Source organism: Antechinus flavipes, chromosome 4, assembly GCF_016432865.1.
Source record: "Antechinus flavipes isolate AdamAnt ecotype Samford, QLD, Australia chromosome 4, AdamAnt_v2, whole genome shotgun sequence".
Lineage (NCBI taxonomy): Eukaryota > Metazoa > Chordata > Mammalia > Dasyuromorphia > Dasyuridae > Antechinus > Antechinus flavipes.
The window spans coordinates 141,772,403-141,916,581 of record NC_067401.1 but is presented as its reverse complement, the minus strand read 5'-3'; the positions used below and the strand labels follow the sequence as shown (position 1 = coordinate 141,916,581).

Below are 144,179 nucleotides of genomic sequence, written 5' to 3'. Positions count from 1 at the left end.
TATACCTGTGTCACCCAAGCTACAGTCATTGCCAGGACTTATCCCACTATTGAATTACCTGTTCTATTTCCTACGTTCATCACTTTATCCCTCTTTAGGAATTATAGGTATATGTCCCCATACTTAACATCAAAGATCCATTTTTCCAATATCAGATTCACTCTCAGCCAACAGAAAAGATCAGCATTCAACCCAATTGTATTCCCAAAGTTCACAAAACTCTCTTTGCCTTGGTTTACTCAACTACAAAATGAGAATATTAATAACACTTATAAGATTGTGACATAGGTGAGATAATATTTGGAAAGCACTTAGTAAATGCTGGAACACAATAGTGTTATAGTAAGCACTAGTGATTAATGATGATTTTGATGATGATGATGCTCCTTTACTTACATTGTCATTGGTTTGGATGCCTATTGTTGGAACACATCAGGTTAGAGCTAGACAAAGAGTGTGGGGAGAACTAAAAGATACCAGTCCTTGTATCTATAAGACTGATTATTATTTTTTAAGCTCCTCTATTGAGTCAGAACAATTTCTCTGATAAGGAAATCCACAGAGGATTTGTGGAAAAACATGATAGTTGTACTCTATAATCATATCTCTCTTCCTCAGTTTCCTCATATGTAATATGGGTAATGATGCCCAAACTCTATATACCTCAGTTCATTCTTATGAAGAAGAGGTGATATAATTAATGTATAGGTGTTGCTACAGTTGAAATGGACAAGTATCCTGAATTACAAGCTAGGGAAAAAGGGAAAGAATGCAAATAGGTGAGCAAAACCATTGAAGGAAAGCTGGAGGAAGCAGGAATATGTATGATGTAAACTTTGCAGGAAGGTTCTTAAACAATGCAGAACATGGCTTACAGCTATTATGACCAGAGAAAACAAAAAAGTAGCTCCCTAGTTCCAGTGCCTGTAAAAGTTCAACTTTCTTGCCTCAGCTAATCCAGGGATAGCCTATTCCCTATGGTAGATTTCCAAGGAAAGACCTAAACTGGGCACAAATCAAGATTTCCTCTTCTGTGAGGTATACCTTAGCAGATGGATGGATAAATAAATGAATGGGTGATCTTTTGCAATTTTGAGCCCTCAGGGAGACCATCTTCTTCCTGGAGGGAATTGTAGAATATACTTTACATCACAGAAGAGGTAAGAGTAGGGACAAAAAGAAAAAAAAGAACAAGAAAGAAAATTTTAAAAAGCATCTGGTCCCAAAAACAACATGATAGATATGATTTTGGAAGTTAATAATATGCATAACATGATGCTCCTACCTGGATGATATAACATTGCTTGAACAAATTTAGTTGCCATAGTAACCTAATTCCAGGTTCTATCACCATGGCAATTTTCTGGTATTCTCCACTCTTCTGTACACATATAGCATGCACATGTGCATGTTTGTGCATCCCTGAGATAGGACAGTGCATAGAAAAACCAGACAGAAATCACACTAAAAAGCCAGCCACCTCTGTGTCTCACTTTTCAACACTATGAACTGGGGCAGAGCTAAGCAATAGTAGAGACACTGACACATCAGGAGAATCACCAAAAAGATATCCAAGGTTTATCATTTCATCCCCCTTTTTCAGCGTCATTGTGGTCAGTTCCACAAAAGCAATGGTTATATCTTCAGCTTTTTTTTAATTGCTCTATAGCAGTCTATCTGTGATAAGTCTGTAACACCCATTCCTGGACATTATTATACAATTATTCTGCAGTTAGATAAGTCCTTATTGATGTGTAACTGTTTGGGAGCAGGAATAGAGAAGTTAATGAAGAAAATGGCCAAAGGGAAAAAGTATGTGTGGGAAGGTGGAAGGAATAGGCCCATGTTCCTGGCTATTTTCTTTTCCCAAGTCAACTCTCTATTTTATTTCTCACTCCCTAATCAAAAGCAAGAAGTTATTCCATTACACAAGTGAAAAAAATGTATCATAACTGACACTTTCTAATCCTGAGACCTTATAAACCAGATGTTTTTCTTGAACCTCAGAATTATTTTCCATGTCTTTCCTCTATTCCTTGCCAATTAGAAGACTCCTGGGAGGGATGGCTAACCCAGTGAATGACAGAATCATGATCTAAAAACTAGAAAATTGTAAAGAAGAGAGACTTAGGGTATGATTCTTGCCTTGTTGCTGACTACCTGTGTAAGCTTGGGTTAGTCAGCCAATGAACAAGTATTTATTAAGTACTTAGTGTATGCCAAGAAATGTATTAAGTGTTAGGGATACAAAGAATGAGAAAACAGTTCCTGCTTCCAAGGAGCTCCTAGTTTAAAGGAGGGAATACAAACAAGATAAATTGGGGAAATAATCTCAAAAGGCAGACATTAATATTAAGGAAGAATGGGAAAGACTTCGATGTACAAGTCATTTCATCAGTTTTCCTGGGCCTGAACTTTCCCATCTGCAAAATAAAAGGATTGTAATAGACAAATAAGGTTCCTGCCAGCTCAAAAATTCTGACATTTTGATTCACAACAAGATGCCATGTTTTACCTATCAAATTGGCTAATATGACAGAAAAGGAAAATGATAAATGATGGAAAAGATAGAATACGAATGCATTGTTAATGGAATTGTAAATCCAACAAATCCAATCATTCTGGAGTGCAATTATGGAACTATGCCCCAAAACAATCAAACAATACTGCTATGAGTTATGTGTCTCAAAGATATCATTAAAAAGGAAAAAGGACCCACATGTACAAAAATATTCATAGCAGCTTTTAGTTGGAGAATGGCTGAACAAATTGTAGTATATGAATGTAATAGAATTCTATTGTGCTATAAGAAATAATGAGAAGACAGATTTCAAGAAAAATCTAGAAAGATTTACGTGAACTGATGTTGAGTGAACTGAGAAGAACCAGTATATTGTACACAGTAACAACATTGTACAATGATTAACCATGATAAACTTAGCTTTTCTCAGCACTAAAATGATCCAAGATAATTCCAAAAGACTCATTATGGAAAATAGTGTTCCCAGCTGAGAAAAAGCCTTAGAGTCTAAATGCAGATTGAAGAATACTATTTTTTACCTTTTGTGTGTATTGTTGTTTTTTTATCTCTTGTGTTTTTTCCCCTTTTCTTCTGATTTCATAACATGACTAATGTGGAAATATGATTACTATGACTGTATGTGTATAACCTATTTCAGATTGCTTGCTATCTTGGAGAGGGAAGGAGGGAGAAAAATTTGGAACTCAAAATCTTACAAAAGTGAATGCTGAATGCTATTTTTACATTTAATTGGAGAAAAATAAAATGCTATTAAGTGATGGAGAAAAGAGAAAAAGAAAGGGGCTTACATATACAAAATTATTTATATGAGTTCTTTTTGTTTTGGCAAAAAATTGGAAATTCCCCCATGAATTGATGCAAAGTGAAGTGAACAGAATCAGGAACATATTTTGCACAGTATTTGTAGTATTATAGTGATGATCAACTACAAAACATTTAGTTTCTCTTATCAATATAATGATCCAAGACAATTATGAAGGATCTCCAGAGAGAAAACTGATAAACTCTGAGTGAAGATTGAAATATAATTTCTCACTTTATTATTTTTGCTTCTTTTTTGCAACATGGCTAATATGGACATAGGACATATACAATGTATGTACTGTTTGCCTCCTAAATGGGTGAGGAAAGGAAAAAAAGAATTCAAAACTCAATTTTTTAAATGAATGTTAAGCATGAATATAAATATATAGGGAAAAGTAAGAAAATTCTTTTAAAAAGATGCAAGTATCTGTTAGGTTTGTCTCAGAGAAATATTTGTACTTTAAAAGAGAAATCTTCTTTACCCAATAAATAAATCTCTGCAATATATGAGATTTTTTTTTCAATTCTGAAGGGATTCCTTTTATCTCCTTATTAATTAATGGCTCTCCACAAAAACCAAAATTCCTCGCTTTGCATTTTATGTATAAGGCTTTCACTTCACACTTTAAAAGAGAAACTTGTTCATTTAGGTTAATGAATCTCTAACCAGTGAAATTGCAGTTGACATAGTAATCTAATTCTAGGTTCTATCATCATCATTTCCTGTTTCTGAGTGTATGAACAGAAACTACTTAACAATACTTGTAGATACTTAACAATATCTTCAAAACTATATGTTATTCCCTTTCACTCACTCTCAATTCAAGTCTAACCTGATCAGATATCTGTTCACCATGCTTCTGTTCTAGTTCTAGTTATCTAAAACATTTAGCTCTAAGGCCTCAATTTTTGTAACTAATATGGAAATGTTTACATGATTGCACATGTATAACCTCTATCTGATTGCTTACCATCATCAAAAGTAAGGGAGAGAGAATAGAATGTGAAGCTCAAAACTTTAAAAAAATGCTAAAATTGTTTTAATATGTAATTGTGGGAAAAGAAAATCTATGAAAAGTTCAAAAAATGAAATCATATTTTGACAATATTATAGTATGAAGACCTTAGTCTCACTTAAATCAAAGATCTTAAGTTACTTCAAGTAAAAAAATTGAAACAAGCTGAGGAAATAATCTTGATTTCCATGGAATGAAAAGATTTAAATTTGTTTATGAGGACCAAACTATGAATAAGAACTTTTTTTTACAAGAGCTTTGTTGTTTTTGTTGTTGCTGTTGAGTTTTGGCCAGACTGAAAAGGAGACCTTTTGGTAAAGTATATCCTACTCTTTTTATAGAGAAGATTACAAAGATGGAGAAATTTGAGTTAAATTATGAAATTCATATGGATTGAGAACAGTTTAGATGGCTACACTCAAACAGTAGCCATTAATGATTCATTGTCAATATAGTCGGAGGTCTTTGGTGGAGTAAGCAGAGATCTATGGTTAGTGTTATGATTTTTGTCAATGATTTTTATCAATCATTTGATTTAAGTCACAAGTAGTAAGGCTCATTAAATTTTCTTGGAAGGATGGCTAACACAAGGAATTACTGAATCTTCATTGAAAGGTATCTTCTCAGCAATACAGTACAATTCAATTCCAAGATGATTCCAAGACTCATGATGGAAAATGCTATCCATATCCAAAGGAAAAAAACTGATAAAACCTGAATGCTAATCAAAGCACACAATTTTCCTTTCTTTTGGATTTTTTTCATGATTTTCTTCTTTTGGTCTATTTCTTCCTTCACAACATGACTAATGTAGGAACATGTTTAACATAATTGCACAAAGAGGGGAAACAGGGAAGGAGAAAAATTTGGAACACAAAAACTTATTTTTAAAAATGAGTGTTGAACTTCCTAGCTGTGTGACCCTGGGCAAGTCATCTAACCCCAATTGCCTCAGCAAAAAAAAATGAATGTTGAAAATTATCTTTATATGTAACATAGAAAAAAAATTCTATTCATGTTAAAAAAAAACTAACATAAACTTGGGCTGAATTAAAAGAACCAGAGCTTTCAGGAATAAAAGGTAATAATCCCACTGTATTCTACCATATATGGTGTGTTGTGTTCAATTATGAATGCAGTGGTTTAAGAAGACCATTAATCAACTGGAGATTGTCCAGAAAAAGGCATCCAGGATGGTGAAGAGTCTTGAATGTGTCATATGAGAATCTTCTAAAGGAATTCTATATTTTTAACCTAGAAACTTAGGTAGGACATGACAATTGTCTTCAATAATGGGAAGACTGTCATAGGAAGGAAGACTTAGACTTGTTCTTTTTATCTTCTGAGAGCAAATGTGTAGATGTTTTTGTCATTCATTTATTTCAGTAATATTGGGAATTTTCTTGACAATAATATCAGAATGTTTTGCCATTTCCTTCTCCAGCTCATTTCACAGATAAGGAAACTGAGGCAAACAAGATTAAGTGACTTCCCAGGGTCATCAGATTTGAACTCATGAAGATGGATCTTCCTGATTCCAAATCTACTGCTCTCTCCATTATACTACCTAGCTGCCCTTGAGTAGGTGTAAGTTACAAAAAGACAAATTTAAATTTGATCAGGGAAGACTGATTCAAATGTGGAAAGGGCTGCCTCAAAAAGTTTCCCTCCTGGAAAATCTTCAAAGAGGAGCTAGATGACCACTTAGTGGATATTTTAGATTGGGGGTTCTTTCATATATGGAAGGGACTAGATGGCCACTGTAGTTCCTTGCAACTCTCAGTTTTGAGGAATCTGTGAATCCTTAGATGAGAGGTTCTTAATCTTTTCTGTGCCTTGGACCCTTTCAGCAGTATGATGAAATCTCTGAACCCCTTCTCAGAATGCATAAAATAAAATATATAGGAAACCAAGTATACTGTAATATGGTTATTTACATGTATGTAAATGTGTATATATTTTTTAAGTTCCTAGACCCTAGGTTAAGAATCCCTAGTGTAGATGAAATATCTTAATAATAGGAAGAAATTGGTTTTGTATTACTTTAGCTGACTTTTGAAATAAACTAAGGATTCTAAGGGGAAAAAATTTTGGTTCCATCTTTATATTGCAGTCCCCACCACAATGCCTAGTACATCTTAAATAATTAATAAATTATTATTAAATTGAGTTGATTTATGTTTGAACCTTCCAACAGTTCTTTGAGGTGAACAGCACTTCATTTTAAGTCATTTTAAGATGAGGAAGAGAGGTTGACTTATCCAGAGTCATATAATCTTTAAATGGAGTAAAACAGAATTTAGGTCCTCTGATTCTTTTCCTAGCATTGTTCTGCCTTTAGGGCTCAATAACTTGGTGCTTCATTTGAAAGGTTGAAAACCTTTGATTCTGAGAATAAAATCCTATAGGAAATTCCAGAATAACAACACTGCAGCCAAACTGGAGAAAGAAAACCCATCTGCAAAGAAAAAGGAAGTGACTGTGATCATCAATTTTATTCAAGTACATCCACCAGACAACTGGAAATCCATGCTGACTGCTACAGTCAGATGCTATCAGCAAGATCCCTTGAATGAATGACTCAGAGAGATCAGGAAGCAATTAGCAGCAAAGGAGAGATGGCCTTAACACCTATAACCTGCAGATTCTTCTGCCCTGGATCAAAGAATTTACGGAGCCTGTTTGGGATATACAAGCAGAGGAACGTGGAAGTTCAACCCTGATCTTGTATCATTTTCAGAACTCTAATAAACCTAGAATTACCGACTTGAATATCAGATCTGGAAGGATCTTTAGCAATGATCTAATCATCTAAAAGTATAATGAAATCTTCACTTCTTAGAAAACCACAGTTCATGTGCTGCCTGCCTCCTATTTAAAGACTTTTGATCAATCAATAGTACATATCAGCTGCTTAATAAATGCTTATTCTCCCATATACAGATCTAATGTATACCAGGCATTATAAAGAAAGTAAACAATGTAATAACCCCTGCCACCAAGGAGCTTCCATCTAATTGAAGATTGGTAAGGTGTATATGACACATACACAGATAAGTAAATATAATATTATAAGGAGGAAGAGCTCTGACAATGGAAGGAGCAGGGAAGATTTGATAGTTTGTGAGCTGAGCCAAGAAGGAAGCTAAGAATCCTGAGAGGTAGGGATTAGGAAGGTAGTAATTCTTGCCATCAAGAACACTTTGTGAAATGCAGAGAAGCAGGAAATTAAACCTCTAGTTTGGGGACCAGCCATAGTCCAGTTTGTGAAATGTCTTTTGAGTTAGGTGAGAGCTAGAGTGTGAAGGTTTTAAATATCAGGCTCCAGAGCTGGCATTTTATCCTAACAGATGCTCAAAAAATACAGTGATAACAGCCATGGATGGCAAAACTCTCTCAGATATAAAGATCTAGTACCTAAATTAGTTTAGTCAGCATGTTCATGTGTGCACATCATTATATCTCTTATGTGTGAATGTATTAGATTTTTTGTTTTTTAACTCCCAAGGGCATTCCTTGTTCCAGCAAACACCCTGCAATCCTTGCTCTGTACATGGAAGGCAGAAGCCAATGGAATTTGTTGTTATTTTGGGTCATTTTCACTCTTAATACAATTCTTTATGACCCCACTTGGTTGGCAAAGATACTAGAGTGGTTTTCCATTTCCTTCTCCAGCTCATTTTATAGATGAAGAAACTAAGGTAAACTAGATTAAGTTACTTGCCCAGTTACTCAAAGGGCCCTAACTGTTGCCCACATTAGCCCTTATTCCTGGGCACTGTAGGACCTTAGATGCCCTAAGGCCTTCACAGGTTGCAAGTCTAGACCAGAAGGAATTGGGGATACTCATTTTGGTTTGGTCTATAACCAGAAGATTCAACTGCTTACCTTCAAGTGACCCTGACAGTCTAGGAGACCAGAAGAGAGAAACAGTTGAGTCAGTATTCTATAATTCTGGAAAAGGATTCTCTGCAGCTATATAGTGTCCCTAAGACCATTCATAAAAAAGGCTCTTTAGTGTCCTGTTCCCCCATTTAGTAGAGAACTGTGAGGGGAGATTCCCCTTTTTAAGTTCTTCATCATTTCAGAGATTACCAAGTACCTTTCTCTTTTAAAAATTTTGTCTTCCCTGTTTTCTTCTTCACAATCATTCTTTGCCTTTGTTCCTTCTGAGCAGAATTCAGAAAAATTATAAACTGAAAGTTGTTATTCTGTAGCTCCAATATCCTTACTTTGGGTTCATTTTCCCCTATGTTTGCTTCCCCATTCCCAAGAAACATTCTTTTCCCCAGGGAATGTGACAGATGATACTGTGGAAGTATAAGGGTTAATTCCAGCTGCCTCAGTTCTGCTCGAGTCCTGAACCACGACAGAAAAGATGCAGCAAATCTTTAGTCCCTATGACAGCAGCAGAGGGAGGATATTCATTAAAGGCCATTGAGCTAGGTAAAATCACCTGCTCTGTCTGTATACTTCAAAGACAGCATGAGCAACTTAACAGTGACCCTGAGATATTTCCTGGGCAATTGACTCAGGACTTTAGGTAAGTCAGAAGATCCTGGTACTTTCATTTGGTGCTGGCTTCCCTGTGGAAGATATTCCTTGCAGTTACTATGACATTTCTCAAAAGAGAAGGGTACCAACAAAAGGAAGTTAAGCCCAATCGCTGGCTTGGATTTCTGGAAAGCATAGCCCCTGAGGGAGTTGTTGAAACAGTGCAGAAATAAAATGAACTGTTTAACAATCCCATCATCTCATGTTTCAATGTTTTAAGTATCACTTCCCAATAGAGGATAAAAGGAGTTATAGTGTATTGTATTGTGCTTTAAGGTTTTTTTTTTTGACACATGCTTAAGATACATGTTTTAAATGTTTCATTTGTGTAAGAAAATAAATGTTTATCCTATACCTGACTACATTGTACAGAATGATTCTGCTGCCTTTTGGGTAGACAATAGACATGTCACAACTAATCTTTTAATGATTTCCCCCCCTATAGCTCCAGGATAAGGGTGAAAAGAATATAACCACTCTCTTTTGAACCAAAATTCCTTCATTAACAAATCTAGTCTGCATGGTCTGGGGACCCCTCTAGTGGGAGAGATTGAGCATTCCGGCTGTCTTGGGTTCAGGAAGTCTATAGTTATGGTCTCAGTGGATAAAGTGTTGGTCCTGAAGTTAGGAAGACCTGAATTCAAGACTGAAATCAGACACTTGCTATCTATGGGACCCTAGGCAGAAGTAATAATAACATCTTGTTTCCTAGGTTCTTGTTAGGATAAAATGATAGAATATTTGTAAAATGTTTTACATGCTTTAAATAAATGCTAAAAAGAAAACATTTAAAGAAATAAAATATTTAAATGTAAAATGCTTTGTATACTTTTTTATTATAGCTTTTTATTTACAAGTTATATGCATGGGTAATTTTACAGCATTGACAACTGTCAAACCTTTGTTCCAATTTTTCCCTTCCTTCCCCCCATCCCCTCCCCCAGATGGCAGGTTGACCAATACATGTTAAATATGTTAAAGTATAAATTAAATACAATATAAGTTTACATGTCCTAATAGTTATTTTGCTGTACAAAAAGAATCAGACTTTGAAATATTGTACTATTAGCCTGTGAAGGAAATAAAAAATGCAGGCGGACAAAAATATAGGGATTGGGAATTCTATGTAATGGTTCATAGTCATCTTCCAGAGTTCTTTCGCTGGGTGTAGCTGGTTCAATTCATTACTGCTCAATTGGAACTGATTTGGGTCATCTCATTGCTGGAGATGGCCACGTCCATCAGAACTGATCATCATATAGTATTGTTGTTGAAGTATATAGTAATCTCCTGATCCTGCTCATTTCACTCAGCATCAGTTCATGTAAGTCTCTCCAGGCCTTTCTGAAATCATCCTGTTGGTTATTTCTTACCGAACAATAATATTCCATAACATTCATATACCACAATTTATTCAGTCATTCTCCAATTGATGAGCATCCACTCAATATATATATATATATATATATAATGTTAGGTATTATTAGCTATTTTGTAATTTCTCATTCAGTAGATACTAATATATTATATAAGAAGTCTATAGAGTTTGAATTAGGGACCAAGAAATCTAATAAATTTATTATTTTAAAATGAGACCTTCACATTCCAAAGGTTGGGAGTCACCAAACTAGTACATGCTTTTCACTTTACAGATTCAGAAACAGAGGCCCAGACAAGGGAAGCAAGAAGGATAATATTCTCCAGAATAATGATGATGATGATAACAATAATAACAACAATAAGTAACATTTACATAGCACTTTGGGGGTAGCTAGGTGATGCAGTGGATAAAGTATCAGACCTAAAATCAAGAAGACCTGAGTTCAAATACAACCTCAGATATATTTACTGGCTCTGGGCAAGTCACTTAATCCTATTTACTTCAGTTTCTTCATCTGTAAAATGAACTGGAGAGAGAAATGACAGACCACTAGCTATGTGACTCTGGGCAAGTCACTTAAACTTATTTACCTCAGTTTCCTCATCTGTAAAATAAGCTTGAGAAGGAAATGGCAAATCACTCCAGTATCTCTACCAAGAAAACTCCAAATGGGGTCCTGAAGAGTTGGACAGCCCTGAAACAACTAAATAAGGTTTCAGGAACTGTGCAAAGTGTAAAGCTTTTTTCATTGTCTCACAATAACTCTGGAGAGTAGGTATTATCTCCATTTTACAGATGAGTAAACTGAGGGAAAAAAAGTTAAATATCTTTCCCAGAATTGCAACTAGTAAGTGTCTGAAGCCAGATTTGAATTCAATATTTCTTACTCCAGGTCTAGTACTATAGCCACCTACCTATCTACCTACAAAGGAACGAAAACAAAATGGTGTAATTTCAGCTACTATGACAGGCCAGAAAAGAAGATTTCTCTGGAGTGAATAGATTCTGAACTAGAACCTTGCTGAGATAAATGATCTTGTCCAACTCCAGCACTTTACAGGTGAAAAAACAGAGGCCCAGAGAAGTTTAAAAATTCACCCAAATTAACATAAATGGTTAAGTGAGAGATTCAGGATTTGAAGGAAAGCTCTCTAACTGCAGATCCAAATCCTTTTGTCTAAGGTTTCCTCCATCCTACTTGCTTTGAGTGGTCAGTGAGATGGCACAGTAGACAGGGAGTCAGGAAGACCTCTCAGATCAAATCTGGCCTCACACACTTACTTGTGTGATCCTGAGCAAGTTATTTAACTCTATTTGCTTCAGTTTCTCATTTTAAAATAAGGTGGAAAAGGAAATGTCAAAATGCTCCAGTATCTTTGCCAAGAAAACTTCAAATGAGGTCACAAAGAATCTGAAATGACTGAGCAACAACTGGTTTTGAAAGAGGGAATTCCTGCCTATTTAAAATTTCTGCAGGTAGTTTTAGTTGGATTTCTTCTTTCCTTTCCTATAAAACTCAGACTTTATGATCAATTCATTTTTCTGCCTTTTAAAAAAATTACCCAGCATTTATATTCTCTCCCTAATTTATCTCATCCCTAACCCAAGAAAAAAGAACTGAGACCTTGTTTCATATATATATATACAGATTCAATAGGAGCCAATTCTCATATTGGCCATTTCTGAAAATGTATATTTCCTTGAATTCATCATCTCTTTGTCAGGAGGTGAATAGCATGCTTCATCATTCGACTTTTAGAATCTTGGTTATTTGCTTGATCAAAGTTTTACAGCTTTGAAAGACACAGTTCTCAGGTCTTTCAAGGTTGCTCATTTTGACAGTGTTGTTACAGTATAAACTGTTCAGATGCTGCTCATTTCAAACAATCTTTTCAGGTTTCTTTAAAGTCATCCCTTTCATCATGCACAATATGGCAATCCCTTATTTTCACCTTCCACACTTTGTTCATCTATTCTCTCAGTACACTCAAATTGAAGGGGGATGGAGCAAACAGAGGTACTAGACGATTTTCCCACCTTCTCATAGGTTAATGATTTCTCTATCTTTGCCCTTCTAAAAGAAAGTAACAATTCTGGATAGATACCTGCTCTTTTCTTAAGCACCATCTTTTCCCACTATATCATCCCCTTTACTTAAGGGTCTGCTATTCAGCCTAGCGCTGAGTTTGTACCAGTTGTACCTACTTAAGCATCACCTGACAGGTAAAAAGCTGAGATCACAGCTGCTGATTAGACACTACCAGCCTAGTTTCTGTAGTGCAGCTCAGGAAGGGGCAACTTCCAGCAACCAAATATAGTCTTACTTAGGCCAGAAGGACATGGAGCAAAGAGTGTGGATGATATGATGCAACCCCTATCTCCTGTATTCAATTCATGTTGACTTTTTTCTTTAAAAAAAAAAAAAAAAGGAACCCATTAGGCACCAGAAATAACACCATTTAGAGAGATATATTTTCTTTATATGTAAAACAGAACTTCAGATTGGAAAGGATTTCATGGTCACTAGCTCAAACAATGCTTGAAAAGAATTCCATGATTTAATCCCATGGTTTAATCTTTTAGAAAGGGAAGTAGTGATCATAAAAAGGCTCAATGACTTGCTTCATCAAGAACAGATTCTGCTATGGCTTCACATGTATAATCAATATATTATTGTTTGCCTTCTTGAAAGTAAATTTGGAATTCAAAAAAATTTTTAATGAATTTGAATTTTACAAATCTGAGAAATATTTAATGAAATATGTATATTTAAAAGAATCTCAACTGCAACATACTCAGGGATCAATCACCCAAGTTTTACTTTTGGTGCATTCATATTTAGATTTGGGTAAGACCCTGAACCACTTAGAGAGAGGACCCAGATGCTGTCTCATCATTTCTGGCTGCAGATCTTCACATCCCCATACCAGGAGAGGGTATTGTTTTGACCATTAAATTGTTATCTCCTTGAGAACAGGCACTTAGCCCAATGCCTAGAATATAATAGGTGCTTAATACATGTTTATGGATTGATTTACTTTGCTTTTATCAAATCCTCAACCCTTAGAATAGTACCTGGAACATAAGACATTCCTAATAAATGTTTGTTGACTAACAATATCTGTGATAATCAGGCAGAACAGCTCTAAGAGTTGAGGCAACTAGGGGAGGTGTTGCTAAATTTAAGAATTAGGAAGACTTGCCATCAAATCCTGACTCAAGCATTTATTAGCTGTAGGATTCTGGCCAAACCAGTCAACATGTCATTTTCTTCACCTTTAAAATGATAGTGTCGGATTCAATGACCTCTAAGGTCCCTTTCTACCTCTAAATCTATGAAATCATTTTTTCCATTTAAAGAAATCATGACCAGTAAAGAGTTAATCCTCCTCAAATAGTTTTCATTAGCCTAAAATACTCTGTTACTCTTCTGCTCTATGACCTGCAGTAGTCACATGGGATCAAATTCAAACTCCTCTGCCTGTCATTTCAGTTCTACTCCCAGCTGATCATGATCATTATTTCTCTAGTTTTGTTATTCTGACGTCTTGACTTCTAGAACTGGTGAGCCTCCTAACCTTTCTTGTATGTTATCCCCCTTCCCACTTTTTTTCTGCCACTTCATGTCTATAATTTCCTCCCAGACCTCCCAGATTTTTCTGCTACACATTTGGCAATTTATTTATCTTCCTTCTCCTTGACACCTATGTAGACAATTCCAACTGCATCCTCTCATACTCCCTTATATGTTCCTTGTTTAATGTATGCTAGTCTCATCGCCTGAGCTATATTGTCAGATGCCTCAGGGCTAAAATGAGATTCCCTAGACTTCTTTTTATCCCCAACAGCACTAACCACAGAGGAAAAGGCAGTAAGTACATAGTAAACAACCAGAAAGGCTTTTTTTGGTGATCAACCTAAAATATTCTAATAGAAGTAACAATCTCTCAAAATAGAAACGTCTTGATGGTGGAAACTGTTTTTGCCTTTCTTTGTATTCTCAATGCTTAACCCAGTGCCTGTATTAAGTAAAGGTTTAATAGATACTTGTTTGATGACATCTTCATCATCATTATTATAATAGTAAACATTGATATAACCCTGCAAGGTTTTAAAAATTCTTAACATACATTAACTAATTTGAAACCAAAAGGACTGATATTCACGTGTTTCTGTAAGATCCCAAACACAGAATCTCAGAACATCTGTATAGGACCTTAGAGATCATCTAGTCCATAGCCCACACTCAACTTATTTTACAGATAAGAAACCTGAGGTAGATAGATTTTGAATGATTTGTCAAAGATGGCACAGATCTAATACCTAATCCAGGACTTTATCCCAGGTTCCATGACTCCTGAAATCATCTTTTCTTCCCAGGACTGTGACCTTATATTCCTATTGTTTTACAGCAAAGGGACTTCACAGGACTCCAAAAGCAACCCGGGGTCTGGAAAATGAAACTAGTAACTAGTGAAAAATGAAAAAAGACATTAGTGAAGAGAGCTTCCATAAGGATGAGGCTATAAAAGGAAAGGAGCTTTTAAGAACTTGACACCTCTCCCCTCCAAGTATAAAGGGCATATATGTTATAATAATAAGCTGCCTGGAAAGTCAGGGAATAGAAAGCTAGATAATGGCTTAACACCACTTCTCCCAGAGAAGATGAAGACTACCTTCTGCTGAGAAATGCTTTCTTGGCCTTTATGTGATGTAGAACTCCCACACACTCAAGTTTATTTAAGACTAGTGCAAACACACCCACACTCCATCAGGAGCCACTGAATTAGGGAGACAAGACTAATCAGTTACAGCGTTGGCAGTCTATCCTGCCTTCCATGTAGTGACAATTCTTGCCCCTACATCTCCAATCATAGACCCAGAATGACAACTGGAAACCTTAGTGCTAAGAACAGACAGTGCATGGAATGAGAAAAACCTGAGTTCACATCCTGCCTCAGCTATGTGACCTGAGGCAAGTAATTTCATCTATAAAATGAGAGTGTTGGAATTGATAACCTTTAAGGTTTCTTGCAACTCTAAACCTATTGTCCTATGACTCTTATAGAGGGAATTCTAGAGATTATATAATGGCACACAAACACACACACATACACACACACACACACTCAACAGAAGAAACTGAAGAATGAAGAAGAGGAATGATTTTTCCAATGTCACCCAGTTCATTAGGGACAGAATTGAGACCAGAACTTGGATCTCCCGACTCTTTAATTCCTATTTTTCCAACTATACTGGAGTGCTCTCATCCTTCAGGCAGTCCAGTGACCTCATTCAAAAACAATTTTCTTGATTTTGTTAGATTAGTGAGGTTTGTATGTTATGAACATGTATGTACATGTATATGGGTATCATTGTGTTTATATGTATAACAATCCACAAGAGTGAGTGTGTGAGTATACATCTACATGTTTCTACATGTGTCCATGGGCTTACATGTGTCATATTGAACTATGGTAGTTTATACATGGATGCATTTCATGTGTCGGCATGTTCATACGTGTCCTATGAGCTACAGAAGCATATAAATATACATTGTGATAAAACTAAAGTCTATGCTGGATACTTCATTTCTCAACTGAATCAAGCATACTTTTTTGAAGTTTTCTAAAGCAATGTCCCTTCACATCAAAACATCTGTTCAATTTAAACAGATGCTCAGGCATATGGTATTTTATCTACGTGAGACCAAATATCCAGCTTGATTGGAGTTTTGGCTGAACTGATAACTGATATCTCCATAAATTAGAAATCTCTGGTTTTCAGATCAGTTGAGTTGTCAATCCAGACTATTATCTGTTTGATATGTTTGAAATGTTTGTATGATATGTATGAAATGTTTGAAGCATTTTTTATATTACAGATAAACCAATCTTCAATATTTAGAGTCATGTAGACACTTCCATCTAAACTGAAGAAAAAGTGGGTGAAAAATTCAAATTACCCGGATTATGGTATGCAGGTAGATAGATAACCTAAAAATTTTAATTCATCTATATGAATATACCAGATAGGCACTGAATATGGACAATGAACTAGACCCAGAAATATATGAGGAACAAACCAATTTGGATCAAATTTAGGAAATGTAAAGTACTTTCAATGATACCATTATCTGCTACTCAAAAATCCATTTCTTTGATAGTAATATTCTCCTGGTGAGGCTCCATAACTGTCATAGAACAGTACTATTTTGTATGAGTCAAAATTTCAAGTAACCTAAAAGGCAATAGAAAGACAAGTGGTAGGTAAAAGCAGACAGCAGCATAGGATCTATGGTAATTTATATGGGAGAAGTGGCCAAAAATACATCATAAAGAAAAAGAGGAAGAGGTGGAGGAGGAACAAGAAAGAGGGGGAAGAGGAGAAAAACAAGGGGAGGAGGAGAAAAGGAAGAGGAGAAGAAAAAGAAAGAGGAGGAGGAGGAATAGAAGAGGAGAAGAAGGAGGAAGAAGAGGAGGAAGAGAAAGAGGAGGTAAGTTGGTCTGAGGCAGCTACATTTCATAGTGGATAGAGTACTAGGTCTGGAGTCAAAAAGACCTAAATTCAAATTTGACATCATCCACTTACCAAGTGGTTAACTTTGGTAAAAGTCACTTAAAATCTGCTTTCTTCAGTTTACTCAATTATAAAAAATAGTATCTACCTCTCAGGGAGGTGGTGAGGATCAAATCTGATAATATTTGTAAAGCACTTAGCAAACTGTCGGGTTCTTAATAAGTGCTATAGAAATGCTGGTTATTGTTATTATCATTTGGCAAAAATGAGACAAAAGAAGAGCCCAGGTGTTAAATGAGTACTCCCTGAGATAATGAAAGAATCAGAGAAAGGCCTAAATTGCATTAAAAGGATTTTCTATGGAAGAACAATTTATACATTGATTCTCCTCACCTATAAAATGAAGAAATTAGATTAATTAATATTTAAGTTGTCTTTAGTCTCTAAGAATGAATTATCCTATGATTTGTAGAAAGGTATGGACAAGACTAACAATAGAAGAAAAGCATGAAGGAGTTGTAATCACACAAAGTGTAAGGAATGTTTCACCAGCATGACCTACCACTCTACCAAAAGTCCTCTCCTTGGTGGGGTGAAGGTGGTCTACTACTTCCTATAAATTTCAACTAAAACATACACAGAGGCAGGTATGGAAAGAGAGCATGTAATGCCAGAGAAACTGAGGCAAGATAGAGATTAGAGAATTTTTAATATTTTATTAATTGGAGAGTATGATTGACTAGACAGGACTCTCGTCTCAAAGTATCCAGTGGTGAATGTGAGTTCTCAATGACATATACATGCATATGGCTCAGCTACAGGAGTAAACCAAGGCAGGGGCAGAGTCAGAACATTGAGAGTGGAAAAGGACTATCAATCGGGTTCTGACAAGGGGGATGGGGGGAAACTAGGAAGCTAGAGTCAGGATGTCTGAATAAACAGAAGTAAAGATGTCAATGAGGTATCCCAGATAGTCTTATCTTTTGGAATATTTAGAGGGGGTAGTGCCATAAATTCTTGAGGACAGAAGGACTTAGGAATTCCCCCTTATCTTGAGTCTTATATTAACAATTTGTAATTTTAGAGCAAGTGGCCCTCAGTCTTAATGATGGGGGTTGCAACTAAGGGAATTGAGGCAGAACAATTCAGGGAAACTGAGGCAGAACCAATTAGGAAAACTGAGTCAGGACAATTAGGGAAACTAAGTCAGGATAATAAAAGAGAACTGTGGCACAACAATCACTGATCCTGGAGTCTGGAAGATCTGACTTCAAGTATGACCTTTGATACTTATTAGCTATGTGATCTGGAGCAAATCATTTAACCTCTATCTGCCTCATTTGCTTTATCAGAAAAATGAGGATAATAGCACCTACTTCCCAGACTTATTGTCTTTCATTTTCAAAGAAGAGCAATAATATCATGAGGTTATGTCTTGATTTGTCACAAATTGGGTTTAAATAAGACAGAGTTACACAAAGTTCTCAGACTCATTCTCTCTTCCAGAGCATTAAAGTCCAGTGGCAAGAAAAAAGTTACTAGGATGAATTGGATGACCTTGGCTTCTTAGATGCCTGATCAAGCTCTAAGTGCTCCAAAGAATCTGCTTCAGCTGCCTTCATGGCCATTGGAACATTTTTTCCCCCACCCATTCTGCCAGGAGAAATCTTTATATAATTGGGGTAGACATCCCCCTAATTCACTGAGGGATTTGAGGCCTGTTGATTACCCTCAGTCTGGTTTAACCAGTATGCTGAGGTGTTTTTACTGGGGGGAGAGGGTGTATGCTTCTTGCAGCCACATATGAGAATTGGGTAGCATCAAAGATGGATGAGCAGTCCTGAAAAAGACTCAGCAAGCCCTCAGATTAGAGGTACTGGTCCTCCCTAAACCCTGCACTCCATATATTCCCAGGGTTACTGTGAAGATATAATGATATATTTGCAAGGCATTTTGCAGACCTTAAAAGTACTATATAACTCCTATTATTATACCTCTCACAAGTCTAGGATGTGGAAGGATGAAGTGGAGTTGTGATGATTAATGAATATTGACTAAAAGCATGTGGACACAAGTTAATCAATATTTTCATAACTTTCTGAGGCAGTACATCTGTTAAATTGTTAGAATGGTAAGGAGGAGAATGAGGATAGAACCTTCCCTACCCTCTGAACCACCTGTCCATTCATGCAAACTATATGCAGATACACATATACATAAACTTTACATAAACATATACACACACTTGCAGAACTCAAATGAGTGTCATGATTAATGTCTGCATTAGAGAAGAAAAATTGTTAATGTTACTGAAATACAGTTCTATTTCCAAAGCTTATTGTTCAAGTAATATATTCTGTCTTCACAACTTTTAGCTCCACTTCCATCTCTTGTCAAAAACTGACAAGCTGAGAATTTAACTTGGGTAGGGACTTTTGAGGTTATCTGATCCAACTCCCCACCACCCCATTTAATAGATGAGGTACTGAGACCCAGAGAAGTTAGGTGACTTGTTCAAGATAACTGAAATAAATTAAAAGAATGGGTATTTGAACCCAAGTAGTAGATTTTTAAAACCCTAAATCCAAGGAACTGCCACTACTACACAATACTAATATCCCTTAGAAAACATAAGATGTAGAGACTACTTTTCTCTCTGCTTCCAGGGCATGTTAGCCTCCTAAAAAAAAATTTGATCCATTGATTGGGAAATAATGCATTTAGACTCATGAGAAAATGATCATTTCTAATCTCTAAGTTAAGCAATTAAACAGCTATTATTTATTTAGCATTTACTATGTGCCAGTCACTTTTAAAAGCAGAAGATACAAAAAGAGGCAAAAGACAGTCCCTTTACTCACAGAACTTAAAATCTAATGAGGGGGATAAGGGATGGGGGAAAAATAATATGCAAAACAAAAACATTTCCAGCACTTAAGGAATTTATCATTGAAAGAAAAAGGAGTAGGGACACAATACTTACAAATGTAGGTATATGCAAAATAGATACAAGGTGATAGAAGGACAATGGCAACTGGGGGAATCAAGAAAGGCCTTGTGTAGAAGTGGTACTTGAGCTGAGGCTTGCAAGATACTAGGGATTTTGAGACAAGGCAATGAAAGGGGGTTTCAGCATGAGGAACAACCAATGCACAGGCATGGAGATGTAAGATAGAATACTATATTTGAGGAGCAGCTAACAGGGTACTTAAGCTGTACTGCAGTGTAGAGAGGGATAATAGGAAGACAGACCAGAAAAGTAGGTTGAAAAGGACTTAAACTGTTTACTTTTGATCGTAAGAGATAATAGTGAAACAGTAGAAATTATTGAGCAGAGGAGTGATATAGTCACATTTAAGCTTTAGGGAAATCTGGCAACTGTGTGTAGAATGGATTGGAAGTGGATAGACAAGATACAGAAATCAATAAGAAGCTTACTGCAGTAGCCCAAGTGAGAGATGTAAGGACTGAACTAAACTGGTTATTGTGGAAATAGAGAAAGGGGGACTAATGAAAGAAGATAGTGTGGAAATACAAATGACAAGATTTTACAATTGAAATTGTAAGATAAGAGAAAAAGAAATCAAAGGCAATATCAAAATACTGGCAAACCTGTGTGATTAGAAGAATAGCAGTGACCTTCACAGAAACAGGAAGGCAAATTTGGAGAGAAAGATGGGTTCTGTTTTGTATGATCTGAATTTCCAATGTCAATGGACATTGGAATTGAAATGACTAGTAGATAATTGTTGATGAGACAGGAACTCAGTAGAGACCAATGTTAGAAATATTGACATGCAAGCCATTAGTCAAAATCCTGTAGTTGATGAGGTTAGCTAAAGAAGGGGTCCAAAACAGAGTTCTGAAGTACACCAAAGTTGGGGATTAGGATATGAATGATAAACTAGCAAAGAAAACCAAGAATAAACAATTAGACAGATGGAGAAACAAAAGAGGGGAGAAAGTATCCAGGAAAAGAGAAAGTGGTTAACAGTGTTATATGTTATAGAAAGGCCAAGAAAGATATGGATTAAGAAAAAGCCATAGGGAGACAGAGTCAGGATGGTGGAGTGAAGGTAGAGACTCACCCAAGTTCTCCTCCAGACTCCTCCAAATTCTTTTAAATAATGACTCTAAGCAAATTTTAGAGTATCATAACCCACAACAAGATGGGAGTAGAAAGCTTTTTTAAAGAAGCAAACAGATTTGGCAATCAAAAGCTCATTGGTGACTTTGAAAAGGGAAATTTTAAGTTGAGTGATGAAATCCTAGTTTAGGAAAATTGGGGGGGGGTGGAGAAAGATGTGTAGGTAATGTGTACAAACAGCCATTTCAATTGGCCTAGGAAGGAGAAGGAGAGAGAAATATACAATGATAGCTTGTAGGAATGGTAAATTCTAGTGGCAATTTTTTTAGGGATGGAGAGGCACATGTGTTTTTAGAAAGCAGGGGAAGAACCAGGAAAGAAGGAAAAATTGAAAATTGGAAAGAAAAATAATCTGCTCAAGAAGATGGGAAGGGATGTTGTCAAGGGTACATCTAGAGGTGTTGGATTTGTCAAATAGAAGGACTTCTCATCAAATATTGAAGTAAAGGAGAAAAGAATAACTGGTGTCAACGGGTTGTGAGAGGAAGAGAAAACAGAATTTATCATAATGGTTTCCATTTTCTCAGTAAAATGAGCCAAAATGTTTAGCTGTGAGTCCTGAAAGAGACTATAGAGATCATCTTGTCCAAACTTTTCATTTTACAGATGAGGAAATTGAGGCTCAAAGGGTTGTGATTTACCTAAAATCACACACAAGATTCAAAACACAAGAATTCAATTTTTTAGTTTTCCACTCCTAGTCTTCTAAGGTTACGTCTTCACTCCCAACTCAAGACAGTTATTTTGCATATACTTGCCACCTGGGGCCTGGGGAAAATCTAATTCAATTCTATCCCCACCTTGGAGAAACAAACGCCCTGACAGATGGATAACCCCTCCATTCAAAGGATAGCTGGGTACTAATACTGACAGCCTGGAAGCATCTTTGTTTTCATTTTTTTCTTTTAAAGTCCAGTCAACCTTGCGGTGATGCACACCTGTAATCCTTGCTGCTGGAAGAAGCCGATACTGGCAGATTGCTTGAGCTGCAGTAGAGCTAAAGCAGATCGAGTGTCCCCATTAAATGCGGCACCAATGTTAGGGAGGGGCAGTGGAGGGGGACCAGGATGCCTAAGAGGGTTAAACAGGTCAGGTCTTAAATGGAGCTGTCCAATCTTCCCTGTTAATCAGTGGTGAGATCACCATAAGTGGTTCCTGGCTTCCAGCTTGGACGAGATAGGGAAACCCAGTTTCAACCCATCAATTAATCAGCAAATAAATTTTAAAATTTCAGTAAGACCTCTGGGGAGGAAATTCTTCTCCAGTTCTACTTGAAAAATATCCAACCAAGGCCGGAGAGGAGAAACTACAGCTGCTGTAATCCCCCTAGCACATTCTACTAGCATGCCTTTACATCACTGAGACAAAGAAGTTAGGGGAGGAACCAGAAATCGAATTCGGCTCCTCTTCCCTACGGGAAAAAATAAATCATAGTCGCTTTTTCTTCATTTAGAAACAGGCGCAATTCGGGGACCATATAATTCGGAATGCAAAATCACAACTACCATCAGAAAAGTGAAATTGCAACTCCTCAACCAGTCTGGAGAATTCCTCCTCCTCGCCTCTTTTGACTGATTCCCCGCTCTCAAAACCAATTGATTCAACCAGCTGTTCCTGATTTCAGACTAGGGAAAGCGATCATTTTTTCATCTCCCCTTCCTCACCCTCCTGTGCAGAGCCTCTCCAGCACAGCTCATTCAGGTCCCTGCTACTCTAAGTGCCTCCTCCCATCCCCGGATGGCTCCCCTAATCAGCTCTGGTAGCAGAGTTTTCCCCGACGATTACACAAGGACCAATTCCAAAATATGAGAGAGAAACCGAAATACAGAGAGAGAGAGAAGAGAGAGAGAGAGAGAGAGAGAGAGAGAGAGAGAGAGAGAGAGAGAGAGAGAGAGAGAGAGACAGAGAGAGAGAGAGAGAGAGAGAGAGAGAGAGAGACAGAGAGAGAGAGACAGAGAGAGAGAGAGACAGAGAGAGAGAGAGACAGAGAGAGACAGAGACAGAGAGACAGAGACAGACAGAGACAGAGACAGACAGACAGACACAGAGAGACAGGCAAAAACAGAGACAGAAAGACAGAAACAGAGACAGATAGAAAGACAGACAGACAGAGACAGAGAAAGACAGAGAGACAGAGGGACAAAGACAGAGACAGACGGAGAGAGTGAGTTTACTGACACGAATGCACAGAAGGCTAACTTGAGAGCCCCGTTATGGGGAGAGTTTTATTAAACGATTTCTTTGCAAATGGAAAAATTATGAACCCAGATACCTTTGCAACCCCCCATCCAAATTCCCACCCTATCTCCCCTCAGCAAACAAAACACCCTCCCCCCTCCAACGAGGCAAGACAGTTGCTGGGTTCTTCTCTATTCCCACCATCCTCGGCCTTCTTCCCCCTCCTTTTATTTTTAAAATAACAATTGTTACAAACGTTTCCCCAAGCTACTAAAGCATATAGGACTTTACAAGACAACATTCCCAATGGACCGTTTAGCACAGAACAAGTCACATAGTATCCACTGCAGGGATTGAGCGCACCCGGACACTGCCCAAACGACCACCTGAAGGATGTGCTCTTTCAGCCCTACAGGGAGTTCGGGTCCCCTCAGCCAAGATGTTCCCACCGTCCGGTTGCTGCTGCTCTTCCACCTTCAAAAAAGCAATCTTTTCGGACTTCATAGGTGCCCGAGCCAGTCCCCGTGGGACCCTCGGACCAGGAGGGAAGGATTAGCGCCAGGGTCCCCGGGGCACCCTCAGTAAAGCCCCATGATGGCCGCACCCACGTCCTTGGAGGGTCTCCTCTCTTGCACTAGAAAGTTAATCATGCTTTCCGACTTGATGAGTAGGTTGCAGCCCAGGAAGAAGATGCCGAAGATCACCGTGAGGGAAAGCACGCAGAGGACTGCGATCTGCGCCACTCGAGACACCCACAGGCTCCGCTCGTCAGGGGCCAGACCCGCCGGGATCCCGTCGCTCGCCACCAGCGGGGGGGTTCCGGGACAACAGCCCAGCCACGTGTCCAGCCCTTGGCTCTGGTTGCCGTAGGCGCCTCCTCCGCCTCCGCTGCCTCCCGGTTCCAGGGCGCTCTGATTCAAGAAGGTCCAGTTCATCTGGCTCCTTAGTGCTTCCAGTCAACCGACCAACGGATCCGGCCTCAGCCGCACGCGGTCCCTACCTCCAGCAGACAGTTTCTTCGATGTCCCCTCTCCCATCGGCCGCCCCGCGGGGCCCAAGTCCGGATTCTGGAGGGACCCGCTGCGGCGCAGAGAGCTGGGGAAGACTTGAAGGCTGTGGGAGTGGGGGCGGGGAGGCTAGCCGGGACACTGAGGCGGAGAGCGGCTCTGGGGGTGGGTGTAGAGAAAAGAAATGGGAGGAGAACTGGCTCACATTTCTGTCTCCTACCCAGGACGGAGCCGCGGGGGCGGCCCCAGAGAATGCGAGCAACAGGCTGGAACGTTCTGTGCCTCCCGCCGCGGGGACAAACTGGAATTGGAGCGGGAGAAATAGTCACCCAGACTGTAGCTCCCCTCCCCGCCCCTCGCCTCAGAGAGCCGTCCGTCGTCCACCTCCCCACTGTCACCCAACACACATAACGCGCGCCCAACCTAGCAACAGCTATTTTCCTCTCCCCGCGCTGGCGGCCAGCTGGGTCTCTAGGGGACGTCGGCTTGGCATCTGAGAATCAAGAAAACAGTCTTAAAATTGTGAAGGACCTGGAAAGATCATCTGGTTCTGCCCCCCTGCCTTCGGGCAGGAGAAAGTCTAAATCATCCTGTTCCTTCCTAGAAGATCTCCAGGGCCTGAGCTGCTTTCCATCCTATTCTACTCTAGTGCTTGGTCCATCCTTAACAATTAAGAAGGTTTTAATTAAATCTAACCAAAATCTCTCCTTCTCTAATGTCTAATTCATCTTCAGTCTTTTGTTGACAGAGCAACTACTTCATGCCCATCTTCATTCAGGCACTCATAGAACTGAATAAAAATGTATTCCAGGCTAAAACGTCTGAAACTTCCAACCAAAACTAATGAATCTTTTCGTCTGCTTAAAAACATGCCCACATTTTCTCATCCTTAAGACCCTTTCACTTATGATGTCCTCAAACAATCATCCTATATCATTCCTCTCTTTCTTGGCGGATTTTTAATAAAAGCTGCCTACATTCCTTGCCTCCAATTTCTTATTACCCCACTCAACTTATTGCTCCCTTTAATTTACTCACTCAACTAAAACCATTGTCTACCAATTATCTCTTAATTATCAAATCTCATGGCCTTTTCTCAGTCTTCAACCTTCTTGATCTTTCTAAATGGTGACATTTTTGACTACTCTCTTCTCCCTAGTACTCAATATCTGGCTTTCCATGACATCCTGAATCTCCTCCTTATATATCTGGCCACTCCTATAAATCCACACTCTCCTCATACCCCTTTGGGGGCTGTACTGTTCCTTAGCTCTCTTCTCTCTACTCTCTATCTCTGTGTGTATCCTTCTCTTTGTTGAATAATAATAAGTAATACATGTAACCCTAGGACATAGTGGTTTAATATATCAAAAAATTTTGAGTTCCCTCAAAAGACTTGACACATGTAATTCACGTTAGAGCAAAATGGATTGTTCTTCCAAACTTTAGATTGCTCAGTCAGAACTAATGATGCAAACTGATGATGTAAACTAATAATACACATCCACTTTGTACATCAACCTCAACTCCCAAACAAAGTGCTCTGTTATTAATCTGAGTGATTTTTTCTGAGGATTGTTTGGATATACTCTGTTACCTATATAAAGAAAGAACTGACAGATCATTCCTTGTGTCTTGCAGACTACCTACATGTATATACTCTAGAAATCTGTCTACTTGAACAATACACTTTATTCTGTTATTTCAGACTCTAATTCATTAAGAATTTCCTCTGTGGGGATTGGGGATTATTTTCCCCAACTAAGTCTCTCTTTTTTTATTTCTCTCCATCTTTCTGTTTCTGTTTCTCTGTCTGTGATAGAGTGATTTCACCAGTTTCCATGGGTTAAAATATCATCTATAAAGATGGCTATCAGGTCTGTGGGCAATTAGGTGACACAGTAGATAGAGTGCTGGACCTGGAATCAGGAAGCCTCATCTTCCTGAATTCAAATCTTGCCTCAGATACTTTTTAAGTTACTGTGTGATCCTGGGCAAGCCACTTAATCCTGTTTGCCTAGGTTTCCTTGTCCATAAAATGAACCAGAGAAGGAAATGGCAAACCACTCTAGAATCTTTGCCAAGAAAACCCCAAATGGGGTCATGAAGTATCATACATGACTAAAAATAACTAAACATCAAGAATAGAAAGATCCAAGAAGATCATACCCAATGATAAGCAGAGATGGCAGAGAATTACTGTCAAGAAGTCCAGAATTCCTTGCTCATGTTTGGTTGACATACCAGCATGACCAACATGAGAAATAGAAAACTCCAGTCAACTGAATCAATACTATATCCTGTTGAATATCTTTTCTATAATGGTTAAATAAACTTCTCTTTATTAACTACTAGATGGTCTATGATTGCCACATTTTTTTTCATTCTTGAACTTAAACTTCTCTGGATTTAACTGAATCAAGCCAGACCTACAACAAGCCTCCAAAGGAGTGACCAAATACAGAAAATAGTTGATTGAATGGAGCTGGAGTGCTGGACACTGGAGACTATCAGTAGAAAAAGGAATATAGGAATAAAGGACTATATATATATGAATGAAGGAATGAAGGCTATATAGAGAGGAATGAAGATTAAAGTTGATAGCATTGATGAAGATAGCCCAATACCTCAAGGGTCACCCAAGAACTCTAAAAGTGGGATATAGCCAACTAATTATTTTGAGAAAGTGAGCCCAGAACATAGTTGATAAAGACATTGTACTAGGTACTGGAGGGGAGAGGTGAGAGTATGAGGGGGTGGAGAGGGAGGGGGAAGTACAAAGACAAAACAGAAACATCCCCTTAGCTCAAGGAGTTTACCTTCTGCTTCCTTCTCCCACACTCTTACCATGTCCAAAATTCCAGATCAAAATGAATGTTTTACTATTGCTAGTGATTTAAGAGAATAGCCTTAGGCTTTATGCCAAGTACACACACACACACACACACACACACACACACACATACATACATGTGTATATATAATTTAGAAGTCTTCCTGACTTCTAAAATACCTCAAACTCAACTTTTTTCCATAAGGTCTGGTTTCCAGAAGGCATGTCAAGTAGTTTTGTGGGAAAAGTAACACATTCATCCAATTGCACCCACCATCTCACTGATGCCAAATTTAAATTATGAGAATGAGACATAAATGACTCAGCTCAGAAATCCCCTTCCCAGCAAAACATTCATCAACCTATCTATCTTCCTCCCATTCCCACATTGGGTAAAAAATTCAATTCCTCCACACTTAAATTGTTCAGGGTACATTTTGTCTAGATCTAATATACTATAATCTCATGACATCTTAAATCTAGAGCTATAGCTGATCTCAGAGTTGCTCTGTTCCAAATCCCTAATCTTAAAGACAAAGAAACTTGAGGTCCAATGATTTGTCCAAGATTGCTCAGATTATTGCTGTTCAGTTGTGTCTGATTCTTAAAGACCCCATTTGGAGTTTTCTTGGCAAAGATCCTGGAGGGGTTTACCGTTTCCTTCTCTATCTCATTTTACAAAGGAGGAAACCGAGGCAAACGACTTGTCCAGAATCACACAGGCGTAGGTATCTGAAACCAGATTTTTAACTCAGGTTTTCTAATTCTAGACCTGGCACTCTATCCACTTTGCCACTTAGCTGCCCCAGGCATAGATTACCATAATGCAATAAGATCATGTTAGACCATCTCAATATCTCTGTCTACCTTGTCTCATATTTATTTATGTACATTACTATCCTCTCCACCCCTAGCTCAAGTAAACTAGCACTTCCTTTAGCTCAGGAGCTGTGACTTATTTTATCTTTTATTTCCAGTGCTCAGAAAAGTGTCTTAATATAATAGGCACTCAGTCAGTGATGCACGGTTAATGTTTAACAACAGGCACTCACCTCCTCCTAAAAAAACGTACACATCACACACTTGTAAATTTAGTATGTATTATTAACATTTCCTCCATCACTTTCTAAGTCTGGATAATCAACAAAAAAACAAATTAAGACTGATTTGTATGGCATGCTGGTTTCTGAAATGTAAATGCTAATGCTGAAAATTTAACAATCAACCTTGCAACCTGCTCCAGCACATTCCTGAACTTTATGCGTTTTTAAAAATTAAATTGAATCAAAATGAATTAAAGTGGATTAAACTGAATTGAATAAAGTGGCTGCTGTTGTTAGCAGAAAGGAGAGAGAACTAAAATCCTGAATCTCTCCAAGATTTTCCATTTCTTTTATTGTTTATTCATTAGCATTAACATTTCTGGCAGACACTTCTCAAAGCTCTTGGGGTGTAATCTCTTTTTGAACTCTCTTTACTAGTTATGCTACTAGAGCATATGTTGTCCAGTGTAGTCACTTTTTACTATTCCTTACTCACCCAGAAAATGAAGTTTGGGTTTCTTAAAAAGAGACTTTTCCTGGTAATTTTATACATATAGAAAGGTATATAATTTGTAAAGAAAATACTTAGGAAGGAATTTTATTAAATTGTCAAAACTCTGTGGCCTAGCAACTTTTTTATACCAATTGTGCAATTATCCCTCTATATACTTAATCTAATAAATATAGCCATTGATGTATAATAAGATTTTGCATATGAAAATTTGTTTTTTATAAAACATTATGTTATAAATAATCAAATGCAGTTATGCCAAGAAAAAGAAATTTGAATGGTTCACATATTTTTAAACCAAAAAGAATTTTGGCTTGGAATACTTTTCAAATGTTAAAAAATAAACAAACAAACAAAAAGATTTTTACTAGAAATAAAGGAAATAGGGGTTAAGGACCGGATCTGTGATTTCAAAGGTTTAGGGAACTCTCTGGTAAGAAAATTTCCTCTTCTGGAAAGGGACCTGTATGTGCCAAAATGTTTGTAGCAGCCCTGTTTGTAGTGGCTAGAAACTGGAAAATGAATGGATGCCCATCAATTGGAGAATGGCTGGGTAAATTATGGTATATGAATGTTATGGAATATTATTGTTCTGTAAGAAATGACCAGCAGGATGAATACAGAGAGGACTGGTGAGACTTACATGAACTGATGCTAAGTGAAATGAGCAGAACCAGGAGATCATTATACACTTCGACAACGATATTGTATGAGGACATATTTTGATGGAAGGGGATTTCTTTGACAAAGAGATCTGAGTTTCAATTGATAAATGACGGACAAAAGCAGCTACACCCAAAGAAAGAACACTGGGAAACGAATGTGAACTATCTGCATTTTTGTTTTTCTTCCCGGGTTATTTATACCTTCTGAATCCAATTCTCCCTATGCAACAAGAGAACTGTTCGGTTCTGCAAACATATATTGTATCTAGGATATACTGCAACATATCCAACATATAAAGGACTGCTTGCCATCTAGGGGAGGGGGTGGAGGGAGGGAGGGAAAAAAAATTGGAACAGAAACGAGTGTCAATATAAAGTAATTATTAAATAAAAATTAAAAAAAAAAGAAAATTTCCTCTTCTAATGCAAATCACAAGTTCTCTTCAACTAATAGTCTAAGAGAATTGTCAAGAATACTTAGAAGTTAATTGACTTGCCCAAGGTCACTCAGTATGCACCAAAAGTGAGATATAAACCCAGTTCACCCTAACTCCAAGGCCAACTCTTCATCAATAATACCACATTGACTCTCACGTAAACAAAATAAAGTAGAAATAATAAAATGAGTTCACAGAAAATTAAAAAATTGTTGATATATAGTTACAAAGCTCAAAAAAAAAAGTATGCTAAAATCTAGCACAACTATCAGCAAAAATTTAGTGATTAAGCACTTTCCCTGCCTTTTCACTTCAGCCTATCTTGGAAACAAGATCAGCTGCACTTTGCCCAAAAGGCAGACTGCTTCTGGGTTTAACCAACATTCCACCCTCAACTTTTCCCCATTAAGACTTGACTTTCAGAAAAGCACACTAATGTAGTGCTAGTGGAGCTGTGAATTGACTTAACTATTCTGGAAAGCAATTTGGAACTCTGAACTCTTATCAATACAATGACTAATTTCAACTCCACAAGACTGATGCTTTCTAAATCTCAACAGGAAAATTATAGTCTAGAGGTGCAGAATAGAAATAGGTTTTTCAAATTCGAATCAATATGTACATATTGGTTATACTAAATTATACTTATGGGAAGAGAGGGAAAGGGAAGGAGAAGTAAGGAAGTGAAGAGAGAAGGGGAGAGAAGGTGAAAGAAGAGAGAGGAGAAGAGGGGAAGAAAAGAGAGAAATAATGAAATGTATTTAAAATACAGAGAGAAGAACAAAAGGAAATCCAGAATGAGGCACAGATAGACTAGACAGTATTGAATTTTGGTACTCTAATACACATACATACAAGTGCTTATACACACACACACACATATATGCATACAAATATACATATATATCTTAAGATAATAAGCTATATATAAAGAATTCCAAGTTTCATATAAATTTCCTTTTAAGTTCTTTATATATGGAAATATTCTTATTTATTAATTATTATTTTTATTTATTTATTTATTACTTTTTTATTATTATTTGTATCTCTCACTTCTCCAGAGTGAATGATGCTCTGACATAGCCCTCCTCCTCCTCATTAGGAAAATCTCAAAAGTTTACCCCATGTGTCTGAAATACTATGACAACACATACAACTTCTGCCCCAAGTAACATAAGAGCTATGTTTCAAAACAAAGCAGTTAAGGTTTTTGTACTCACTGCTTCTTAAAGATGGCTGTGTCCCTAGGAAAAAAATGTTGTTGACAGCAGGCAGCTATTTAGTCCCAATTAATTTACTAAAGCTGAGATTATTTAAGCTGAAAGTTAAATTGTTCTCATTCAATTGACCATGAGCACCCATCCAATTCTGTAAATTGTGTTTGTTCTATGTGGAACTCAGATCTTCTTTATTCTCCTGGTGACAAATCTTTAAGCCAGTCCCTAAACCAGGGATGAAGAATTCCAGCCCATAGAATCTTTTGGTCAGAACCTGCCAAGATAACCTTAGTCACTGATGAACTGAAAGTTTGTTACAATCTCCTACTATTTGAGGTTTTAAGCTGATAGGTTTGTGTGACCCACGAATGATGTTATAAATTTCCAAATGGCCATCCCTACCCAAACCATATCTCTTCATCTCTGATTCCATTTCTTAGAGTGACCCCTGCTTCTGATCCAAACAATTCCTTTCCTACCCCCTCAGTTCAGTAGCCCAAATTTCAAGGAACCAATTCTAATTCTCTATGTCAAATCTAATGCTTCAGGCTCTTCTTTAATACAGAAACTTCCCTTAAAGAATTCTCCTTATTACTCAGTCCCAAGAAGCTCCAACCTGCACCTTGGAAGTCCCTCATGAGATCCCAAAAGATCAAGAATAAGGGAATATCAAGGCATTAGGTTTTTGACTCCTCCTCACATCCAACTAGGGACCACATTAGTTGGGCAACAGGACAAGCCAGTGGGAGCCAGGGGATAGAGAGGAGAAAGAGCTGACAGATAATTTAAAATATCAGAGTTCAGAGATTGAGTTCTGTCTATTTGTAAATACAATCTCAGCATGATATAGGGACTTTTAATTGACTTGCCCAGTTCACACAGCCACACGTATTAAGTCATACAATTTGCACTCAACTTTTCTAGATTTCAAGGCCCTCTCATAACTCCACATGTTTTCTCTCACATTTATAGGAGAGAAATGCCTTTGAAATGTCTCAAATGTAAGGCTTTTGATGTTGTGTTTCTTTCTTTAGCATTTAGAACTCAGAATCTCCCTAAACACAGTCCAAGATTCTGCCCACAGAGAGAATTCAGTAACTATTGGGTACAAATGGGCTTCAAAATGATACTCAACACTCTCCCACCTCCAGGTTCCCTGTCTAAGATACAAGGAGAGCAAATTCCATGAAATAGAAATCTGGTTTTAAGTAGGACACAGATTTTTCTGTAATTAGAATCACTTACTCCACACCTATGAACCTTTCAATCAACCTTGCAGCCAAAGGGGCTGGCTCCGATTGCTTGTTTTACTCCTGGAACCTCCATTTTAAAATTTTTATTCATTTCTAGTTCCAGACTTTCTCTATCTATACACTATAATACCTTCTCCTTCCCTTCCCCCCATTTCAGTTTCCATTTTTGTCTAACGTTGCCCAGTTAGAATATAAATCCCTTGAAGGCAGGGCTTCTCTTTTTTAATTCCTAGAGGTTTGTACATAATAAACTCTTAAATAATATTTGTAGATTTGACCATCTAGATCCATAGCCCACGACTTCTCTGGGAAAAGTCCAAGAAGACCTAACAAATACACAAATCAAACAGTAATATCAGCTCAGAATTATCCTATATGCTAAGAACAAATGTAGTTGGGGATATAAATTTTGCTGGTCAGAATGGAAATTCATTAATTGGTGACTGAAAACAATAAAGAAGTAAGTGTTAGGTCTTAAAGGTGACAGCAATGAACAGCAGAAACAGGAAAAGCAAAGATGCTACATAGAAGGCCAAGTAGAAAAGTCATTTAGGACCCTGCAGCACAGCATTATCTCAGGGAAAGCTTAATATAAGAGCTGATATTGGACCTTGATTTTGAAGGCTAAACAGGATTTCAATAGGCAGAGGGAGGGGAGATATCTTGGTCCAGGGATTGAGGTAAACAAAGATACAAAGTTGAGAAAGCAAGAGATACATACTTGGAATTGCAAGTGTGGTACATTCTAACTTCTCATGAATTATTATTCTATCATATATTATAGTTAAGTTGTATTTGTACCTAACCCTTGATAAATACATTGATTGACTGATTACATTTTCCCCCTATTTGGCAGCAGTTTCTGTTTTGAAGGGACTGTGTCATTTTTATTTTTGTGTCTCCCTCGACAGCTTTGTTGAACTGAAAATTCTAGATGAGGACAGAATCTAGGGCTAGCAGGTGCCATCCAGGAATTCCAATACCACAGATCACCAAACCCTTCTTAGAGGAATGAGTTACCCTCATATCAGCACCCACTATAAAAGATGCTGGGATGCTGGGATGTTGATGTCACAGCCCTTCTGGGAGGAGTTGGAACACAGCCCATCTGTCACCCATCCTGGATAATTATTTTTATCCACTGCTGAAGATATGTGTCTGCATCTTTATGGCTATGGAAAGAAAGGCTCCATCTGGAATAGGTCTGGCTGTTTTGAGCAAAGACGTTTTAGTACAGATATTCTGATGCATGCTTCAAAGAGGCTGAGACTAGAGGAGGTGTTCTAAATATATAGAGTGATAATATTTACTTCTAAGTAAGAAATCACATGATTTTCACCTTGATATTCCTGAAAGATATTTTGGTTTAAGCTCTTAATCCATCTGAGTGTTTTTACAATGCATAGTCTTGAAAAAGTCTAAAGACTTCCTCTGATGAGTAGAAAGGCAGCATGCAGTAGCACATAAAATGTGGGAAAATGTGGGTCAAATCTTGCCTATGATGTGATGACTGAGAGACCATGGGTAATTCAATTTACTTTTCTATACTTCTGTTTCCTCATCTATAAATAAAGGGTTTGTACTTGAAAGATCCTGAGGAGGCCCCTTCTGGGACTGAATTTCTGATCACTCCCTTAAATCCAATTCACACACAAGTCAAGACATTACTCTATAATATCATTGGTCCTCTTCCAAAACAAAGGATGAATAACAATAATATGGTCCCATTGTAATGGGGACTGTAACTATTGTTCATCCTTCTTTTCAAAGAAGACCAATGACATCACAATGCTGGGATAAAATAGTGAATAATGGATGATGTGTTGGCTTTTTAGTGAATTGGGAATGGGCAGAGTTGCTTAAAGTTATCAATCTCATTCTCTTTTCCAGTCATCAAACCCCTGTGACAGGACAAAAGTAAGACAGATGCAGTGGATAACCGTGCTTCCTTTGATACTTGATCAAACTCTAAGCACTCCCCAATGTTTCAGTTTGCCTTCAGCTGTTTTCATGGTCATTGGAATAAACTGTTCTCATTCTCATGTCACCAAAGAAAATCTTCACATACTTGGGGTAGACATACCCCTAACTCACTGACGTGTTTAAAACCTGTAGATTACATTCAGTTTGGTTTAACCCATCTGCCAAAATAATTTACCAGGCTATAGTGGCTGTACATGCTACAGATTCTTGGAGCCATAGGTGAGAGTTAGGTACCAGGTATACACCAAAGGTGAATGAGTAATCCTGTAGAGGTCTCAGTAAGCCCTCACTCTAGAGGTGCTACCCCTCCTTGAACACCCTATACATCCCTTTCATATTACTCTAGACATGGAAAAGGATATAAAGCCTGCTTCTGGGAGAATCTTAATGATGGGTAACAAGCGTGCTTTGGATAAATTTTAAGCATGTCTAGACATTCTGTGACTGGTTCCAATCTGCTAATCACTTGATGAATGACAACCTCTTTGATCAGCTAAGTAGCAGGAATTGGGAGTGCCTTCAAAAAGCACTAACTGACTAGAATCTCAGCCATTTTCCTGGTCTGGTCCCTCTTCCTACCAGAGATCAAGATGAATCTTTGGTTCATTAACGAGCTGACTACAAAACACAGCATGGACTCTTCTATCAGCACTCTATTCACTACTCCTAGATACCTGAAGTCCAGGACAATTAACTCTCCTCACCTTTTGAAATTCACAAGATCTTAGGATCAATCTCTTCACTTAAATGAAAGAATAAATGCTGATACGAAGGACCAGGATCTGTTTTCATAGGGCCAAACTATGGAAAGTACTGTTCTCTTACTATATTGTCTCTCACTGAACACTCTCAGCAGAATTCTACCAAGAGAAAACAGACAATGAGTGATTTTTGAAAGGCTGTTTAGCCAAAGAAATTACCATTCACCTGGTGATTAGCAAGTTGGAATTACAAAATAACCATATATATGATCTAGAATTTCTCCAAAGGACTTTCATTATCATGGGGGAAATAAAAATTATTATTATTCTTTAATAATAAAAATTATTATTGTAACAATAGTTAACATTTATATAGGGCTTATTCTGGGCCAGGCACTGTGCTAAATGCTTTACAGTTATTATTTCATTTGATCTTCATAACAATTTTGGGAGAGAGATGCTATTATTATCCCCATTGTACGGATTAGGAAACTAAAGTACAAATGGAGTTGCCCAGTGTCACACAACCTGTGTTGTAAATATCTGAGAACTCAGGACTTCCTGCTCCAGGCATATCACCCTACTCGCTGCTCTACTGTTATAATTCCTTTTGACAGCTAGAAAAATGAACCAGATGAAGCATAAGTGATTTGCCTAAGATTATAAAAATTTGAGATCAGATTTTTAACTCAAGTCTTCCTAACTGGATATCCAGTGCTCTGAATATCCAGGTCTTCCTGACTATATGTGTCCAGTCTACAACATTACCTATATACCAAGATAAGGATATTGTAGGTAATCTTGGAAGTAATGGGAATCAACTGAAGATTTCTGAGCAGGATAGTAAGCAGGATTGAGCAGGATTGAGGGACATGGAGCCATAGTGCTAGTCCTGGAATCAGGAAGACTCATATTTCTCATTTCAAACCTGTTTCAAACATTAACTTGTTGTGTGAACCTGGAAAAGTTACTTAACTTTGCTTCAGTTTCCTCATCTGTAAAATGAACTAGAGAAGTAAATGCCAAAACACTCCAGAATCTTTGCCAAAAAAAAATCCAAGATAGAGTCACAAAGAGTTAGACTCAACAATAACAATGTGGTCAGACCTCCCCTTTAGGAGAATGAATATTTTGAAATAAAATTTTATTGATATATTTTGGGTTTTTATATTTTCTAAGTTTCTCTCTGTGTGTCTTTCCTCCCCATCCCTCCAAAGAGCCATCCCTCATAACAAAAAAAAATTATTAAAGAAAAATAGGAAGTGAAAGAAAATCAGCAAACCAATCAATATATTGAAAAAAATCTAATATTACACACAATATTCCACACACACATGGACCATTCATCTCTGCAAAGGAGTGAAGAAAGGCACCTTTTCATATCTCTTTAGGAAAAATGTTTTAGCAGATATATGAGAGATGAATTAGACAATGGACACAATGAAAGGAATCCCAATGAAAAAATAATTTTTTTAAAAAGTCAATGAGAGTCTAAATTAAGTTACAACGGATGGAATATTGAGACGAGAGTATTACAACACTTATTCTAGTTCCCAGTAATTTTTTTTATGGCCCACCCTACAGGGACTGTTATGTAAAACAATCTCAACTGGGCCCTCACTGCTACAAGGCAATCCCTACCACTCAATTAACCTAATTCCTCTTACCTTCTAAACCTATTCATTCCTCTTCAATCTTTCAAGACTTCCACTTTCTCAGCTGAGAACATTGATTCATATTTAACTGACAAAATTGAAGTCATTCACTGAGAGCTCTCTGTTCTCTCTTCCTATTCATTTCATGCCACCCAGATGTCTTCTGCCTCTGTTTTTTCCTTTCACCTGTCTCACATGAAGAGATAACCCTTCTCTTGCCAAGGCAGACCCCTCTGGATATATGAGCCATCCCATTCCATCTTATCTTCTCCAGGAGATGATATCCTTTATTATTCCAACTCTCTCATTTGTCTTCAATCTCTCCCTGTCTGGTGACTGATTCTCTATTGCCTACAAATGTACCCAAGCTTCCCCTATTTAAAAAAAAAAAGTCATTCTCTTCATCTCTCTTCAGTAGCCATCATTACATATTTCTTCTCCCTTTTGTCATCTACAATAGGTGCCTCCAGTTCCTTAACTTTACAGTATGGCTTCTGAGCTCATTATTCAATCAAAACAGATCTTTCCAAAATTACCAATGATCTCTTAGTTGTCAAATGGAATTTTTTTTCCATTCTCAATTCTCATTTTTTTCCTTTCCATTAAACTTATTAAACTCTGGATCTTAATCCTCATGCAGTTAAAGATGACAGTACAGAGACTGAATGTGGATCAACACAACTACTTTCACCTTTTTTTTCTTCTTTTTTTCCCCTCATAGTTTTTCCTTTTGTTCTGATTTTTCCCTCCCAACTTGACTTATATAGAAATATATACAAAATGGATGTACATGTATAATATAAAAGAAAAGAATAAAGCTTTAAAAATGACCCTCAGAATAGATGGCATTGAATAGTGTGCTAACCTGGCTTGTTTATTTACTACTTTACATAATATAAAACAGAGAAATCTCAAGTATGCTCCCCTCACCCCCAGCCCAGGACTCCACATATAGAATAGATATGGCACTGGTCTTCTGGGGCAGGATGGCTATTTACAAGGGCTGAAGATGAGCAATAAGGCTGGCATTTTACCAAGCATGGAAGAATTCGGCCTGCTGGAAAAGCATGTAGTCACCCACATTTGGCTCAGCCACAGGAAAGCACAATAATATTGAATGAATCAACTCTCTAAATCTTCATCTAATTTCAGGAGAATGTTTAGGAAACAAACATGAGCTAATCAAAACCAAATAATAGTGAACAATGAGCAGAATCAATGCAGACACAAACTTGGACTTGTAGGAAGGCCCCATCCAGCACTCGGAGGCACCTTGAGAACAGGTGATCCCCAATTCCTTGGAGTAAGCAGGGGTCAGTGGGTAGCCCTCAGCCAATATTCAGCTGGATGTCTGAGAACATATCCAAACTGATGGCCACACTAAGGGGATGGCAGATGTTTGGGTGCCCTTCCAAGATGGAAAACTCTTGTGTCTAAGTCAGTATGTATTTGGTCCAAGCAAGATGATCTCTGGTGAGTGCTGATATGATCAGGATGGCTGACGAGAACCTTTCTTAAGAGAAGACATTTCTCCTCTTTCTTCTCTCCAGAGTACTTAATCTCCCTCTTGGGCAGAATTGCCCTCTGACCAACTGGGCAATTGTTCCTCCCCCTCATCAAGACAAGATATTGTCTTGTCCTTCTAACAGCTCTGCCACCTGAGGGCAAGTATGATGGAGATGCACTGGTGTGATCAGCAATCCTCATCCTTTTTGACTCTTCTGCAGCTTTTAGATATTGCCAATCCCTATCTTCTCCTTGATTCTCTTCTCTCTGGGTTTCTGTGACACTATTCCAACCTAGTTCTTTCATGCGACTATTTCTTCTCAGCTTCCCTTCCTGAATTTTCATCCAGGGATGAGCTGGACCAGCCAATAGGGTTATCAGAGAAGATTGTTAAATTTTTAGTGTATTTGCACCTTGGAAATCCCCAGACTAATCAGAACTTGATTTATTGTTTATTGTTTTCTCCAGTACTTAAGTGTTGAGAAAATGTTAGTAAAACAAATTAAGTTTAAATATGAGAGTGGTACATTTTTTCCCAAAGAACAATTTGTTCAATATTTATCAATACATCCTGGACTCTTTTTCTTCTCTTTTTCTTTTATACCATTTCACTTGGTGAATTAGCTTCCATGGATTTAATGACCATTTTCATGCTGATACTTTTCAGATCTACTTATCTAGCCCTAATTCTCCTAATATCCAGATGTATATCTCCTACGGCTTATGAGACATCTCAAATTGCATCTCCTGTAGACATCTTAAACTCGTTATAATTCTCCTAAATTCTAAAAAAAAATAGATTTTTACATTTATTTTCTAAATTACAATTTAGAAAAAAATTCTCTGCTACTTCAAAAAAACCTTCACCTTCCTAATCACCAAGGTCTACACTTGGGTATCATTCTTGACTCCTCACTTTCTCTCCCCTCCATACCACCATGTACAATCTATTGCCAAGATCTGTTGGTTTTACTTTTGTAACATATGAAACTCATAGATCCCTTCTCTCCTCTCACATTGCTACCATCCTTGGTTCAAGCCCTCATCACCTCACACCTGGACCATTGCAATATCTTACTCTGCCTCATGCCTCTCCTCATGTGCACTCTACTTAGATATCAACATGATTTTTCTAATATAGACCATGCAGACCTTCCTTCTCTCACCCCATTCAATCACTTTCACTTTCTCCCTATTGACTGAAGAACAAATATAAAACCCTCTGTTTGGCATCCAAAGCTCTTTATAATTGGCTCCTTCCTACACTACAATCTAATGGCCTCCTTGAATAAGATCCTCTGTCTCTCAACTCAGCTTTTTCACCAGCTGTCCTCCATACCTGGAATTCTTTCCCTTCTATATTCTCCTAAGCTTCCCTGATTTCCTTCCCAAATAAAACCTGCTTTTTACAGGAAGACTTTCTTAATCCTCTTTAATCCTAGAACCTTGACTCAGTTGATTATTTCCAATTTACAATGTATATAATTTGCTTGTACATAGTGGCTGGCACATTACCTCTCCCATTAGATAACGAATCCTAAAGGCAGGGACTATATATTGCCTTTCTTTGTATACCCAAGACTTAATACAGTTGTAGGCATTTAATAAATGCTTATTACCTGCCCTAGCTTGTGAAGAAATGCTTTTTAGGGGTAAGTTTGAAGTAAAACAATTTTTTAAATGCTGCATAAAGTCAGCGATGATGACAATAATGATGATGACAACTAATTAGCACAGTTAATAGTGTTGGGCCTGAAGTCAGAAAGACTCATCTTCTTGAGTTCAAATCTGTGTGATCCTGGATAAGTTATTTAACTATTTTCCTCAATATCCTTATCTGTAAAGTGAGTTGGAGAAGAAAATGTACCCCAATATCATTGCCAAGAAAACTTCAAATGGAATCAAGAAGAGTCAGACTGAAAATGACTAAATAACAAAAATATAATATGTACACACACATACTCATCCATACACATAAATAAGCATGAAATATTGTATTACATAATATAATTGTTTATTGCATAATTGTATTGTATTATGACATAATTGCATTATATTATATAATATGTAGATATAATAATATATATTACAAATGACATTTATATATACATATAGCATAAGTATGTCCTTAGTGATGATGATAATGACAATTACAAGTTTGGGTGCAAAGCAGACATTTTCGGTCACCTCCGCAATTCAGAGCAGACCTACTATAAATATACAAAGGAGAAGCGTAAGCATGAAATCAATGGCAAAGACTACTGCACCATAAGGTATTTGTAAGTCTTCCTACTGTGCTATTGAAAAGGCTGAAGAAGGAACTGATGTTTCAGTGTGTTAGGGTTTCCCCCTAGTGGCTTATGGCCAAACTACAACCATGCGTTTTCTTGTGGTTAAGTGTTGCTCAGCTACAGCTTGGTCTGATCATGATGCACAAATACAAAGGCCATTTTCTTCTTCAGATCATTTTACAGATAAGGAAACTGAAGTCAACAGGGTCACACAGCTAGGAAGTGTCTGAGGCAAGATTTGAACTCATGAAAATGAGTTTTCTTGACTCCATGTCCTGCACTATTTTCTCCACCTGCTACTTGCCCATAAAAAAATAAGGGTGGATAAACAAGTCTGAAAATTGTCTCGTAGAGATGATAATGAACTAATGGAAGTGAAATAATGTAGAGGGAGATGAGAAGAGGGTCTAGGACAGTCATATGGGACATTCCCAGTTTAATGGGCAGGATCTGGATAAAGATCCAGCAAAGGAGATTGAGAAGGAAGAATAAGACAGGTAGGAACCTAACCAGAGAGAATAATGTCACAAAAATCTAGAGGAGATATCCAAGAGAAGAAAGTGATTGGCAGTGTCAAAGACTGAAGAAAGATCAAGATAGATGAGAACTAAGAAAAGTCCATTAAATTAGGCAAATAAGAGATCAATGTAACTGGAGAAAGCAATTTTAGTAGAATGATGAGGTCAGAAGGCAGACTACAGATGATTTAGAAGAAAGGGAGTGAACAAAAAGACGCACCAATTGTAGGTAAATCTCAAGCAGTGTAACTCCAAAAAAAAAAAAAACAGATACTTATTAGAAGAGATTAAGTTAGGACAATAATTAAGAGGGATCAAATGAGCATTTCTTTTTATTTATTTATTTACTTACTTATTTAATATTTTTCTCCAGTTACATTCAAAACATTTTTTTACATTTGTTTTGAAGATTTTTTGAGCTGTGAGTTCTTTCCTTCATCTCCATTCACAATTTAAAAACTACATGTGAAGTTATGCAAAACATTTTCATAAAAGTCAAGTTATGAAAGAAAACATAGATCTCCCATCATATCGAAAATAAAAGCCCCCTAGAAAAAGTAAGTTAAAAAAGAAAGGGGAAGAAAGAATGCTTCAATCTGTATTCAGATATAATCAGTTCCTTCTCTGGGTATGGATAGGACTTTTCATCATAAATCCTTCAGAGTAGTTATGGATGATTCTACTACTGAGAATAGCGAAGTATTTCACAGCTAGTCATGCCCGAATATTGCTATTATTTTGTATATAGTTCATTTCACTTTGTTTATGGAGGATCTCCAGGTGTGGGTTTTTTTCCCTCAGAACATTCTATAAGCATTTCTTTTTTGAGGACAGTTGATATGTGGACTTTTTATAAACTGCAAGGAAGCAGTCAGTCGACAGGGAGAACTGAAAGAAAAGTGAAAGAGTGGGGATGGTAGAGGGAAAACTCTGCTGGAGAAAATGAAATGGCATCATTTGGGCATTTGCCTTGGCAAGAAGGGTCACTTCTTCATCTGAAATAGGGTAGAGAATGAGATAGTAGAAGAATATGTTTGAGCAATATGAGATGAGAAGGAAGGAGAATGAGCTCATTTTCTACGAATGACCTCCATTTATTCAGTGAAGCTAGATCTTTGGCTGAGAGGGTGGGGTGAAGACATGCAATGGAAGACTTAAGGAAGGATGAAAAGGTTTGAGAATAGAAACTGGATTGAATAGGATCAATTAAGGAAATGAAAAAGGGCTGCCTTCCTATACTAAGGGCTGAGTTGAGATTATTATTTAAGATATATTTGTAGTAGACTCAGCAGTTTCATAATTTTTTTCAAGTTTAGTTCAGTGACTCTCAGATAGGTGCTAAGGTAACTAGATAGTGAGAGTAATCGAAGACTTAGGTTTGGCAAGGTTGGATCAGCGGCAGAATAAAAGGTCAAAATGCTCAAGAGGATGCCATATTGGTTCACCAGAGGATCAAGATAGGGAAAGAAATGTGCAATAAATGTAGGGATGTTAGCCTAGAAAAGATTATTTTCTCACTTAACTGAGAAGTAGAAGGAACAGAGGGAATGGTGAGAATGAGGAGGATTGGGAATCACAAAGTATAGGGAAGGATGAAATGATAAAAAAATGATCAGATAAAGGAATTCAGAATTTATAAATTTGAACGTGGCATACTTGTGGGTGATGGCATGAGAGAATGGGTGGAGGATTGGGTTATGGGAATTGAGTTTCTTGAGGAATTGAGAAGTTAGGGTGTTTGAGGGAGTATCAAAGTATATTTTTCCCTGCTTTGATTTTATTTTTTTCCAATATATGTTAAATATGTTAAAGTAAATGTTAAATCCAATATATGTATACATATTTATACAGTTATCTTGCTGCACAAGAAAAATTGAGTCTAGAGAGAAAGAAAAAAACCTAAGAAGGAAAACAAAAAAATGCAATCAAACAACAACAAAAAAGAGTGAAAATACTATGCTGAGATCCACACTTGGTCTCCACAGTCCTCTCTCTGGGTGTAGCTGGCTCTCTTCATCAATGAACAATTGGAACTGGTTTGAATCATCTCATTGTTGAAGAGAGCTACGTCTATCAGAATTGATCATTGTATAGTCTTGTTTTTACCATGTATAATGATCTCCTGGTTCTGCTCATTTCATTTAGCATCAGTTCATGTAAGTTTCTCCAGGCCTCTCTGAAATCATCCTGCTGGTCATTTCTTACAAAATAATAATATTCCATAACATGCATATACCATAATTTATTCAGCCATTATCCATGTTGGACATCCATTCAGTTTCCTTTTTTTTTGCCACTACAAAAAGAGCTGCCACAAACATTTGTGCACATGTGAGTCCCTTTCCCTCCCTGAAGATCTCTTTGGGATATAAGCCCAGTAGAAACACTGCTGAATCAAATTCCAAATTGCTCTCCAGACTGGTTGGATTCATTCACAGTTCCACCAACAATGTATCAGTGTCCCAGTTTTCCCACAGCCCCTTCAATATTCATCATTATCTTTTCCTGTCATCTTAGCCAATCTAAGAGGTATTTCAGTGGTTGTCTTAATTTGCATTTCTCTGGTCAGTAGTGATTTTGAGCACCTTTTCATATGACTAGAAATAGTTTCAATTTCTTCATCTGAAAATTGTCTGTTCATATCCTTTGACCATTTATTAATTGGAGAATGGCTTGATTTCTTACAAATTAGAGACAATTCTCTATATATTTTGGAAATGAGGCCTTTATCAAAACCTTTGAATGTAAAAATGTTTTTCCCAGTTCATTGCTTCCCTTTTGTACAAAAACTTTTTAACTTAATATAATCAAAATTATCTATTTTATAATCAATAATGATCTCCAGTTCTTTTTTTAGTCACAGACTCCTTCCTCTTCCACAGGTCTGAGAGGTAAACTATCCTATGTTCTTCTAATTTGTTTATAATGTCATTCTTTATGTTTGGATCATGAACCCATTTTGACCTTATCTTGGTATACAGTGTTAAGTGTGGGTCAAAATGTATATTGAAGTTCTTTATTATAGGAGTTGAGAAAAAGAAAGACATATAGCCAACACCCTATTCAAAGATATCACACTAACTCTTTTTTTCTCTATTTCTTTTGTATGTATTCTCAAGGATATATATGGTGATTAATATCTACTGTAGTTGAAAATACATTAGTAAAAATAATTAAGGATATTTAATTATTTTAGTTGTAACATGGTATCATCCTTAGTCATTGTTGTTTATCAATAAATGTTCACACACACAACACACACAAAACACACACACACACACACACACACACACACAGAGGCTTACTCTTGTTGCTCCAAAATTTACCTGTAGCTCATTTTCCAACTCATGGTTGTGCCTAGTTATATCCCATTCCTAGAATGCACTTTTTAAAAATCTGCACACACCTCTTAGAAACTAAACTTTCTTTAATATTCATCTCCAATATTACCTTCTATAGGAGAATTTTCTTGTTTCTGTTTCTAGTGTTCTCTTCTTCCTGGAATTTACTCTACATCTACTTTGTATATACACATAAGCTTTTTGAGGGTAAGGATTATTTTATTTTTCTCTTTAAATCCTTAGGACTTTGCAATTAGTAGACAAATATTTATTGAATTGAATTTTATGGGGTCAAGGATAGAGTTGGGGTGTCACAGTTTCCATGATCTCTGTTAAATTTATCAGCTTTTTAAAAAACTGAATTCAGCTGTCTCTAAGTCTCTGTTATGAAGTAGTGTTGAAGCTGTGAATGTTCAAACACTCATCTGCGCGTAACTGTAAGGGAACTGGAACAGCAGTGGTTAATTGTGGGGATTGAATGAGCCACCCTGACTCCATCTTCTGACTCAATTTTGGAACTAGCTCAGTTAGTTCTATTCAATTATGGATTTAATCTAAATTCCGTCTCATGAGAAAACTTTATTCAAAATTAAGAGGACTTAGTTGCATTGTTTGAACTTAGCCCTGCTTGTCTAGAAAGCTGGACCACTTCTACCAATTGCTTAGAAACTCTTCACTAAGGGCCTTCACTATACTGACCAGAAATTCAGTTAGATCTGAAGATTTATGCAAGGAGTTTTCTCGCAATTATATATCTCAAGCAATCCATAAGTCTAATCTGAAAAACAGCCTTGTATGGTTAATCAGTTATTAATTCCATGTTCTTTTGATGATATACAGTCACTTGAGGAGAGTGGGACACCTCTTTTTATAATTTCAGGAAATTTTGCTTTCTCCCTCTCAACCTGAAAAGTTCCTAATCTTTCCTCCAATTAGTAATAAGATTACCTAATTTTATATCCTGGTTGATTGTTTTCTTTAAATTAATTGGTCTTATTTGATTGGATTTTTAATGTATAAAAATCTGTCTCCCCCCCCTATATTCAGGACCAAGTGCCCAAACTGAGGAAGGTCTATAACTATTTGTTAGGCAATTGACATGCATTGCTTCACAAATTGATAGCTAGGAAGCTCAAACCTTTGTTTCCTCAATTATTTCATCTTTCACCTGCCACACCTCTTGTATCTTTCTAATATTTCAGAATTAGATTCAAACTTAACAATTACTCAAGTTTAGAAGTAAGTTTTTCCAAAAGGGATGTCACAGAGTCCCTGGGGATTCCAGAAGGCCAGGATAATTTAATGCTTCTGCTTTTGGAATAGGGAGAACTCTGATCCGGACCTGGGTATAAATGCTAATTTAAGATGAGCCCATACAGCAACTGCCATATTATTTTTGGAGGAAATGCCTTCTTTGAAATGTTCTAGTCTTCCATCACAATCTGGAGAGAAGGATAGAGAGATTAGAGGAAGCAGGAAAAAAGGGATCAGTCCACGAGGAAGAATGTATGGTATAGAAAGATGCATTTTGATAGAATTGCTGTTTTAGTTTTATAGGCAAAAAGAGCAGTTGCCCTATCTTTGTCAAGAAAACCCCAAATGGTATCACAATCACATGACTGAATAACAAAAGTGGGAGAATAATAAAAGGGAGAAAGGGGAAGCCAAGAAGGAATGTTCTGCTTCCTAACACATTATCATAGATCTACAGTTAGAAGAGACCTCAGAAATCATCTAGTCCAACCCCCCCATTTAATAAATAGTGGAAACTAAGGTCCAGTTAAGAACGTTTGAGTGACTTGTCTAAGTTCACAAAGATAACACTCAGCAAAACCAATATTTGAACTCAAGTCCTTGACTCCAGCTAGTGTGGTACAGTGTGGAAAGAGGGAAAGGCAAGTGGAGTCCTGAAGGAGGAGACTTCAGACATAGGAAAAAGTCACCTGCCCCTCTCCCCCACCCCCAAACTTGAGCAATGTTGAATCTCAGAAGATTATTCTGCTCTAGGAATAATTACAAAGAGAAGAAGTCAAAGCAGCTTGCTACAGGATATGAAAACTTGAATGTTCTGGAACTTGGTATCTTTCTCCAAGTAGGCTGAAGAGTGGTGATGGGTAAGATAGATCCTGGGTCTCTGTTTTCTTCATTCAGTTACTGTTCAGTGATCAGTATTCAGAACAGTTGTTTTGAAGATGAGGATGGTTCTGAGCAAGAAGAAGACTTTAGGCTATAGTCTACATACTAAATCTGTGACCCTGGGTAATTAACTTAATCCTATTTGCCTCAGTTTCCTCCTCTATAAAATGAGCTAGAGAAAGAAATGTCAAACCACTTCAATATATTTACTGAAAAAACCTCAAACAGGTTGTAAAAAGTTGGACATGCCTGAAATGACTGAACAACTCTATCTGGGATCCATGAATTTAGATTTTTTTATATTTTAATAACCACAATTTCACTATATAGTAACTAATTTCCTTATAATTCTATGTTTTTTATTTTGTGTATTTAAAAACATTATTCTATGTTTTGCATAACTGCACAGGGATAACCTATTTCAAATTACTTGCCTTTTCAATGAGGGGGCAGAGAAAGAGGGAAGAATAAAATTTGAAACTCAATTTTAAAAAACACAAATGTGCAAAATTTTTTATACATAATTGGGGAAAAATAATTGAGGGGAGGAAAACGTTATTTTGAGAAGTCATCCATAGGCTTCACTAAGCCATCAAAGGTGGTCACAGAAAAAGTAAATAATTCCTGCCTTAGAGGTGTTATTTTGAAGATGGTTAAGTGAGTTGTCCATGGTAATATACATAGCAAATATCAGGGGCAAGACTCAAACTCAGTTATCTTTTGACAGCACATACAATATTAATTGTCTAGTAGGAGGGGGGTCTTTAGATATCCCTCAATGATACCCATCCTATAGACTTCTAAACATTCAGGTACCTGTTTAGAGATCAAGGGAAATTTCCATATACTGTAGAAAAGAGGAGCCACTTTCTGCCTGGGCCTTTCTTGAAAGAAGAGAAGGAAAGAATTGGAAATTCTAAGCCAATAATTGAGAAGTTGGAGGATATAAAATGTTGAGGAGATGAAAATTTGACCTTGACTGTCCCCTGTCCCAGAAACCATCTGGATTTCTAAATCCTTGGAGAGTCATCCAGATTCCCCCAGCCAGACTGAAACTAAAACAAATGTACTTGCCAGAACTCCAGACCACACATTCTGCACCATCTGCTCTCTCAGCACCAATTCTGATTTTTAACTGATGATTAAGAATCCTCTATAGTTAGGTATTCTCGTTGAACATGATTGGATAAAGAAAGCATAGAGATCACCAAATGGGAGGGAGGAGTTTCTCCAATCTAGATCATGATATTTTGGTCTCTTCTCTCTAGGCTATTCGTTCTTTGAGCTAATAATAGCAGGAGATTTGTGAATCTTTGGGAGCTTCCAACCAAGTCCCTTAAATCATGTGAAGAGTATTCTATATCTCTTTTTTATCAGCTGTCTCACTGTAGCAAAACCAGACCAAAATCTTCAAACTATGAACTGCTCCAAGAGATGCATAAAGCAGAGTTGGATGGGTATATGGGTTTTGGACTGTAAGTGACTCCCCCTTATTTTTTCTTCTTTGTGACTTTCCAAAGATATGGCTCATCTTTTCTATCTCTTATCGTATGTTTCTTTAATTCCTCTCTTCTTTCCACATTTCTCTCTTTCTTCTCTTCCTTGTTCTCTTGGCTGAGTCCTCTCTGATTCCTGACACTTCTCAATTTAAGGGATGTGTCTGGCATATATAGAAATCCAGTTAAAGACATGAAGAAATATGAAAATTCTCATGGCAGCATAGACTTTGGCCTCTTCCAGATCAATAGTCTTTATTGGTGCAATGATGACCAGAGTTACTTTTAAAACCATTGCCACATGAATTGTTCTAGTACAGACATTTCCCTGGGGTCTCCTGAGAAAATGGAAGAAAAAGTCCAGAATCCATCCTCTGCCTCCAGAAATTCCTAGAGAAATGTCCCAGTCAGGAAAAGATCAAAGGCTGAGATTTTTGAGGAGCTGAGCTGCTTCTCTCTAGTCTCATTCTGTGCTTGTTTTCTCCCATCAGATTTTGCTTTGACTCAAAGCTCTCCCTGAGCTTTGATTTTCAGCCCCCCATCTTCCTCCCCTTCTTTTTCCCTAAGATTTCTGGGTTGGTCAGAGACCTTTCTGGCTGAGGATTCTTCCCTAAACTGAGTTAAAGTTTATTTTCATGTCCTTACCCCTTCTGGGTTTATTCTCTCTGGAAGCCCATTATCCACCCTCTCTTTCCTATCCCCTCAAGTCTCCAGTCAACAATGTCTCTTTTCCAAAGAGAGAATGTGAAAAATCTAAATCCAAACCAAAATCTAGTACAGGTGAACTCAGGAATATCAGTACACAACGATGACTCCAGCTAAGGTGAGGGGGAAGGGCTCTGTAACAATGGGAATACAGACTTCCCATTTTCAGATTCACCATTAGCAGTTGAAAGCAGAGACGGTTTCTGTCTGAGAATTTAGGGCTGGACTTTGTCCCCTCAGACAAGCAATTTATCTTTTGTCTCCTTCAGAACTGCTGAGTAACTACCTCTTTCTCAGAGTTCTTTGTGTCAAGAAGATCTTGAACCAAATGTTGGATTCTGGAGGAATGGCCAGTTGATGAGAAGGGTCCCTGGGGAAGAGAAGGGATCCTAATTTCTCTCACCCTTACTCTCACAAAGGAAAGAGCTAAAAAAAAGAAGAGGCAGCAGAAATGAGCTGAAAGAACCAAAGCATTAGATAATGTAAAGGAATTAAGATTAAAGGGGACCCTGGTGATGACTTAGAGGTTTACCTGCTCTGGAGAGTTAATCTTCTACTCTAGGAAGAAAAGTTACTTTATTAGAGCACAAAATTGCTTCCAATCCATAGTAGAAGAAGTAGGAAGCAAAGCAAATTATTTTGATGCATTTCCTTTCCAAAAATGCTTTTTTATTTTGAGTAACTCCTTTACAAAGATTGCTGTTTCAAAGCAGAAGACCATTTATGTCCACTTAGGTCACTGACTGTGATAACTTGTACCATTTCCTCCTGCCCAAAGTAAGGAGAAGCTTATCCATCTTATATGGAGACATTCTTTCTTAACCCAACTTGTGCCCCTGTTGACATATTATTTTGTTTATTCAATGGAATTATTCTGTATTTGGTATTGCTTTTCCAGAATGACTGGATATCTAGCCCAAGAAAAATAGGGCTTTGCAACAGCAATATTATACAGTGATTAATTCTGATGTTCGTGACTCCTTCCAATGATGAGATATTGAGGCTAGTTACAATGATCTTGTAAGAGCCTTCTACTCCCAAAGAAAGGACTGTGGGAACTGAATGTAGATCATAACATAACATTCTCTCTCTTTTTGTTATTGTTTGCTTGCATTTTGTTTTCTTTCTCATTTTTTTCTTTTTGATCTGATTTTTCTTGTGCAGCATGATAATTATATAACTATGTACATATATTGTATTTAACATATATTTTAACATGTTTAAGATATATTGGATTACTTGCCATCTAGGGGAGGGGAATGGAGGTAAGGAGGGAAAATTTTTGAACACAAAGTTTTGCAAGGGTCAATGTTGAAAAACTATCCATGCATATATTTTGAAAATAAAAAGCTTTAATAAAAAAAGAAAAAAGAAAAATAGGGCCCTGGAAGTACATCTTAGATTGTGAGGAAGATCTGAGGCCCACTTTATTAGAGGAGACCATGGACTCTTTAAAGAAATGTCATTGGCTCAGATCCCTTCCTTGGTCTCTCTTATTGTAGATGGGATTATTTTAATCTCCCCACATTAACTACTTATTAAATAACATACTCTATATTTAATGATATGGATAGAAACACAGAAGTAAAACAGCCCTGATCTGTAAAGTCCTTATATCCCTCTAGAGAAGAGATTCTTAACCTTTTTTGTGTCAGAAACTCCTTTGGCAGTTTGATAAAGTCTATGGTCCACTTCCCAGAATGTTTTTAAATATATATACAATAAGTATAATATCTACAAAGACTATCCTATCCACACCAAACCCCTACAACATGATTTAGCTTACAAAAGGATGCAGGACTGGGACATGATTTGCTTGGGAATAAAGTGAGATTTAAGTTAGTGACATTTAAGCTACATATGACTTGTAGCTTCCTGATAACTTCTGGCCATATTAATACTGGTTTCCTGGTTGCCCAAGGATATAAAAAGATCTACCCACTAGCCCTTCAGGGCCGGTATATAACCACATTCTCCTTTGACATCCAAACTATTTCCATATGGAGGCAAGGGAAGTGGAGGTTGGGAGGGGAGCTTTATCTGCCCTAAGTAAAATGTTGCTGCTTGTCCATTTTTCTCAGATGACCATGACATCAGGGAGTGATGTCATGAAAAGCAAGTGAATTGTAGTTGACTGAGAGAGAACTATGCAAAGTTACCAACCTCATTTTCTCTTCTGGAGCCATCTGGGTCCAACAGACAAATACAAATCAGGATGACTGGAGATGACCCTGGATACATTAGGAAACATTGGCTTTTTTGAATATCTTTACTAGGTAAGAGCTAAGTAAACCTCCTTTTGTTAATGATTCAAAAGTCTCGTTTTATCTCTGTTTTTAACCTGAACTAACATGATATTGGCTTGCCTGTCCCTAACTACATAAAATAAAATACATAAGACTAAAAAGGAAACCAATTATGGTAAAATATGCAGTGGTGTCACGTCAATATGACAGCCTAGAAGTATGCAAAGTCAGCTTCAGTTCACCTATCTGGCTATTAGCAAATATGATTCCAACATCAACCTCATGGCATATACCCTCATGGCAATCAAAAAGTCTGAACCTCAAGAGCAGAGGCTGAAAAAAAAGCACCAGCTAATCCTTTTTATGAAATAATTCTCCTAGGACAATCCAGTGACTGGTCTGCTTGCTATTCCTCAAACATGACACCTCATTTCTTGATCCCTTTTTTCTTTCTTTTTTTAATTATAGCTTTTTATTTACAAAACATATGCATGGGTAATTTTTCAACATTAACCCTGTTCCAACCTTTCCCCTTTTTCCCCCCACCCCTTCCCCTAGATGGCAGGTACTCCAATAAATGTTAAATATGTTAAAGCATATGTTAAATCCAATATATGTATACATATTTATAGTTATCTTGCTGCACAAGAAAAATCAGATCTGGAAAGAAAGAAAAAAACCTGAGTAGGAAAATAAAAATGCAAGCAAACAATAACAGAAAGAGTGGAAATGCTACATTGTGGTCCATTTTCATTTCCCATAGTTCTCTTTCTGGGTGTAGATGATTCTCTTCATTACTGAACATTGAAACTAGTTTGAATCATCTCATTGTTGAAGAGAGCCACGTTCATCAAAGCTGATCATCATATAGTCTTCTTGTTGTCATGTATCAAGATCTTCTGGTTCTGCTCATTTCACTTAGCATCAGTTCATGTAAGTCTCTCCAAACCTCTCTGTATTCATCCTGCTGGTCATTTCTTACAGAACAATAATATTCTATGATATTCATATACCACAATTTATCCAATTGGTGGGCATCCATTAACTTTCCAGTTTCTCTGATCCCTTTTTTCACTAATTTTCTATTCAGTGTCACTCAGTGAATATAAATTTACTAGTGCATTTTCACTAATTGTTCCCCATTCTTGGAATGTTCTCCCTCTTCATCTCTTTCTCCATCTCATCTCAGCTAAAATCTATCTTTTTCAAGAATCCTTTCTTGACTCACACCTTATTATCTCCAATTTATTCTTTATGTCTTATTTGTATATAGTTGTCTTTTCAAATTAGATTGAAAAGTTCTTGAGAGCAGGGATTATTTTTGTTTTTTGTTTTTTGTTTTTTTTTTGTATTCCTAGAACATGTGCTTTGCATGTGTTATTGTTCTCTTTTGTCAGATTATTTATGACTGCATTTGGGATTTTCTAGGCAAAGATACTGGATTGATTTCCCATTTCCTTCCTTGTACAAATGAAGTGCTTAATAAATATTTGTTGATTTGACTCGGCTAGACTCCCTCTGTTTTCTAGCATGGCTTCAGGTGCTAAGCACAGTTTAGAGAGTGAAGTTTCCCTGGCCTTTCTTTGTACTAGATAAGTTCACTTTTTATGGCGTCTTCTATTCTATTTCTCCTGAAGAAAACTCCAGATGGCTTAGATTCCAAGAGAAATGAAACAGTGATACTGTACTGTCACTTTTTATAATAGAATTTCAGGCACTGTGACAAGTGAGTGAGGGAGATATTTTGAGGACAGGCAGCCCTATTGGAAATGGAATAAAACATGAAATTCCAGATCAATTCAGAATATCAGAATGTCTGGAAAATCTGTGAGAATGAGAGGGGAAAGCAGCAGCTGTGACCCCTGAAAACTGTCTGGCACCAAGATAGTTGCCCAGCTTTGTACGTACAGCTACTTGCAAATGAAGACTCTGCAATGGATCCTGAATATGAAGGACAGGTGAGACATAAAGGAGAAAACTTAATCTCAGAGGTATTTATATGAGTGTGGCTGATATATAAGTGCAAATTAAAAGTTTGTATCTGAAGCCAAAAGACCAGTGTTTGTGAAATAAGATGAAATCAGAGCACAAATTTGTAGTCTGTCTTCCACAAATTTCTCCCCACCAACTCCAGTTGCTCTGATTTCTATCTTGGCCATTGGGCCAGATAATTCTAGAGGAAAAAGTGAGGCAGGTGACTTTGCACAGCCTACTTTCACTTAAATCCAATTCACTTGCATGTTATAACATAACCTCCCTAATGTTGGAACCAACAACAATTCATTATGGTCTTTCTAAAGTGCTACACTAGCCATATCACCTCCTACTACTTGAGTGGGTCCCTTATTACACTTTCAGGATAAAATCTAAAATCATCTGTCATACAAAGCCCTTCACAGCCTCCCAGGGCTCCCATGTCTTCTTTTCCAGTAATCTTATATCTTACACTGCTATATCCCTTACTCCCACTAAGTGGGATCTTGTGGGCTTCCTGGCTCTATCTCTCACAAGACATCCCTGCTCTGACTCCATGACTTCCATGGCTGTGCCCAATTCCTGGAATGTTCTCTCCCCATCTCTGCCTTATGGTCTCTTTGACTTCCTTCAAAGCTTCCTTCCCAGCTAAAATCCGACCTTCTACAAGGTCTTTTTCATTTTAATTAAGTTAATTAATAATTATCATTTTATATGTATTATAAAATATATTATAATACAAAATATAAATGTATGAATATAAAATAAAAATTAATTAAAATTAACCTTTTTAATTCTATTGCCTTATTTCTGGTCCAAATTATTCTATATATATTTTGTACAGAGTTGTTTTAATGTTCTATCCCATTAGATCGAACTTCTTCAGAGCAAGAACTGGGTTTTTTCTCCATCTTTCTTTGAATCCTCAGCTCACTTTAACAGTGTGCTAAGCTTGGCACATAGGGAGTGCTTAATAAATATTGAATGAATGAATCCTGGTTTTGCTACTAACTTGGGTGATCTTGAACAAATTATTCTATCCTTTTGGTCCTCTGTTTATTTGTAAAATGACAGGACCGACGTAAGTCAGAGGTTCTTAACTGGGAGCCTGCCCTTTCGGCCACATATTGCCTTGATGTGCAACCCGCTTCATCTCTGAATTGTTCTCAGGCTATCCCCCGTGCCTGCAATACCTTCCCTTCCTTCAAGTCTCGCTGAAATTTCATCTTCTGCCGGAAGCCTTCCCTGGTCTCCCTTAATTTTTCTGCCTTCCCTCCGAAAGTAAGCCCTCGATTCACCCCGTCTGCATTTCATTTCTCATGTGATCTCTTCCTCAGACTGGAGCTTCTGGACAGCAGGGATTGTTGATTTTTACCTCCGGTTTAGCACTCCTAGTATGTGCCAGGCACATAGTAGGCACTTAATATAAAACGGCATTTCAACATGACTGGCTTCCTTTGCGGTTTATTTGATGCGTTTAGAAAGACTAACAAAGAGATGCATGGGGGTGTAAAGGTTGAGAAACCCGATCTGGGGCTCGCCCAGAGCCCGGGAAGATGACTAGGGTGCGCCAGGGTAGCACCGGATACCAGTCGGGTTTCCCGGGGAACTGGCGGACTTCAGACTACGACCAGAGGAGGCGCTAGAATAAATACAGCCAGAGTAAGTACTCGCGCCTGGCTCTCGGTAAGACTTGGCGGGTGGCCGAGGTGCGCAGGCGCAGTTTGGAGAGCGCTTCCCTGTCACTTCTTTGGCCGCGCAGGCGCAGTAAGGAGAGTGCGGTCCATCGCCGCCACACTGCATCCACATCCCCACAACCCCTGCTTATGCCGCGCAGGCGCAGTCTGCAGGCGGGAATGGCTGAAGTGGTGAGCTTCACGGTGCCTACCGGATCTGACAAGACGCTTTTTGTGTGGGAACTGAGCCCCGGGCCTGGGGCCGAGGCCCTGCAAGTGAGCCAGCCTTGGGGCCGTGGGAAGGGAGGGAAGGAGGAATAAATACAATTGGCTCTTAGTTGGCCGCCAGGATCCTGTCTGCCTCCCGCACCCGGGCCCCTTTATCCCTTGCCTCAGTTTTCCCAGCTCTCCCCGTCTTGCCTCATTTCCCGCCACCGCTGCCTCGCTGCTGCTCGTAAAGTGTCGGTGTTGGAAGGGAAGATGGAGACCGGTCTCCTTTTGTAGCTGTGGAAAGTCTCAGAGAGGAAAGAAGGCTTGGCCACATAACATCCGAGTTAGGACTCGAATCCAGCCCTTGAACTCTTTCCATCTTGCCTCACTTAATGTCCCTTACCCAAAGAGGCAAAAGGATATTTTGTTGGTTTTTTTTAATTGTTACCCTCCACTAGCTGTGGATCACACCATAGTATTTGCATTTTTTCTTGTTTTTTGTTCTCTCATTTTTTTTTTCCTTTTTGATCTGATTTTTCTTGTGTAGCATAATAATTGTAGAAATATGCATAGAAGGGCAACTAGGTGGCGCAGTGGATACACCAGCCCTGAAGTCGGGAGGACCTGAGTTCAAATGTGACATTTGACATCCAAACACTTCACACTTCTTAGTTGTGTGACCTTGGGCACATTACTTAACCCCAATTGCCTCAGCAAAAAGAGAAAAAATAAAGAAATATGCATAGAAGAATTGCACACTTTTAACATATATTGGATTACTTGCCATTTGGCGGTGGGGGGAAAGGATAGAAAAAATTGGAATACAAGCTTTTGCAAGTGTTGAAAACTGCATATGGTTCAAAAATAAAAAGCTTTTAAAAAAAATTAAAAACAAATTGCTACCCTCTGTTGTATTCAATGCAGTCAGTGAATCAGTAAACATTTATTAAACACCTACTACCTGGGTGCAAGGATGCAGATCCAGATCAATGCCTGCTGGAAAGAACATTAGCTTAAGAGTTAGAAGATCTGGGGTTGCGATTCAGCTTTCATCCTTATTACCTGTGTGACCTTGAAAGTGACCCAAGGGAAAGAAATAAGCATTTATATAGTGCTTACTGTGTGTTGGGCTCTGGGCTAAGTGCTTTATGGGCATCTCATATGATCCTTACCCAAATCCTGGAAAATAAAGTACTGTTTTAAGCTCTATTTTGCAATTGAGGAAACTGAGACAAAATGGTTAAGCTAAACTCAGGGAGGATCCTTCATGAGGAAATATCTGAAGCTGAATTTGAATTAAGGTCCTCCCGACTTCAGCACTGTCCATTGCCTAGCTTGGCAAAGTCACTTAAACAGTCAGTTTCTTCATTTGTAAAATGAAGGGAAAGGAAGTTGAACTACATTTCCTTTGGGGTCCTTCTGACACCAGAGCTGTGATCCTAAGTACAAAGACCAAAATATAGCCTCTGACCTCACTTTGCTCTGAAGGAGAATATACTGGAACAAATAAGTAAATTAACAACTTGAGGGGAAGAGCAGTGATCTATGGAGAATCAGGGGAGGCTTTCCCTAGAAGGTGACACTTGAGCCAAGCCTGGAAAAAAGCTAAAGATTCTAAGGGCATATTCCAGGTTTTGGGAGGGGGAAGGGGGGAAAAATAGGAAGGGAATTTTCAGGGTTTAATGACTGACTATAGATTTGGGGGTATTTGGAAGGAGCACACCTGAAAGTTTTCTGACCTAAAGATTTCATGGTCTCTCCCACAGCATTCTCTGTTCACAGTGTTCTCTCAGTTTGGCCTTCTCTATTCAGTTCGGGTCTTTCCAAATGCTCCTGAGGTCACTCCTGGCTTCTATGCTATCATCAAGTTTTATTCAGCAAGAGATGCCCACAGAGCCCAAAGGGCGTGTGATCAGAAACAACTATTTCAGAAATCTCCTCTGAAAGTGAGTATACTTATTCTATTAGACTTGTAATGGAAAGCCATCTGGAGCCAGAGAAAACTATGGAGACTGAGTATGGATCTAAGTACAGTATTTTCACCTTGTTGTTTTTTTCTTTCTTATTTTCTCCCCTTTTGATCAGATTTTTCTTATGTAGCATGATGAATATAGAAATATGTTTAGAAGAATTGCACATGTTTAACCTATATTGGATTGCTTGCTGTCTTGGGGAGGAGGAAAGAGGGTAGAGAGGGAGAAAAATTTGGAGCACAAGATTTTGCAAAGGTGAATGTATTTGAAAAAATAAAATATTATTAAAAAAAAAAAAAAGAAAGAAAGTGAGTATGTCTGATTCCAATGTAAGAAGTTCACACCCAAACAATCTAAACCAGATGACATTTAACAAAAGTTAAATACCTGAAACAGCTAGATAGCATAGTGAATAGAGCTGGGGTCATGTCAGGTTGTGGAGGTCTTCCTGAAGTCACGAGGACCTGAGTTCAAATTTGGCCTCAGACACAGAACACTTCCTAGCTGTGTGACACTGGGCAAGTCACTTAACCCCAATTGCCTTAGCAAAAAAAAAAAAAAAAAAGTTAAATGCCTGCCTTAGGCCACAGAGATATCTATATATAAGGCTACAGAGTAGATATAAGACCCTAGTGATCTCTTTACTATATCAACATTGAGGTCTCAAAGATTTATTCTACAAATTATATAGAAAGAACTCCCCAAAACAATGGTTTGCTTATATTTTACTACTGGGTGAACACAATAGAATTCAGCCATCTCCAATAGACAGGTACAATATTAGAAATGCTTTATTTTCAATTAAACTGCTAGTCCCCAAAATCATGAATCCTAATTTCAGAGGAAAGGGCTAAAAATCAACCAAAATGCATCTTTTTGAAAGCATATTCCTTATTCCCTCATTAATCTGGTTTTAGATCTTTTGCTTGTTTCTATTTCTAGATCTTGTCTTTGTGGTTTCCAGCTTCCTTACCCATTCTGCCTCTTTCTCAAGTGTAACAAGAATCTTTATCTTATTTAAGATTTTAGCATCAATATTCATTAGGGAGATTGATCTATAATTTTCTTTCTCTGTTTTAAACCTACCCAGTTTAGGTATCAGTACCATGTCTGTGTCATAAAAGGAATTTGGTAGGATTCCTTCATTCAAATAGTTTATATAGCATTGGAGTTAATTGTTCTTTAAATATTTGGTAGAATTCACATATAAATTCATCTGGTCCTGGGGATTTTTTCTTAGGGAGTTGATTAATAGCTTGTTCTATTTCTTTTTCTAAAATGGAACTGTTTAAGCAATTTACTTCTTCCTCTGTTAATCTGGGCAACTTATATTTTTGAAGGTATTCATCCATTTTGTTTAGGTTATCAAATTTATTGGCATAAAGTTGAACAAAGTAACTCTTAATTATTGCTCTAATTTCCTCTTCATTAGTGGAAAGTTCTCCCTTTTCATTTTTAATACTAACAATTTGATTTTCTTCTTTTTTCTAATCAAATTTACCAAAGATTTATCTATTTTGTTGGTTTTTTCATAAAACCAACTCTTAGTTTTATTAATTCAATGGTTTTTTACTTTCATTTTTATTAATCTCGCCTTTTATTTTTAGAATTTCTTAGTGTTTGCTGGGGGGGAGGGTTAATTTGCTTTTTTTCTAGCTTTTTTAGATGCAAGCCTAATTCATTGATCTTCTCTTTCTCTATTTTTTGCAAATAAGCCTCTAGAGTTATAAAATTTCCCCTTATTACCACTTTGGCTGCATCCCACAAATTTTGGTATATTGTCTCATTATTGTCATTCTCTTAGGTGAAATTATTAATTATATCTATGATTTGCTATTTCACTCATCCATTCTTTAGGATGAGATAATTTGAACTACCTTTCAAACTAAGCCCTCTTTAAAATCCTGGTCTTAAAAAAAAATACTGATGTATATTTAAAGGCAGTTTTCAAAGGAACTATGATTTCATGGGTATGAGTACACCCTCCAGCTATGCAGATGGCTACCCATCCATGCTTTCTCAGCCTGTTGAATCTTGTGTTTCTTTCTGTAAATCTACAGTTTGTACTTAATGTCCTAGAAACTTCCTCTAGTTTTTTTACCATCCAGTCAGTGGCACTTGGGCTGATCATTTAAGCTAAATGTAATTTTTAAATTACTGGAAAAAATAGAAAATGAATTAGTCTGAGTACTTCATTGACAAGTGACTTTTTCTTTACTGTCTCCATCCCTATCTCCAGCATCACTACCACCTATTACTTGCTAAGAATGTCACCTGATATTTCTTCAAGACAAGGACCGACACTTATTTGGCCTATCTTAATAAATCAATCATCTTTCCCAAAATTCACATCAAGAAATGAGGGATTCGATTTCATCCCTTTAAAGAGGAATTTGCCTCTTAGTAGAAGGACTTGTTAGCCATTATGAATTTCTATTGACAAAATATGTGGTTAATTCTTTGCATATTCCCCCCATGTAACAATTTGGCACCCCTTCTTGCAAGTTTGCTGATCCTTATTATACTTTAAGTGTTTGTTTCTTTTGCATCTCAGGCCATTTCCTCCCACTAACTGTTAAAGAAAGCAGCAATCATTTACTGTTAAGAGCACAGAACTTCGTGACAGAAAATCCAAGTCTGATTGTCTCTACTACTTAATTATAAGACTATAGGCAAGTTTGCTTCATTGATTTGTATATCAGTTTCCTCATCCTGTGAAATGAGAAGGTTGAACTAAGTGGTCTTTTTGTAACTTTGAATTCCATGATCCTAGTTTAATGTTTTTAAGAAAATTGTTTTTTCACAGATTGAAACATTCTCTGTTTCTTGCTCTCTCTCTTTATTTTTAATTTAATTTTTCTTGAGGGTTTTTGTTTTCATTAAGATGGGAGATCTATGTTTTCTTTAACAACTTGATTTATGGAAATTTTTTTGTAACTTCTCATGTGGTTTCTTACTTGTAGGTGAGGATAAGGAACAGAACCTAGAACTCAAAAATCTTTTTTTTTTTTTTAAATAACTTTTTATTGACAGAACCCATGCCAGGGTAATTTTATACAACATTATCCCTTGCACTCACTTCCGTTCCGATTTTTCCCCTCCCTCCCTCCACCCCCTCCCCCAGATGGCAAGCAGTCTTATATATGTTAAATAGGTTACAGTATATCCTAAATACACTATATGTGTGCAGAACCGAACAGTTCTCTTGTTGCACAGGGAGAATTGGATTCAGAAGGTATAAATAACCCGGGAAAAAAAACAAAAATGCAAGCAGTTTATATTCATTTCCCAGTGTTCTTTCTTTGGGTGTAGCTGCTTCTGTCCATCCTTGATCAATTGAAACTGAGTTAGATCTCTTTGTCGAAGAAATTCACTTCCATCAGAATACATCCTCATACAGTGTCGTTGTTGAGGTATATAATGATCTCCTGGTTCTGCTCATTTCACTTAGCATCAGTTCATGTAAGTCTTGCCGAACTCAAAAATCTTAAAAACAAATGTAAAAAAAATTGTTTTGAATAAAAATATTAAATAAATTGTTTTTAAAAGAAAATTGAATTTTCATGAAAAATAATTGATTATGGGTTGTTATAGGCTTATAGGTTATAGCTTTATAGGAATTTTTCTCCAAATTATCCTCACTCAGAAAAAAATTCCAGTTTCTTAAATGGAGGTAATCATATATTACCCAACTGGGGATTTTTTTAAAGACAGTGGCCCCTGTATAAATGTAAATGACTTTAGGTCCCAAGAATACGTATTTGCCTTGATTCTACATAGTTTCTGTATAAGAAGTCAGAAATAGTTCCTTTTAATTGTAGAGCCTGGTATTCATTATACAGAGCAAATATTCTAACAGTACATTTCCAAAAGGGCAGTTACTGCCACATCAATGTTAAGTATTGACATTTGTGACCCACTTTCTTGTTTCATTAGGTTCGTCTTTGCACTAAACGCAAGATGCATCAATATCCTGTCTATCCACTTAACAGCTTCAAATGCCAAGAACTGGCCAATTACTATTTGGGTTTCAATGGATGGTCAAAACGAATCATCATGGTAAACTGTAGATTTTTGTTTATTTAGGCCACACACTGACCTAGAATGGGGTTATAGAGTGGGTTGCCTAGCCATTTCAAAGAGGAAATCATGTAGCAAATCATATGCCTGAATCTTTCATTAAAAGATTATAGACTATTCAGAGAAAATCTTTGGCAATTACCTCTTTTCTTATTGCTTTCTATATAATTTGCACTCTCAATTGAAGTGATTGTCCTTGCCAGTATTTCCTTTGAAAATTATAGTTTGAATTCAAATGCATTGTGCCATGGGCTAATCTTAGTTGAAATGGTTGAATTTAAGACAAAACTTGATCATCAACAGCTCTTTTAAAATCTTCATTAAGATCCTATATCTCAGAATCTGAAAATTCTATAGTTGCAGACGCTTTCTGACTTCAAAGTAAAGGAAAATACAAGCCCAGCCAAGTTATCTGCGAGACAGAGTCTGAAGTACTTCTGTGCTTTAGAAGTGGCGTTGCCAGCCTATAAGTGTCAAAGTCGTGGTGTTGGCATTGCAGAAGAATGCTTGGAGCTACACGAAGGTCTGTTGCTAACCTTCCTGCCATTAATGGAAGGTGGCTGAGATTTGCTTGGTGGCAGAGACAGAAAGCCAGTTTCTGAAGGAGGAGGTGTTGGAGAAGTAAATTTGATATTGAAAAAGTGAAAAACTTAGTACTAAGAGATAGTAGGCTCCTTCCTGAAGCTCTTCACGAGGAGACCATGACCACTTCTTGAGAGTGTTGAGGCTGTACTAACCTAGAGTCCTATCTAATGATATGTTGGGATTCTATGAACTAACTTATCCCAGATATAGTGTTGTGACTTCTTGCAAAGGCTCTCTGGAGTATTATTGGCTTTTGCATGCCCTTGGGATAAGCAAACAGGGATTTCTCCTGCTTTCTTCTTTCTCTCCTGTCCCTTAAAAATATTCCCAAATTAGCCAACCCTGCCTAAGGCTCTAATGAAGAAAGTAATATTTGCCTTCAGGCTTCGATGGGCTCTTTAAAAGCATACAGTGGAAAGAGGACTGGTTTAGGAACCAGAAAACCTAGGTCCAAATTCACTCTAATTAGCTGTGTGACTTTGGGCAAGTCTTTTAGCCCCTTGGAACCTCATTAGACTCAATGGCCTCAAAGTTCTCTCTTAGCTTTAAATTTATAAGTTTTGTACATATGGTTGTTTTGATTGGCCCAGCAAAAGTTGATGAGATTTATAAAAATCTAGATAGACTTTCTTTCACTCATTTGCTTATTTGGGCCAGAAATGGAAAGGGGACACAATAAAATAAGTGTAGTTGTGGGAGACTGCTTTATTTAGTTCCTGAATTACACTACAGGACAAAGTTGTCTTCACTGCCCTGAAGTTTAGGACTCTTAAGATATATAGTTGAGCTGAGAGTCATACCTAAGAAATAGGAACCACCCTATCTATTAATATACTACCAACAACTTTCCTGATTTATGGTTCCAGCTCTTGACATAAGGGTTTTAGAATCTCCTAGGTTACAAGTTTAATGCCACAGCTTGAAAGATTTAAGTGCAATTTGAACTATGATCCCATCTTCTATCTCCTTTTCAGTAATCCTAGCTTTTTTCTTATAACATGTGGAGAATAAAAGTATATTTTTGGTTCCTCAGAAATATATGCACAAACAAGAGAACTGCTCGGTTCTGCACACATATATTGTATCTAGGATATACTGCAACATATTTAACATATATAGGACTGCTTGCCATCTAGGAGAGGGGGTGGAGGGAGGGAGGGGAAAAATTGGAACAGAAGCGAGTGCAAGGGATAATGTTGTAAAAAATATTACCCTGGCATGGATTCTGTCAATATAAAGTTATTATAAAATAAAATAAAATATTAAAAAAAAAAGAAATATATGCACAGCAAGAAACAAATGAGTCACACTTGTGTACTGTCCCTAATTTTTAAATTTAGTCTTTAAATGATACTGTAAGCTGTTACTTTACTTTGGTAGTACCTAACCCATAGTTTAAGCATCAATATTTTAGTATCATTCATTTAAAAATCTGTAATTTAATACATTTTTGTTTCTCTTTAGGTCCATTAGAGTTTCTTATGAAAAAGAAGAAAACTCAGAAGCTGGCTATTCAGAAAGCTTTATCAAATGCATTTCAAAAATTGCTGATGGTGGTTTTAGGTAAGACTTCATCGGCTTTCATTATTTTAAGTGGATGAGCCTAAGAATTAGAAGAAAGAAGTATTGTATGGTGGAAAGAGCAGAGGATTTTAAGTCAGAATTTATATTCAAATCCTGACTCTGCCACTTACTTGCTTACCCATCTGATCCTAGAACTAATGACTTAACCTTTCTGTTTCTTAATTTCTCATATGCTAAATGAGAGGTTCAGACACATGACCTGCATAGCACAGTATGCCCAAACCAGATTAAAATGAACTGTTTCTTAATTTCTCATATGCTAAATGAGAGGTTCAGACACATGACCTGCATAGCATAGTATGCCCAAACCAGATTAAAATGAACTTGGGAAATTTTTGGCAAAACTAATGAAAATACAATAGAACATAGATAATGTTAATATGTAGTTTTCTAAGTCAATATTCAGGGATCAGTATATGTGATTTAGTGGCCTACATTGCTTTTTTTTAATCTATAAATAATATTTTTCCCAATTACATGTAAAAACAATTTATAACATTCATTTTTTTAAATTTTCTGTTCTAGATTCTCCTCTTTCCCTTTCTTCTCTCCTTTCCAGAAACAGTAAGCAATTTCAAATGGGTTATAGATATGCAGTCATGTAAAACATTTTTGTATAAATCATGTTGTGGAAAAAAAAAACTACAGAAAAAAAAAAAGAAAAATATTAATGACTTTAATTTCTGTTTGAGTTTGATGCCACTGGTCTAGAAGACTTCTAAGTCTTTTCACTCATATCCAACTCTTTGTAAGCCCACTTAAAGTTTTTCTGACAAAGATACTGTAGTGGTTTATCATTTCCTTCTTCAGCTTATTTTACAGATGAGGAAACTGAGGCAAACAGGTTTAAGTGACTTGCTCAGTCTAAGGGCATAGCTAAGTATCTGAGATCAGATATGAACTCGGGTCTTCCTGACTCCAAACCTATGTTCTATCCACTGCACCACTTAGCTGCCACCTTTATTACAGGGGTCCTCAAACTTTTTAAATAGAGAGCCAGTTAACTGTCCCTCAGACTGTTGGAGGGCCAGAAGATAGTAAAAACAAAAACTTTGTTTTGTGGGTCTTTAAATAAAGAAACTTCATAGTCCTGGGTGAGAGGGATAATCGTCCTCAGCTGCCACATCTGGCCCGCGGCCATAGTTTGAGGACCCCTGTAAATGGAGAAACAAATTCAAACAACAAATATTTATTCAGGATATGGGATACGGTAAGGAGATAGCAATAGAAACTGGTGGACCAGGAATGACCTTATAACAGAAGACATTGTTTGAACTAATCTTTCAAGGAAATTAAGGCGTTTGAAAAGTGAGGAAGGGAATGCATTCCAGGGTGGAAGACAGTTTGAGAAAAGCGCAGGTTAGAAATAGAATGCTTATGTGTAAGAAAGAGCAAGAAGGCCAGTTTGGTTAGATCAAAGAGAACATGAAGGAGAGTCATATATAATATGCTAGAAAAGTAGATTAGAACTAGGTTGTCAAACAGATATCATACTCACTGCTTTGTAGAAAGTATACTGACAAGGAAAATTTTGAGTTAGGGAGCAACTGTTGCAGAATTCAGATGGGGATAAAAGGAATGGGAAAATTCAGAAGAAGGATAGGTTTGGGAAGAATGATGGATTTGAAAAATCTATAGAACACAATACAAATTATTCAGTAGATGATTGGTTGTGTGGATTTGGAGCTTGGGACAGAGGGTAAGGTAAAATTTAAAGATCTGGGAATCATTGAATCCTTGGGAACTGTTAAGATCATTGAGAGCATCAACCAGGTACCTAGGGCCTTCCCACAGCTGCGGGACATGTTCTCCTTTTTGCCTGGACTTTCTTAGCATGAAGTGCTGTTACATACTGGGCATATAAAGTAGAAAAAATAAGTTCCATGTCCTTGTAAACTGGTTACAAAGAATTGGACATAAGTGAAATGACTCAGAGGTCTTCTAGACCTGTGGCATCAAAGTCAAATAGAAATTAAAGCCACCAATATTTTTCTTTTTATATGTCGGTTTTTTTCCACAACATAATTTATACAAAAGTATGTTTTATATGCTTGCACATCTATAATTTATTTGAAATTGCTTACTGTGTTTGGAAGGAAGGAGGGAGAGAATTTGGAATCGAAAAAAATTTTTTAAATGACTGTTATAAATTGTTTTTACATGTAAATGGGAAAAATATTATTCATAGATTTTTTTAAAAATTTAAGTTCCTTGTTCTCAAGAAACTTACATTTTCTACTCCTGGTGGATACAACCTGTCAACAGATACTTTATACATGACAATTTGAAGAAGAAGAAGACTACATTAAAGACAAAGAGGATCTGGGAGATGGTATATGACTTGAAATTTAAAGGAGACTAGTGACTGGAAAATGGAAGTAAAGAGAAAAAGCAACATAGGCTTGAGGAAATATATAGACAGAAGTGGGAGCTAAGTGAAATTGGGGAGCAATGAGCAAACTCCTTGAACTAGAATCTATGTTCCATCCATGAAATGAAGTTATATACTTGAAAACATTGGCAGATGCCAGATTGCAAAGAGCTTTCACTGCTGAGGTATGGAATTTGTATTTTTTTTATAGATAATGGGCCTCCAGCTAAGTGTAGTGAGCTTGGGAATGACAAAGTCATACTAGTGGATTAAGGGCTTTACATGGCTCCTATGAGGACTAAGGAAGGCTAACCATAATTTTCTTTTCCTTCTGTCCTCAATAAAATACTATGTACTTTATAAATTCTAGATGTAAAACATTTTTGCTACAAACTTGCCCTGATCTGGCATGGATAAGTTCTGATTTGAACTGGTAGAGAAAGTAGCAACATAGATGAAATCACAAATTCAGTAAAATGCTTTTGTGGACAATGATAACATTTTATAATACAATATATATAATATAATGTAATATATCATCATAAAATATTATAATGTAATGTTATTATAATATAATATAATTATAACATTATATTATAATCTATGCTAACATTTATATAGCACTGACTATGTGCCAGGCACTGTACTAGGTGCTTTACTGTTTATTATCTCAGTTAATTTTCACAACAGCCCTAAGAAGGTAGGCATCATTATTATTTTTATCAATATATTTTTTCCACATTTTAAAAGAGAATGTCTTGATCTTACTTTATTCAACTATCATTGTTATCAAAAGCACATAAGTACACTTCTTGTTCAAATTGCTTCTTTGCTTCATTGGTTATGTTTCTTGGTTTAATATATTATTTTTATAAATATGTGATATATTACTATAATCATGCTTGCACTTTATGGTTTTTGCATCGATATATTTTCTTTAATTTTGCTCTTCCTGGTTTAAGTATCAGCATCATATTTGTGTTATAAAAGGAATTTGGTAGGACTCCCTCTTTACCCATTTTCCCAAATAGTTTCCAAATAGCTCTTTCTTTCATATTGAAATTAATCATTCTTTAAATGTTTTGTAAAATTCACTTATGAATCCATCAGGAGGATTTTTTTATTTATTGGTGTATAATTGTACAAAATATCTCCTGATAATTGCTTTGATTTCTTCTTCATTGGTGGTGAAGTCACCCTTTTGTTTCAAATTTTGTGTTACCTTGCTTATTTCTTTTAATTAGGTCTGGTTTTTCTTTTGCTTTGTCTGAGGTCATGTTTACGACTCTTGCTTTTCTTTATTTCAGCAGAAACATAATAGATTTAGCTCCAGCACCTTACCTTTACTCTGGTTATATCTCTACTTCAAGTGTTTCTTGTAAACAACATATTATAGAATTCTGATTTTTAATCCACTCAGCTGTTCACTTCCATTTTATGAGTTCATCCTATTCCCATTCATAGTTATGATTATGTTAAGATTCTTATACGGTACTAAGACAGTGGAATTGATAGAGACAATAATTATCTACTTTACAATGGTCTAGTACTTTACAATTCTCTAGTTCACTTAATGTACTTAGAACTTATTAGAATTCTACAAGATTCACACACTTCTAAGAGAGCATATATAAGCTAGGAGCCTCAACCAGGATTCAGTCCAGGAGTTTCACAAATCAGAAAGGACAAGCCCACTCTCGGAGGTGGAGACAGATTCATTCCATCTTCCTCCTTTGTTCTGGCTGGAGGCTGAAGCTGGCAGAGGCAAAGGATTAGTGGCAGGAGCTATTAGAACCAAGGAGAGAGATAGGCCTCTAAGAAAGCTAACTGAGCCCCAGGAAGGAGACAATAAAGGATTTGGACTTTAACTCCTGGCTGCATTTGGGGTGATTATTACTTTGAACTGAAACTAAAGCTGCCTTCAGAAGCCCCCCAAGAAACCTGCTCACAGAGAACATTATATTTTAGAGAAGAACATTATATGATTACTAACTGCATTTTAAAATTTCATCAGAATAGAAAACTTCTAGATTAAGAACTTACGCACTTGCTCCACTGAGGCAGATATAACATTAAGTCTTAGATGTTTGCTAAGAATACAAGGAGCTTAAATGATTTGCCCATGGGCACATAGATAGTATAGAGGTCTTCCTAACTGACTCCTAGTGCTCTCTCCCTCCTTCTGTCTGTCTCTCTCACTGTCCCTGTCTCTCTGTCCTGTGTCTCTGTCACTCTTTTCACATTACATCAGCTTAAAAAAAAAACAAAAAATACAACTCTTCCCTTCTCCTTTTTTTCTTTTGTTCACTTTCCTTTCTTTGGTGCTCAAGACAGTACATCCCTAACAGCCTTTTTCAGTCCTGGTTGTACCTTCTCTCATGCTCCAATTCATTGAGTCCCAGAGGGAATGTTGTTGGAATAACTATTGCCCCTCCCAGACATTCTTTCACCTGCAAGCACCTGGTAACCTCTATTTTTTTGAGGCTCATTCTATATATATCCAGTTCCTAATGGCAGTTACCTCCCAGCTCCCAGGTCATTCTATCCCCTTTCTCATTCAGTCTTCCTCCCTACTCCAATTACTACCCTTATGTGCAGGGACTTCAATATATACATGCCAATATTTCCTTATATCCTCTGGTCTCCCAGTTCTTCAATCTTTTTAATTCCCATGACCAATTCCTTCACTTCACCTCCTCCATACACAGAAATGACTGCAAGCTTGGTGATCTTTATTTACTCCCAAGTGTTCCATGATCAAGAAATCTAATGTGAACGAACCATAACAATTTCCCATTCCATCTCTCTCTATTCTCCAATCCTCCTAAATCTGTCCCTCCTTTTACTCTTCCGATTATCTATCATATTCCCCACAGTAACTATTCCAAACTTTTTCTTTAGTCCTCCTACATTTCTTTGTCCTCCATCCTCTCAGCAAAAACTCATAATTTACTCAGAAAATAAAAGCCATTCACTATGAACTCTCTTTTCTCTTCTTTGTACTTCAAAATTCTCTAGCATCATTCCCTTGTTAATTCTTTCCTCTGACTTCTGAAAATAGATCCCTTTTCCTCACCAAGAGAGGTCCTACTTTATGTACTCTTAATCTCCCTTTCAGTTGCCTCTAGCAGTTTACCTTTATAATTATCCCTTCTCTCTCTAATTTTCAACCTCTCTTTATCTACTGTTCCTTCTCTACAAAAAATCCCAGAGTCGTCATCATCCTTTAAAAACAAAACAAAACAAAAGCCAAAAAAAAAAAAAAAAAAACCCTCAAGCTTCTAATCATTTGCCAAATCATTGAATTCTGGCTTATGACCTTATTCACTCAATTGAAGTTGCCTTCTCCAAAGTTATCAAGGATCTACAGTTAAATCTTCCGGCCTTTTCCCAGTCTCCATCCTTCTGACCTCTCAGCATATTTTATACTTACTTCTCCTAGTTGTTATCTTGGCGTTTTTAATGACACTGTCTTTCTCTTTATTGTTTGCCCACTTGTCTGATTTAGTCCTCAGGCTTTTTTGCTGAATCATCATCCAGAACACACCTCCTAACTGTAGTTAGGCTGTCACGGGTCTTTTCTTTGTATTTTTGGTGACTTCATTAACTGTATCCCCAAGCAGATATGCCCAGCCTTAGTCTTTCCAAAGTTACTTTCCTACATCACCAACTGCCTTTTGGATATTTCAAATTCAGTGTTCCACAGGTATCTCAAATGAACATGATTCAAATAGAACTTCTTTCATCCAAACCAATTCTCCTGTGATTGTCTCTGTTTCTGTTTAGATGCTACCACTTTTCCAGTCACCTACTTTTGCATTCTTGGAGTTATCTCAGATTCTTCACTGTAACTCACCTCACATATCCACTTGCCAAGTCTTATTGATTCCACTTCTACAACCTCTCTCAAATCCATCTCCTTCTTTCCATCCTACATTAAGCTCTCATCACCTCTTACCTGTACTATTCACTCTCCTACTTTCAGACCACTTTTCATACCAATTAATCCTGCACACACATGCCAAAATGGTTTTCCTAAACTATCCAGCTGATTATGTCATTCCCCTAATAAACAGCTCCCTGTTTCTTGAAGGATTAAATGCAAACTCCTCCTTTTGGTATTAAAATTAAATTTGGTATTTGGTATTTGCTACCTGATTTCAATCCATCATACATACCTTTTTATATATCCTTTTGGTCCAACTCAACTGGCCTTCATACTGCTCCTTATACAGAAACCTCCATTTCCAGTCCTTTGAATGAACCCAGGTAGGAGTTTCAGACTCCTCATCTGGAAAGTTTTTCCTCTTCACTGCTACCTCTTAAAATTCCCAATTTACCTCAAAACTCAGTTCCATCTCCAGCCGTGTTTCCTATCTGTGACCTCTAGGGCCAGACCAAAAAATATATATATATATGTTTTAATCAATCTATAAGCATTTTTTCTCTTTTTTGTGATTGAAATTTTTTATTAAAAATTTCTACTTTCAACACATAGGCATGCATGTTCCAATTGATAAATGGTCAAAGGATATGAACAGACAATTTTCAGATGAAGAAATGGAAACTAATTCTAGCCATATGAAAAGATTCTCCAAATCATTATTGATCAGAGAAATGCAAATTAAGACAACTCTGAAATACCACTACACACCTCTCAGATTGGCTAGAATGACAGGGAAAGATAATGTGGAATGTTGGAGGGGATGTAGGAAAACTGGGCCACTGGTACATTGTTGGTGGAATTGTCAATGCATCCAACCAATCTGGCAAGTAGTTTGGAACTATGCTCAAAAAGTTATCAAACTGTGCATATTCTTTGATCCAGCAGTGTTACTACTGGGTTTATATCCCAAAAAGATCTTAAAGAAGGAAAAGGGACCCATGTGTGCAAAAATGTTTGTGGCAGCCCTTTTTGTAGTAGCTAGAAATTGAATGGATGCCCATCAATTGGAGATTGGCTGAGCAAGTTGTGGTATATGAATGTTATAGAATATTATTGTTCGATAAGAAATGACCAGCAGGATGATTTCAGAAAGGCCTGGAGAGACTTACATAAACTGATGCTGAGTTGTAATGACCGTGTATTTAAAATCAGCCGGAGTCAGGAATTCAGGTTAAGGGAAAAATCTTCAATCTTTATTGAAGTGAAGAGATGAATAAGGATTGCGATAGCAATATGGGCAAGAAAGATTGCAACAGCAATATGGGCAGCTGTGACAGGAAGCCAGCTAACAGAGAGAGATCTGAGCCGAGCAAACCGTGGCAATGGCAATGCAAAAAGTCTCCCCTTCCCCTTCCTTTTCCACTCCCCTGCCTCCACCCACCAAAATCGTCATTTCCTATACAACACATCAGGACTTGCACAAAGAATGGGCGGGGCCATTCTTTCTCCAAGCTTATATATTAATAGAGTATGGTCCAATTACTATTTAGCCTCATGTGCTTGGGACCTCAGTGCATCAACTCAAGCCTCAGCCCATTACACTGAGTGAAATGAGCAGAACCAGGAGATCATTATACACTTCAACCACAATACTATATAATGATCAATTCTGATGGACGTGTCTCTCTTCAACAATGATATGAACCAAATCAGTTCCAGTTGTTCAATAATGAAGAGAACCAGCTACCCCCAGCAAAAGAACTATGGGAAATGAGTGTGGACCACAACAAATCATTTCCACTCCTTCTGTTTTTGTCCATTTGCATTTTTGTTTTCCTTCTCAGGTTATTTTTACCTTATTTCTAAATCTGATTTTTCTTGAACAGCAAGATAACTGCATAAAATATGTATACATATATTGTATTTAACATATATTTTAACATATTTAACATGTATAGGTCTACCTGCCATCTAGGGGATGGGGTAAGGGGAAAGAGGGGAAAAGTTGGAACAGAAAGTTTTGCAAGGCTCAATGCTGAAAAATTACCCATGCATATGTCTTATAAATAAAAAGCTATAATTAAAAAATCTGAAAAAAAATAGGCATGGATATAATTTTTCAACATTAGCCCTTGCAAAATTTTATGTTCCCAATTTTTCTTCCTCTTCCCCTCACCGCCCCCCCCCTTCCCTAGAGGGCAAGCAATCCAATATATGTTAAATTTATATATACACACACATATATATAAATATGTATATGTTAAATCCAATATGTATACATATACATATTTATAAATTATCATGCTGCACAAGAAAAATCAAATCAAAAATAAAAAAAAGGAGGAAAAAAACAGAATGCAAGCAAACAACAATAAAAAAAGTGAAAATGATATGCAGTGATCTACACACAATTCCCACAGTCCTCTCTCTGGGTGTAGTTGGCTCTTCTTCATTACAAGATAATTGGAACTGGCCTCAATCATCTCATTGTTGAAAAGAGTCATAATTGATCTTCGTAAAATATTGTTGCTGCCCTGGTTCTTCTCATTTCACTTAGCATTAGTCCATGTAAGTCTCTCCAGGCCTCTCTGAAATCATCTTGCTGGTCATTTCTTACAGAACAATAATATTCCATAACATTTATTTATTTATTATTTATATTTATATTTATTTATTATTTAACATAATTTATTCAGCCATTCCCTAATTGATGGATATCCACTCAGTTTCCAGTTTCTTGCCACTACAAAAAGGGCTGCCACAAACATTTTTGCACATACAGGTCCTTTTCCCTTGTTTAATATCTCTTTGGGATACAAGCCCAGTAGAAATACTGTTGGATCAAAGGGCATGCAGAGTTTGATAACCCTTTGGACATAGTTCCAAATTGCTCTCCACAATGGTTGAATCAGTTCACAATTCCACCAACAATGTATCAGTGTCCTAATTTTCCTACATCCCCTCCAACATTCATCATTTTCTTTTCCTGTCATCTTAGCCAATCTGAAAGGTATGTAACTACTACTATTATGTCTACTCTGGGTTACCTTTTGTCCAAGCCAAAGCAACCTTGATTCCCTCAATTAATCTTCCTATGAATTGAACTTAAGGTCTTTCATCCTCCTGATTGCCCTCCTTTGAATGATTGACCACAGATGTAGAGCTAGAAAGGACTTGAGAAGTCACCTAGGCCAATCCCCTTACTTTATAAATGAGATAACAAAGGCCCAATGGATTTGAACACAGGTCCTTTAACCTTAAATTTAGGGTTTTATTCATTGTGCCATCCTTCCCCTCTATCATTTCAATGTTTTTCCTAAAATATAGTGAAAAGAACTGAGTACAATATTTCATTATATAGAAGACATTCATATTATCTTACTTCTCTATGGTTTATTCATCCTCAGCTCTATTTTTCAATATGCATTTTTTACCACACCCACCCTCCTTTTTTTAGTCATTTTTACCATAGCCTGCTTTGCATTGAAGTTACCGTATGTTGATTTAATTAATAGGGTCTTACTAAGTTATTCACAGAATTTTTCTTCCTCATCCATTACATTAGGTGTTGGTACATAAGTGGCAATTATTTTCATAATGATCTTTTTGCTTAGGCTCATCAAGAACACTGCAAAGCAAGAGGATCATATATTTCATGAAAATGTTTTATCTTTCTTTGTGATGCACAATAAAACCAACTCAAAGAAAAATATGTTTGCTCCAAGTTTTCCTTCATGGTCTATCTGTCAACAGGGTAGCTCTTTGTACAACACCTAGCACAGGAATTTAGATGATAGTGATAAGACTTCACATAAAGACTTACATAATAGTCTTTGTTAGTGTGAGGCAATTGGGATTAAGTGACTTTCTCAGGATCACTCATTAGTAAGTGTTAAGTGAGGATTTGAATTCAATTTCTCCTGACTTTGTTAGCCGACCCTGAAAGACCTTTTAAAGGAAAAGCCCTATACTTTTTATCTTTAGAAATTAAAGATGCTTAATGCTCAGTTGTGTGTTATATTGAGACTGGGGAAGGAGTAATTTTTATTGTCTACATAATTCTTATTTGAATCTAATTTTTAACTATATTTCAGAGAGTGGTAAAGTAGCTGTGGAATACAGATCCTCTGAAGAAGGAGATTCTGCAACAGAAGAATTTGAGGACTTGATTCAAGTATGTGAAAAGTTAGACTTTCATTTTTCCCAACTGAGTTCCAAATAATTCCTTCATTTGAAGTTGGAGAAAGGCAGCTTTGTGGTGGAGGGCAGTCAAGGGAAAGAATTTCAGGTTTAATCCTAACTTTGGAATTCTAGGAAATGTGTTGTGATATGGGAGCCACCTGCAGTGGCTGCTGGAGTTGTTTAACTCAGACCTATACGATGGATCTCTTCATGTGAGCAGATGATGATGATACAAAGAGACTGAGAGGCAGCTGCATTCTCTAACCTCCCCACTAAGAGGCAGTTGTCTGACTTCTCTCTTCTTCCCTCTGCCTCCAATTTGTTTCATTCTCAGTCCACAAGTAACACTTGTGTCAGCGAAGGCTGCTTTGCAACTTCTTCAGATGTTATGATTCACAGCTGTGGAGGCTCTCCGAAAATTGACCTACCCCTTCACTTAGGATGGTCCTTAACAGAAATGTTGTTGCTTCTCCCATAACCCAGGCCCACAGAGTGAAGGAGAGCTGGTTCCCTATAACCTTGAATCCCTGAGCCCTCCACACCTAGACCCAGGAGAACTGCAATCAGAGGGGGTTCTCCCCATCCTGGGGATCACAGCTGAAGTTTTTCCAGAAGTGAAGTTTAGGGGACAAGATGGGGGTATCTCATAATGTTCACACAACTGGAGGCATAAATAAGGGATCATTTTCTTCCCTGGGAAATAGTAGTACTACCATTTGAATTATGTCCTATAAACATTGAAGTCTAAGAATCCTAAACAGACATGCAGTTTACCAAGAAGATAGCCTTTCTGGCCCTATTTGGATGTGTGTTGTGGGGTACTTGGTTGGTTTATCAGAGAGGCAGCACAAAAGACATGGGTTCAGATCTTGCTTCAGATACTTCCTAGCTGTGTGTCCTAGACTGTTTCTTCATCTATAAAATAAGGTCAAACTGAAGTCCCTTCCAGCTCTAAATCTATGATCCTTTGACATGTTATTTCACAAGTTAAGAGCTTTAAGAAAGTTCATAGCTCTCCCATTGCAAATCAGACCCTTTCTCTAAAATTTATAATGTTAGAAAGTTTCCTGGGTGTTTATAGTTCAGATCACACAACCAAGTTTATATCAGAGACAGGCCTCTACCCTCAATCTTCCTGATTCCAAAGCTAGTGCACTCACACTCACTCTCTCTCTCTCTCTCTCTCTTTTTCTTTCTCTCTCTCTCTCTTTTTCTTTCTCTCTCTCTCTCTCTCTCTCTCTCTCTCTCTCTCTTTTTCTTTCTCTCTCTCTCACACACATGCACACACACACGTTTATGTATATATATATATACACACACAAACACATTCTTGTAATCTTTTGGGGAACTATTTGGGAGTTGAATTTTGTCATTTCCCAGAGTTAGAGAGGAGAAACTGGGTGAGGTGGCTGTTTTGTTTTTATTTTTGCTTTTACTTTTCTAATGCTTGAAAAATTTTGCCACAGAGAATAAATGTGTTTTTAATGCAGCATAAATATGGCCAATCATTAAAACTTTAAATTTCAACAGAGATTGGATCTTAAAGAGAATAATTTTAAATTCTGAGGGAAAAGGGATTTAATAAATACCATATGGGTTTTAGAATGGCATGTAATAAATGTTTTCTAAAATAGCCATTTTTGGACAGCAGTGAGGTAGTGAGAAGTTTCTCAATCACAGATGTTTGGGCCAGGGACTGAATGGTCAAATTGAAAAGAATTATTGAAACAGTGGTTTTATCTATTGGCCTGAATGTGACTCATATAAAACAGTGGCCTGAAAAATCCATATATAATTGATAAAAAATAGAAAGGTATGCTTTACTGTGCTTGTATTAAAGCTTAAATTTTTAGAGGTCCCAAATTAATTACTTTGCATTATTGGTATGCTGTAGTCTGACATGTAAAGAATGAATGCTCTAGGTCTGCAACAAGCATGAATATTTAGAGAGACTATGGTAATTAAAAAAAATATAAATGTGACATTCTGGTCAATGTATACTATCTATAGCTTTACTTTCCCCTAAACCTATACAATGTGGTAGTAAGTGCTCTGAACCAAAGGACAAAAATTTGAGTTCTGCCCCTGTCCCCTGGGTGAACAGTGCTCTAGGCCTCTATTTTCTCACTGTAAAAAGGGCAAAGCTAGGTAACCTCTAATGTCACCCTCTTCCCAGCTCTGGATCTATCTATTTACAAGTTCACTATCTTTTTTCACTAAGGTCAATGATGTTTCTTGGAATCAGTCCTACCAAGTGGAAGAAGAATGCCTCTCTGATTTCAACCTGGATGAAGAATGATCAAAGTGCATCTAAAAGCAAAGTTGCCCTCCCCTGTCCCTACTGGGTAGAGCACACTCCTGCATCCTCTCCCAAGGAGAGGTGGACAGAGGGTGTGTGTGTGTGTGTGTGTGTGTGTGTGATTTTTAGAGAGAGGCAAGCTTGCCTCCACATCTTAGAGGGGAAACTGAAGCTGAACTGTACCTCCAAGGACGTAGGGAATTTGGGGTGAGGAAACTCCTCCACCGCACCTACCATGGATGTGTGACGTAGGGAGGGTCACCTAATTCCCAAGTGGTACGGACAAGGCTTGACCACGTGCTTTATAGTTGCAGGAGGGCGTCATCTAGCCTACCCTACTCTCATAGATCAAATAAAGAATTAAGAATTTCCTCGGAATTCGGCTAGGGGCGGGGCTGGGGGCGGGACGAGTCCGTTGCTGGGCAATGGGGCAGGCTCTCTAACGGTGCTCCGTCTGCTCCCTTGCTAAGAAACGGCCTGGGTGGGCTGCAACAACAGAGCCTCCGCATGTCGGGGCGGCCCCTGCCCGGGCTCGGGCTCTCTGCGTTTCTCTTGCTGGCCCTGGCGGCTTGGTCTCCTCTCTGTGCGCCAGAATTATCAGGAGCGGAAAGGGTGACTCCCGCGAGTGGCCGCAGCGGCCACCGGGCCCATCCTGGCTTCATGGCCCGGGCGCTGGCGGTGCTTCCCGATCCAGCAGTTGTTCGAGCGGCTCTATCCCGAGCTTTGGCCTTACGCCCCAAAGTGTCTGACAATCTTGCGTCTCCCAAGCCTGTCTCCACTCTGATCTCTCACCTGCCCGAGAGAGCATCTCAAACCCTGCCTCCTCCTGTGACCACTCAAGCTCCCACCTGGCCTCCAGAATTGTCTCAGACCCTACCATCAATGGTTTTAATGCCTCGCCTATCTTTAAAAGCACTTCAAATTCGGGCTACGTCCTCCTTGGTGCCTGCCCCAGATCCATTGGCACCTCAAACAGCTGCATCCTTGGTGCCAGCCCCAACTATCTTGTCTCATATTCTGACATCTCAAATACCAGCTGCATCCTTAGAGAAAACGGAAGCGTCAATGTCAACTCACATACCAGCTGCCTCCTTGGTGCCGGCCAAAACACTGATATCCCCTCTGATTTCATCCCTAGTGCCCACCCAAACTTTAACATCATCACCTAAGTCTCTAGGTGCGTCTTTTGTGGTCACTCAGACTTCCCAGTTAATTCAGACTCTCACTCCACCCCTAGTACCTATCCAAACTCCAGTCTCATTTCTGCCTCTGGCTACACCCAGAGAGCACTCCCCAACAACTCCAACCCGGCTTCCAATATTGCCTCAGAATCTAGCTGTGTACATGATGTCCACCCAAGTTTTCAAATCGTCTCAGACTTCAACTACACCATTGGTGCACTCTGCCACCCCAACCCCATCTCTAGTAATACCGCAGACGATGGCTGTGCTCTTGGTGCCTGCTCAGACACTCGTATCACCACAGAGTCGAGCTCCAACTGTGAAGCATACTCAGATTCCAGCCCCACTTCTGCAATTGCCTCAGACTCTGCCTCTATTGTTTATCTCTGGTAATGCTCCTAACCAACCACCTCAGGCTCTAGTGCCCTCCCAAACTCCAATCCTACCTTCTGTACCTCAGAAAAATGGTCGGGTGCTAACTTCAACTGAGGCACTGACTCTGGCTGTTGTGCCACCTCCAGAACTGACCATTCCTCCAGCTCCACCCCCAGAACCACCTCCAAAGCCAACAAAGCTTTATCCTCCATCTCCAGAGATGACCAAAATCTTGCTTCTGCCTCTAGAGTTAAAGAAGGTTCCAGTTAAACTTCTGTCAGTTTCAATGGTGGAAAAGCAGCGGTCTCAGACTCCAGGACCACCATCTTTAGTATTGCAGAAGAACATCCGGGAAAACAACTCTGTCTGCTTGGGCCCATGTACTTGCAAAGCTGGAACTCTGTCCTGTACTGGCCTCAGTCCTGAACTTCGCCTGCACAGAATACCAGTGCCAGGACCCAAAGCCCACAACCTCACCTTCTTTTCCCTGTGAGGACTGTTCTGTCCAACAACAACACACTGGTTTTAATGCTTCCCCTTGCCCCTTCCCCATCCCTTTTATATCGCATTCCTCTTCTTTCCCATTCTTCTCCTTTACCCATTTCTTCTATTCCTCACCTATGCTTCTGTTTCTCAACTTTTTTTTTTCATTTCTTATCTTCCTCATAAACTTTCTTCTGTCCATATTATTCTTATTGCTTCCCACAGGTCTGTTTTTTTTCACGGGTTTACTTCAAATTCTATTCATTCATGGTATCCACATTTCATTTTTGTACTCAAATTCAATAATTACATTACCCTGTGGCTCCTATCATTCATAGTTATTTATTGATATATTATGTGCTAAGTTCTATGAGAATTACAAATATAAGATAGGGTAGGGACAGGGAACCTACAGGGAAAATACAATACATAAAAATTAACACAACATAATCCAGACAAGCCAAGTATTACATACTATGTACCAAACATTGTACTAAATTCTCTCAAGTGAAGTAGGTCCTGCTGCTCTTCCCATTTTATGGTTGAAAATACTGAAGCAGAGGATACCCAAGATCACATAGCTAGTAAGATTCAGGTTAGATTTGAACCCAAGTTTTTCTAACTTCAGGTCAGCTGTCTATCCACTTTTTTTATTATTATTAAGTACCTACTGTGTGTTAGACATTTTGCTAAACATTGAGAACATAGGCAAAAAAAAAAATTACTGCTTTCAAGGAACTCATAGTCTAAAGAGATGATATGCAAAGAATTTTGTACAGATAAGATAAATGTTAACTTATATTTAACAAAGGGAAGACACTAAAATGAAGATGAATTAGGAATAATTTTTTGCAGGTTGGGATTTTAATTGAGAGTTGAAAGAAACCAGGAGACAGATAGGAAGAGAATTCTAAGCAGAGGAGAAAGCCAATGTAAATGCCTTGAGCAGGGAGATTTCTTGCGCAAAGTATTGGGTTGGGTAAGAATACTGGAAAGGTAGGAAAGGACCAGATTATAAAGAACTTTAATAACTCCAGAAGATTTTCATTTGATCCTAGAGGTAATAGGAAGCCAATGAGGTTTAGTGAATGAAGTGATATGTTTAAGATAAATTTGATCAATAGGATAATCTTAACCAATTCTATAAGCCAGAGTAGAAACGATGAACTAAAGTTTGAGTTAGGAAATCCAACGAGAAGGTTATTTACTACACTGGGCAGTATGGAAAATGGGCAGCTAATTGTCTTTAACTTTTTCCTCCCCTTATATTTAAAAAGTTACCAAGTTCTATTGATTCTTCCTTTGAAAATTTCTGAAATATGTTTCCATTCCCATTCCCATCTACTTCCAACCTCTTAACTTTATAAATGTATCATTGTAATAGCATCCTAATTCTGCCTTTTATGAATGAATGGGATTAGGGTAATATTGAATTGAGGAAAAATAAGAGATTACATGGATTTTCATATTGAATTGAAAGAGTGATAGTACCCTTGACAGAAATAAGGAAGTGAGGGAGAGAGCCCACGTCAAGAACAGAAAATGAGTAGTTTTAAACATTTAATTTGAGTTGATGTGATAGCCAAGTGGAAATGTCCATTATTGGGCAATGAGGTATAGGATCTTTCAGGAGAAAAATCAGGGATTGAGAGATTTGTGAATACATTGTACAAAGGGGGTATTTGAAAGTAGTAAATGTGAAATTCTATGAGGCAGAGTATAGAAAAGAGCACAGTAAATTAGATGACTGGATATGGGGAATTATCCATTTATTGAATGAAAAGAGGGGAAAGAAAACAGACACAAGGACATGTTTTCCAAGCATTGGTTTCTGGTTAGTGGCCTCATTTATCCTGTTTCTAAAGTGTCATGGTTCAGAAACTGGCCCAAAAGGTTTAGGCCTTTTGAATCATGGTTATTTTTGGATGTATCTTATCTACTCTTTGATTGTGAGTTCTTTGAGAGTAAAAGTTGCATCTTATTTAAATTTTGAATCTTTCCCAGCACCCAGAACATTGTTCTACACACAATAGGTGCTTAATAATGAAGTTTAAAGCCTCTTGGCATCTTTTATCATTTATGGGGTTTTTTCTATGCTGTGTCTTTTGCATTATATGAGAGATTATTATCTATCATTAAGTTCCATTTATATTTGTTTATGGAGCAACTATAATTTGGAACATGCTGATTCCCATCTTTTCCTTTCCCTTCCCTCAGTTACCCTGGTTTGTATGTAATGCAACAAAAAAATGTCAATTGGAAAAATAGAAGAACCTCAATATGGGTATCTTAAAGCCATAGAAATCTACTTGCATGTAACTTTCCCCACCAGTTCCACTTCTTCCACTATTTAACCTACAGTTGCCCCTAGACGCTACCAAACTATGAAAAGACTGCCCAAAAAGTATTCATCCAAAATTTTGATATTGCCTAGCTTACTGTGATTTTATATTTATATATATATATATATATACGTATATATATATTGACTCACAAAAAATTACTAATATCTATCGTATACAGACACACCTGAGAGAAATATAAGTACAATTTGGTTCCTGCCTTCCTTTACAATTTAATCAAGATATGACATACAAAGATAACAATAAAATAAAATAGATCTTAACTTCATAAGTCAGATACAAATGAAATGCTCTGAGGGATGAGAAAAGGAAAAGAAGAAATTGGATAGGAAAAGGAACAGAGAACATTTTTTTTCCTGGAGAAAAAACCTCTCTTACTTCATTTCCTTATTTTAATTGCAAAATTGAAAAATAATAGCTAAAAGTTATCATGGTGTTTTTGTTGAAATAGTCTCTTAAAAATTCCTTGACTACACATTATTTTTATTTGGTGACATGAACTATATCTTTTCACAGAGATTTCCATGGGAACTCTATTTCTGTCATTGAGAGAGGTATCTGGAAGTCATACCCTTGGGCTGAGGTTCTGTAAGTATAATTTTATCAGGCAAATGCATAGTTAGCCACATTTTTAATCAATTTTGGTCTGAAAGACTGAGTTTAAAATCTCTAAGAAAAGATTTTTTCTCTAGATCCAAATCAGATTTCAATAAATGATCAATTTTCTGGTTGAATAAAACTGTAAAATCTGTCACATGGGTTGCATTTAGATTATGAATGCTAAATTTACTAATTGTATGAAAAGGGAAAATGGTTGAAATACAATCAATTTTTTCCTTTATAAAAGCTGGTTTGTGTGTCATAACAGCAATTTAGCAAATTTAATTGTGATGATTGGAATGAAAAAATAAGTCAATATAGTAATTTGATTAAAATAAAAAGTCATAATTGCATAGCAAAAGAATAAATTACTCAACTACTTATTTAGCTTTCCCTTATATTAAACAGATAAGGAAAGATGATGAGAATGCATAATTATTTTATTCACATGAATATTAAGAGCATTTTAAGACTATATAAAGATATAAAAATGTAGATATATGTATATGGGTCAGCTAAATGGCAATTGAATAAGTTACTGGGCCTGGAGTCAGGAAGACTCATTTCCCTAAGCTCAAATCTTATTTCAGACACTTATTAGCTGTGTGACCCTGGGTAAGATACTTCACCCTGTTTGCCTTAATTTCCTCATCTGTAAAATCAGAGAAGGAAATGGCAAACCACTCTAGGATCTTTGCCAAGAAAATTGGAAAATGAGGTCATAAAGAGTAAGAAACAATTGCAGTGACTAAACAAGAATGTGTGTGCGTGTTTATGTGTGTGAATGTACATACAGTTTAAATGTCCCACAGCAGAAGGCTTAAGGATTTCGGTTTCATCTTGACTTCCACACAAATATTAGAGAGAAACAAAAAACACATTAAAAATAACATTAAGGGCAAGGAAAAACTATGGAAAAGAGATTACATGAGTTAAAGCCTCAAAGGAAGAGAGATATGTTATAAGGACAGATTACACAAATGCATGGAGATAGGAGAGGGCAGGAAAACATCCAGAAATATCATATAGTAGTCTAGTTTGGCTGGAATATAATGGGAATAAAGCGGGGATAAGGCTAGAAAAATAAGGTCAAAATGGATACATAATTTGGGCATAAAGGATGATACCATAAACAAATTAGGAGAACAAGGGATAATTTACCTTTGGAGGTAAATCTTTGGAGAAGGGAGGGATTTATGATCAAAGAAAAACTAGAGAACATTATGAAAGGCAAAATGGACATCTTTGAATACATTAAATACAAAAGGTTTTGCACAAACAAAACCAACAGAATGAAATAAGGCTAAAAAAAAATCCGTTGGGACCAAATTAGAGGGCCTCAAATATAACACTGAAAAGTTTATCCTATATAGAAGCTCCAAAGGCAATGGTAGTTTAAACCTATGGATTAGGAAGATCACTTTGGCAGCTTTGTGATAGATTAATTAAAGAGGCTGGAGACAAGGAGATAAATTAAGAGACTATTACAATAATCCAATCAAAAGATGAGGCCAGTTTCCTGGTTAGTACAGAGGAAAAGGCTAATTAATGCAAGAGATATTAAAGAGATAGAATCAAATATATTTGGCAACTGATTAAATATTGAGATAGAAGAAACAGATGATGGCTATAGAACCATAGGATTTAAAGCCGAAAGAATCTAAGAATCTTCATTCTACCTCCCCATTTTACAAATGAGAAAAAAGAGCAAAGCCCAGAGAATTGAATCGAGTTGCCCAAGCTAATTAATTAGCAGAGCTAGAATTCAAATTAAAGTTTTCAGATTCCTGAGCCAGTGCTTTTTCCACTATAGTCCCAACATTCCAACAAGTGAAACGAGAGTTCATTTCTGGTTTAGGGAATATTTACTACTTGTGTTTTTCTCTTAAGCGGTTTTAGAAAGGATATAGATTTGGTTCTGGCTCAAGCTGGTTAGTTATTGTTCAGTCATTTCAATATTGTGCAATTTTTCTTGTCTCCATTTGGAGTTTTCTTGACAAAGGTACTGGAAAATGTCCTTTTTCAGCTTATTTTACAAATAAGGAAACTAAGGCAACCAGGGTGAAGTGATTTGCCTAGGGTCACAGAACTAGTAAGGGTCTGAGGCCAGGTTTGAACTCAGGTCTTCTGACTCTAGAATTGGTGCTCTATTGCATGACTTATACTTTTTTTTAAATTATTAATTTTATGAGCTAAAATAGTATTTGAGGCCCATCAGATCAATGCATTACATTCTAGTTTTTGTTTCCACAATTAACTTTAGTTCAAGTTCTTCCTTTTAAGTATTCCATTGCAATTTTTTAAAAGTTTTTTAAAAAATTTTTTCTAGTTTATTTTTCTAATTTTTCTAGTTTTTACTTGTTTTTTGTTGAAATTTGAAATAATTATCTAGGTCAGAGGTGTTGAATCTTAGAAGGACTAGAAAAAAATTAGGTCATAATTTCTGCTATTGCTATCTGCTTTTCTATAGAGTTATTCTTTGCTTCTGAGGAGAAAAGAATGACAATAGTTTAGCAGCAGGAAGATAGCTTGTAAATGCAGTTAATGAAGGCTGAGCTTAACTAAGTCAAGCTAGGACAGTATACCATAAGTTTGTTACCAGCTAATCATTGTGGAAACAGTATTTCTCTTTAATGACACAATGCCACCAACATCTGTTGGCTTCAGTTGCTATCCCTAAAGAGCTACTATTTCTGCTTGGGAATTTCAAATAGAATCCATATATATTTATAACAGGCATAGATGATAGGGAGAATCCTGCTTCTTATCTCCATTATTGGAAAGTGAAAATTAAGGCTAGTTTTAGAGGAAGAGATACAAGAGATACTAAAAAGATACAAGTAAGGTCGAATAAAAATTCAAATGTAAGAATTAACCATATTTAACTTAGAATAACCCAATGGTGAGAGATAAAAATCAGGATGATAGTCTTTCTGGTAGCTGCCTTTCAGAAAGGAAGCAGGTATCCTAATTGACATTTGGCCCAAAGATAACCTCTTCATTTTCCAGAAATCTCAAGGATAATGCTTTGCATAAACTACACAAGAATACCTTTGAAGGCCTGCTGTCCCTCCAGTATTTGTAAGTCACTTAATATGTAATGATTATGTCTTAAGCATATAATGTCTATGAAATTTCCGTCTAAATCAGACAACAAATAAGACACAAGAAAAACCTCAATGGCTCAGATGAGTGAGGTGAATGGTTCTGTGACATTATTATCTTTCAAAGAAAAAAATTCATAAGAGAACTGGTTTGTCATTGTCCAGAAATGATTTGTTGAAGATTTATATAAAATATGAGCTTTAGCAAAAAGAAAGGAGTGAAAGTTAAGTTCATAACTTTACTTGAAGAATGTTCCAGGTAATAGAGTAACTTCAGTTAGAGTTTACTAATTCAAGTTTTTAATTATGCAATCTTGATTAAGCTCAATTTAACTTAATACTTTCTAGTTTTTCTAGCAGTTTTTTTTTTCAAATGAGCTCCTACCACAGTTGAAAGGATCTTTGAGATCATAGTTCATTTGCTTCTATCTGTTGTGCACTTTATTTGTTCTACTACTCATAATAACTTTATTTAAATTTTTTTATTTTAAATGTCAGTATTATCAAATCAAATATTTTTTAATGATCACTGCTTTGTAGTATAAGTTGATATCTGGAATTGTTAAACTTTCTTTTATCATTGGCAATACAAAGAAAAGCAAAAGAAAAGATAAAATTTATCAGGAAGAATAAAAGGTTAAAAATAGCAAGGAAAATAATGAAAAAAGATCTCAGTCATATGAAATTAAAAAGGTTTTGCACAAATAAAATCAATGCAGTTAAAATTAAAAGGAAAATAGGGAACTGGAATGAAAATTTTTCTAATAAAAACCTCATTTTTAAAATATATAGGGATCTGAGTCAAATTTATCAAAATAAGAACCATTCCCTAATTGATAAATGGTCAAAGGATAAGAACAGGCAGTTTTCAGAAGAAGAAATCAAGTTATCTCTAGTCATTTGAAAAAAATGCTCTAAATCACTGTTTACTCTGAGCTATCTCTTCATAGCTATCAGATTAACTATTGTTCACCTTCTGCTCCTTGATACTCTCTTCTCTCTAGATTTTTGGTACACCACTCTTTCCTAGTTCTCCTTCTACCTGTATAAGTCCTTTTCTGTCTCTTTAGCTAGATCCTCACCCAAAGCACACCCTGTTACCCATGAATATCCTGAAAGATTCTGCCTTGGTCCCTCATTCTCCCTTTACACTATTTTACTTGGTGAGCTCAACAGCTCTCATAGATTTAATTACCATCTGTGCTGACAATTCCCACATCTACTTATTTTTCCCCGATCTTTCTGCTTACCTCCTGTGTCTCACATCTCCAACTGCCTTTTAGGCATCTCAGACTAGATGTTCAGTAGATGTCTAAAACTAAACCTAAGACAGAACTTATTATTTGCCCTAAACCCTTCACCCCTCTTACCTACCACATGGCTATAGAGGATAGTCCCTAAGAATTGCAACCTTGGGAGTTATCTTTGACTTTACTATCTCTCATTCTATTGATAAGGCCCATCTATTTTACCTCTGCAACATCTCTTCAATATGTCTTTTCTCTTCTGACACTGCCTTTATCATCTCAGAATAGACTGTTGCAATAGCCTGTCGATAAAGCTGCTTACCCCAAGTCTCTTTAACACTCCAGTCCATCCTCCATTAAACCTTGGGAGTAATTTTTCTAAAACTCAGGTCTGACCATAACACTTCCTTCTTCAATAACTCCAGTAACTCTAGGATCAAATACAAAATGGTCTGTTTGGCATTCAGAGCCCTTCATAGAGGACTAGAGCCCTGTCCTAGTATATAGACTTTACATACCTTAATCACCACATATTCTCAGATACAAGGATACTGTCGTCCTTACTGTTCCTATCTCTCAGCTCTACGACTTCTCTCTAGGTTTCTCCATGCCTGGAACCTTCTCACTCCTCTGCTACATTAAGCTTTATCTAAAATGTCATTTTTTATAGGAAGCCTTTCCTAGCCCTCTTAAATCTATTTCCTTCTCTTGATTTTTTCCTATTTATCCTGTAGATAACTTGTTTTGCATACATTTGTTTGTATGTAGTCTCCCTTTTTAGAAGGTCAGCTCCTTAAGGGCAGGAACTGTCTTGCCTTTTTTGTCTCTTTAGTGTTGTAATGCTGGAGAAACTGAGCAAGACAGAGTTTAGAGACCAATTCAATAGTTTATTAAATGAAGAGAGATACTGGGGCCAATTGATCCATGTTTGGTCCCAGGGCAGGATGAGACTATCATCTCAAAAGTCCAGCCCTTAATATTGGGACAGCAAGCTTTTTTATAGAATAACAAGAACAATGACATAATGGGGGAGGTACCTGGATAGGGATAACCTAATGGGGGGAGGCACCTAGGATGACACAATGGAGGGAGGTACTGGAGAGATTACTGATATTCTAATGATGTCTAAAATGGATAACCCTTTATCCTGTCAAACATTAAGAAGGAATGATTATAACCTAAAGATATAAAACCTTTACCTCATCAACCATTTAAGAGGAAATGATTATAGCCTGGTGTTTTGGGGCAGAGCAACTGAGGCAGACCTTTATCTCATCAAACATTAAGAGGGAAAGGTTATATAACCTGAGACAGAGTAACTAAATAGGACAATTAGAGAAACTAGGTCAGGATATCAAAAGGGAACTTTGGCACAACAGTGCTTATCACATAGAACTTGGCATTTAGTATGAACTTAATAAATGTTGATTGATTGATTGATTCTACAGTTAAAAATATTTACTTGGACATAATATAGAAATTATATTTGATAATTCATATGGAAATGTGCTGTGTTCAGTAGGGCAGAATGAGGTTACTATCATAGTCTTAGACCAACTACTAACTCTAAAAGGCCCCAACACCCCATTGATGTGTCTTTTTGTTATGGAGGAATTGCATCATACCCCCAGAGACTATTAGGAACTTGCATCAAGGAAAGTGCTTGAGCCTTGCCTTACCTCTCTCAGACCAGTCAAGTCCCAAGAACAGATTTGTTGCCTTTTAAAGGAAAATAGCCTGACTCTTGAGATGCATGTGTGGGAGGGGTGGGAGGTAGGAGGAAAAAGGAAACCTGATAAATAATCTATCACAGTCTTCCCATATCAAGCTCCTCCTCTTCCAATTATTTCCTTTAGCGCTGTCATTCCATTTATAATTACCTTTTCACTTCTTATTTTATCTCTTCCAGAAATTGTTAAATCTTATGGGCCTAAGATTGTAAGACACAAGGCTCTCATTGTAGTGACTTTGAAAATTACTCACTTCCTCTAAGATTGTTATGCCACAATTCTCTTTTATTGTCCTGACTCAATTTCTCTAATTATCCTGACTCAGTTTCCCTAAATTGTCCAGCCTCGATTTCCCTAATTGTTCTGCCTCAGTTTATAATTGTTCTGCTCAATCCTGCAAAACCACCCATCCCTCTTTTTTTTTTTTTTAAAATAACTTTTTATTGATAGAACTCATGCCGGGGTAATTTTTTACAACATTATCCCTTGCACTCACTTCTATTCCGATTTTTCCCCTCCCTCTCTCCACCCCCTCCCCCAGATGGCAAGCAATCCTTTACATGTTGAATAGGTTACAATATATCCTGGATACAATATACGTGTGCAGAACCGAACAGTTTTCTTGTTGCACAGGGAGGATTGAATTCAGAAGGTATAAATAATCCGGGAAGAAAAACAAAAATGCAAGCAGTTTATATTCATCTCCCAGTGTTCTTTCTTTGGGTGTAGCTGCTTCTGCCCATCTTTGATCAATTGAAACTGAATTAGCTCTCTTTATCGAAGAGATCCACTTCCATCAGAATACATCCTCAAACAGTATCATTGTTAAGGTATATAATGATCTCCTGGTTCTGCTCATTTCACTTAGCATCAGTTCATGTAAGTCTCGCCAGTCCTCTCTGTATTCATCCTTCTGGTCATTCCTTACAGAACAATAATATTCCATAACGTTCATATACCACAATTTACTCAACCATTCTCCAATTGATGGGCATCCATTCATTTTCCAGCTTCTAGCCACTACAAACAGGGCTGCCACAAACATTTTGGCACATACAGGTCCCTTTCCCTTCTTTAGTATCTCTTTGGGGTATAAGCCCAATAGAAACACTGCTGGATCAAAGGGTATGCACAGTTTGATAACTTTTTGAGCATAGTTCCAAATTGCTCTCCAGAATGGCTGGATGTGTTCACAATTCCACCAACAATGTATCAACCACCCATCCCTCTTAATCAGAATATGTGATAAGGGTAAAAGATTTTATATTTTAGAATATCAGAATGCCTCTCCCCATCCCAAGCTATCAGAATATCAGATACTATCTTATCAAGATGCCTCTCCCCATCTCCGGGTTGCCTACCCCCATTATGTCATCCCATCTCTGGTGCCTCACCCCACCTTGTCAGAGTCCCGTTTCTGCTCTCAGTATCCTGACTCCGCCCCTATCTCGGTCTTCCTCCTGTATCTGAGCCACATGCATATATGTCATTGAGCACTCACATTGTTTGCTGGATTCTTGGAGACGATAGTCTCATTCAGCCCTGGGACCAAACCATGGATCCATTTGGTCCTAGTAAATCTCTCCCTTTCAAATAAAATATTAAATACTCTCTAATCTCTATTTTGCCTCAGTTTCTCTGGCATTAAAAAACATCCCTAAGTCCATAAATTTTCTCCATCAATGTTTTCTGTTTATTCATATTTCTAGTTTTAATTTCTGAATTGAGACTTTTAAGTCAGGTCCAGGCTTCAACTTTTCTTGTGCCTTTGGATGGAAGAAGTTCCTTTATGGTCCTGATATGTCTCTTGTTGTCTGGGGACCTGCCACTGACCATCCTTTTTTGGAGTGTGTGCACCAAGTGCTGGCATGTCCTTTGAATAGAGTCTCAATTTCTTCAAGGCTGGCAGGATGGCTCATGTCAGCCTGCTTTACCTTCAGAGCCCCTAGAACATTCATAAGAGTCACTGTCGTCTTAGGAGGAATTTTGCTGGCTATCCTCTCCACATGCATTTAGGGCCTTTAACTACCTTAGGGCTTGTTCTCCAGAATATTGACTGGGTTCTGGTTTCAAAGCCAAAGTCTACTTCAATTTTGCTCTGGGGCTTCTGGCTAGAACATTTATCTCACCAGTATCTTCTAGCTGAGCCTCCTGCCTAAGTTGTCCTCTAGACTCAGGATGTCCCCTTTTGCCAATAGATGGACATTTAGTGACTTTTTTTTTAAACTTTGATTTTGGGGCTTGTTTTGGAAGATTTCTGGGAGGAAACCTGATGAGAGATGTCTGGACACCATCTTGATTTTTCATTCCATGAGGGAAGGAAATGTGATGAATAGAGTTGTGTGGTACATTTTATTTCTGACCATAGGATCCTCTGTTTCCTTCCTCTGCAATCCTGTAAGTTTCTGAGCATACAAGCTAAGGAATAGGCCTTTACCTTGGCTGACAACTAATAGGCCATGTTAGTTAGATTACAGTTATTTCCTGGTGACAGTCATCACTCTATTGACACGGGACAGCTTCCAAGTCCTTCAAACTAGCACCTGTGTGTGGGACACAAGTCTTGCTTATGTCTGCATAGACTAATAATGGTACAAATATGAGGCAATTGATTAAATCTCTGACTCCTTGTTCACATTTGTTTGCCTGTTGATCTCCAAGTGGCTTTGTAGATTTTTCAGAGAATTTGAAGTTTCTTGACCTTCTGATTGTAGGTTACTTCAATCATATGTGCAGAAATGAAGCCAATGGATTAGCAATATTTTTGATAACATTGAACATAATAAAGTTGGAATAATAGCAAATTATAAAAATTCTTAAGTCTTAACTATTCTGTGTGTAGCCAATTCAAGATTCAAGAAAACAAGTGAATTTTATTGACCCAGAGAATTTCAAAAATGTATTTGTCAAGGCAGCTAGATAGCACAGTATTCCTGGAATCAGGAATTCAAATTTGGCCCCAGACACTTAGCACGTACAAGCTGTGTGACCCTGAGCAAGTCACTTAACCTAATTGCCTCACAAAAAAAAAATTGCATTTGTCAGTTGCTTGCTTCAGAACTGCTTTCTCTGGCCAAACAGTCTCAGTAACCTCTCGTCTTATTCTTCCAGGAGCTTTCCAAAGACAGTAAGATCATCTAGGTAGACAACACATCCAAATAATTTATATTCCTAACTACTTTATCAGCCATTGGAAAGTAGTGTATGCTCCTAATATGCTTTCAGACATATGTTCAAATTGGTAAAAATCCAGTTTGACATATGAAAGCAGTCTTTACTTTGTCTTCCTCAGCCTCATGAATATGATCAAATCCACTATATAAACCTAAAACTGAGATTCACTAGCTGCCTATCAGATGATCCAAGGAATTTTGAAAGTATGCCATAATTACTGGCCGGCTTTTGTTATTTTTTTTCAAAGTCTGATCGTTTACACATATTTATATCTTTCCATTCCTTTTTCTTTATCACTAGCAGAGGTGATACTTTCAAGCTACTGGATTCTGTGATGATGTCATTAACTACAATTCTTTCAGATGGTTTTTAAGGTCTTCCACCAAAGAGGAAGGAATCTTCCTAAATAATTCCTAGAACAAGGATGTGAGCTAGTGTTTTGGATTCTAGAGGTTGCCACTTGGGAATATTCCATGCCTCATGTATGCATCAAGTACATATTTGTTCCCAAACCATCTTTCAAATCTTCTGGTACTTAGAAATAAACAAAACTAAATAATTCAGTATCTACTCTTGAATTTGAAAAATCAGTGTTCTCACTGCCCAAATGTTTTCTCTGTTATTTCTCTCTTTTTGTAGGTTTCTACAAACACACACAGCACAGAGTATATAAACAATCAAAATATAAAGATATTAGGTCCCAACTTGTTGGTTATAGATTCCTGCTAGTATTTTGAATTTGCTGGAATTGATCCCATTCATTGCTGATATTTTAGTGAGAATAGATGGATCTAGTTATATCAGACCGAAGGTGCCCATTTTCCTACAGACACTTTAAGAATGTTCCTCAGGGAACTTCAAGCTCATTTCATCTCTCCCATATATGAGTAGCCTTAGATGATCAGTCCACCAAATCCAAGCACCTTCATAGATTGTAAAAGTACTTTTTTCAAAAATCTCATAAAATGATTAGAATATGATAGTAATTTGAAATTCCCTATCAAGGATTGCATTATTGTCTGAATTATCATCTTCACCATCACCTTTATAGGGTCTCATGGGTTCTGGTGGAATGGATCCATAAAGAATTGATGGCAGTCATCGTTTCTATATTTGGGGCCTGAGGCAATCTTCTGCCCAGGGAGAATCTTCTTTTCCCAATGCTAGTTCCAGACGTTTTAGCCTCTGGAGGACTAATACTGCTTTTTTTTTCACTTGTGCATCCAACATATGTATGGTTACCTAATCTATAAATATAATAGAAGATGAGTTTACTTCTCTGGCTTATATTCTAATGGAGGTATCTGATTCGCATGACCTATTTGTCTTAGTCCTTTAACTCTCTAAGGAAAAGAATTTTATCCACTGTACTATCTCTTACCTAATTCTCTATGCTGGGCAGCTAGGCAGTGCAGTGAATAGAATGCCCGGCCTGCAGACAGGAAGATTCCTCTTCCTGAGTTCAAATCTGGCTTCAGACATTTCCTACCTATGTGACCCTGGGCAAGTGGCTTAATCCTATTTGCCCCAGTTACTTCATCTGTAAAGTAAACTGGAAGAAGAAAATGGCACACCATTCCAGTATCTTTTCCAAGAAAATCCCAAATGGGGTCACAAAAAGTTGGACATGGCTGACAACTCAAGGAGCTAACAATTTAATGTATATGATACCTGATTAATCAAAAAATTATATTCTCCTGGAGTATGGTTTCTGTAATGTGAATGCAAGAATTGAAAGGCATTTATTAAGCCCTTACTATGTACAAAGCACTGTGCTAAGTGCTGAGATACAAATGGAAAAATAAGACCAGAGAGCATTCTGGGAAAATGGCAAGGTCAGAATGAAGAGATCAGAATACTTTGGCTTTCCAAATTTCCTTCACATATATACATAGAAAAATCAGAAATAAACTTGGGATAAAGCAGTTATCTTCCTTAAACAATTTGAGGAGACCCCAGGAAAGACCCGACCTCCAGGAATAGAAGTTCAGCCAAAGTGAAATTCAAACACCTCAAAGCCAAGTACAGAAATGACAGACCCCAAGCCCCTCGCCAAAGGCAGCCTCAGCCATAGAAACTGTGATTTTGCAGACAATGTTGGGGACTTAGGGCAGAAGGAAGGTCCTTCTACTGTGGAAGGATACTGAGCACAGCTATGATGCCCAGTGCTTCCTAGGCTGTGGCTGCTGAGAGAACGTGCTAGCCTGCACCTTGTGAGTACAGTAGTGGGTATTTACAGGAGAGCAGAACCCCTGATTTCTGTTCCAGGGCAGTGAGGACAACTGTAGTTTGCATCCCACCAAATGGACCACAGGAAGCAAGATCATTAGTAGGACAACATGGCTGGGAATGCTACTCATGGCTCAGGAGTCCTGGAGGAGTTTGGCCTGGAAACACATCTCAGAAAATAAGAGTAGGAAGGACATGAGACTTGTGGTATCATTCCCCATACCTCAGGACTACAATTTGATTACATTAATAGCTGCTAAAAAAAAAAATAGAATTAAAAAGTAAATAAAAATGAGTAAACAAAGGAAAAGTCTAACTTTGAATAGTTACTATGAAGATGGAGAAGATCTCTAACCTCATATTCAGAGGAAGATGATGGAGTTAGAAAAGTCACTCCTTTCTTTCAATGGGAAATGTCAGATGGACCTCAGGACAAAAAGAGTTCTTAGAAGAGCTTAATAAGGACTTTAAAAATCAAATGTTAAATTAAGGAAAAATTAGAAAAATATGAAAAGTCAATCACTTTGAAATATAAAATCAAAAATCCTAGATTATAAAATATTAAATAAATGAATAATAGCAGGATAGTGAGTGACTTGAATTTTGACCATTTCTTTCTGAATGTCATTAAAAAAGACAAGAATGAGATCAAAACAACAACAAAAATATACTGACATATTTTATTCCTTATAAGCTAAGGTGATCAGGAGTATAGATTATCCCAATTTTACAAAAAAGAAAATTAAGGAAGTAAGAGGTGTTAAGTGTCTTCACCAAAGCTGGTTATAGGATGAGACCAATTAGTTAAATAGCTTCCTTTATAGGGAAACCAACTGCTTTTCATCAATGCTGGATGCTCTCTCTCTTCAGCTCCACTGGCAAAAAGTAAGGTGCCATGGAAAAAACCTTGATTTAACAATTCTTTGAAAACCAGAATTGGGCAAGAAAGAGCTAATGATGTTCTAAGAGGGCAAGAAAACATAAAAACAAAATCAAAATAATGAAAAATATTCTTTTAAAAAGTGAAACATTTCATCAGAAATCTGGAGAAGAGATCAAGGAGAAATAATAAAGTCACCTAAAATACTATTTTAAAAAATCTTAATATAATACAAGAAATTAAGGAAAATTTCCTTGAAATTCTAGAACAAGAAGGCAAAGCAGATAGAGGAAAAAAAAATCCACCAATCACTACGTGAAAGAGATCCCAGGAGAAAAACATGCAAGAATATCAAAGCCAAATTTCAAAGCTCCAAGTTAAGGAGGAAATGTTGGAAGCCACAGGGAAAGAAAATTAAATATTGTGAACTGGATAAGTCTCTAATCTATGAATGATAGGAGCTGAACAAAGTAATTTAATTAACTTGAAAATGAGGAAAACAGGTTTGCAAAATGAAGCTCCCCTAAGAAGGAATACTTAAGGCTCATGTCTTGAATAAACAGTTCTCATGGCAGGCCCATGAGTGCTGTCTTTTTATGGACAATAAAGATGTTCTTGAGGCCTGTGGGGATAGTCCTTAGGTCACTGGAATTGTTGTGTAAGGGTGACATTTAGCCTGGTGATTGTTTGGTGGGGTATAGATACAGAATTAGCATGGCAGACATCTAGTTTGATTCACTTAGTGGTTACCCAAACACTGGAATTGTTACTATCAGAAGGTTTGATTTATCAATTGCTACTGCAGCATGTCAGCTACTTCTGGCTCTCAGATCTGTAGGAAATTATCGGTTAACATGAAAATCATCAATCCCTCAGAGAACGCTGGGTGCCGGTCAAAGCAATCATTTTCCAGAGAGTGAGATAATCCAGGGGGTGAGTACAAAAGATTGTGGTTATGTCAAGCTTCACGCAAAGCCTGCTTGCTAGGTCTTTGGAAAACAGGGTATTTCCAAATATCTTTACAATTCCATGAAATTTGTGCATTTGTTCATAAACACTGGAATTCACGGGTTCTTTTCCCCTTTGTTCTGTTTTTTTCCCCCTGTCCTTCGAACTTCAGTAAATCTCAACTAATTATAATTACTCTAAAGTTTTGTGGATGTACACAGGCAGTTTCCTTTCCCCCTTTCTTTTTAGTTTAAAGTCCTTTTAGACAGATATAAAAGATGTTTGGCAAATATGTTCTTAACTTTTATTTATTAGGTATATTCCGTTCCCAGAAAACTCTTCTTTCTGTTTAAGCAATGCTCCAGAATTCCTCGATTAAGAAGTCTTCTTAATTAGCTTTCTTGAAAATTACAGAGAATGAGAGATGACATAATAATTTTCAAGAAAGAAAGAAAATGGGTTCTCCCAAATATAACCCAGTGAGCTTGATTTCAATTCTTAGCATAATTTTTGAACGTATTATTAAAGAGATGACTAATGAGTGGAAAAGGGCTATACAAAAATGTAATTTAGCTTTATCAAGAACAGTTCACATCAGACTAACCTTTTTATTTTCCTGCAAAAAAAAAAAAAAAACCCAGCAGCATAGCTAAACTGATAAATCAGTAATACTATAATTAATATTTATCTATGTTTTAGCAAAACTTATAATAAAATCTTTCATGCTATTCTTGTGAGAAAAGATTAAAAATTGTGGTCTAGGGAATAATAAAATGAGTGATTCTGAATATAAAATTTTATTTTAGTTTAAGAAAAAAGATTAAATAGAAATTTGCTTGAAAAAAATCTTGATTTGGTTTTAATATCCTGACGGCTTGATATGAATCAATTGTATGAAATGATAAGCAGAAAAGCTAGTGATATTTTGTTGTTTATCTTTGATTTTCGAAGAGGACTAAAAGATATCACAAGAATGATGGCATGTGAGTAAATTGGATTTAAGTGATGCAGACTTTGGCAAAGTTGTCAGCCTCATTTTCTACTTCAAAGTCATTGAAGTCTAGTGGTGAGACAAAAGTCAAGATGACTAGTAATGACCCAGGATGCAGGGGATGACCTTGATCTTTCTAAATTAAGGTGGTTTTCCAGGTCCCAGTTTAAATTTGAAGTGATATCTTAAGACTGTTTTCAGATAGGTAGAAGGTCTTAGAGGTAATAAGTAACAGTCCTACTATATGTTAAAATGGTCACATCAAGAGTATTGTATTCAATTCTGGACACTACATTTTAGAAGAACATTTACAAACAAACGTATCCAGAGCAGCGCTATCAGAAGTTCATTCCATGTGAGTATAGTTTCAAGGAACAGAGGATGTTTATATTAAATAAAAGAAGACTTACAGGAACATAATAGATATCTTCAAATTTTTGAAAAGTGTCAGGTGCACAAGATAGTTTTGTTCTGTTTTGGCCCTGGAAGAGACATGCTCAGGAGTTATGGCAGGAATTCCAAAGAAGCATATTTGTGCTTCATGATAGGAAAATATATTCACAGCTAAACAGCAATTGAAGGTGTTATCTTGAAAGATAATGAATTTTAAAGAATTCATTGGAAGTCTTCACACAAAGACCAAATAACTACTTGCTGGTCCAAAGTTCCATTCCAACTCTGAAATTATATGATTCTTTCTGAAAAAATACCTATTAATAGTTGGAAAAGTAACTTTTCTACCTCATTTTTCTTGATAATCACCTACATAGGCCCATAGGCATATGGAGCTACACAAAAGAGAAATTGATTGAACAATAACTTGGAGATTTCTCTTTAAGAGCAAGAAATCAGATTTGCATAGTGTGATAGTTCTTTGACTCATATAATTGGAAAGATATCATTTAGTTCATTCTCCTAGATTCAAGTAATTATCTTCTATAGCAGTTAAACCTTTGTTTGCAAATCCAATTGTTGATGATATCTAAAGAAATATAAAAGGAAGAAAGGGAGTCAAGATTGCAAGTCCTAAAAGAATAAGCTAACAATTATAAACTTATTGAATGGAAATTACTTATTGACCAAAAAGATAATATTTTAAATAATATAATGCATTCATTTAAATTAGATGTCTAACAAAAATAGCCAGCTAATTAATTGAAGCAGTAGTTTAATCATTGCTATTGAAAGCTTGAATTTGTTTCCTTTTAATTTTTATAGGGATTTATCCTGCAATAAAATCCATGTTATAGAGAGGCGTGCATTTGAACCATTACCTTTTTTGCAGTTTTTGTAAGTTACAAGTGTTTATTTTAAACTGAAAATGTTTCCATAAAATGATTCTAGAATTTTTGCTATTCATCTTAAAAGAGAATTAAAATTTTATTAGTGGAAAACTGAGAGACTACTGAAAAATCTATAATCAAAATGAATAGTAAAAAATGTATACTGGAGAATTACTTTAGAAAAATAAAGATCAACAATTATTTTGTTAATCAGCAGTTATTTTAGTTAGTGCTTTCATTCATTCAACAAGTATCTACTGTGTACCAGGTATGCTAGGACCTGGGGATAATTCAAAGACAAAAATGAAATTTTCTTGCCTCAAGGAGTTTACATTTGATTGGGAAGAAACAATATGAACATAAGTAAATGCAAAATATACACAAATATATTTTCTGTACTAGGAAGTATACTAACAATTGCAGAATTTAAGATAGGATTTTCTCTAGTGGATACTTGAAGTCAAGACTTCAAGAAAGGGAAAGTTTCTACCTGGCAATTCTAGGCTTTCTCTCTGAGAGTTCATTCTGCCACTTTATGTGTGAATATGAAAATGCGAATCATATAATTTTAGAACTAGAAGTGACCTTTGAGCTTATCCAGCCCACCTCATCCTTTTCCCTTATTTCAGAAATAAGAACATATGGTCCCAAGGAGACTGTAATCTATTTCAATGGTTTTGTGATAGAGTAAAATTAATTTACCAAGGAAGTGAAATGACTTGCCCTATTTACATATCTGGTTAATTGTAGAGTTAAGATTATTATAAGCCAATGATGCCTTATATAGTTGCATGTGCCTAGTGGGTACTAATTAATTAGTAATTAAATTAATGTTAATAGAGTTAATTAATGCCAACAAATTCACTGAAAGAAGATATTTTTGTTTTTATCTTTTTATAGAAACCTTGGTTGCAATTTACTCAAAGAACTCCGTTATGGAATATTTCAAACCTGGCATGGATTGCAGTTTTTCCAAAAGTTGTAAGTATAATAAAATAGATGCACAAAAATTATTTACTAGATTTTGTACCTTCATTAGTTAGTTATGTTTTAGTCCCAGCAAGAACTGTGGAGAGGTAGACTGTTTTAGTGTACATTTTACAGATGAGGAAACTAAGGTACAAAGAGGCTAATTATAAACTTACCCAATTCATAAATTTAATTCTTCATTGTATAAAATACTCCGTGAGCCAATCTTCCCATGGTAGTTATAGCATTGTAGTAATGGTCAAGTTGTTTTCCTTTTTTGAAACATGTTTGTGGCATTTTAAGAATTCAGTGTCTTGACTCCATGTCACTATAATCGGGTTAGGAATGGACTTCAGAGAATTTGAACATTTTATGTGGTATATTTTTGGATCTCATCATTTGGTACAATGCAAAATACAAAGCTATTGGTATGCAAGTATGTTTGTAAAATACAAAGCTTGCTAAGCATACACAAAACACTTGATTGAAATGATGGCTACATATTATACCCTCCTAATCAGCTATTAGGATTCTGTTGCATTGTAAAGAAAAAGGAGTTCCTTAAACAAAACAAAACTCTACACAATGTCCATGAATTATCTTTCTCCGTTGTTGAGACATCTGCTGCACATGCTACCAAGAAATCTTTGACACCACTGTCTTCAAAACTTGCTCTACTATTACAAAGTATCACATGTAATTTGAAGTCTATAAACTAAGTTTATTTGTAATATCTTCCAGGGGTTATTGTTTCATATTTATTAAGTATACAATAACTAGAAAAGGACACTACTGAACATGTATTGTTTTTGCCTTCACTTTATAAAGAATTTCCAAAATGGAAAAGAATAAGTTAATTAAATTGCAACATCAAGGATTAGGACTAGCTATGGTAGAGAAAAATAAATTTTAATTATAAATCTTAATTCTTGGAGTTTGTAGCCTAAAGAAAACTAAATCCCTAGCTAATGTGCAGATATTTGCAAAGGATTAGTAAATATCTTTAAAAATAAAATTTGACAGAATGGTGATCCCTACTTTGATTTGCAGCCAAAATAATACACAAATTTACCTTAAGTGGTCCTGTTTTCTATAGTGAAATGAGAAAACCTCTTATTTTTCCTAAGACAAACCTCCAATAGAGTATAAATTCAACCTACATTTTTTCACACAGGTGCACACCATAAGAGGTTTTCTTGAAAGGTAGAAAAACATGATCTTAATATCTAAAAAATGCAATAATCAAGCATTAAGTAATTGCTACCCGATGAATGTGTTACCTGGCATCAGTGAATAGCAGATGTAATAGGAACAAGTTAGAATTACTTACATCAAAGGACCATCTAATCAAAGGATTAGATGCCTAAAACCCAAATCAAATATGTGTCACATATATACAGGATATCCCCAAATCCTTAGTGCAGTTTTAAGCTTTAATAGCTTATTAAATTAATAAAATGTCTTATTATTTCTTTAATGGTTTAATGGTAACAATAATCATTTATGTTTCCATTGAAATTAGAACTGAAATATAATTTGAAAAACCAATAATATTAGTTATTCCTTAATACAAGTATTTATTTTTTCTGGCTTAAAAGTGCTTCTCCTTCATTAACCTACTATACAGGCCCAGACTGATGACTTATCTTTGAATTTTTCAGCTAATGTAGTGGTTCTCAGAAGAGCAATCTTCATGGTCATAAAAACTAAAATCTGATATTTTGAAAAGATTCGCAAGCATAAACTATTTGCATTATATAATATTTTATAATTTTCAAGGTCCTTTCAAATTATCCAATTTAATCCTTGTGATAATACTGTGAGTATGTAGTATAGGCATTATTCCCCCATTTTTCTAATGAGGAAACTAAGGTTCAGAAAAATTAAGGAATATACTCATGGTAATAGAATCGGGGCTTTAATCTATTCTTTCTGATTCTACCTTTCTTTTCTCTACCTCACTTTGCTTTGCTAACAGCCAGATTCCATATTGTTTTTCTGTGGTACCCTCATCTCTAGGTGTTGAAAATGAGAGAAAATTCAAAACAATCTTATTAAATTCTTTGTCTCTCTCAGTGGGCACTGAGTGTGGGCCCAACATAGCATTCTCACTCTATTGTTGTTTGCTTGCATTTTGTTTTCGTTCCCAGTTTCTTTTTTTTTTCTTCCTTTTTGATTCGATTTTTTTGGTGCAGCAAGACAACTGTATAAATATGTATGTATATATTGGATTTAACATATACTTTAACATGTTGGACTACCTGCCATCTAGAGGAAGAGGTGGGGGGAAGGAGGACATAAGGCTTTGCAAGGGTCAATGTTGAAAAATTGCCCATGCATGTTTTCTAAATAAAAAACTTTAATTTAAAAAAAAAATTCTTTGTTTCTCTCTCTCTAGTAAAATTGCCAGTCCAACAGTTGTGATCATTTTGTGAAAGTGATGAATTAGACTCTGATTGATCTGTTCTTGTCCTCCTAATTCTCTGATGATGATATAGACAGCAGAGAGAGAGAGAGAGACAGAGACAGAGATAGAGAGAGAAAGAGAGTTGTGTGTGTGTGTGTGTGTGTGTGTGTGTGTGTGTGTGTGTGTGTGTGTAGGTGAGGGGACTTGCAGAGTTCTTCATAATTAATGCACAGTCTTTTAGTTTTGATCTAAAGCTATCATTCAAAAATCCTGATGATTATGACTACCTCATAACCTCAGTCTGCCTTAAGGCATCAGTTAAAAGATTGCCCCTTTCTCCTCTTCTATCTGATTATGAGGCAACAAGTTTGGCCTGCCTGCTACTGTTTTTCCAGCAGTCTGTGACTATGCTGAGTAATACTAATAATACATTATATTTATATAGTGTTTTTAAAGTTTTAAAATATTTTGCAATGCTTTACAACCTTTCTCATTTGACAATGCTGGAAGCTGTGTCTATATTAAGCTGACTCTATATTAAGACAAACACTTCATATTACAAAGCCACTCACCAGATAGCAAATTTTTTCTAATTTATTATTTTTGCCAAACTGAACAGTATTCATGTTGATATTCCAAACCCCGAGCAATCTACTTGGTATCAGTTTCCTTTTGGATAGCAGTAGAAACACTTAAGAGTTAAAAACTTTAAAAAAATGTAAAGGAATCCTGGCAGCTTCTGCATATAGTAAAACATGAATATTACAAACAAATGACCAAGGTCTAAGCTATCCCTTGGTATAGTGTAGGATATATTAAATATTTTCCTCTGTTTCATTTGTAATAATTTAGAAGCCTCAATGTTGCCAACACATGGGGATTATTCCAAGTAACTAAATTTTACTAATATTCATGTTAGAAAAGATTCACATTTTCTTCCTCAGTTGTTCTTTATTCTTTGAACTTCTTTAACATGGCAGTGTTAAAAAAAAAAAAGTCTTAGAATTTTTTATATCTTTCTTCTGACCTTCATATTTAACATAACTTTAAAGACTTTTATCATTCAGGGTAATGGATTTCATGGTCTTTCTGAATCTGTGATAACCATATATACACACATATACATATATACATACACACAGTAATGGACTTGATAGTCTTTCACATTTGAATTGAAAATATAACTGGGCCACTACAAATTAGCCCAAAATTTTTAACATGGCTTGTTTCCCATACAGTCTCTCTATACATTCCTTTGTTATGGTGTCCAAATGTCACTGGCATTTCAGCTTTTTGTAAACTAGTCTTTATCCTTATGTTATTTGAATACTTAGAAATCAGTTCTTTGCTAAAAATAAAGGCTCCAGAGATGATTTGAGTACAATCACAAGTAGCCTAAAGCTATTAACATTCAAAGTCATATGAATGACCATTGTACATTCCAAATTTCTGTTTCTTGATCAGTGAAACCAATTTTTTTTTAAATCAACCAATTTGGTTGAACAAAAAGGCTTTGTTTGCCAATGTTCTTTCCAGGGAATTGATGCATATTTATGCAGGATAATTATTTCAGAATCAGTAACCTCTTTTCCTGAGAAAGGGTGTTTACAATATAATCATATCTTAGAATATTATCTTGTGTGTGAAGTCATTTTCTTATGTACCTATGTAGATAAAAAAAGAGAAAAAGTTAATTTCTTCTGAAACTTTTGAACATATTTGAGATCATTCTGTCTCTTTCTCTGACCAACTGTCTTCAATTTTTCATCTCCCCAAAAATGTTAGTATAGATAGTTTTGGGTTTTGTCCTGTTTAAAATTAATTTTTCCTACGTGCTTAGGACATTTTTTCAGCTGAAGCTGCTAGGATTTCAATATATGCAGGACAGTGGTGACATGCTTCAGTCCTCAATTCTTTTCTGTCTCCTCAGTTATTAGAGAGGAAACGTAGCCCATCTGTCTGGACCTGTGTAGAAGGATTTGGAGGAAAAAAAAATAGCAGGTAAGAAACGTTCCCTTATTTTGTGAGCTGCCCCATGTAGTTGCCCCCATAATATTTAGTAGAAGGTATAAAGAAAAAAATTGTCACAGGCTAAAAATAAATATACTTCAAAATAATTTAGGAGATAATTTCTACCTCAGTTTCCTCATCAGTAAAAGAGGGGGTCAGTACAAGTGTTTTCTAAAATTTTTTCCAACTCTTAAGAGTCTATTAATCTATGACTTTAAACCCACCATTAACTAGCTTTTGGGTTCCAGAAAAGAGCAGCAATAAGAATCCCTACTACCAGACTGCATAAATAGTTCCCAGTATAGGCAGCTCACTCTCCCTTTTGCCTACCTTAAATCTTGACAAAGAGGAGAACATAAAAGAATCATAGTTGAAAACATAAGGAAGTATGGAGTGGGCCCTTGATTTTTGTTTTTGTTTTCTGCTAAATTACTCGAACAATTAACATTGGGTATAATGAATAGTATTTTATTTTTTAAATTCAATTTTATTTTCAGTTCCTAATTTTCTGCCTCCTTATTCTCCCCCCACCTGTTGATAAAGCAAGAAAAGCAAAAATCATAACAAATATGGCCATAAAAAAACTTTGTTAATCATGTCAAAAAAGAAAAAGAAAATATGTTTCAGTATGCACTCTTGAATCTATTGGCTCTCTTATCTGAAGGTGGATATATTATAGATGGTCACTGTTGAGTACAGTTCCTAAGTCTTAAAAAATTGATCATCTTTATAATATTGTTATTGTACAAAATAATCACTTTATTTTGTGTCAGTTCATACAAGTCTTGCCTGAAACCATTCCTTCATCATTTCTTGCAACAAGATAGGTAGCATTCTATCACATTCACACACCACAGTTGTTCAGCCCAACTGATGAACATCTCTTCAGATTAGAGTTCTTTGACAACACACAAAGTACTGCTATAATCATATGGATCTTTTTCCTCTTTCTTTGATTTGTTGGAGGATAGACCTATAGCAATATTATTGGATCAAAGGATATGCATCAAAAGATAGTTTCATAACTTTTTGAGCACAGTTCCAAATTGCTTTAGAGAATAGTTGAACTAGTTCACAACTCCACCAGCAATGCATTAGTTTACCTGTTAATGACTACCGACAATGCATTAGTGTGTATATATACACATACACCCACACACCCATACATACATCCACCCCCAGCATTTGTCATCTCCTTTTTGTCAATATAGCAACTCTACTAAGGATAAGATGGTATCTCAGAATTGTTTTAATTTAATGAGCAGTATTTGATAAATGTATTTAGTAAAGATAAGTTAGCTTTCCAGTTGTTAAATTGTCCCACCTCTAGTTCTTAACTTTTCAGACTTTCTTGACTGACTCTTTCCAGGATAGTAGAATAGAAACATCTGAATCTCTCATCTGTCCCTGACTACTCATCCCTTCCTGGGTAACTCTCCCAGAGGAGAAGGTGCTTTCTCCATGCTTGGTCTTAGGATTCTCTATAGGCATGGCTAGTGTGATAACAATCCATTCTTTTATCCATTCTACTTATCATGCCCAAAGTAATGCATTTTGCATGCTGTTAGATTCAGGTTTGAAGTCCTAAAGCCAGTTACATTTATTACATTAGCCTAGGTAAAAAGCATCAAATTTGTTAATCGAGTATATGAAGAATGTTAAATTAGGCAGAGTCTGAATTACAGGATAGTTTTGGCAAAATTTAACAAACTGGAAAAAGGAATGAAATGTACTAGAGAAAAAGTCCAAGTTGTTATACGCGGAAACCCAACTGCCTAATAATGCAGTGGAGATTCTGCTGCATCTGGAGTTTGCAGACCTGGATTCAGATCCCAGTTCCCTGTACCTTGCCAACCCTCTTGACCTTGGTAAAATATAACCTCCTGGACTTTGGTTTCCTCATCTGTGAAATGAGGGGATTAGACTAACTGTCCTCTAAGGTCCCTTTAAGCCTATGATATTACAATATCAATATAAAGTGAGGGAAAGACTAGTTAAGAAAGAAAAATGTGCTGGTAGGATAGGATAGGCAGAAAATAAAATATTATGGAGGGTGGTGGTTGTGCAGTTAATAGAATATGATGAAGAGCACAAACAAATCTTGGAATCTGGAATGAAAGTGATTGTGGAAAAGGACCAAAAAAATAATAATTTTTTTACTACCTTCACCTTGCACATAAGGCAAGTGTTGACTGACTTGCTACCAATAAAAACATATTTAGAGATCCATTTAGAGCAGAAACTGCTTTGACAAATATGTGACAAATATATTCCAAAGTAGCATAACAAAATAAAGAATCCAGACTTTCAACAGTATTATAAGAAGCAAGAGTAGTTGTGTTTGACTGTACTTAGGAAACATTGTAGATGGTTAGAAACATTATAAGATAGACTCTCCCCGCCTCTCCATGCTTTAACTTTGGGCAAGTATCTTTACCTGTGTAGTCATAGTTTCTCATTTACAAGGCTTAATTCTCAAGGGATTTATTTGCATTCTATATGCTTATAGGGCTATAGTAATCCTCCTTAAATCTATAATGATCTTGGATAAAGATTTTAACATGGGAGATAATTATGGGAAAGAAAAAACAAAAATAGCAAATGGAATAGGTCATAGGATATCCCAAATAAGTAAAAGACTGTAAAAACAACAATTCTGAATCATACTGTCCTCAGAATTAAAATTAACACCTAAATCTCATTGTTACTATGTTTTTCAAAAAGAAATTTATAATGATTTTATTTCTTGAATAATGTCCAAGGCAGGGATTTTTTTGGTTTTTGGTTTGGACAAAATTGTCCCCAGCTTTTAAGGAGCAGTTTATATTCTCCTGTAGTTAATGAATGAATAATAGTAAAATTCTTTTAAAGATTAAAAAAATGCAGAAAAAGTATATTTCTGTCTGAGCTGCCAGCAAAGTATTTTCCCAGTTTAACACCTAGAACTCATTCTTGACTTTTTTTTTTTCTTTTAAAGTTTACTTGTCAATAAGCAAAGACAGCTCTAGTGCCTTCTGGCACTAACTCTTTTTCCTGGTTACTGGAAAATGGGTCTCTGTGGATAATCATGTTCTGGCTTATAATAAACATTCCATATACCTCTTGATTTTACTCTTTGAAGCCTAAGCTTGTGCTTGGTTATTATTCAAGTAATGACTATTTGTCAAAAAATCCTGTCATTGGCTTCGATTTTTTTTTTTAATTTTGTGATTGTGGTTTCACAATTTTCAAATCTAAACCCCTACTTTCTCCCACATAGACAAGGAAAAACCACAAAGACAAAGCTACCAAGGGAGTAAAGTCCTAGTTTCTTGTGCCAACCTAGATTTGTTCATGGTCTTTCATATGTAGATACAACTTAACAAGATCTGAAAAAGTCTTTAAGATTTTCCCTATAAAATTTTTTATAACCTATTTTTTTTCCTATGACATGAGTTTTCCAGCATCCATCTTCTTTGCAGCTTTTAATCATTCTCTGCATCCTTTGCTTTCTTCCTCCTCTTTTCTTCTTCTTCTCTTCTATTTCTCTTCAAATCATCTAAATACTAAAATGATTCCTGAAGACAGAATGCTAAAGGGCAAAAAAGCAATTGAGAGATTTCTTGTGAGTAGAACACATTCTAATTCAGGCAGCTATAATAGTACTATATTGTCTCTTCCCCAAATGGGTCTAATTAATCTAAAATTCTATTAATATTTATTGAAATTGTTCATTTTAATTTCATTTTATTTTTTTCAGAATTCTCACTGATAATCCTTTGTCAACCATTGAAGATAGTTTTTTTTCCCAATTGCCATCATTGAAATATTTGTAAGTATTTAATAAGACATAAATTCATGAGTCACCTTTGCCTTAGATTCTACTATTCCTTGTTTGATGAAAGCACCAAAAACCAATTTGTCATGTACATAAGCTAAGAAGTCATTTAATAAAGGCTCTTATAAAAGATATTTTAAAATAAAGAGTGACTTTTAGCGGAAAAACAGTAACATTCATCTATTAGATACTTGCTGTCTGCCAGGTGCTATGCCAGTCATTGTGGATACAAAGATAAAAGTGAATTTGTGAAATTTCTGTTTTCACGGAATTTACATACATCCAATAGACAACCTGGCAAGAATAGGTGAATCTAAAACAGATATAAGGGAATACCCCACAGGCTTCATACAAATTCATGGTGGTGCTGAGCTTGAAGAGGTGGAGGTAAGAGTACATACCAGCCATGGGGAAAGGCTGTAAAAAAGCATTGAGAAGGGAGCATGTACAGGCTAGAATAAATAGAGAATATGTAAAAAGAGGGGGGATGTATAGTTACAATGGGGCCAGGTTATGAATCAGGCTTTAAATGTTGAACAGATGAATTTATCTTTAATCCTAGGGAGCCCCCAGTGTTATTGAAAGAGGGAGGGGACATCACATGGTCAAACTTGTACTTTAGGAAAATTATATGTGAAGGATGCATAATAGTGGAGAAAGACTTGGAGAAAACTATTGAAATAGTCCAGGCAGGAAGTGATGAGGATTTGAACTAGGTTGATGGCTATGTAGGTGGAAAGAAGGTGGAATATGGATGGATGTGGAGATAGAAACTATTTGCCTTAGAAAGTCACTGGATATAGGAAATGAGGATAGCACTGAGGTTATAAATGTCAGTAACTGGAAAGATGGGCATGAAGAATGCAGTACTAAAGAATATCTAGAGACATATGAATGAAAAGGAAACCAAGTGGAAGGAGAAACTGTCGTCATAACAGGGATGCGGTTTAGATTCTAAAAATTATATCATTCATCATAGGAAAGAATAAAATGATAGGGAATGAGAAATTTGAGGTGTTTGCAGATCTCTTTATAATATACAATTTCAAGGTAAAGGGACAAATATAATTTTTTTTAAATTTAAAATTATTTTGATTAACTTCTATTTCCTTAGTACAACTTATAGGCTATATGTAGGAATTTCTTTTACAGAAAATAAACTCTTGAAACTGCTTGTTTTATAGAATATCAGCAATTGAGAAAATGACATTTTCTTAACTATCTTGAAAGTACAGAATTTGCATATTTGGATTCATAGTTTTATTTTTCTTCTAGGGATATAAGTAGAACAGAAGTACCACTTATGACCATCGAGAATATCCTGGTGACAGCTCTCAAGTTACAGACACTGTAAGTATTATGTGAATATTATTTTCAGTTAGATGTTTGTTTTTTTTTTAATGTATCATTAGGTCCCTGTTATGACATAGTTTGTTATTACACAGATTTGGATAATGTTATGCAGTAACTTGTGGCCAAAAACCCAATAACAAAAGTTAGTGGAAATTTAATATGATAAGGTGAGCTCTTAACAGTAAATACTAATGCCCTATCTTTCAACCGTAGTGGTACATAGCATATTTATAAAGTGAAACTTTTAGAACTGAAAAATGGAGGCGAAGGAGGTTTTCAGTTACCTGTGAGTCTCCAGACTTCCAGAAGATAAATGATTAAAAAAAAAAAAAAAAACAATACTGTGCTTCCCATTTCCATAGCAGTTTTAGTATAGACTCTAACCATAATGTATGGCATGAAAAACTATTGTTTTAATTCAACCACAAAAACAAAAACCACAAATACATAGATAATCTATGTAAAACTCATCCACTTATAAAAATTATTAACTACTCATTCATTGACCTCGCTGCACCATCTAACATTTCTACCTGATAAAACTTTGGGTCTCTACTAGGAATATGCCTAATCATTCAAATCCTCACAGGCCTATTCCTAGCAATACACTATACCTCAGACACCCTAACTGCCTTCTCCTCTGTCGCCCACATCTACTGTGGTTGACGTCATAACATATATTCCCATGGTTATTTCTTGTTTAGAGCTTATTTGTCAGTTTTCAATATTAAAACATTTGATATGTGACCAATAAGGGTCACTGTGGAGCAAAGTTGACTGAATCCCTGCTCTTTTCTGCATCCTACCAATATGAAAAGGGGATGAATTGAATCTGTCCAAATCTTCTCAACTGATAATTTTAGGGATATGACTTTTCCTTTCCTCTCAGCTTCCTACCTTCTCTCCCTAACTCCTAAGACTGGAATTTATGCCTAAGGCCTCTGCAGGTTGATCAACCATAGTAAGCTACAACAATGAGTTTTTGGATATATTTTTTACTTATGTATATATATATATATATAGATAGATAGATAGATAGATACATACATACATACATACATACATACATATATACATACATACATACACACATACATATGTGTGTGTGTTTCACTTAGAAAGTTTGTATAAGATCAAAAATTATGTTAAAATCTCCTCAAGCTCAAGATCCCCAGTTAGGCTAATTCCTAATTTTTAGACAGATTTAGATCTCTTTTCTATTTAAATTATGTGATTTTTAATTACCCCTGACTTCTACTATTTCCTTTGTCTCTGCTGTATGTCAGTATATAAGCCAGTTCCCCATGCTGGGACTCTGCCAGCAGTCAGGGTGTCTTCAAGTGCCTAGAATGCTAAACATCTGGCTTAGGGTGCACCCAGTGCTGCTGCTGCTAGAAGAGCCAGAATCAGCACCAGCAATATGTGTGTGGGGTGGGGAGAGGTCCTGTCTAATGATAGATTAGTGTCTTGGGGGAATTGAATTTGCATAATATGTGCAATATACATAATAATTTGTAAAGCAAAAACTGTTATAACTATGTGAAAAACATTGCATAACATTAATAATGATTTGTTATGATGGATTTTTTTTTAAGGAGAGCACTTTAATATGCATACATTAAAAAGTTTTAAGGAGCTTTAAAAACTTAGAAGGAAATGAAGGGAAAAAATAGGGAAAGAGAGGATTGATATACATCCCCAGTTTGACAGCTTCTAGAGGAAGAAACAGTTCTGCCACATTCTTTTATAAATGGAGCAGTCCAGGAGCAGAAGTCCATCATTAGTCCCCAATCCAAATAACCCTCACTGTTCTGGTGCTGTTCCCTGGCTTCTCTGATAGTTTTGTAGCAGGATTCCACAGGCCAGCTGCCAGTTGGGATTGTGCCTGTAACCTTTCAAGATATGTAAGCACAAGTGAAGTCCATCCTCCAGCTCAAAGATAATCCATTCTAATCTGTTTCAGGACTGGCAGGGGATGTCTATCCCTCTGAACTACAAATTCTGGGATGTATATCAGATCTAAAAGCCTTGTTATAGATATAAAGATAGTTATGATTCACTTACATTACATTGTTTATTATTGAAGTTCTGTCCATAGAAATAACATGCAGGTAAGAGAGTCAGGAAATTATCATTGTGGATTTTGAACCAGTGTGAGTCATATAAAGAAAGGGCAATATTACTTAGGAGGGCAAGGAGAGGTGGATTTCTTCGTAGGAGCCAAACTAGGTGGGACCTGAAGTGGTCTGGTCTCAGCTAATTGCTCCTACTATTTTGCACCAATATTTGGAATATTATGGAAGAACTTAGTTAAGATAATTTTGATTGAAGGCAATATTAAGTAGAGTCCACCTGTAGAGATCTTCTTAAAAAGTTCATTTGGTTTAGATAAAAGCCAAAGGATAAAGGAAAGCAATGTGAAAAAAAAAATCAGATTAAATATTTTTTTTAATTTAATATACAATAAATGAAAAGAAAATATATAGCCAGAAAACATATAGACTTTAATTAACTAAACAAGAAAGGAAAAATACAACCATTAAAAAGATAAAATACCCAAAATTATATAAATATTTACAGGAAAAGTGAGGACTTTGTTGGCAATCAACATGAACAATTGCTGTTAAATGAGTAATTGGCTAAAGAAGAATGCATAAAAAGGAAGGACACCCATCATAAGTCACTCTTGGTTTGTCCTACACAAAAATAGTTTGAAATATCTAAAAAATGTTTTAAGTACATATATGAGCTATGAATTGTCATTTCTTTCATTTCAAGATAAAGCTGAATTGCTCATCTACTCTTTACTTTTTAATTCATAGGCAAAAAGGATATATGCGTTTAAAAGTTTTTCAGCAAATATGTTTAAAAATTAATACTTAAGTGATCTTAGCCTTTATCAACTATATTTTACCTTTTGATTGTTTCTTTTCTTTTCTTTTTTTTTTTTTTTTTGGTGAGGAAATTAGGGTTAAGTGACTTGCCTAGGGTCCCACAGCTAGAAAGTATTGAGTGTCTGAGGTCAGATTTGAACTCAGGTCCTGCTGACTTCAGGGCTGGTGTTCTATCCACTGTGCCCCAGCTGCCCCTTTTGATTGGTTTTTAATATTCTAGTATTTAAAGATAATCCCTAGAGGAGAGCAGAAGGAGGAATTAATTATTGAATATAGAAAGGCTTTGATATTTTATTTGTTTCTGCATTGTGCTATAGCATATTTCATGTGTTCTGGATTATTATTTCTACTCTATTTTGTTGTAATAGATTTGGTAAATTAGTGTTCCAATATGAAATATTAATAAGCATAATTATAACTACTTTTTAAAACCATATTTTCTCTCCTAGTCACATATTTCTATATAATGCAAGGGCTAAATAAAGGAGATTTCTCCATACATATTTTCATGTAATATATTTCAAGAACTGCACTTAGTGAATAAATTAAAGTTGTTTAACATTTTATTTTTAATATCCTATAATTTTAGATTATACAGAAACATAAAAAAGAAAATAATGGCACTGTATTGTGGGAAATATGTGGTTTTAGAACCAGAGAACTTATTAACTGTGTCACCTTGACAAAGTCACTTAAATTCCTGGCCCTCAGTTTCTTCATCTGTACAATGAGAGAGTTGGATGATAATTACCTTTGAATAATCTACCATCTTATGCTTTGAATCTTGGCTCTGCTGCTTGTTAACTGTATGTCATTGGTCAGGTTTGTTCTATTCTCTGAGTCTTAGTTATTCTCCTCTATAAAATGAGTTAAAGATTAAACTGAATATTCTCCAACGCCCTTCCAGCTCTAAATGTATGATCCTAAGATAAAAATGAATTTTGAATGGTGTTTTGAACTAACAAACTTTAGAACCAAATTATTAAAATAAAAATATTAGAATTGTTCTGCTTGGATAGATACAGCTAATAAGCAATGTTAATTGTTAATTGTGGGAAGATAATTAACAATAAGACCTCATCTCCAACTCCTGCCCCACCTTCCTGGCTCCAGATATAACATCAAGGCTTAGAGTTGTGTCATTCTAGGAAGAGATAGGAAAAAAAAAATCACCTTTAGACTCCCTAACTCAACTCAGAAATCCACAGAGCGAGCCCTGGAATCCTGCTGGGACTCTGGAATAGACAAACCAGGTAGGCTAAATCCAGAGCAAAAACAATCTCTGGGAGCAATCCCTGGAAGCTTCAATCAGACAACACTTTCTACTTGACTTTTACTGAAGCCTGTGGCAATGGCAACCTAGCCAGAGTGTTCAGGGTAGGTTCAATGTCATATTCCCTGCCTGAGCCAAACAGTTCCAGATCCCAGGCAGGTCTGGGATGGTACTAGTGGCAAAAGCCCAACAATAGGAAAAGGACCGTAAGCTTATAGAATAACTACAAGGTACTCCAGTAAGCCTGAGAGAAAGAGTTCCCCAATTAGTTAGGGCCAGATCTGTCCTCCAGCAGTCAGTTGGGATAGACATTGAGACTGGCAAATCTTGATTCACCAATTGTGGAAGAAGCTGAGACACCTCAGATGTAATCCCCAGGGAAAGCAACATTAAAAATAGAGAAAATCAGAAAGTGAACAGTAGGCAGAAAAGTCTGAAATTTACCAAAGATCAAGAAAAAGAAAATTCAGAACCTTGAGAAGCAGATAAACCAATAGAGAAGATAGTAATAGCAGAAGGAAATATAGCCTCCAGTCCAGACCACCAAAAAAAAAAACAACAACAACAACAACAACAACAACAAATCAGGCCTCTATGAATAAATATTGTAAACCAAAAAAAGGTAAATCAACAACTGATGAAGCAAATGTCAATCCTCAAGACAGTTTGGAACTACAACAGGATGTCTTTAAATGATTTAAAAGAGAAATGAGAATTAAGAAAGCAGAATTTATGGTTTGCATAGCAGAAATGATTGGCAGAATAGGAAAAATCTGAATCCACAGTAGCAATTCTCATCAGAGAAAAAGAGAATAATTGGGACAGCAAATACACAGAGGTGAAGAACAATCTGGCAGAAGCAAAAGGCTATTGCATGAATTCCATAAAGTAAAACATATTGATATCAAAGACAGGATCTCTGTGCATCCAGTTTTTAAGATAAAAGGTTTTTTTTAGAATTATAAGACTCCTAGAATACAAGTCAAAGAGCCTGAACACTATAATACAAGAACTAAAACAGAAAATTTCCTCTAAAACTACTGAACACAGGGAAAAAAAAGTATTAATTGAAAAACTCCACAGATAGATAGCCTCCAGGAAAAAACAACCAACAAACACAACTTATGTTTCAAACATTTGTGGTTAAATTTAACAATTCAAAACAAATTCTGCAACTGACAGGAAAAAGACCTTCAAATATAAAGAAAGGAAAATTCAATTAAGACAGGACTATTCTGAATCTAGCATAAACTACAGCAGGGAATATAATAATGTATTCCTAAGAGCAAAGGAGCTCAAGGTGAAGTTCAAGGTGACATATCTTGCAATCTGCGTAGCTGGAAAAAAAAATGAACATTCAATAAAAATTGTTCAAACATTCCTATAGAGAAAATTAAACCTGAAGAAATTTTTGCTACTAAAACACTCAGATGAGAAAAATACAAAGATGATAAATGAAAACAGCAAACAAAGGCAACAACAACAAAATAACCAAAAGACTATTGAGATTTCTTTCTAAATGTACAGAAGGAGATATGTTGAAAGCAAAAGTCAAACAAGTGAAACAATCCTGAAACATTATTGGTACTCTTCCTAATGCTATGCCTATAGATGAATTGATTTGTTTGGTGTTGTAGGAATAAATTACAAGATGGGGATGTATTTAAAAGGGGGAAGGGAAGTTAAAAATAGAGGGGGAATAAATGTATTTTAATCAAGTCAAAGGAATGATGAAGGGAAAAGGACTCCTATAATCTCTTATGAACCTATTTAAAAAATGGATAAGGAAGCAAAGGAAAGAATTGAAAACAAGGGAAGCAAAGAAAGGAAAAATCTTGTTTCAATAGTGAGAGGGGTACCACTAATGAATATTCCTGTAAAAGTGAAATATTGTTTAAAGGAGATGGGGATGGGGCAGCTAGGTGACACAGTGTATAGAGCACCAGTCCTGAAGTCAAGAGGATCTGAATCCAAATCTGATCTCACACACTGAATACCTGTGTGACCTTAGGAAAGTCACTTGACCCCAATTGTCTCAGCAAAAAAAAAAAAAAAGATGGGGATGTTTGGAAAGGAATTTGATATTTAGAAGGAGCTCCTGGGGACAATTTATACCTAGAAAATTAAGAGGATATGACCCATCAGAGGATTTCATGGCAAATGATGGAATTAAAAGAAGCAAGTTAAGATCAACTAGAAAGTGAATAATCAGAATTTTAGGAAAATTCCTACCATGGGGCAATATCTTCTACAGGAAATAATATTGCCAAGAGACACAAAGAAAAAAATGGAGTCAGGAATCAAAGGCAAAAACATAGAAACTTTAGAAAGAATCCTAAATAGCAACCTAAGAATCTTTTATTCCCTGAGACTGAAAAAGGAATAAGTAAGTATAAAAGCCATGGAAAAAATGTCTAGAAAGAAAGGGAAAAGAGAATGGGGAGGGAGGGAGGGGAGGCGAATCCTTTTTCATAAATAGGATCAGAATATGGCATTTAAAAAATTTAACAAATTGAAAGGAAGATTTTACTTGACTAACTGAGAGAAGGGAAAAGATAGGAAGAATTAATGACTAATTAAAAGCAAGAATGAAAAAAGAATAAGCAAATTCCAGAATTTAGGGAAAAGATAAATTGAAGAGGAGGTTTTAGGGTGAGAAGAAGACAGCTGATAGAAAAAGGGTTACCTTAAAATAGATTAAAATAAACAGATATAACATGTTTAAAATAAAATAAACAGATTATAATGTGTTTTTATAAAGGAAGAAGATGGGAAAATCCTAATTTGGAAGAAAAACTTTTTTTTTTAATAAATTTTTTTTTATTTTTATAAAAAATTTTTTTCAAATGAAAAAGAATGATATTGGATTAAGAAAGCAAAACCCTGTAATCTGTTGCTTACAAGAAATACATTTTTAAAATGACATAAAACAAGGGATGTAAAATTTTTTGCTATGAATTAATGCAAAAAAAAAGGGGGGGTTGCAATCATGCTATCTGAAAAAGCAAAAACTTTTTTTTTTAAAAAAGACTACATTTTGTTAAAAGGAACTATAGACAATAAAAACAGTATCAGTAATAAATTTAAAATCTCCAAATGCCTTAGCATCCAGATTCACAGAGGAAACATTAACTGAACTAAAAAAGACATGAACAGTAACATAGTAGTTATAGGAGACTTCAATATCCTTCTCAGCTTTGGATAGCTTAACAGAGATAAAAAGGAAAATAAGGAACTGACTTGTGTTAAAAGATATGGTGGCTTTTAAATGGGACTGCAAAAAAATCACTATTTCTCAACATCACATGGAACTTTTACAAAAATTCACCATGTATTAAAACATGGGGATGTTTCAAACAAGTTGAAAAAGGCAGAAATAGTTAATATATACTTCACAAATCATAATAAAAATAACCATTGGTTCAGGGACTACAAACAAAAGACATAAACTTAAATGGAGATTTAGCAATAAAATAAAGACTGCATAGAGAATAAATCAAATATGTGAAAGAAAATGATTATGCTGAAACAATACACCAAAATTTTGAAGATGCAGCTAAAGCAGACCTTCAGAGAAATATCACTAGAAACATGTATTAACAAAATAGAAGAAAGGATTAGTAAACTGAATATGCATTTAAAAAATTAGAAAGCCAAAAAGCCAGCAAATCTAAAATAAGCACAAAAGAGTTGTTAAAAATTAGAGAAATTTTTAAAGTAAAATTAAAAGATGGTTCTTTGGAAAGATTAATACAATTGATACTTTGATTTGATTTAAAAGAGCAGAAAATCAAATCAATAAAATATTAAATGAGCAAAAATAATCAGAATATTATGCAATTATTTGCTAACAAAAATGAGAACATGGAAGAATTAACTTTAAAAATATCACATACCTGAAAAAGCATTTGATAAAATCCAACACCCATTTCTATTAAAAAACTAGAGTGTATAGGAATAAATGGACTTTTCCTTAAAATAGTAGCATCTATTTAAAACCATCAGCAAGCATCATATGTAATGGAGATAAAGTAGAACTATTCCCAATAAAATCAGAGGTGAAACAAGGTTGCTCACTATCACCATTGCTATTTAATATTGTATTAGAAATGCTAGCCTTGGCAATAAGAAGAAAAAGAGATGAAAGGAATTAGAATAGTAATGAGGAAACCAAATTATCACTCTTTCAAGATGATATGATGGCATACTTAGAGAACCCCAGAGAAACAACTAAAAAGCTATTAGAAATAATCCACAACTTTAGCAAAGTTGTAGGATACAAAATAAATCCACATAAATCATCAGTATTCCTATACATCACTAACAAAATTCAACAGCAAGAGATACAAAGAGAAATTCCATTTAAAATAACCGTTGATAATATAAAATATTTGGGAATTTATTTGCCAAGGGAAAGTCAGGAACTATATAAGCAAAATCACAAAACACTTTCGACACAAAGTCAGATCTAAGCAATTGGAAAAATACCAAGTGCTCATGGATAGGTTGAGCAAATAAAGATAATACTCCCTAAACTAAGCTATTTAGTGCTATACCAGTCAAACTCCCAAGAAACTATTTTACTGAACTAGAAAAATAACAAAATTTATCTGGAAGAATAACAGACTCAAGAATTTCAAAGGAATTAAGGAAGAGAAAAGCAAATTAAGGTGGCCTAGTTGTGCCAGATCTAAAACTATATTGTAAAGTAGCAGTCATCAAAACCATTTGGTACTGGCTAAGAAATAGACTAGTTGATCAGTGGAATAGGTTAGGTTCACAGAACAAAATAGCCAATGAGTATAACAATCTAGTATTTCACAAACTGAAAGGCCCTACCTTTTGGGATAAGAATTCACTATTTGACAAAAACTGCTAGGAAAATTGGAATCTTGCATGGAAGAAACTAGGCACTGACCCACACTTAACACTGTATATCAAGATAAGGTCAAAATGGGTTTATGATCTGGATATAAAGAATGATACTATAAACAAATTAGAAGAAAATAGTTTACCCCTCAGATTTGTAGAGGAGAAAGGAATTTTTGACCAAAGATCATCATCATTGATCATAAAATAATTTTGATTATATTAAGTTAAAAAGTTTTTGTACAAAATTAATGCAGACAAGATTAGAAAAGAAGCAATAAACTGGGAAAATATTTTTACCTCCAAAGGATCTGATAAAGGCCTCATTTCCAAAATATATAGAGAATTGACTCAAATTTATAATAGTTCAAGCCATTCTCCAATTGATAAATGGTCAAAGGATATGAACAGACAATTTTCAGATGAAGAAATTCAATCTATTTGTCGCCACATGAAAAGGTGCTCCAAATCACTATTGATCAGAGAAATGCAAATTAAGACAACTCTGAGATACCACTACACACCTCTAGATTAGCTAAAATGACAAGAAAAGATAATGCTGAACGTTGGAGGGGATGTGAGAAAACTGGGACACAGATACATTGTTGGTGGAACACTCTGGAGAACAATTTGGAACTATGTTCAAAAAGTTATCAAATTTTGCATACATTTTAATCCAGCATTGTTTCTACTGGGCTTATATCCCAAAGGAGGGAAAGGAACCCACATGTGCAAAAATGTTTGTGGCAGCCCTGTTTGTAGTTGCCAGAAACTGGAAAATGTGTGTTTGCCCATCAATTGGAAAATGGCTGAATAAATTATGGTATATGAATGCTATGGAATACCATTGTTCTGTAAGAAATGACCAGCAGGATGATTTCAGAGAGGTCTGGAGAGACTTAACATTAACTGCTGCTAAGTGAATTGAGCAGAACCAGGAGATCATTATACACAGCAACAACAAGACTATAATGATCAATTCTGATGGACGTGGCTCTCTTCAACATTGAGATGATTCAAACCAGCAGTGTAGTGTATGAAGAGAGCCCATGAGAACACCCAGAGAACCAACCATGGGAACAGAGTGGAACACAACATAGTATTCTCATTCTCTCTGTTATTTGCTTGCATTTTTTTTCTCATTTTTTCTCTTCTTGATTTGATTTTTCTTGTGCAACAAGATAACTGTATAAATTTGTATACACATATTGGATCTAACATGTATTTCAACATATTTAACATGTATTGGACTACCTGCCAGATAGGGGAGGAGGTGGAGGGAAGGAGGAGAAAATTTGCAACAAAAGGTTGTGCAAAGATCAATGTTGAAAAAATTACCCATGGACACTGATGCATTGTTGGTGGAGTTGTGAACGAATCCAACCATTCTGGAAAGCAATCTGGAATTATGCCCCAAAAGTTATCAAACTGTGCATACCCTTTCATCCAGCAGTGCTACTACTGGGCTTATACCCCAAAGAAATACTAAAGAAGGGAAAGGGACCTGTATGTGCCAAAATGTTTGTGGCAGCCCTGTTTGTAGTGGCTAGAAACTGGAAATTGAATGGATGCCCGTCAATTGGAGAATGGCTGGGTAAATTGTGGTATATGAATGTTATGGAATATTATTGTTCTGTAAGAAACGACCAGCAGGATGAATACAGAGAGGCTTGGAGAGACTTACATGAACTGATGCTAAGTGAAATGAGCAGAACCAGGAGATTATTATACACTTCGACAATGATATTGTATGAGGATGTATTCTGATGAAAGTGGATTTCTTTGACAAAGAGACCTAACTGAGTTTCAATTGATAAATGATGGACAGAAGCAGCTACACCCAAAGAAAGAACACTGGGAAACGAATGCGAACTATTTGCATTTTTGTTTTTCTTCCCGGGTTATTTTTACCTTCTGAATTCAATTCTCCCTGTGCAACAAGAGAACTGTTCAGTTCTGCAAACATATATTGTATCTAGGATATACTGCAACATATCTAACATATATAGGACAGCTTGCCATCTAGGGGAGGGAGTGGAGGGAGGGAAGGGAAAATCGAAACAGAAGCGAGTGCAAGGGATAATGTTGTAAAAAAAAATTACCCTGGCATGGATTCTGTCAATATAAAGTTATTATTAAATAAAATAAAATATTTTTTAAAAAAAGAAAAGAAAAAAGTACCCATGTATATGCTTTGTAAATAAAAAGCTTTAATAAAAACTTTTTTTTTAATATCACATGCCTAAACTATTAGAAGAGCAGATATTTTAAGTGTGTCAACCTTAGAAAAGAAAATCAACCTGTAAAACTACCAAAAAAAATTCCTGGTCCTAATAGATTATCAGGAGAATTCTGTCAAACTTTTAAAGAACAATTAATACTAATATTTCACAAATAAGTTTAAAATTGAGAAAGCACCTTACCAAAACCCTTTTATGAGACAAAGTTTTAATACCAAAACCACAGAAGAAAATCTTAGGCCAGTATCATTAATATTGACTCAAGAATTTAAACAATGATCCTATAGTTCTGAAAATCCTAGCGACCAAAATAAGACAAAAGTTAAGTAAAAGAAGACAGAATAAAGAGGGGATAAAACTATCCCTATTTATATTCTGTTGCTTATAAGAAATACACTTAATATTCAATAAAATAATATACTTGATAAAATACTTTTTAAAAAAACACAAATACATTTAAAAGACACATAGAGAATAAAAATGAGAAGCTGGAAACATTTATCATGCTCCAAAAAGAAGTTGCAATTGTACTATTAAAGTGAAAACAAACTTTCAGAACATAAAAAAATTATTTAAAAGCCTCTCTATTTTCCTGAAAAGAACATAGACAACAAACCAACATCAATATTTAACTTAATATCTGCCAAATGCCTCAGCATTTAAATTCACAAAACATTAATTGAAGTCACAGGATTCCTCAAACTGAGGACGTTTATCCCCTTCACCCAGGGCTATAAAGTTTATTTAAAGGCCCACAAAACAAAAGTTTTTGCTTTTACTATAGTCTGGCCCTCCAACAGTCTGAGGGACAGTGAACTGGCCCCCTATTAAAAAGTTTGAGGAATCCTGAAAACAATAGTGACAGATTTTAATATCTATTGGGGATGAGTCTAACAAAGATTAACAAAAGAGAGAATATAGGATTAAACAAAATGATGCCGAAATAAGCTAAAGACCTATGATATTTTCTAAAATCATAACATATTTTAACTGCTAAAAATATACATATTCCTCAGCATCAAATAGAACTTTTACAAAAAGTTAACATTAGGGTACAGGGATATTGTAAACAACTGTAAAAAAGTAAAAACAGCAAATACATCCTTTACAAATCATAAAGCAATAAAACTAATCATTTCAGTGATTGGAGAGACAAAACAAAACTATAAGCAATATCTCTAATATTCATGCAAAATTTTAAATGTTCACAAATTATCATTTTTAAAAGTGTACATTATGACCAAGTTGGATTCATAGCAGAAACTCAAGTTTACTTCAATATAAGGAATACTATAAATTTTGCTATTTGCCATAATAGTAGAGTATAAGCTGTAGCAATATAAAAAAAAAAAAATTCCGCAACAAACATAGACAAAGAGGAAACAAAATTAACACTTTCTATAGATGGTATGAAGGTATAGAGAACCCTAAAGAATCAATAAAAATAAATTGAAATAATTATTACAGTTGCAAATCCATATAAATCACATACCTGTATTTAACAAAATTTAGCAGCAACATCCAGAAAGAGAAATTCTATTAAAACTCCAGAAGTTATCAAATATTTGAGAGTGTCATCTTCCAAAAGTCAACTAAATAATAAATGAATTCAACTAAAAAGTGTTCTTTGCAGAAATACAGATTTAAATAATTGGAGACCAATTATAATAAAAATTACAGTACTTAAATTAACTTATCCAATATGGAAACCATCAAACTCCCAAAATATTTTATAGAACAAATGGGCAATATCTACAGGGTAATAGTGGGAAAAAAGAACTACAGAGTCTGAATGCAGATCAAAGCATATTATTTTCATTTTTCTTTTATTTTCCTCATGATTTTCCCCTTTTGTTCTGATTCTTCTTTCACAAATGACTAATGTGGTAATATGTTTAATATGATTGTACATATATAATCTATATTAGATTGCTTGCTGTCTTGGGGAAATGGGGAAGGAAAGAAGAAAGGGAGAAAAAATGGAAATAAAAATCTTATAAAGTAAATGTTGATAACTATCTTTACATGTAGTTCGAAAAAGATAACATACTATATGAATGTTATGGAATATTATTGATCTGTAAAAAATGACCAGCAGGATGGATACAGAGAGGCTTGGAGTGACTTACATGAACTGATGCTAAGTGAAATGAGCAGAACCAGGAGATCACTATACACTTCGACAACGATATCGTATGAGGATGTATTCTGATGAAAGTGGATTTCTTTGACAAAGAGACGAGTTTCAATTGATAAATGACGGACAAAAGCAGCTACACCCAAAGAAAGAACACTGGGAAACGAATGTGAACTATCTGCATTTTTGTTTTTCTTCCCGGGTTATTTTTACCTTCTAAATCCAATTCTCCCTGTGCAACAAGAGAACTGTTCAGTTCTGCAAACATATATCTAGGATATACTGCAACATATCTAATATATATAGGACTGCTTGCCATCTAGGGGAGGGGGTGAAGGGAGGGAGGGAAAAAATTGGAACAGAAATGAGTGCAAGGGATAATGTTGTAAAAAAATTACCCTGGCATGGATTCTGTCAATATAAAGTTATTATTAAATAAAAATTAAATTAAATTAAAAAAAGAAAAAGATAACATACTATTGGGGGAGGAGAGAAATGAGCAGAGCTATAATTTATACAATGACAACTTTGAAAGATTTCAGAATGCTGGTTAGTATAATGATAAACCATGGGCTGAAAAGAATGAAGGTGAAACACACAACTCATCCTCCTAACAAAGAGGTAATGAACTTGATAAACAGAGACATATTTTCAAGAATGTTCATATTGGTTTACTAGATAATGTAGCTGTGTGTTGAGGACTTTGTTTTTCTTTTTTATTTGCTTAATAGGAGAGATAATTTGGCATGGAAAATTTTGTAATAAGTCTAGCCTGAATTAGACATTTTAGTCTAGTGTTATAGTTTGAGCTTTTGGTTCAGCAATATTGGCACCAGAAGCATAATTAATTTAATTTTATACCTAGAAAAAGTTCCAAGAATTGTCTCCAAAACAGGAATAGTTCTGATTGCTTAAAGGCAGACGGATTTCAAGAGGGAGCTTCTTCCAATCTAGAATTTTGTCTTTTTATCTAGAAGACTGACCTATAAATGAATTTTCAACTAAAACTTGTTATTTGCAGATCAAGAAACATATCTATAGTGGGATGTGCCTTTACTGATCCTCTTTCCCCAACTACTGATGCTGCCAAAATATAACTATATTTATTTGTATTCTCTTTATAGTTTATATACTTATAATAGTATTTACTGTCTTCCCCATTTGAATGTAAGTTTCTTGAATGTAAGAATTGTTTCATACTCCTATTACTCAGCATGGTGTCTAGCACACAGTGGGTGAAATTCTGACCTTTCTAAGCTGTGACCCTCACATCTATGCCCATCTATGCCCGTCTGCATAGTGTGACCATACTCTTCACACAGTTAGCTGTCATCTCTGATCCCCTCTCCATTTGTCTCACAAATTCAAGGTCAACTACTTGCTCTATATTTCACTTTTCTAACAACCTACAGAACTCTGTTAACAGAAAACTATCTTGACTTGCTGGACTAATAATCTCATTTCTACCATGGTTTAACTTTTTTTCCCCCTATTTTCAGAGTCTTACCTAGCAATATTGCTTGCTGCCTGTGTCAGTTTAAAAAGAATATCGAAAGTACCTTCAAGACAATAAAGCTACAGTGTGAAAGCAAGTGCTTCACTAACTCCTTTCTTTGTGGTATGTCTGAGATGCTGAACTGTAAAATTTTAAATTAAGCAATGAAAATGTTCTTTTTGTTTAATGTTATTTATTGCTATTTTAAATTCTGATAATGAATCAAATAATATACCCTATTTGTATTCCTATGAAGAGTCTCCTTTTCTAAACATTTCTAAAATGGCCACTTGAGTTTATTGAGCATTTGGGGAAACAATATATTTGAGTACAGATTTTCTGAGGTGATACAGCTGCCAGAATAATCTTCCTAAAGCACAGGTCTGACCATGATATTCCTTTGTTTAAAAAAAAAAATCTTGTCTCCCAGTTAACTCCAAGACAAGGTTCTTAACTTTTTTTTTTTTTTGAAACCTTTGGTAGTATATAGAATCCTCTAAAGAATAATGTTTTAAAATGTATAAATATATGATAAATATATGAGCTTATAAAAGAAAACAATTACATTCAAATAGTTATCAAAGAAAAAAATGTTTTTGGCAAAGCAATTGGGGTGAAGTACCTTGCTCACACAGGTCTCACACAGCTAGTGAAGTGTCAAGTGACTGAGGTCAAATTTGAATTCAAGATCCTCCTGATTCTAGGAACAATGCTCTAACAATGCTCAAAATATATATTTTTTAAAATAAGTTCATGGACTGCATGTTAAGAACCCTTGCTAGTATAAATTTCAGGCTTCTTATCCTTACATTTAAGGCATTCTACAATCTGTATACAACTTGCTTTGCAGCCTGTTTCACATGACTGCTCTTCATATACTTTACCAGAGTAAATAGCTGTTCCCTGAATTTGACATACCATAACCAAAGTCTATATATTCATAAATTCCAAAAGCTCTTAATTTTTGTGTGCCATGAAACACTTTAGCAGTCTAGTGAAGACTTTCTTGGAATAACATTTTTAAATGCATAAAATAAAATACAGAGGATTACAAAGAAAATCAATTATATTGAAATAACTATCCAAAAAGTTTTAAGCTCATGAACCCCAGGATAAAACCCTCTGTTTTAGATTTAGTTTAATTAAATAAAATTGAAATTCAACCAATATTTATTAAGTACTTAGTACATACAAAATATTGTGCTAGGTGATGTGAATTAAAAAAAAAAAAAAAGGAAAGAAAGATATAATCCCTATCCTCAAGGAGAATACTTAATACTGGGAAGTTCAAGTACTACTTTCTCCATGTTGGTCTTTCTGAGTGAAAAGTGTTCTTGCCTTCTGAGTTATTCTAAAAACATTTTGAATATTTCTTTTGCCTCATCACTTATGCCTTAACTTATTTTTATGTGTCATTCATGCTATAGAAGAACTGTGTCATTTATATCTTTGTACCCATAGTACCTGATGTGAGAAATAAAAAGTCCAAGAATCATAATGTCTGGGTAATTAATAATCACTTTATTAATTGAGTTCACTGGCACTTTCCCAGGCAAAGACAAAGTTTCCTGCCTACCCAGTCTCAATATTTATATATTCTTTGAAGATTGTGTATTACTGCTAGACAAAAATCAATTCTGATTGGTTAACAATGACAGAATTTCTATTACAATGATAGGTGGATCTATTCTGAGGGGCTGGGTATGAGACTACGATTTTACCATTCTTAGACAAAAAGACTGAATTCTACTCAGACCACTTCTGCTACTGATAAATTTGCCTCTTTGCAACTTCTACTTTTTGGTCCTAGTTCTAGCTATTGGAGTCAAATGACACAAATATACTCTTTTCCTTATAATCACCTTTCAAATACTTCAAAACAGCTATCTTCTTTATTAATGTTTTCTTCCCTGGGCTAAATATCTCTTGTTTCCTTTGAATGATCTTCATATATTATACACTATAACTATTCAAAATTCTGGTTGCCTCCCTTTGAATGATAAATGTCTTAAACTGGAGTATCCAAAAATGAACACAGTTTCCCTTTTTCTCTTTCAGAAGGAATATTCCTTTCTCTGAAGAAGGTCTTTAAATATATATCTGCCAAAACCTCCACCCAGTTTAAAGTTAGCTTTTAAAATGTGAGCTGTTAAAGGGTAAATCCTGCAAAAGTTGGGAGTCTAAAGGCTAAAAGGAGTCTCAAAGTAGAAATTATTATTGTCTTCTAATTCACCTGATAGAGTAAATGGAGTTCTCTGCCCTCACCAATCAAGATTATGCAGGCAGTGGCCTTTTTATTTTGTTTGCTTAACTTTTCTTTCAATTATGTGTGAAAACAATTATTAACATTCCTTTTTTTTTCTCATATTTTAGTTTTGAACTCCAAATTTATGCACTAGCCTTCCATTACATAAATTGGTCTCTTAATTCTTGACAGATCAAAAAGAATCCATAGAAGATATACAAAGACAGTTCACAAATACATTGCAATCCAGAACAAAGAATTCAAGTATTGAACTAAACCTACAGCCTGAGAAAGTGTATATAGATAGTGGTATCTATTCTTTACCTTTGCTAACTGAAAAATTAAGTTCTAATGGTGAAATCGATCTTCTTGATGCAGCAGCAAAGTATTTGTTGCCAAACCTCCCAAAGGGTAAAGTCAAAAATATAGAATTGAAATTACTCCCATTTATTAAGACACTTAACACCCATTTGCGAAATGGAGAAAAAACTTCAAGTTCTTCAACAACTCAAACATCGTGGGCCTCGTTTGATCCAATACAGATCAATTTGTCTGATGAAATTCAATTGAGGAAACTTTATTTTGTGACAAATTTGCTAGAAACCTATCTTCGAGAAAAAATGTATTATATTAAAAACAAGCATGAAAAACATGTCAAAGCTAAATATCCAGTACTTCGAAAGAAATGGAAAACCTTCACCCTGGAAAGAAGCAAGAAATGTGATGAAGTGTCTGGAAAATGCAGCCAGCCCCCAGCCAGCAGTGAAAGAAAGGCAGTAGATAGGGGAGTGGATGCCTGCAAGGGACAGTTTTGCACAAAGATGAAGCTAGTGGAAATAGGGAAAGTCAGGAGCAGTGAGAAGAGCAAGGAAAAAAAGCATTCAGAAGGTACTTACCACAAAAGGGTGCAGGGAAAACAGGAAAGTGTCAGATCCTCTCTGAAAAACATTGCCAAAGGAAGGACAAGAGTTTTGGGGCAAATTGTGAAAAGGCTACGAAATCAAGGCTGGCACCCCCGTGTAGGCTCTCTTTCAACTGCCAATCCCCTGGCAGCAACATTGGAGGACAGGAGCAAATCGGATGGTTTAACACATTCAATTACTACTTCAAAAAATGCAAATAAAAGGCCTAAGTATAAGGCACAAAAAGAAAAACATGGAATTGGCACAGCATTTCAAAAAGACCACAGTGTAGTCTTACCTTCTAATAAAAATCATATTTTTCATAAAACAAAATCCCGTATAGCCAATGTATTCCCCAAGACTAAGCAGAGCCAGAAGGTAAAAAATAAACTTTCACAAAATAGATGGTTACATAAAAACCCTGTTTACACAGAGCCGAGAAGCCTTATAAATAATCCTTCTACAAAGGTGGTTTCACTTGCTTCAGAAAGCAGAATGTCAGCCAAGACTTTGAAAGGGAGTATCCCAGCAAAGGCTTCTGAAAGATACCCTACAATAAAGACTCCTTCAGAAAAGACTACTGCCGCTTCCAGACAGGAGGAAGAAGTCATTTTAGATAGTTCTTTGTCAGCTGTTCAACCAATCAACAAAACCCACTGGAAATATAAAGGGAAGGATAAATTTCTACCCAAATCAAAGGGCCGCAACTCTTCTAATTTTTCTGCTTCACCAGAATCGTTTGAAATGGAACTGAACCAACGGTTACAACCTCTAATTCCCAATGAAGCAATGAGGAACCTCATTTCCCACGTTGCCGGAACTTTACAAAAGGATTGTGTGGGGCGTAAGATGCAACTGGCCTGTACCAAGCTCATCTCAAAAACGGGTCTCTTGATGAAACTGCTCAGTGAGCAAGAAAAGATGGAACAGAAACTTGAGCATCAGGATTCCAACCTCTGGATAGATGAGACAGACCTCAGTGACAGCACTGACCTGCAAAAGGCCCTAGGCCAGCTGCAAAAAGATGAGGTAAATCTGTCTTCAGAAATGGAGATACCTATATTTCAAAAATAATTAATTTTTAAAAATAGAGTTCTAAGACAGCTGGAGTTGATTAAAAGATCAAGTAGGTAGTCATGGCTGTGAATTAGAATTATTTAAATGTAAGAATTAGGACAATTAGGATATAATCCAGTCCTTTGATTTTATAGAGCCCAATAACCCTGAAAAAGCCAGTGAGTGCTTTAGTTTGCTCATTTACAAAATTTGAATATTAATCCTAGAGCAAATAATTAAAAGTAACAAATATAAGCAGTATATGTATTGCATATAACTAGATGATCTAGGAGGCAATTTGGATAGTTTCCAATATATGTGTACATACATATTTTTTGAAACTGTCTTTCACTTTTTGTTTCATTTGGTTTTTTGAAAAGTGCTCTTTTTTTCATAGATGACAAAAGACACTACAGGATTTGGCTATAACAACAAACTTCTCTTGGCCATCTCAGTGACAGTAGTGGTAATGATCATTATTGCTGTGATTTGTCTCATTGAGGTAAGAAAAGCATTTTACTCAATTTCCAAAATATATACTGTGTTTATAATGATTTAGAACCCAGTCACTAGAAATCAAAGTTGGTATGGACATTCATATTTTCCTGTACCTAGGGAGAATTGGGAATCTCTAGATGCCAGTTGTTTATTCCAGGACTTTGGACATGGTTTTTTACTCTTTTAGAATAAAAGCAAGAATCCACCAAGGCTAAAAGGGGTGTTCAGTTTCTAAAGGTTAGCATTTCTGTGGGAAGGGATTAGGTCAAAGCAACCTGAGGAAAGGCTTCAAAAGAAAGGAAGAAGTGGGGAAACCAGAAGCCAAGGCCACCAAAGCCAGCTCTGAAGCAGGGGGTGAAGCTGATGGAGGAAGAGGGTCAATTGGCACTTGAGGTGACATCAACCAGAAAGATAGATCATCCTGGGTTTGTGCCCAAGTCTTCACATACAATTCCCCTATACTTGTGATATCCCCTCAGAATTGCTAAGGTAACTCCTTTTTTGCTGGCATCTCCTGAAGCTTTTCTGGAAAATTTTTGTTCCTCTTGCCTTAGATTTGGGAATCTGAATGATTGGAAGTCATAGTTTTTCCAGAGTAGGGCTTCACTATGACCAAGAGGTCGGTCTTTATCATGATAATGATTTTCATGCCTTTGAGGTCTACCTTTCTCTTACTAGGCCTCACTGATAAGACCAATGTAATTATAAACTTCAGCACAGAATTTCTAGCAGAAATAACCTCTGTGTATGAGTAAATTGTGATCACTTAAATTTATAAGCCTTCCTTCAAATAAAGTTTGAGTAAGAGTCATGTAATGTGTCTTGAAATATGCTACTAGAATAGTGGAGAAATTAGAAAATTCTATTACTTAGGTTTGAAGTAACTAAGATCATGTAGGGGGAGAAAGTACCACCTACCCTAATTGGGCTGACTGTTTTTATATCTGAAACCAGTAATTAAAGTAGCAACCAAGCAGAGATGTACTAATAAATAGCAACCAGCTTTCCAGAAGGAAAAAAAAAAGTACCCATACCATACTTTTAAAATATTAACTGCATTTTTTGAACATTTGATCAATTTCTTAAATCTAGACAATCAATAAAACAATAAATCAATACCTGACTTGTAGCTTTTGCCAATTATTTTTTATTTAACAGTACTTTATTTTTTTTTCCAAATAGAGTAAAGATAGTTTTCAACATTCATCTTTATAAGATCTTAAGTTCCAATTTTTTTTCCCTTTTTCCCCAAGACAGGAAGCAATCTGATACTCATTATGTACAATCATGTTAAATGCATTTCCATGTTGTGAAGAAAACTCAGAACAAAAGGAAAAATGCACAAAGACAGCAAAGTGAAAATAGTGTGCTTCAATCTACATCCATAATTCTTTTTCTGAATGTAGTTGGCATTTTCCATCACTAGTCCTTTGGAATTAATTGTCTTGGAACATTGCATTACTGAATAGTTGATTATCACATAATACATGATGTTATTGTATAACAATGTTCCCCTGATTCTGTTCACTTCACTCAGCATCAGTTCATATTAGTCTTTACAGGTTTTTTTGAAATCCCCCTGCTCATCATTTCTATATTCATATCATATTATATTCATATACTACAACTTGTTCAGCCAATCCTCAATTAATAGGCATTCCTCAATTTCCAATTCCTTGCTACCACAAAAAGAGCTGGTATAAATATTCTTGTACACATAGATCCTCTTCCTTTGGAAGGGTATGCACAGTTTGATGGCCATTTGGATATAATTCCAAATTGCTCTCCAGAATGGTTAGATCAGTTCACAACTTTTCCAGCAATGCATTAGTATTGCCATTTTCCTATATCTTCAACATTTATCATTTTCATTTTTTGTCATATTAGCCAGTCTGATAATATGACCCCAGAGTTGTTTTAATTTGTATTACCTTAATCAATAGTGATTTACCACTTTTTTTCATAAATCAATAGCTTTAATTTCTTCATCTGAAAACTGCTTGTTCATATCCTTTAATCATTTGTCAGTTGGAGAATGGCTTGTATTCTTAAAAATTTGACTCTGTTCTCTCTATATATTTGAGAAATTAGACTTTTATCAGAAACACTGACTGTAAAAATTGTTTCCTACATTTCTGCTTTCCTTCTAATCTTGGTTGCAATGGTTTTGTTTGTGCAAAACTTTTTTTTATTTAAAGTAATCAAAATTATCCATTTTTCATTTCACAATATTTTCTATCTCTTGTTTGACATAAATTCTTCCCTTCTCCATAGATCTGGCACATAAACTATTCCTTTCTCTTCTAATTTTCCTTTAATGTCTAAATCATGCACCCATTTCAACTTTATCTTGGTATATGGTGTGACTTATTCGTCCATACCTAGTTTCTGCTATACTATTTTCCAGTTTTCCCAAAAATTTTTGTTGAGTTTTATCCCAGAAGCTGGAGTTTGGGTATTTATCAAATAGTAGATTAATATGGACATCTATTATTATTTCTTGTGTACTTAACTTAGTCTATTGATCTATCACTCTTATTCTATTGATCTACCACTCTTTATTTTAGTCAGTACCAAAGAGAGTCTTGCTGTTTTATAATATAGTTATAGATTTGGTATAGCTAGGCCACCTTCCTTTGAATTTTAAAAAATTAATTCCCTTGATTTTGGCCTTTTGTACTTCCAGATGAACCTTGTTATTATTTTTTCTAGCTCCATAAAATAATATCTGGTAATTTGATTAGTGTGGCATTGAATAAGTAAATTAATTTAAGTAAAATTGTCAATATTATTATTTAAGTTTGGCCTACCCCTGAATAACTGATATTTTTCCAGTTGCTTTGTTGTATGAAAAGTGCTTTGTAATTTTGTCTATATAGTTCTTGGGTAATATTGTTTATTGTTATTTTAAATGGAATTTTTCTGTCTCTTACTTCCAGACTTCATAGGTAATATATAGAACTATCGATGTTTTATGTGGTTTTATATAATTTCTGAAACTTTGTTGAAATTGTTATTTCAAGTAGTTTTTTAGTTGATTCTCTTATTGCTAAAGTTATTATTTATAGTACAGTATTGAATAATAGCAGTGATAATATGGGCATCTTTGTTTCACCACTCATCTTTTTGGAAAAGCTTTTAACTTATCCTTATTATATATAACACTTGCTAATGGTTTTAGATAGATAATGCGTATCATCTTAAAGAAAATTCCATTAATTCCTATGTTCTCTAGTGTTTTTAATAGGAATGAGTGTTGTATTTTGTCAAAAGTTTTTTCTGTATCTATTGAAATAATTATGTGATTTTGTTAGTTTTCTTATTGATCTGTTCAATTACACTGATAGGTTTCTTAATACTGAACAAGCCTTACATTCCTGGTATAAAACCCACCTCATCATAATGTATTATCTTAGTGATAAATTACTAAATTTGCCCTTTTCATTTTTGATATTAGTAATTTGAGTTTTCTTTTCTTTTTTTCTAATCAAATTAATCAGATTTATCGATTTTAATAGTATTTTATTTTTCAACACTCATTTTTGTAAGATTTTCAGTTCCAATTTTTCTTTTCTCCCTCTTTCCATTACCTCTCTCTCCTCCCCAAGATAGCACGCAATCTGATATGTTACACATGTAAAATCATTTTAAACATATTTCCATTTTATTCATGCATGAAAGAAAAATCAGAAAAGGGGAAAAGCACAAGAAAGAAAAATAAACAAAAATTTAAAAGTGCAATAGTACACTTTAATTTGCATTCAGTCTCCATAATTCTCTCTCTGGATGCAGATGGCATTTTCCATCTCAAGTCTATTGGAATTGTCTTAGATCATCACATTGATGAGAAGAATCATGGCCATCATAGTTGATCATTACATAATCTTGCTGTTACTGTATACAATGTTTCCTGGTTCTCACTTCACTAATCATCAGTTCATGTAAGTCTTTCCAGACTTTTCTGAAATCAGCCTACTCATCATTTCTTAAGATTTGTGCATATTTTATAAGTGTTTTCATAAAATGAGCTCTTTTAGTGCTCAATTGGGAATTTTAAAATTTCTTCTTTTTCTAGCTTTTTTTAGTTGCAGGCCCATTTCATTGATCTCCTCTTTCTCTTATTTTATTCATGTAAGCATTTAGAGATATAAAATTTCCCTTAAGAACTGCTTTGACTGCATTTCATAAGGTTTGGTGTGTTGTCTCATTGTTATTGTCTCTAATGAAATTTTTGGCTATTTCTACTATTTGTTGTTTGACCCACTAATTCTTTAGGATTACATTATTTAGTTTCCAATTAGTTCTTAGTCTATCTTTCTATTGCTTTTTATTACATGTAATTTTTATTGTATCATAATCTGAAAGGGATGCATTTAATATTTCTGCCTTTCTGAATTCTGTTGTGAGAATTTTATGCACTAATCATGCCATCTACTACCGTGAAAATATATATATCTTTCTATTCCCATTCAGTTTTTTCTAGAGGACTGCCATATCTAATTTTTCTAAAATTTTATTTATCGCCTTAATCCCTTTGTTTGTTCCAATAAGAGCTTTCTTGTTTATTCTGTAGTTAGATTTATCTAATTCTGAGGAGAGGTGGAAGTACCCCACCAGTATTGTTATGCTATTTCTTCCTGTAACTTACCATCTCCTCTAAGAATATGGATGCTATACCACTTGATGCATATATGTTGAGTATTGCTATTTCTTCATTGTCTATGGTCCTTTTTGGCAAGATGTTGTTTTCCTCCCTTATCTTTTTTAATTAGATCTATTTTTGCTTTTGTTTTGTCTGTTTTTAATTCAGTAAAAGAATAATATGTTCTATTCCAGTTTTTTGCCTTTACACTATGTGTATCTTTCTGCTTCAAATGTGTTTCTTGTAAACAACATATTACAGGATAAAGGATTCTGGTTTTTTTGGTTTTTAATCCACTTTATTATTCATTTTTGTTTTATGGGAGAGTTCACCCCATTCACATTCAGCTATTACTACTGTATATTTCCCTCCATCCTATTTTCCCGTTTATACTTTTCTCTCTCTTTTCATCCTGTCCTTCCATACTAGTGATTTGCTTTTAACTACCACCTCCCTCAATCTGCCCTCTCTTCTATTAACCTCCCTTTTCTTTCCCCTTTGTCCTCCTATTTCCCTTTGTATAATCCTGCATGTAGCAGGACTTTGGATATTTGAATTGTTTTTTTCTGGCTGTTTTGGAATATTTTCTCCTTTGCTTGATAATTTTGGAATTTGGTTAAAACATTCCTTGGCGTTTTCATTTGGGGATCTCTTTCAGGAGGTGATTGGTGAATCCTTTTGATACCTATTTTACCCTCTGATTTAAGGATTATCAGGGAAGTTTTCCTTATTAATTAAAAAAAAAAAAAAAAAAAAACCTCTCCAGGCTCTTTTTTTTGATTCAATAGACCAATAATTCTTAAATTACCTCTACTGAATCTACTTTCCAGGTCACTTGTTTTTCCAATGAGGTATTTTACATTTTCTTCTATTTTTTCATTGTTTTGATTTATTCTTGATGTTTCATTGAGTCATTAGCTTTTACTTGCCCAATTATAATTTTTAAAGAAATTGTTTTCTTCAGTTAGCTTTTGTATCTTCTTTTCCATTTAGCCAATTTTATTTTTTAAGGAGTTGTTTTCTTCAGTCAATTTTTGTGCTTTTTCCAAGCTGTTGACTCTTTTATTCTCCTGCATAACTTTCCTTTCTTCTCCCAATTTTTTCTTTTGCCTCTCTTGATTTTTTAAAATCCTTTTTGAGCTCTTCCAAGTAGATTTTTTGGGCTTGAGACTAATTCATATTCCCTTTTGTGGCCTCATACAGAAGCATTTTGATATTTTTGTCCTCTTCTGAGTCTGTTTTCATCTACTCTGTTGCCATAGTTCTTTTCTCTTCTTATTCATTTATTTTAGCCTATTTCATGGCTTTGGGAGTTGAGCTCTGCTCCTGGGTCACAGGGGGCCTGGTCATTGGGCTTTTCATTCCCAGGCTTCAGGTGCTTGTGGTTTGCCATTGTACTGGGGCCCGCCTGGCTTAGTCACAGCAGTTTTCCTGTTATTAGGATTAGGGTTTGCCTTTTGCACAGGGACTAGAGACCTCACAACTGGTCTACTGAGCAAGATTGAGAAGCCTCAGTTGCTGATCTGAGAACTGGATATTCTGGCTTGGATATCTTCAAACTAGGTGGTTCTTACTGCTGTTCCTGAAAATAACACTGCCCCTGAAATTACTTTGTTTTAATTTTGCATGCATGCATATATACTTATATATGTACATGTTGTATTCATCAAAAAATTCCTTAAGGATGAAGAATGTTTTGTTGTTCTTTTGTATTTGTAACCCCACAGTGCCTAGCTCAATATCTGTCATATTTTAGCTGATTAACATTTGCTTTTTGGTTGATAGAATCAAAATACATTTAATCTGTCTTTGAATTTACCTCCTCCTGCTAACAGGATTAATGTTCTAGTGCCTGGCCTCTGTCTGACTTAGAGTTAAAACAAAACAAAACAGAACCAAAAAACCTTTAATTCTGCTAAGTCCCTAACTGTCAACTTAGATCACTCTCCTCCTCTGAAAATAAACAAACAAACCTAGAGAGAGGTGGATTACATTCCAACAAAAAGGAGACTATATGGGTCTGAGGCAATATACTTAACTCAGCTCCCTAAAATTTGGCATGTGGGGAGAAGCTGGAAACTCCACCACATTCCCTTTATTCCTCATTCCTGCCATTAACATGCCATTAATAGCCCAGTATAATGGAGAATAATTTTAGCACTGACAGAGCACTCCAAGCACAGACATAATTTTTAAGGAGGTACAATATTATCCCCATTTCACAGATAAGGATATGAAGGATCTAGCCTGTTCAATGTATAGATGAGGTAACTGAGACCCATAAGAATCAGGGACCTGCCCAAAGTCACACAAGAAGAGGAATGTCCACCAATCTCTTTGTAGGAGGAAAACAGAATGCAGTAACTTAGTACTGACAGTAGAGTCCGCTGGGAGATGCATATTCAAGCCTTCTTGGGACTTAAAATAGTTTGCACAGTGATGTGAATTAACCATTTCAAATGTTGCCTGGAATTTCATTCTGGCAGCCTCAGAATCCACTGTTTTTCTTTGTCAAAAGACTGATCCTACTGTTGCTGCTACAAGTGCAGCTAAGTCCCAGGGAAGCAAGCAGGGAGAAACAGTGGAACTAATAAAATTGATCCCTAGGCCAGGCAGGAAGAAGACTCTGATTGAGATCAGTTTAATTTCATGGCTACACCCTCTGTGGAAGTAATCCAGTCAGAAATCCAGTCAGAACCCTGAGGCTAAATTTTCCCTATAAATCTACTTATGGCTTGTGCCATGTTTACTGCACTCCTTTGGGTGGGTCCACCACAAGATGTCTCTTCTCCTGATCCCAGTTCTCCTCCTTACAGCCAACTAACTCTTTTAGGGTGCTAAGGCCCTTTCAGAATCTACCCTGCCAGCTCAGGATATTTCCTTTCCAGCTCAAGATATTTCCTTTCTCCTGGTAAATGATAAACTCCACTAATGAACTTGCCCTTTCCATAAAGCCCCTTGCATATGGTCTCCCACTCTATCATTTTGTAACTTCTCCTAAATAAACCTATCTTTTACCAAAGAGAATACCCAATGTGAATTCTTCACATCTAATATTTGATGTTTCTCCTAAAGCACATCACTTGGTGCTGAGTCATCAGCCACATCACAATCACTCTGTGAAGAGGCTGCCCTTGCTGCCAGCACTTGAAAGCGTTCCAGGATTATCTCAATATTCTCAAGATCACATACTAAAGTCAAGCACAGGAAGAGAGGTGACAGCAGCCAGGACTTTCCTGGGATGAGCCCTGGTGGTTAAATCCACACCCTATGCTGATAAGTTTTAAAATCCACTTACTCTGACCCAATATTTCTATACAACTGCCTTTCACATGTTTCAAACTGGATGTCTAATAGACATATTAAGCTAAAGATGTCCAAGGAGAACTCATTATCTGTACATAGTATAATTTCTTGGAGTCCCAGGTGACAGTGGGGTGAATCACATGGACACCAAAAGTGAAAAGCAACCCTGAAAAGTGTCAACCACCCCTCATGCCCGAGGCACTAGTCTTCCCTGAATACCTGTATACACACCCCTATCTCATAAGCTTCCATGAATTCCACTACCATTTTCATGCTAACTCCAAAATCCACGTATCCAGCTCCCAGTTCTTTACTGTGTTTCAATTCTTTATTTTCATCTGTCTATTGGACATCTTCACAGGGATGTCCCAGAGGCACCTCAAACTAAATACGCCTAAAACTAAATTTATCTTTCTGATATAAGGTAGGATCCTTGAAGGCTAGAATCACTTCATTTTGGTCCATGTACCTTCCACTACCTGGCACATAGTAGGTACTTGATAAATGCTTGTTAACTGATTTTTATCCTAAATAAATCCACATTTTTTCCCCTAAATCCCTTATTTCTGTGGAGGGCACCATCATTGTTCTAGTTACCCAAGTTTGCCACTTTAGAATCTGAATTATCCTCAACTCAATTCACTTATTGCTCCATAAACACTCTCCCCACCCCATTTTTACCTTCCCTTACTATAGAGAGCAGCAGCATCTCCCCAGTCCCTCGGGCTCTCAATCTAGGGGTCATCCTGGAGTGCTCAGTATGTCTCATTGCTAGCTGCACCTCCCTCATCCAATCCCCATATTCAATCTGCTGTGAGGGCTTCTGATTTTCTGATCCCTCCTCCTCTCCAACATTGCCATCATTCTAGTCTTCCTTTTTGGAATAAACAGTATCCAAAAGGAGATTCTGATTCTGCAGATCATTTTGATGTCAAAGGCTAGTAGAGCTGCCTTTTAAGAGAGTAAAGAGAAAGTTCAAATCAGATTGGAAAAAGATGAGAAAGTTGGAGAAGTGATGGAGTTCAAGTAGCTCATTGATAGATTTGATCTTAGTAAAAAGATACAAAAGAGGATGGTCTGTAGTGTCACTGTGGGAAATGAAACAGATATTAAACAGGAGGATAAATGAAAAAAAATGAGAAAAATAGAAGTCATGGTGAATAATAATCCAGCTGAGGCTTTGTAAAGAAAACTTGTCTTAAGAGCTCTTCTATAACAACTGGTATGGCAAGAAATTTGAATGGTAGTGATTCTCCACACCTGAGAATTATTCAAGTAGAAATTTAAGGAGATGAAGAGTCCTAAATTGTAGTGCATTGCTGTTGAAGTGGCTTAAGCCACAAAGAAAGGAAACCATAAGAGCTTGGATTGGTGAATATGAAAACAGTTAAAGAATTTATGAAGAGGATATGAGGTAATTGAATACATTTAACAATTACATATTATGAAATATGGTAGAAATGTAATTAGCAATATTGATGTCTGATGAATTTGGAATGAAAAGACTTGTGTTCAAATTCTACTCTGCCACTTACAGCTTGTCACCTTAAGCATTTAATATCTCTGGGCCTCAATTTCCAAAATTACAAAATGAGATGATCTCAAGGTCCCCTCTATCTCTAAATCTTACACAGTCAAATCAATTTTACAACTTGAATATAACAACTGACTAGAAAAGGATATTTTATGGGGACACAAGGCCCAAGGGAGATCCCTGCACTGGTAGGGACGTAGAATAGAGACTTTGAAATACCAGCCCTAAAATACACAAGGGATCAGTATCTGGCACCTTTAAATTTTAGTGAATTATTCTTGTTGACTCTAAAGTCTAGTTGTCCTGTGCTACTAAGTAAATACTTCCAAAATGTAATTTAAATAATTTTTAAATTGTATACTTTAAAATTTATTTTTGCTTCTTCTAAAATTTTGTGCTCTGTGACAATATCCCATGTGTCTCATTCAGTAGCTCAGAGTGAAAGATAATATAATAGTTCATATTTTATTAAGTTCTCTTTTGGGAGGGGGAGGAGTAGAGTTGCTTTAAGTGAAAAAGCATTTGAATTCTGATGAATTGGAATGGGCAATCAATCTTTCTCCTGAGAACTAACAAGGAAACTCACCTACCACCTGTGTCAAAAAAGAAGCAGGAATTATGTTTTTGGAAAGTGTTTTTTTTTCCCTTGCTATGAGGAAGGATACAATGAAAGTGGAGTAGAAGAGTAATAGGTAAGGGGAAAATTTAAAACAAAGCTTTATTTATTTTTTTAAGTGGCTATTTAAAAAAATAACCAAGAGAAATAATAAATGTATGGTTTACTTTCCTTGCAACATGACTGTGAGATAGGTGATACAAGTATTGAATTATTTCTATTGTATTAATAAAGAAACTCAGCTTAGCAAGGTTAATTGACTTGTACAGGGTCACACAACCACTGTCTGAATCTGGATTTCAAATCTACTATTGTTTTCAGTATTCTGTGCTGTTATTAAAAAGAGAAGTTCAAAGAGAGCAAAGACAACCTATCTACAATTACTGGCATACAAATTGACATGCTCTCAGGAATCATTAGATCATTCAATCAGAAATTAATTAAAATTCAATGTAACAAATATTTATAAAAAATCAAATAATAATTGATAATGATATTTTCTTCTGAAACAGATTTGTTCCCATAGATCAAGAACTTCAAAAACTGAAACAAAACACTCATTCAACTTATGGTAAATATCACTGTCTTTTCAAAAGATGATTGTGCGATTTTTGTAAATATTTTTAATAGAATGATAGAGCTGGAAATTAGCCTGCTCAACCTCTTGTGTCTTTATGGATTAGCAAATCAAAGCCCAAATAGGGAAATTACTTACTTAAATCTACAAATACACATCAAACCAGTTTTAAAACTGATTCATTCCCAGTCTTCCTCAAATTAGACCATGGTGCCACATTTGCCTTTCCAAATCCCTAGTTTATTTTCTGCTTTTTCATCTGTTCTTGGGTCCCAGAAGAAAAGAAAAAATAGATATCACTTAGCAGCCTAACAGACCTCACCTAAGATTGGTAATGGTCCTTTATCTCTCACGGCTGCTTAATGTCAGACTGTCCATGCTCCCCCCCACTTCTCAGAATTTGACAAGATGTTCATGTCTTCATTTTGATAGTAAATCAAAAAAATTCAAATTCAAAAAGAAATTCAAAATTCAAAAAAAGTCAAAAAGAAAAACTCAAAAAGTAAAATAAAAAAAAAATTGATAGCAAAATCAGTCAGTTTTAAATGTCTTACTATTACTAAGAGTCTGCCCTCCCTCAGTGCTCCCTTGCAGAGACTTTGTAAACACCACCAGTGTGTCTAAGAGGGATAGGGTGGGGGAGTGCATCAAACAAAACCATGGACTGAGTTTTCTCCACTAAAATAAACTAGAAGCTAACCTTGTCAAAGATGAGAAAGGTACCCTTTGGGGTTGGGATGGCTGTTTTAGGATCAGCTGAATAAAAGATAAGCTGATCTTAGCCTTCATTTTAATTCCCTGCTCTTTTAGTCAGAGCTTTAAAGAATCGTATAGTTTGACCTCTTCATTCCACAGCTGAAAAAACAGACCTACAGAAAGGGTTAAGTGACTTGCTCAAAGTTAAACTGCTAATTAGTAGCTGAGCTGAAATAAGAACCCAGGTGAGGGAAGAGCCACAATCAGTGCTCTTTCTGTTTCTCTTTGTTACTGCCAAACGTTATTGTGGAAAGTGTTACTAATTGGATGCGGGCATCCACTTGATTGTGAACTGATGAAAATAAAACTATGTAAATGGCATTCCACTTCCCATCCCAGATGGGGGTAGCAGTAAAGATGCAATTTGGATTGGATTATATTTAACAGGAACTCTTATACAGTGTCTATGGAAAATCCAACTTGGCCTTGGTTTAAGCCCTGTCTGAAATGGGTACTATGTAAGGTTTACTTTGGTGACCTTCAGGAGATCCTAGACCAGAAGCCAGGTAACCAGTACTTCAGGTCCCCTCTCTGCATTGTACTTGTTTTCATGATGCTCCTCTCAAAGTACTATCTTTGTATATTATCTTGTAATAATAGTGACACTTGCCCAACAAGTTACAAGACTGAATTACTAAAAGATTATATGAATTGCTAACCATTTTGTACTTTTTCAAGGAGATTTTTAACATCTTTCCATAAGAAGTCTTCCAGAAAAAGTCTCGAAGAGGTAAGCTTGAGTATTTATTGACTCTAGCAAGGACTACCAGCAAGGAAAACCTTCATACAAAGTGAAGTCTATTGTATCTTCTAGGATGGGGATGTCTACAAAAAAGGAAAGCCCCTCTGGCTGAAGGATATGTATCGGCCACTAGATGCCACACGCAAAAAGAACATGGCCCAAAAGCTACGTGACCAAGACTCCTCTGATGAGGATGAAATTTTCACCCAAGAGGGAAGGTAAATTCTTAATAATGGGTATATTCAGTGAGTTTCCACGTATGTGGTCTGATCAGAAAATAAAAAGGCAATATCCTCTTAGAGACCACAAGAAATAAGAGGTTTTTGTTTTGTTTTGTTTTGTTTTGTTTTGTTTTGTTTTGTTTTGTTTTTTTGTTCCTAGGAATGAAGGAAAAAAGAGCCGCGAAAAGAAAAAATGAAGATTAAAATAAAGCCTCAGACAGAGATTCATCAACATTATTTTGTGAATATTGGTTTCTCAACAATATTTGTAAAATTCTATTTTTATCATATTAAATGCATACGATCCACTTCCAGTTATGTGATCAAGAAGTAAAATGAAATAATGACATCTATTTTCAGCAAAAGAAGGGATGGTCTTCGTCAGACTTTTTGGATCAGGGTAAGAAAAGGCAAAGATCTTTGAAATGCCTACATAAGCTTGATACTTGGTACACTACTGCTCTCACATTCCATCTTGGATTTGGTGCCCCAACCCAAGGGAAGCACAAAGTGAGAAGAGGGGACAGGATTAAAAAGAATGTTTAGAAGAACTGGATTACCCAAGATCTTGCCTTCATGCCATGTGTCTGGAGGTTTCAAAAAAAAGTTGGTCCAAGTTCCACATGGAGGTTGCCTTTCATTTTAGCTGGGTTTTTCTAACCCAGTACTAGTTCTACTTCATCTATTAATAATTCTCCCTTTCAGTTTCCATTTCTTCATATCAAGTGGAGTTAAATAAAAAGGAAAGTGGAATCTTTTGGTTTCCCACTATTGAAGAGATTCTAGCATGAAATAGCTAAAAAGGAAAGTGGTCACCTGTTAAACATCACTGAGGCATATTGTTTATGAAAATTAGTAACAGTTCAATATGATTTTATCCAATCAGTGACAAAAAATAAAATGCTTACATTTAGTTAGCAGTAAGTGAGCATTACAATTGAATTAGTAAGAAAAACATTACAAAGACTATCTCCAAAGTTGCCTACCACCATCTTTAGCATCAGCCTTGTGATAACTGAAAAACTTGAAGATATTGTAGCAATGGCAGTCACATATCAGGGAATGGTGCAGGTGGCCAACCTGGTGACCCACAGCTAAACTGGTTGCCTCTATATGTTAGTCTCTCTCCAACCCTATTATGAATCTAGCTAGTTGAGTCCCTATTTTACATAGGGAGCAACAGCCCCTGACATTTGGAAGGCTACAGCCAAGAACAGCTCAATGAGAAGTTAACATTCCTCTTCCTAGGAATGGCAGCCCATCAGGAGACTCTCAGCAAATGTTATTTTTTGCCAGAGGTTAGCTTCCAAAGTTTCAGCATGGATTGGTCTACTGAGATGGCAGCTGCTAAGTTAGGGGAAGAGGAGAAGAGAAAGGCACTTATTTTTTAAAATAGCTTTTTATTTTCAAAGTGGAAAGATAGTTTTCAACATTTCCTCTTTGCAAAACCTTGTGCTCCAAATTTTTTTCTCTTCCTCACTCCCTCCCCTAGACAAGTAATCCAATATATATTAAAACATATATACAATTCTTCTATACATAATTCCATAATTATCATGCTGCACAAATAAAAAATCAGATCAAAAAGGAAAAAATAAAACAAAGCAAGCAAACAACAGAAAAGGTGAAAATGCCATGTTGTGAACCACACTCAGTCCCACAGTCTCAGTCTTCCCTCTGGATGCAGATGGCTCTATCACATGTCTATTGGAATTGGCAAAAAGCACCTACTTCATAAATTTAAAAACAAAAGAGCAAAATAGAAATCAGGTAATTTGGGGGAAGAGAGGCACAAGCAGTTGGAAAGATCAAGAAGGCCCTTGTGCATAACTATTGCTGAATTTGAGACTTAAAGAAAGCTAAAGATTATAGGAGTTAAAGGAGTTGTAATCGTGTGGAAGTGACGTGAATCCTGAAACCGGTTTATTCTCTCCCCTTTTTTGGGAAATGCTAAAATGCTCGTCTTAGGAACTTAGTGTCCCAGACTGTCTTTTTTTTAACCATAGTTAAGGCAGCCATGATGTGCCCAGACTGTCTCAATTAGCATTTCTAAGATAATCTATGATGGGAACTTCTGAGATTGTTAAACTCTTATAGGAAACAAGTTTTCCCAGAATATCTTTTAAGACAGTTTCAACAACTCAATATACATTCTTGTTCCTGCTTTTATTTCCTCTCCTCCCCTGATAAACCCCAAGGTTCTATTTCCCCTATAAAAAATGTGCTTATGATTTTTGCTGAATCCTTTTCAAGACTAATCTCACTATAAGGCATATCTCTCCCTGATAGCATCTTCTCCCAGTGTGTGTGTGCGTGTGTGTGTGTGTGTGTGTGTGTGTGTGTTTTTAAAGGGGTTTCTAGGTCCAAGAGATAAAAGATTGAGAAGGGGGAACTAGAAATGGAATCAGAGCTTTATGCAAATTTTCTGTTTTAGTGATGGACTCAAGGTGCAAAATGAGATTTACATTTTTAGAATGGCCAACATGGAAATATTTTGCTTAACTATGTATATTTGTTAGAGGGTTAGGGTTTTGGTTTTTTTTTGTGCTTTTTTTTTTTTTTTAATTGGGAAGAAAGTAAGGAGCTAACAATAGGTTTGCTATAAAAAAAAAAAAGCATAGTTATACTGTATATAATGATAGGTGAGAGAATTTCATTGCCTTTTTAGCAAAGTAAAGGGAATGCTGGCTATGTAGCCACTGGCTGTGAAGCTGAAAAATACTTTAATTTTGATAATCAACCCCTAAAGAAAGAAGAGCTTCAATTATATTCATTGGGATCCATAACTATGAAGCTTGGTGGGGTTTTTTTGTTTGTTTGTTTGTTTTGCTTTGTTTTTGCTGCTACTTCCACTGCCAGATCTGTCAAATGAAATGACTTATTCTTTTAAGTGAAAAATGTATGTTTTTAATGTTATGGATTGGAGTAGGGCAAGATAGGAAGAAGTTTATCTATGCTACACAAATATCTTGGTCCAGTGTAATCTATGTATGATATGCCCCATACAAAGACTTCATAACCAGCACTCTGAGGAGTCCCCAAGGGGGAGGAGGGCTCATAAAGGTGATTTAAGGGTTTTTTTTCCCTCTTTGAGTTTAGCTCACTTGCCTTAATCTGCCTTCATGCAGGCAGGTCAAAAGGATTTTCCAGAAAGGGGATGGTCATGGCCATTTGGTTACTACCTGACTCTCAGAGTCCCAGGATAACACTGGTATGGTAGGGACATAGGCCCACTCTCTACCACTATAGCTCTTTTTGTTAGTTTGTTTTTGTTTTTAATTTTTATTTTCCCCAGTTACATGTAAAAAAACACAAACATTTTTGTTATACATGTATATATTTTTTCATGTTTCCTTATGAATCATGCTGGGAGAGAAAAATCAGAAAAGGGAAAAAACACGAGAGGAAGAAAAAACAAGGAAAAAAAATAGCATGTGTTGATTTACATTGTCTCCATAGTTCTCTTTCTGAATGTGGAAGGAGTTTTTCATCCAAAATTTATTGGGATTGCCTTGGATCACTGAACCACTAAGAAGAACCAAGTCTTTCATAATTAATCATTGCCCAATCTTGCTGTTACTGTGTACAGTGTTTTCTTGGTTCTGCTTGTTTCATTTATCATCAGTTCATGTAAATCTAGATCTTTCTAAAATCAGTTTGTTCATCATTTTTAATAGATATACGATAACTTATTCAGTCATTCCCCAGTTGATGAGCATTCACTCATTTTCCAATTTCTTGTCACCACAAAAAGAGCTCCTTTATGATTTCTTTGGAATACATACTCAGGAGTTCCACTATAACTTTTTAGCCGCCAATAGCACAGTTACTTTTACACTGTTGACTATTTTTTAAAACAGGTTAAGATAGACAATCTTTATTTTTTAGCTATAGAAATGGTATCAAGCAAATTCTTTATTTACAAGATATATGCATGGGTAATTTTTCAGCATTGACCCTTGCAAAACCTGTTGTTCCAACTTTAACTCTCCTTCCCCCCATCCCCTCCCCTAGATGGCAGGTAGACCAATACATGTTAAATATGTTAAAGTATATGTTAAATACAACATATGTATACATGTCCAAACAGTTATTTTGCTGCACAAGAAAAATCAGACTTAGAAATGAGGTAAAATTAACCTGAGAAGGAAATCAAAAATGCAAGGAGACAAAAATAGAGGGAGTGGAAATGCTATGTTGTGGTTCACTCATTTCCCAGAGTTCTTTTGCTGGGTATAGTTGGTTCTCTTCATTATTGAACAAATGGAACTGATTTGGTTCATCTCATTGTTGAAGCAGGCCAGATCCATCAGAATTGATCATCATATAGTATTGTTGTTGAAGTATATAATGATTTCCTGGTCCTGCTTATTTCACTTAGCATTAGTTCATGTAAATCTCTCCAAGCCTCTCTGTAGTCATCCTGCTGGTCATTTCTTAGAGAACAATAATATTCTATAATATTCATACACCACAATTTATTCAGCCATTCTCCAATTGATGAGCATCCTTTCAATTTCCAGTTTCTAGCCACTTCAAAAAGGGCTGCCACAAACATTTTTTCATAAACATTTTTGCACATATGAGTCCCTTTCCCTTCTTTAAGATCTCTTTGGCATATAAGCCCAGTAGGAACACTGCTGGATCAAAGGGTATGCACACTTTGATAACTTTTTGAGAATAGTTCCAAAGTGCTCTCCAAAATGGCTGGATGCATTCACAATTCCACCAACAATGTATCAGTGTCCCAGTTTTCCCGCATGCCCTCCAACATTCATCACTATCTTTTCCTGTCATCTTAGCCAATCTGAGAGGTGTGTAGTGTTATCTTAGAGTTGACTCTTAAACATAAAACATTTGCTAAGTGATAAAGCAAGAAGAAGAATAATCCTAACAGTGGTTCAATAGAAAGCAAGATCAGCAATAATCCAAATATAATAGTCCAGGGGGCAGCTAGGTGATCCAGTGGATAGAGCATCAGCCCTGAAGTCAGGATGACCTGAGTTCAAATCTGACCTCAGACACAACGCTTCCTAGCTGTGTGACCCTGGGCAAGTCACTTAACTCCAATTTGCCTTAGCAAAAATAATAGTCCATGAATAATTCTGGCTCACATTCTCACAACCAATGCCTACAGTATCTGCAAAGGATAGTGGACACACACAGAAGAAATCTAATAGGGATATAAGTAGGGAAATCCATTGTGCAAAAAGCAATTCTCTGGACAGCAAACCTTTTTTTTTTTTTTTTAATTTTCATAGAAAAGAATCTGTACCATATGACCCCCCCAGCTGGGCAAAATCACTTCTCACTCTGCTCTCCTTCTACTAAATAAAAAACCCATTTCTCTGTTACTCAGGAGACACTCCAGCAGCAACAAACTCTCATAACAGTTACCTTTCCAGGATGCTAAAGCAGTTTTATTCCCTTTCCATGATAAGCAATTTCCTTAATTTGAAATATTGCCAAACTCTTCAGATAAGCTCAGAGGCTCTGAGAAGTGTTTCCCTCTCAATCTGTAAATAGT

The 144,179-nt window shown here is 36.0% G+C and overlaps 3 protein-coding genes across 3 annotated transcripts; 2 read left to right on the top strand and 1 right to left on the bottom strand.

The window, feature by feature from the left end:
* Positions 1-23,158: 23,158 nt before the first annotated feature.
* RPRML (reprimo like) lies at positions 23,159-24,406 on the bottom strand. The gene has a single exon (XM_051992349.1). It carries the CDS (start codon positions 24,074-24,076, stop codon positions 23,720-23,722), a length of 357 nt encoding a protein of 118 aa, XP_051848309.1. The 5' UTR covers positions 24,077-24,406; the 3' UTR covers positions 23,159-23,719.
* A 30,064-nt stretch (positions 24,407-54,470) lies between these two features.
* RDM1 (RAD52 motif containing 1) lies at positions 54,471-75,876 on the top strand. The gene is made up of 7 exons (XM_051994901.1): positions 54,471-54,611; positions 56,312-56,491; positions 60,455-60,577; positions 60,956-61,121; positions 62,648-62,746; positions 73,119-73,198; positions 75,428-75,876. Exons 1-7 carry the CDS (start codon positions 54,486-54,488, stop codon positions 75,503-75,505), a joined length of 852 nt encoding a protein of 283 aa, XP_051850861.1. The 5' UTR covers positions 54,471-54,485; the 3' UTR covers positions 75,506-75,876.
* An 81-nt stretch (positions 75,877-75,957) lies between these two features.
* LOC127560376 (leucine-rich repeat-containing protein 37B-like) lies at positions 75,958-139,108 on the top strand. The gene is made up of 14 exons (XM_051994900.1): positions 75,958-77,550; positions 80,424-80,495; positions 83,517-83,588; positions 96,029-96,100; positions 96,994-97,074; positions 105,219-105,290; positions 106,572-106,646; positions 121,562-121,680; positions 123,995-125,733; positions 126,158-126,262; positions 136,869-136,927; positions 138,368-138,419; positions 138,504-138,649; positions 138,813-139,108. Exons 1-14 carry the CDS (start codon positions 76,013-76,015, stop codon positions 138,847-138,849), a joined length of 4,239 nt encoding a protein of 1,412 aa, XP_051850860.1. The 5' UTR covers positions 75,958-76,012; the 3' UTR covers positions 138,850-139,108.
* The last annotated feature ends 5,071 nt before the right edge of the window (positions 139,109-144,179 follow it).

Bases quoted from the DNA above. Each gene is read 5' to 3' on its own strand.
- RPRML (XM_051992349.1), bottom strand. From the start codon at position 24,076: ATGAACTGGACCTTCTTGAATCAGAGCGCCCTGGAACCGGGAGGCAGC.
- RDM1 (XM_051994901.1), top strand. From the start codon at position 54,486: ATGCCGCGCAGGCGCAGTCTGCAGGCGGGAATGGCTGAAGTGGTGAGC. The intron at 61,122-62,647 runs GTCTGTTGCTAA...GTTTCTCTTTAG, and splicing joins ATGCTTGGAGCTACACGAAG to GTCCATTAGAGTTTCTTATG. The intron at 62,747-73,118 runs GTAAGACTTCAT...ACTATATTTCAG, and splicing joins ATTGCTGATGGTGGTTTTAG to AGAGTGGTAAAGTAGCTGTG.
- LOC127560376 (XM_051994900.1), top strand. From the start codon at position 76,013: ATGTCGGGGCGGCCCCTGCCCGGGCTCGGGCTCTCTGCGTTTCTCTTG. The intron at 83,589-96,028 runs GTAAGTCACTTA...TAATTTTTATAG, and splicing joins CTGCTGTCCCTCCAGTATTT to GGATTTATCCTGCAATAAAA. The intron at 105,291-106,571 runs GTAAGTATTTAA...TTTTTCTTCTAG, and splicing joins TTGCCATCATTGAAATATTT to GGATATAAGTAGAACAGAAG.